The following is a 144179-nucleotide window of genomic DNA, read 5'->3' on the forward strand; positions in this document are numbered from 1 at the left end:
TGCCGAAGTTATCGAGCTACGAAATTTGAAATGTTACAAATGTTCTGTGTTTGAGCACATAAAGTACTATTTTTCTTGGAAATGCAACAAGATGAAATCATGATTTGTTGTGACGTCTCAAAGATCTCGTAGAGCTGATTAATTTGACACTTCGTTTAAGAAACTTGAAGTTTGTTTGCCGAAGTTATCGAGCTACGAAATTTGAAATGTTACAAATGTTCTGTGTTTGAGCACATAAAGTACTATTTTTCTTGGAAATGCAACAAGATGAAATCATGATTTGTTGTGACGTCTCAAAAATCTCGTGGAGCTGATTAATTTGACACTTCGTTTAAGAAACTTGAAGTTTGTTTGCCGAAGTTATCGAGCTACGAAATTTGAAATGTTACAAATGTTCTGTGTTTGAGCACATAAAGTACTATTTTTCTTGGAAATGCAACAAGATGAAATCATGATTTGTTGTGACGTCTCAAAAATCTCGTGGAGCTGATTAATTTGATACTTCGTTTAAGAAATTTGGTGATCATTTGCCGAAGTTAACGAGCTTCAAAATTTGAAATGTTACAAAAGTTGTGTGTGTGAGCACATAAAGTACTATTTTTCTTAGAAATGCAACAAGATGCAATCATGATTTGTTGTGACGTCTCAAAGATCTCGTGGAGCTGATTAATTTGACACTTCGTTTAAGAAATTTGGTGATCATTTGCCGAAGTTATCGAGCTTCGAAGTTTGAAATGTTACAATAGTTGTGTGTTTGAGCACACAAAGTACTATTTTTCTCGGAAATGCAACAAGATGCAATCATGATTTGTTGTGACGTCTCAAAGATCTCGTGGAGCTGATTAATTTGACACTTCGTTTAAGAAATTTGGTAATCATTTGCCAAAGTTATCGAGCTTCGAAGTTTGAAATGTTACAATAGTTGTGTGTTTGAGCACACAAAGTACTATTTTTCTCGGAAATGCAACAAGATGCAATCATGATTTGTTGTGACGTCTCAAAGATCTCGTGGAGCTGATTAATTTGACACTTCGTTTAAGAAATTTGGTGATCATTTGCCAAAGTTATCGAGCTTCGAAGTTTGAAATGTTACAATAGTTGTGTGTTTGAGCACACAAAGTACTATTTTTCTCGGAAATGCAACAAGATGCAATCATGATTTGTTGTGACGTCTCAAAGATCTCGTGGAGCTGAGTAATTTGACACTTCGTTTAAGAAACTTGGTGTTTGTTTGCCGAAGTTATCGAGCTTCGAAGTATGAAATGTTACAAATGTTCTGTGTTTGAGCACATAAAGTACTATTTTGCTTGGAAATGCAACAAGATGCAATCATGATTTGTTGTGACGTCTCAAAGATCTCGTGGAGCTGATTAATTTGACACTTCGTTTAAGAAATTTGGTGATCATTTGCCAAAGTTATCGACCTTCGAAGTTTGAAATGTTACAATAGTTGTGTGTTTGAGCACACAAAGTACTATTTTGCTTGGAAATGCAACAAGATGCAATCATGATTTGTTGTGACGTCTCAAAGATCTCGTGGAGCTGAGTAATTTGACACTTCGTTTAAGAAACTTGGTGTTTGTTTGCCGAAGTTATCGAGCTTCGAAGTATGAAATGTTACAAATGTTCTGTGTTTGAGCACATAAAGTACTATTTTGCTTGGAAATGCAACAAGATGCAATCATGATTTGTTGTGAAGTCTCAAAGATCTCGTGGAGCTGATTAATTTGACACTTCGTTTAAGAAATTTGGTGATCATTTGCCAAAGTTATCGAGCTTCGAAATTTGAAATGTTACAATAGTTGTGTGTTTGAGCACACAAAGTATTATTTTTCTCGGAAATGCAACAAGATGCAATCATGATTTGTTGTGACGTCTCAAAGATCTCGTGGAGCTGATTAATTTGACACTTCGTTTATGAAATTTGGTAATCATTTGCCAAAGTTATCGAGCTTCGAAGTTTGAAATGTTACGAAAGTTGTGTGTTTGAGCACACAAAGTACTTTTTTTCTCGGAAATGCAACAAGATGAAATCATGATTTGTTGTGACGTCTCAAAGATCTCGTAGAGCTGATTAATTTGACACTTCGTTTAAGAAACTTGAAGTTTGTTTGCCGAAGTTATCGAGCTTCGAAATTTGAAATGTTACAAATGTTCTGTGTTTGAGCACATAAAGTACTATTTTTCTTGGAAATGCAACAAGATGCAATTATGATTTGTTGTGACGTCTCAAAGATCTCGACGAGCTGATTAATTTGACACCTCGTTTAAGAAACTTGGAGTTTCTTTGCCGAAGTTATCGAGCTTCGAATTTTGAAATGTTACGAAAGTTGTGTGTTTGAGCACATAAAGTACTATTTTCCTCGGAAATGCAAGAAGATGCAATCATGATTTGTTGTGACGTCTCAAAGATCTCGACGAGCTGATTAATTTGACACATCCTTTAAGAAACTTAAAGTTTGTTTGCCGAAGTTATCGAGCTACGAAATTTGAAAAGTTACAAATGTTCTGTGTTTGAGCACATAAAGTACTATTTTTCTTGGAAATGCAACAAGATGAAATCATGATTTGTTGTGACGTCTCAAAGATCTCGTAGAGCTGATTAATTTGACACTTCGTTTAAGAAACTTGAAGTTTGTTTGCCGAAGTTATCGAGCTACGAAGTTTGAAATGTTACGAAAGTTGTGTGTTTGAGCACACAAAGTACTTTTTTTCTCGGAAATGCAACAAGATGAAATCATGATTTGTTGTGACGTCTCAAAGATCTCGTAGAGCTGATTAATTTGACACTTCGTTTAAGAAACTTGAAGTTTGTTTGCCGAAGTTATCGAGCTTCGAAATTTGAAATGTTACAAATGTTCTGTGTTTGAGCACATAAAGTACTATTTTTCTTGGAAATGCAACAAGATGCAATTATGATTTGTTGTGACGTCTCAAAGATCTCGACGAGCTGATTAATTTGACACCTCGTTTAAGAAACTTGAAGTTTGTTTGCCGAAGTTATCGAGCTTCGAAGTTTGAAATGTTACAAAAGTTGTGTGTTTGAGCACATAAAGTACTATTTTTCTTGGAAATGCAACAAGATGCAATTATGATTTGTTGTGACGTCTCAAAAATCTCGTGGAGCTGATTAATTTGACACTTCGTTTAAGAAATTTGGTGATCATTTGCCGAAGTTAACGAGCTTCAAAGTTTGAAATGTTACGAAAGTTGTGTGTTTGAGCACATAAAGTACTATTTTCCTTGGAAATGCAAGAAGATGCAATCATGATTTGTTGTGACGTCTCAAAGATCTCGACGAGCTGATTAATTTGACACATCCTTTAAGAAACTTAAAGTTTGTTTGCCGAAGTTATCGAGCTACGAAATTTGAAATGTTACAAATGTTCTGTGTTTGAGCACATAAAGTACTATTTTTCTTGGAAATGCAACAAGATGAAATCATGATTTGTTGTGACGTCTCAAAAATCTCGTGGAGCTGATTAATTTGATACTTCGTTTAAGAAATTTGGTGATCATTTGCCGAAGTTAACGAGCTTCAAAATTTGAAATGTTACAAAAGTTGTGTGTGTGAGCACATAAAGTACTATTTTTCTTAGAAATGCAACAAGATGCAATCATGATTTGTTGTGACGTCTCAAAGATCTCGTGGAGCTGATTAATTTGACACTTCGTTTAAGAAATTTGGTGATCATTTGCCGAAGTTATCGAGCTTCGAAGTTTGAAATGTTACAATAGTTGTGTGTTTGAGCACACAAAGTACTATTTTTCTCGGAAATGCAACAAGATGCAATCATGATTTGTTGTGACGTCTCAAAGATCTCGTGGAGCTGATTAATTTGACACTTCGTTTAAGAAATTTGGTAATCATTTGCCAAAGTTATCGAGCTTCGAAGTTTGAAATGTTACAATAGTTGTGTGTTTGAGCACACAAAGTACTATTTTTCTCGGAAATGCAACAAGATGCAATCATGATTTGTTGTGACGTCTCAAAGATCTCGTGGAGCTGATTAATTTGACACTTCGTTTAAGAAATTTGGTGATCATTTGCCAAAGTTATCGAGCTTCGAAGATTGAAATGTTACAATAGTTGTGTGTTTGAGCACACAAAGTACTATTTTTCTCGGAAATGCAACAAGATGCAATCATGATTTGTTGTGACGTCTCAAAGATCTCGTGGAGCTGAGTAATTTGACACTTCGTTTAAGAAACTTGGTGTTTGTTTGCCGAAGTTATCGAGCTTCGAAGTATGAAATGTTACAAATGTTCTGTGTTTGAGCACATAAAGTACTATTTTGCTTGGAAATGCAACAAGATGCAATCATGATTTGTTGTGACGTCTCAAAGATCTCGTGGAGCTGATTAATTTGACACTTCGTTTAAGAAATTTGGTGATCATTTGCCAAAGTTATCGACCTTCGAAGTTTGAAATGTTACAATAGTTGTGTGTTTGAGCACACAAAGTACTATTTTGCTTGGAAATGCAACAAGATGCAATCATGATTTGTTGTGACGTCTCAAAGATCTCGTGGAGCTGAGTAATTTGACACTTCGTTTAAGAAACTTGGTGTTTGTTTGCCGAAGTTATCGAGCTTCGAAGTATGAAATGTTACAAATGTTCTGTGTTTGAGCACATAAAGTACTATTTTGCTTGGAAATGCAACAAGATGCAATCATGATTTGTTGTGACGTCTCAAAGATCTCGTGGAGCTGATTAATTTGACACTTCGTTTAAGAAATTTGGTGATCATTTGCCAAAGTTATCGAGCTTCGAAATTTGAAATGTTACAATAGTTGTGTGTTTGAGCACACAAAGTATTATTTTTCTCGGAAATGCAACAAGATGCAATCATGATTTGTTGTGACGTCTCAAAGATCTCGTGGAGCTGATTAATTTGACACTTCGTTTATGAAATTTGGTAATCATTTGCCAAAGTTATCGAGCTTCGAAGTTTGAAATGTTACGAAAGTTGTGTGTTTGAGCACACAAAGTACTTTTTTTCTCGGAAATGCAACAAGATGAAATCATGATTTGTTGTGACGTCTCAAAGATCTCGTAGAGCTGATTAATTTGACACTTCGTTTAAGAAACTTGAAGTTTGTTTGCCGAAGTTATCGAGCTTCGAAATTTGAAATGTTACAAATGTTCTGTGTTTGAGCACATAAAGTACTATTTTTCTTGGAAATGCAACAAGGTGCAATTATGATTTGTTGTGACGTCTCAAAGATCTCGACGAGCTGATTAATTTGACACCTCGTTTAAGAAACTTGGAGTTTCTTTGCCGAAGTTATCGAGCTTCGAAGTTTGAAATGTTACGAAAGTTGTGTGTTTGAGCACATAAAGTACTATTTTCCTCGGAAATGCAAGAAGATGCAATCATGATTTGTTGTGACGTCTCAAAGATCTCGACGAGCTGATTAATTTGACACATCCTTTAAGAAACTTAAAGTTTGTTTGCCGAAGTTATCGAGCTACGAAATTTGAAATGTTACAAATGTTCTGTGTTTGAGCACATAAAGTACTATTTTTCTTGGAAATGCAACAATATGAAATCATGATTTGTTGTGACGTCTCAAAGATCTCGTAGAGCTGATTAATTTGACACTTCGTTTAAGAAACTTGAAGTTTGTTTGCCGAAGTTATCGAGCTACGAAGTTTGAAATGTTACGAAAGTTGTGTGTTTGAGCACACAAAGTACTTTTTTTCTCGGAAATGCAACAAGATGAAATCATGATTTGTTGTGACGTCTCAAAGATCTCGTAGAGCTGATTAATTTGACACTTCGTTTAAGAAACTTGAAGTTTGTTTGCCGAAGTTATCGAGCTTCGAAATTTGAAATGTTACAAATGTTCTGTGTTTGAGCACATAAAGTACTATTTTTCTTGGAAATGCAACAAGATGCAATTATGATTTGTTGTGACGTCTCAAAGATCTCGACGAGCTGATTAATTTGACACCTCGTTTAAGAAACTTGAAGTTTGTTTGCCGAAGTTATCGAGCTTCGAAGTTTGAAATGTTACAAAAGTTGTGTGTTTGAGCACATAAAGTACTATTTTTCTTGGAAATGCAACAAGATGCAATTATGATTTGTTGTGACGTCTCAAAAATCTCGTGGAGCTGATTAATTTGACACTTCGTTTAAGAAATTTGGTGATCATTTGCCGAAGTTAACGAGCTTCAAAGTTTGAAATGTTACGAAAGTTGTGTGTTTGAGCACATAAAGTACTATTTTCCTTGGAAATGCAAGAAGATGCAATCATGATTTGTTGTGACGTCTCAAAGATCTCGACGAGCTGATTAATTTGACACATCCTTTAAGAAACTTAAAGTTTGTTTGCCGAAGTTATCGAGCTACGAAATTTGAAATGTTACAAATGTTCTGTGTTTGAGCACATAAAGTACTATTTTTCTTGGAAATGCAACAAGATGAAATCATGATTTGTTGTGACGTCTCAAAGATCTCGTAGAGCTGATTAATTTGACACTTCGTTTAAGAAACTTGAAGTTTGTTTGCCGAAGTTATCGAGCTACGAAGTTTGAAATGTTACGAAAGTTGTGTGTTTGAGCACACAAAGTACTTTTTTTCTCGGAAATGCAACAAGATGAAATCATGATTTGTTGTGACGTCTCAAAGATCTCGTAGAGCTGATTAATTTGACACTTCGTTTAAGAAACTTGAAGTTTGTTTGCCGAAGTTATCGAGCTTCGAAATTTGAAATGTTACAAATGTTCTGTGTTTGAGCACATAAAGTACTATTTTTCTTGGAAATGCAACAAGATGCAATTATGATTTGTTGTGACGTCTCAAAGATCTCGACGAGCTGATTAATTTGACACCTCGTTTAAGAAACTTGAAGTTTGTTTGCCGAAGTTATCGAGCTTCGAAGTTTGAAATGTTACAAAAGTTGTGTGTTTGAGCACATAAAGTACTATTTTTCTTGGAAATGCAACAAGATGCAATTATGATTTGTTGTGACGTCTCAAAAATCTCGTGGAGCTGATTAATTTGACACTTCGTTTATGAAATTTGGTAATCATTTGCCAAAGTTATCGAGCTTCGAAGTTTGAAATGTTACGAAAGTTGTGTGTTTGAGCACACAAAGTACTTTTTTTCTCGGAAATGCAACAAGATGAAATCATGATTTGTTGTGACGTCTCAAAGATCTCGTTGAGCTGATTAATTTGTCACTTCGTTTAAGAAATTTGGTAATCATTTGCCAAAGTTATCGAGCTTCGAAATTTGAAATGTTACAATAGTTGTGTGTTTGAGCACACAAAGTATTATTTTTCTCGGAAATGCAACAAGATGCAATCATGATTTGTTGTGACGTCTCAAAGATCTCGTGGAGCTGATTAATTTGACACTTCGTTTATGAAATTTGGTAATCATTTGCCAAAGTTATCGAGCTTCGAAGTTTGAAATGTTACGAAAGTTGTGTGTTTGAGCACACAAAGTACTTTTTTTCTCGGAAATGCAACAAGATGAAATCATGATTTGTTGTGACGTCTCAAAGATCTCGTAGAGCTGATTAATTTGACACTTCGTTTAAGAAACTTGAAGTTTGTTTCCCGAAGTTATCAAGCTTCGAAATTTGAAATGTTACAAATGTTCTGTGTTTGAGCACATAAAGTACTATTTTTCTTGGAAATGCAACAAGATGCAATTATGATTTGTTGTGACGTCTCAAAGATCTCGACGAGCTGATTAATTTGACACCTCGTTTAAGAAACTTGAAGTTTGTTTGCCGAAGTTATCGAGCTTCGAAGTTTGAAATGTTACAAATGTTCTGTGTTTGAGCACATAAAGTACTATTTTGCTTGGAAATGCAACAAGATGCAATCATGATTTGTTGTGACGTCTCAAAGATCTCGTGGAGCTGATTAATTTGACACTTCGTTTAAGAAATTTGGTGATCATTTGCCAAAGTTATCGAGCTTCGAAGTTTGAAATGTTACAATAGTTGTGTGTTTGAGCACACAAAGTACTATTTTGCTTGGAAATGCAACAAGATGCAATCATGATTTGTTGTGACGTCTCAAAGATCTCGTGGAGCTGATTAATTTGTCACTTCGTTTAAGAAATTTGGTGATCATTTGCCAAAGTTATCGAGCTTCGAAATTTGAAATGTTACAATAGTTGTGTGTTTGAGCACACAAAGTATTATTTTTCTCGGAAATGCAACAAGATGCAATCATGATTTGTTGTGACGTCTCAAAGATCTCGTGGAGCTGATTAATTTGACACTTCGTTTAAGAAATTTGGTGATCATTTGCCAAAGTTATCGAGCTTCGAAATTTGAAATGTTACAATAGTTGTGTGTTTGAGCACACAAAGTATTATTTTTCTCGGAAATGCAACAAGATGCAATCATGATTTGTTGTGACGTCTCAAAGATCTCGTGGAGCTGATTAATTTGACACTTCGTTTATGAAATTTGGTAATCATTTGCCAAAGTTATCGAGCTTCGGAGTTTGAAATGTTGCAATAGTTGTGTGTTTGAGCACACAAAGTATTATTTTTCTCGGAAATGCAACAAGATGCAATCATGATTTGTTGTGACGTCTCAAAGATCTCGTAGAGCTGATTAATTTGACACTTCGTTTAAGAAACTTGAAGTTTGTTTGCCGAAGTTATCGAGCTTCGAAATTTGAAATGTTACAAATGTTCTGTGTTTGAGCACATAAAGTACTATTTTTCTTGGAAATGCAACAAGATGCAATTATGATTTGTTGTGACGTCTCAAAGATCTCGACGAGCTGATTAATTTGACACCTCGTTTAAGAAACTTGAAGTTTGTTTGCCGAAGTTATCGAGCTTCGAAGTTTGAAATGTTACAAAAGTTGTGTGTTTGAGCACATAAAGTACTATTTTTCTTGGAAATGCAACAAGATGCAATTATGATTTGTTGTGACGTCTCAAAAATCTCGTGGAGCTGATTAATTTGACACTTCGTTTAAGAAATTTGGTGATCATTTGCCGCAGTTAACGAGCTTCAAAGTTTGAAATGTTACGAAAGTTGTGTGTTTGAACACATAAAGTACTATTTTCCTTGGAAATGCAAGAAGATGCAATCATGATTTGTTGTGACGTCTCAAAGATCTCGACGAGCTGATTAATTTGACACATCCTTTAAGAAACTTAAAGTTTGTTTGCCGAAGTTATCGAGCTACGAAATTTGAAATGTTACAAATGTTCTGTGTTTGAGCACATAAAGTACTATTTTTCTTGGAAATGCAACAAGATGAAATCATGATTTGTTGTGACGTCTCAAAGATCTCGTAGAGCTGATTAATTTGACACTTCGTTTAAGAAACTTGAAGTTTGTTTGCCGAAGTTATCGAGCTACGAAGTTTGAAATGTTACGAAAGTTGTGTGTTTGAGCACACAAAGTACTTTTTTTCTCGGAAATGCAACAAGATGAAATCATGATTTGTTGTGACGTCTCAAAGATCTCGTAGAGCTGATTAATTTGACACTTCGTTTAAGAAACTTGAAGTTTGTTTGCCGAAGTTATCGAGCTTCGAAATTTGAAATGTTACAAATGTTCTGTGTTTGAGCACATAAAGTACTATTTTTCTTGGAAATGCAACAAGATGCAATCATGATTTGTTGTGACGTCTCAAAGATCTCGTGGAGCTGATTAATTTGTCACTTCGTTTAAGAAATTTGGTGATCATTTGCCAAAGTTATCGAGCTTCGAAATTTGAAATGTTACAATAGTTGTGTGTTTGAGCACACAAAGTATTATTTTTCTCGGAAATGCAACAAGATGCAATCATGATTTGTTGTGACGTCTCAAAGATCTCGTGGAGCTGATTAATTTGACACTTCGTTTAAGAAATTTGGTGATCATTTGCCAAAGTTATCGAGCTTCGAAATTTGAAATGTTACAATAGTTGTGTGTTTGAGCACACAAAGTATTATTTTTCTCGGAAATGCAACAAGATGCAATCATGATTTGTTGTGACGTCTCAAAGATCTCGTGGAGCTGATTAATTTGACACTTCGTTTATGAAATTTGGTAATCATTTGCCAAAGTTATCGAGCTTCGGAGTTTGAAATGTTGCAATAGTTGTGTGTTTGAGCACACAAAGTATTATTTTTCTCGGAAATGCAACAAGATGCAATCATGATTTGTTGTGACGTCTCAAAGATCTCGTAGAGCTGATTAATTTGACACTTCGTTTAAGAAACTTGAAGTTTGTTTGCCGAAGTTATCGAGCTTCGAAATTTGAAATGTTACAAATGTTCTGTGTTTGAGCACATAAAGTACTATTTTTCTTGGAAATGCAACAAGATGCAATTATGATTTGTTGTGACGTCTCAAAGATCTCGACGAGCTGATTAATTTGACACCTCGTTTAAGAAACTTGAAGTTTGTTTGCCGAAGTTATCGAGCTTCGAAGTTTGAAATGTTACAAAAGTTGTGTGTTTGAGCACATAAAGTACTATTTTTCTTGGAAATGCAACAAGATGCAATTATGATTTGTTGTGACGTCTCAAAAATCTCGTGTAGCTGATTAATTTGACACTTCGTTTAAGAAATTTGGTGATCATTTGCCGCAGTTATCGAGCTTCGAAATTTGAAATGTTACAAATGTTCTGTGTTTGAGCACATAAAGTACTATTTTTCTTGGAAATGCAACAAGATGCAATTATGATTTGTTGTGACGTCTCAAAGATCTCGACGAGCTGATTAATTTGACACCTCGTTTAAGAAACTTGAAGTTTGTTTGCCGAAGTTATCGAGCTTCGAAGTTTGAAATGTTACAAATGTTCTGTGTTTGAGCACATAAAGTACTATTTTTCTTGGAAATGCAACAAGATGAAATCATGATTTGTTGTGACGTCTCAAAAATCTCGTGGAGCTGATTAATTTGATACTTCGTTTAAGAAATTTGGTGATCATTTGCCGAAGTTAACGAGCTTCAAAATTTGAAATGTTACAAAAGTTGTGTGTGTGAGCACATAAAGTACTATTTTTCTTAGAAATGCAACAAGATGCAATCATGATTTGTTGTGACGTCTCAAAGATCTCGTGGAGCTGATTAATTTGACACTTCGTTTAAGAAATTTGGTAATCATTTGCCAAAGTTATCGAGCTTCGAAGTTTGAAATGTTACAATAGTTGTGTGTTTGAGCACACAAAGTACTATTTTTCTCGGAAATGCAACAAGATGCAATCATGATTTGTTGTGACGTCTCAAAGATCTCGTGGAGCTGATTAATTTGACACTTCGTTTAAGAAATTTGGTAATCATTTGCCAAAGTTATCGAGCTTCGAAGTTTGAAATGTTACAATAGTTGTGTGTTTGAGCACACAAAGTACTATTTTTCTCGGAAATGCAACAAGATGCAATCATGATTTGTTGTGACGTCTCAAAGATCTCGTGGAGCTGATTAATTTGACACTTCGTTTAAGAAATTTGGTGATCATTTGCCAAAGTTATCGAGCTTCGAAGTTTGAAATGTTACAATAGTTGTGTGTTTGAGCACACAAAGTACTATTTTTCTCGGAAATGCAACAAGATGCAATCATGATTTGTTGTGACGTCTCAAAGATCTCGTGGAGCTGAGTAATTTGACACTTCGTTTAAGAAACTTGGTGTTTGTTTGCCGAAGTTATCGAGCTTCGAAGTATGAAATGTTACAAATGTTCTGTGTTTGAGCACATAAAGTACTATTTTGCTTGGAAATGCAACAAGATGCAATCATGATTTGTTGTGACGTCTCAAAGATCTCGTGGAGCTGATTAATTTGACACTTCGTTTAAGAAATTTGGTGATCATTTGCCAAAGTTATCGAGCTTCGAAATTTGAAATGTTACAATAGTTGTGTGTTTGAGCACACAAAGTATTATTTTTCTCGGAAATGCAACAAGATGCAATCATGATTTGTTGTGACGTCTCAAAGATCTCGTGGAGCTGATTAATTTGACACTTCGTTTATGAAATTTGGTAATCATTTGCCAAAGTTATCGAGCTTCGAAGTTTGAAATGTTACGAAAGTTGTGTGTTTGAGCACACAAAGTACTTTTTTTCTCGGAAATGCAACAAGATGAAATCATGATTTGTTGTGACGTCTCAAAGATCTCGTAGAGCTGATTAATTTGACACTTCGTTTAAGAAACTTGAAGTTTGTTTGCCGAAGTTATCGAGCTTCGAAATTTGAAATGTTACAAATGTTCTGTGTTTGAGCACATAAAGTACTATTTTTCTTGGAAATGCAACAAGATGCAATTATGATTTGTTGTGACGTCTCAAAGATCTCGACGAGCTGATTAATTTGACACCTCGTTTAAGAAACTTGGAGTTTCTTTGCCGAAGTTATCGAGCTTCGAAGTTTGAAATGTTACGAAAGTTGTGTGTTTGAGCACATAAAGTACTATTTTCCTTGGAAATGCAAGAAGATGCAATCATGATTTGTTGTGACGTCTCAAAGATCTCGACGAGCTGATTAATTTGACACATCCTTTAAGAAACTTAAAGTTTGTTTGCCGAAGTTATCGAGCTACGAAATTTGAAATGTTACAAATGTTCTGTGTTTGAGCACATAAAGTACTATTTTTCTTGGAAATGCAACAAGATGAAATCATGATTTGTTGTGACGTCTCAAAGATCTCGTAGAGCTGATTAATTTGACACTTCGTTTAAGAAACTTGAAGTTTGTTTGCCGAAGTTATCGAGCTACGAAGTTTGAAATGTTACGAAAGTTGTGTGTTTGAGCACACAAAGTACTTTTTTTCTCGGAAATGCAACAAGATGAAATCATGATTTGTTGTGACGTCTCAAAGATCTCGTAGAGCTGATTAATTTGACACTTCGTTTAAGAAACTTGAAGTTTGTTTGCCGAAGTTATCGAGCTTCGAAATTTGAAATGTTACAAATGTTCTGTGTTTGAGCACATAAAGTACTATTTTTCTTGGAAATGCAACAAGATGCAATTATGATTTGTTGTGACGTCTCAAAGATCTCGACGAGCTGATTAATTTGACACCTCGTTTAAGAAACTTGAAGTTTGTTTGCCGAAGTTATCGAGCTTCGAAGTTTGAAATGTTACAAAAGTTGTGTGTTTGAGCACATAAAGTACTATTTTTCTTGGAAATGCAACAAGATGCAATTATGATTTGTTGTGACGTCTCAAAAATCTCGTGGAGCTGATTAATTTGACACTTCGTTTAAGAAATTTGGTGATCATTTGCCGAAGTTAACGAGCTTCAAAGTTTGAAATGTTACGAAAGTTGTGTGTTTGAGCACATAAAGTACTATTTTTCTTGGAAATGCAACAAGATGCAATTATGATTTGTTGTGACGTCTCAAAGATCTCGACGAGCGGATTAATTTGACACATCGTTTAAGAAACTTAAAGTTTGTTTGCCGAAGTTATCGAGCTACGAAATTTGAAATGTTACAAATGTTCTGTGTTTGAGCACATAAAGTACTATTTTTCTTGGAAATGCAACAAGATGAAATCATGATTTGTTGTGACGTCTCAAAGATCTCGACGAGCTGATTAATTTGACACATCCTTTAAGAAACTTAAAGTTTGTTTGCCGAAGTTATCGAGCTACGAAATTTGAAATGTTACAAATGTTCTGTGTTTGAGCACATAAAGTACTATTTTCCTTGGAAATGCAAGAAGATGCAATCATGATTTGTTGTGACGTCTCAAAGATCTCGACGAGCTGATTAATGTGACACATCCTTTAAGAAACTTAAAGTTTGTTTGCCGAAGTTATCGAGCTACGAAATTTGAAATGTTACAAATGTTCTGTGTTTGAGCACATAAAGTACTATTTTCCTTGGAAATGCAAGAAGATGCAATCATGATTTGTTGTGACGTCTCAAAGATCTCGACGAGCTGATTAATTTGACACATCCTTTAAGAAACTTAAAGTTTGTTTGCCGAAGTTATCGAGCTACGAAATTTGAAATGTTACAAATGTTCTGTGTTTGAGCACATAAAGTACTATTTTTCTTGGAAATGCAACAAGATGAAATCATGATTTGTTGTGACGTCTCAAAGATCTCGTAGAGCTGATTAATTTGACACTTCGTTTAAGAAACTTGAAGTTTGTTTGCCGAAGTTATCGAGCTTCGAAGTTTGAAATGTTACAATAGTTGTGTGTTTGAGCACATAAGGAACTATTTTTCTTGGAAATGCAACAAGATGCAATCATGATTTGTTGTGACGTCTCAAAGATCTCGTGGAGCTGATTAATTTGACACTTCGTTTAAGAAATTTGGTGATCATTTGCCAAAGTTATCGAGCTTCGAAGTTTGAAATGTTACAATAGTTGTGTGTTTGAGCACACAAAGTACTATTTTGCTTGGAAATGCAACAAGATGCAATCATGATTTGTTGTGACGTCTCAAAGATCTCGACGAGCTGATTAATGTGACACATCCTTTAAGAAACTTAAAGTTTGTTTGCCGAAGTTATCGAGCTACGAAATTTGAAATGTTACAAATGTTCTGTGTTTGAGCACATAAAGTACTATTTTCCTTGGAAATGCAAGAAGATGCAATCATGATTTGTTGTGACGTCTCAAAGATCTCGACGAGCTGATTAATTTGACACATCCTTTAAGAAACTTAAAGTTTGTTTGCCGAAGTTATCGAGCTACGAAATTTGAAATGTTACAAATGTTCTGTGTTTGAGCACATAAAGTACTATTTTTCTTGGAAATGCAACAAGATGAAATCATGATTTGTTGTGACGTCTCAAAGATCTAGTAGAGCTGATTAATTTGACACTTCGTTTAAGAAACTTGAAGTTTGTTTGCCGAAGTTATCGAGCTTCGAAGTTTGAAATGTTACAATAGTTGTGTGTTTGAGCACATAAGGAACTATTTTTCTTGGAAATGCAACAAGATGCAATCATGATTTGTTGTGACGTCTCAAAGATCTCGTGGAGCTGATTAATTTGACACTTCGTTTAAGAAATTTGGTGATCATTTGCCAAAGTTATCGAGCTTCGAAGTTTGAAATGTTACAATAGTTGTGTGTTTGAGCACACAAAGTACTATTTTGCTTGGAAATGCAACAAGATGCAATCATGATTTGTTGTGACGTCTCAAAGATCTCGTTGAGCTGATTAATTTGTCACTTCGTTTAAGAAATTTGGTAATCATTTGCCAAAGTTATCGAGCTTCGAAATTTGAAATGTTACAATAGTTGTGTGTTTGAGCACACAAAGTATTATTTTTCTCGGAAATGCAACAAGATGCAATCATGATTTGTTGTGACGTCTCAAAGATCTCGTGGAGCTGATTAATTTGACACTTCGTTTATGAAATTTGGTAATCATTTGCCAAAGTTATCGAGCTTCGAAGTTTGAAATGTTACGAAAGTTGTGTGTTTGAGCACACAAAGTACTTTTTTTCTCGGAAATGCAACAAGATGAAATCATGATTTGTTGTGACGTCTCAAAGATCTCGTAGAGCTGATTAATTTGACACTTCGTTTAAGAAACTTGAAGTTTGTTTCCCGAAGTTATCAAGCTTCGAAATTTGAAATGTTACAAATGTTCTGTGTTTGAGCACATAAAGTACTATTTTTCTTGGAAATGCAACAAGATGCAATTATGATTTGTTGTGACGTCTCAAAGATCTCGACGAGCTGATTAATTTGACACCTCGTTTAAGAAACTTGAAGTTTGTTTGCCGAAGTTATCGAGCTTCGAAGTTTGAAATGTTACAAAAGTTGTGTGTTTGAGCACATAAAGTACTATTTTTCTTGGAAATGCAACAAGATGCAATTATGATTTGTTGTGACGTCTCAAAAATCTCGTGGAGCTGATTAATTTGACACTTCGTTTAAGAAATTTGGTGATCATTTGCCGAAGTTAACGAGCTTCAAAGTTTGAAATGTTACGAAAGTTGTGTGTTTGAGCACATAAAGTACTATTTTTCTTGGAAATGCAAGAAGATGCAATCATGATTTGTTGTGACGTCTCAAAGATCTCGACGAGCGGATTAATTTGACACATCGTTTAAGAAACTTAAAGTTTGTTTGCCGAAGTTATCGAGCTACGAAATTTGAAATGTTACAAATGTTCTGTGTTTGAGCACATAAAGTACTATTTTTCTTGGAAATGCAACAAGATGAAATCATGATTTGTTGTGACGTCTCAAAGATCTCGTAGAGCTGATTAATTTGACACTTCGTTTAAGAAACTTGAAGTTTGTTTGCCGAAGTTATCGAGCTACGAAATTCGAAATGTTACAAATGTTCTGTGTTTGAGCACATAAAGTACTATTTTTCTTGGAAATGCAACAAGATGAAATCATGATTTGTTGTGACGTCTCAAAAATCTCGTGGAGCTGATTAATTTGACACTTCGTTTAAGAAACTTGAAGTTTGTTTGCCGAAGTTATCGAGCTACGAAATTTGAAATGTTACAAATGTTCTGTGTTTGAGCACATAAAGTACTATTTTTCTTGGAAATGCAACAAGATGCAATTATGATTTGTTGTGACGTCTCAAAGATCTCGACGAGCTGATTAATTTGACACCTCGTTTAAGAAACTTGGAGTTTATTTGCCGAAGTTATCGAGCTTCGAAATTCGAAATGTTACGAAAGATGTGTGTTTGAGCACATAAAGAACTATTTTTCTTGGAAATGCAACAAGATGCAATTATGATTTGTTGTGACGTCTCAAAGATCTCGACGAGCTGATTAATTTGACACCTCGTTTAAGAAACTTGGAGTTTATTTGCCGAAGTTATCGAGCTTCGAAGTTTGAAATGTTACAAAAGTTGTGTGTTTGAGCACATAAAGTACTATTTTTCTTGGAAATGCAACAAAATGCAATTATGATTTGTTGTGACGTCTCAAAGATCTCGACGAGCTGATTAATTTGACACCTCGTTTAAGAAACTTGGAGTTTATTTGCCGAAGTTATCGAGCTTCGAAATTCGAAATGTTACGAAAGATGTGTGTTTGAGCACATAAAGAACTATTTTTCTTGGAAATGCAACAAGATGCAATTATGATTTGTTGTGACGTCTCAAAGATCTCGACGAGCTGATTAATTTGACACCTCGTTTAAGAAACTTGGAGTTTATTTGCCGAAGTTATCGAGCTTCGAAGTTTGAAATGTTACGAAAGTTGTGTGTTTGAGCACATAAAGTACTATTTTTCTTGGAAATGCAACAAGATGCAATTATCATTTGTTGTAACGTCTCAAAGATCTCGACGAGCTGATTAATGTGACACCTCGTTTAAGAAACTTGGAGTTTGTTTGCCGAAGTTATCGAGCTTCGAAGTTTGAAATGTTACAAAAGTTGTGTGTTTGAGCACATAAAGTACTATTTTTCTTGGAAATGCAACAAGATGCAATTATCATTTGTTGTGACATCTCAAAGATCTCGACGAGCTGATTAATTTGACACTTCGTTTAAGAAACTTAAAGTTTGTTTGCCGAAGTTATCGAGCTTCGAAATTCGAAATGTTACAAATGTTCTGTGTTTGAGCACATAAAGTACTATTTTTCTTGGAAATGCAACAAGATGAAATCATGATTTGTTGTGACGTCTCAAAGATCTCGTAGAGCTGATTAATTTGACACTTCGTTTAAGAAACTTGAAGTTTGTTTGCCGAAGTTATCGAGCTACGAAATTTGAAATGTTACAAATGTTCTGTGTTTGAGCACATAAAGTACTATTTTTCTTGGAAATGCAACAAGATGCAATTATGATTTGTTGTGACGTCTCAAAGATCTCGACGAGCTGATTAATTTGACACCTCGTTTAAGAAACTTGGAGTTTATTTGCCGAAGTTATCGAGCTTTGAAGTTTGAAATGTTACAAAAGTTGTGTGTTTGAGCACATAAAGTACTATTTTTCTTGGAAATTCAACAAGATGCAATCATGATATGTTGTGACATCTTCAAAATGTCATCGAGCTGATTAATTTGACACTTTGTTTAACAAATTTGGTTCTCATTTGCCGAAGTTATCGAGCTTCAAACTTTGAAAAGTCACAAAAGTTGTGTGTTTGAGCACATAAAGTACTATTTTTCTTGGAAATTCAACAAGATCCAATCATGATATGTTGTGACATCTTCAAAATGTCATCGAGCTGATTAATTTGACACTTAGTTTAACAAATTTGGACCTCATTTGCCGAAGTTATCGAGATTCAAAGTTTGAAAAGTCACAAAAGTTGTGTGTTTGAGCACATAAAGTACTATTTTTCATGGAAATTCAACAAGATGCAATCATGATGTGTTGTGACATCTTCAAAATCTCGTCGAGCTGATTAATTTGACACTTTGTTTAACAAATTTGGTTCTCATTTGCCGAAGTTATCGAGCTTCAAACTTTGTAAAGTCACAAAAGTTGTGTGTTTGAGCACATAAAGTACAATTTTTCATGGCAATTCAACAAGATGCAATCATAATGTGTTGTGACATCTTCAAAATCTCGTCGAGCTGATTAATTTGACACTTTGTTTAAGAAATTTGGTCCATATTTGCCGAATTTATCGAGCTTCAAAGTTTGAAAAGTCACAAAAGTTGTGTGTTTGAGCACATAAATTACTATTTTTCATGGAAATTCAACAAGATGCAATCATAATGTGTTGTGACATCTTCAAAATCTCGTCGAGCTGATTAATTTGACACTTTGCTTAACAAATTTGGACCTCATTTGCCGAATTTATCGAGCTTCAAAGTTTGAAAAGTCACAAAAGTTGTGTGTTTGAGCACATAAAGTACTATTTTTCATGGAAATTCAACAAGATGCAATCATGATGTGTTGTGACATCTTCAAAATCTCGTCGAGCTGATTAATTTGACACTTTGTTTAACAAATTTGGTCCACATTTGCCGAATTTATCGAGCTTCAAAGTTTGAAAAGTCACAAAAGTTGTGTGTTTGAGCACATAAATTACTATTTTTCATGGAAATTCAACAAGATGCAATCATAATGTGTTGTGACATCTTCAAAATCTCGTCGAGCTGATTAATTTGACACTTTGCTTAACAAATTTGGACCTCATTTGCCGAATTTATCGAGCTTCAAACTTTGTAAAGTCACAAAAGTTGTGTGTTTGAGCACATAAAGTACTATTTTTCATGGAAATTCAACAAGATGCAATCATGATGTGTTGTGACATCTTCAAAATCTCGTCGAGCTGATTAATTTGACACTTTGTTTAAGAAATTTGGTCCACATTTGCCGAATTTATCGAGCTTCAAAGTTTGAAAAGTCACAAAAGTTGTGTGTTTGAGCACATAAATTACTATTTTTCATGGAAATTCAACAAGATGCAATCATGATATGTTGTGACATCTTCAAAATGTCGTCGAGCTGATTAATGTGACACTTTGTTTAACAATGTTGGTACTCATTTGCCGAAGTTATCGAGCTTCAAAATTTGAAAAGTCACAAAAGTTGTGTGTTTGAGCACATAAATTACTATTTTTCATGGAAATTCAACAAGATGCAATCATAATGTGTTGTGACATCTTCAAAATCTCGTCGAGCTGATTAATTTGACACTTTGCTTAACAAATTTGGACCTCATTTGCCGAATTTATCGAGCTTCAAAGTTTGAAAAGTCACAAAAGTTGTGTGTTTAAGCACATAAAGTACTATTTTTCTTGGAAATTCAACAAGATGCAATCATGATGTGTTGTGACATCTTCAAAATCTCGTCGAGCTGGTTAATGTGACACTTTGTTTAACAATGTTGGTACTCATTTGCCGAAGTTATCGAGATTCAAAGTTTGAAAAGTCACAAAAGTTGTGTGTTTGAGCACATAAAGTACTATTTTTCATGGAAATTCAACAAGATGCAATCATGATGTGTTGTGACATCTTCAAAATCTCGTCGAGCTGATTAATTTGACACTTTGTTTAACAAATTTGGTTCTCATTTGCCGAAGTTATCGAGCTTCAAACTTTGTAAAGTCACAAAAGTTGTGTGTTTGAGCACATAAAGTACAATTTTTCATGGCAATTCAACAAGATGCAATCATAATGTGTTGTGACATCTTCAAAATCTCGTCGAGCTGATTAATTTGACACTTTGTTTAAGAAATTTGGTCCATATTTGCCGAATTTATCGAGCTTCAAAGTTTGAAAAGTCACAAAAGTTGTGTGTTTGAGCACATAAAGTACTATTTTTCATGGAAATTCAACAAGATGCAATCATGATGTGTTGTGACATCTTCAAAATCTCGTCGAGCTGATTAATTTGACACTTTGTTTAACAAATTTGGTCCACATTTGCCGAATTTATCGAGCTTCAAAATTTGAAAAGTCACAAAAGTTGTGTGTTTGAGCACATAAATTACTATTTTTCATGGAAATTCAACAAGATGCAATCATGATGTGTTGTGACATCTTCAAAATCTCGTCGAGCTGATTAATTTGACACTTTGCTTAACAAATTTGGACCTCATTTGCCGAATTTATCGAGCTTCAAACTTTGTAAAGTCACAAAAGTTGTGTGTTTGAGCACATAAAGTACTATTTTTCATGGAAATTCAACAAGATGCAATCATGATGTGTTGTGACATCTTCAAAATCTCGTCGAGCTGATTAATTTGACACTTTGTTTAAGAAATTTGGTCCACATTTGCCGAATTTATCGAGCTTCAAAGTTTGAAAAGTCACAAAAGTTGTGTGTTTGAGCACATAAATTACTATTTTTCATGGAAATTCAACAAGATGCAATCATGATATGTTGTGACATCTTCAAAATGTCGTCGAGCTGATTAATGTGACACTTTGTTTAACAATGTTGGTACTCATTTGCCGAAGTTATCGAGCTTCAAAATTTGAAAAGTCACAAAAGTTGTGTGTTTGAGCACATAAATTACTATTTTTCATGGAAATTCAACAAGATGCAATCATAATGTGTTGTGACATCTTCAAAATCTCGTCGAGCTGATTAATTTGACACTTTGCTTAACAAATTTGGACCTCATTTGCCGAATTTATCGAGCTTCAAAGTTTGAAAAGTCACAAAAGTTGTGTGTTTAAGCACATAAAGTACTATTTTTCTTGGAAATTCAACAAGATGCAATCATGATGTGTTGTGACATCTTCAAAATCTCGTCGAGCTGGTTAATGTGACACTTTGTTTAACAATGTTGGTACTCATTTGCCGAAGTTATCGAGCTTCAAAGTTTGAAAAGTCACAAAAGTTGTGTGTTTGAGCACATAAAGTACAATTTTTCATGGAAATTCAACAAGATGCAATCATGATGTGTTGTGACATCTTCAAAATCTCGTCGAGCTGATTAATTTGACACTTTGCTTAACAAATTTGGACCTCATTTGCCGAATTTATCGAGCTTCAAAGTTTGAAAAGTCACAAAAGTTGTGTGTTTGAGCACATAAAGTACTATTTTTCATGGAAATTCAACAAGATGCAATCATGATGTGTTGTGACATCTTCAAAATCTCGTCGAGCTGATTAATTTGACACTTTGTTTAACAAATTTGGTCCACATTTGCCGAATTTATCGAGCTTCAAAGTTTGAAAAGTCACAAAAGTTGTGTGTTTGAGCACATAAATTACTATTTTTCATGGAAATTCAACAAGATGCAATCATAATGTGTTGTGACATCTTCAAAATCTCGTCGAGCTGATTAATTTGACACTTTGCTTAACAAATTTGGACCTCATTTGCCGAATTTATCGAGCTTCAAACTTTGTAAAGTCACAAAAGTTGTGTGTTTGAGCACATAAAGTACTATTTTTCATGGAAATTCAACAAGATGCAATCATGATGTGTTGTGACATCTTCAAAATCTCGTCGAGCTGATTAATGTGACACTTTGTTTAACAAATTTGGTTCTCATTTGCCGAAGTTATCGAGCTTCAAACTTTGTAAAGTCACAAAAGTTGTGTGTTTGAGCACATAAAGTACTATTTTTCATGGAAATTCAACAAGATGCAATCATGATGTGTTGTGACATCTTCAAAATCTCGTCGAGCTGATTAATGTGACACTTTGTTTAAGAAATTTGGTCCACATTTGCCGAATTTATCGAGCTTCAAAGTTTGAAAAGTCACAAAAGTTGTGTGTTTGAGCACATAAATTACTATTTTTCATGGAAATTCAACAAGATGCAATCATGATATGTTGTGACATCTTCAAAATGTCGTCGAGCTGATTAATGTGACACTTTGTTTAACAATGTTGGTACTCATTTGCCGAAGTTATCGAGCTTCAAAATTTGAAAAGTCACAAAAGTTGTGTGTTTGAGCACATAAATTACTATTTTTCATGGAAATTCAACAAGATGCAATCATAATGTGTTGTGACATCTTCAAAATCTCGTCGAGCTGATTAATTTGACACTTTGCTTAACAAATTTGGACCTCATTTGCCGAATTTATCGAGCTTCAAAGTTTGAAAAGTCACAAAAGTTGTGTGTTTAAGCACATAAAGTACTATTTTTCTTGGAAATTCAACAAGATGCAATCATGATGTGTTGTGACATCTTCAAAATCTCGTCGAGCTGGTTAATGTGACACTTTGTTTAACAATGTTGGTACTCATTTGCCGAAGTTATCGAGATTCAAAGTTTGAAAAGTCACAAAAGTTGTGTGTTTGAGCACATAAAGTACTATTTTTCATGGAAATTCAACAAGATGCAATCATGATGTGTTGTGACATCTTCAAAATCTCGTCGAGCTGATTAATTTGACACTTTGTTTAACAAATTTGGTTCTCATTTGCCGAAGTTATCGAGCTTCAAACTTTGTAAAGTCACAAAAGTTGTGTGTTTGAGCACATAAAGTACAATTTTTCATGGCAATTCAACAAGATGCAATCATAATGTGTTGTGACATCTTCAAAATCTCGTCGAGCTGATTAATTTGACACTTTGTTTAAGAAATTTGGTCCATATTTGCCGAATTTATCGAGCTTCAAAGTTTGAAAAGTCACAAAAGTTGTGTGTTTGAGCACATAAAGTACTATTTTTCATGGAAATTCAACAAGATGCAATCATGATGTGTTGTGACATCTTCAAAATCTCGTCGAGCTGATTAATTTGACACTTTGTTTAACAAATTTGGTCCACATTTGCCGAATTTATCGAGCTTCAAAATTTGAAAAGTCACAAAAGTTGTGTGTTTGAGCACATAAATTACTATTTTTCATGGAAATTCAACAAGATGCAATCATGATGTGTTGTGACATCTTCAAAATCTCGTCGAGCTGATTAATTTGACACTTTGCTTAACAAATTTGGACCTCATTTGCCGAATTTATCGAGCTTCAAACTTTGTAAAGTCACAAAAGTTGTGTGTTTGAGCACATAAAGTACTATTTTTCATGGAAATTCAACAAGATGCAATCATGATGTGTTGTGACATCTTCAAAATCTCGTCGAGCTGATTAATTTGACACTTTGTTTAAGAAATTTGGTCCACATTTGCCGAATTTATCGAGCTTCAAAGTTTGAAAAGTCACAAAAGTTGTGTGTTTGAGCACATAAATTACTATTTTTCATGGAAATTCAACAAGATGCAATCATGATATGTTGTGACATCTTCAAAATGTCGTCGAGCTGATTAATGTGACACTTTGTTTAACAATGTTGGTACTCATTTGCCGAAGTTATCGAGCTTCAAAATTTGAAAAGTCACAAAAGTTGTGTGTTTGAGCACATAAATTACTATTTTTCATGGAAATTCAACAAGATGCAATCATAATGTGTTGTGACATCTTCAAAATCTCGTCGAGCTGATTAATTTGACACTTTGCTTAACAAATTTGGACCTCATTTGCCGAATTTATCGAGCTTCAAAGTTTGAAAAGTCACAAAAGTTGTGTGTTTAAGCACATAAAGTACTATTTTTCTTGGAAATTCAACAAGATGCAATCATGATGTGTTGTGACATCTTCAAAATCTCGTCGAGCTGGTTAATGTGACACTTTGTTTAACAATGTTGGTACTCATTTGCCGAAGTTATCGAGCTTCAAAGTTTGAAAAGTCACAAAAGTTGTGTGTTTGAGCACATAAAGTACAATTTTTCATGGAAATTCAACAAGATGCAATCATGATGTGTTGTGACATCTTCAAAATCTCGTCGAGCTGATTAATTTGACACTTTGCTTAACAAATTTGGACCTCATTTGCCGAATTTATCGAGCTTCAAAGTTTGAAAAGTCACAAAAGTTGTGTGTTTGAGCACATAAAGTACTATTTTTCATGGAAATTCAACAAGATGCAATCATGATGTGTTGTGACATCTTCAAAATCTCGTCGAGCTGATTAATTTGACACTTTGTTTAACAAATTTGGTCCACATTTGCCGAATTTATCGAGCTTCAAAGTTTGAAAAGTCACAAAAGTTGTGTGTTTGAGCACATAAATTACTATTTTTCATGGAAATTCAACAAGATGCAATCATAATGTGTTGTGACATCTTCAAAATCTCGTCGAGCTGATTAATTTGACACTTTGCTTAACAAATTTGGACCTCATTTGCCGAATTTATCGAGCTTCAAACTTTGTAAAGTCACAAAAGTTGTGTGTTTGAGCACATAAAGTACTATTTTTCATGGAAATTCAACAAGATGCAATCATGATGTGTTGTGACATCTTCAAAATCTCGTCGAGCTGATTAATGTGACACTTTGTTTAACAAATTTGGTTCTCATTTGCCGAAGTTATCGAGCTTCAAACTTTGTAAAGTCACAAAAGTTGTGTGTTTGAGCACATAAAGTACTATTTTTCATGGAAATTCAACAAGATGCAATCATGATGTGTTGTGACATCTTCAAAATCTCGTCGAGCTGATTAATGTGACACTTTGTTTAACAAATTTGGTTCTCATTTGCCGAAGTTATCGAGCTTCAAACTTTGTAAAGTCACAAAAGTTGTGTGTTTGAGCACATAAAGTACTATTTTTCTTGGAAATTCAACAAGATGCAATCATGATATGTTGTGACATCTTCAAAATGTCATCGAGCTGATTAATTTGACACTTTGTTTAAGAAATTTGGTCCACATTTGCCGAATTTATCGAGCTTCAAAGTTTGAAAAGTCACAAAAGTTGTGTGTTTGAGCACATAAATTACTATTTTTCATGGAAATTCAACAAGATGCAATCATAATGTGTTGTGACATCTTCAAAATCTCGTCGAGCTGATTAATTTGACACTTTGCTTAACAAATTTGGACCTCATTTGCCGAATTTATCGAGCTTCAAAGTTTGAAAAGTCACAAAAGTTGTGTGTTTGAGCACATAAAGTACTATTTTTCATGGAAATTCAACAAGATGCAATCATGATGTGTTGTGACATCTTCAAAATCTCGTCGAGCTGATTAATTTGACACTTTGTTTAACAAATTTGGTTCTCATTTGCCGAAGTTATCGAGCTTCAAACTTTGTAAAGTCACAAAAGTTGTGTGTTTGAGCACATAAAGTACAATTTTTCATGGAAATTCAACAAGATGCAATCATGAAGTGTTGTGACATCTTCAAAATCTCGTCGAGCTGATTAATGTGACACTTTGTTTAACAAAGTTGGTACTCATTTGCCGAAGTTATCGAGCTTCAAAGTTTGAAAAGTCACAAAAGTTGTGTGTTTGAGCACATAAAGTACAATTTTTCATGGAAATTCAACAAGATGCAATCATGATGTGTTGTGACATCTTCAAAATCTCGTCGAGCTGATTAATTTGACACTTTGCTTAACAAATTTGGACCTCATTTGCCGAATTTATCGAGCTTCAAAGTTTGAAAAGTCACAAAAGTTGTGTGTTTGAGCACATAAAGTACTATTTTTCATGGAAATTCAACAAGATGCAATCATGATGTGTTGTGACATCTTCAAAATCTCGTCGAGCTGATTAATTTGACACTTTGTTTAACAAATTTGGTCCACATTTGCCGAATTTATCGAGCTTCAAAGTTTGAAAAGTCACAAAAGTTGTGTGTTTGAGCACATAAATTACTATTTTTCATGGAAATTCAACAAGATGCAATCATAATGTGTTGTGACATCTTCAAAATCTCGTCGAGCTGATTAATTTGACACTTTGCTTAACAAATTTGGACCTCATTTGCCGAATTTATCGAGCTTCAAAGTTTGAAAAGTCACAAAAGTTGTGTGTTTGAGCACATAAAGTACAATTTTTCATGGAAATTCAACAAGATGCAATCATGATGTGTTGTGACATCTTCAAAATCTCGTCGAGCTGATTAATTTGACACTTTGCTTAACAAATTTGGACCTCATTTGCCGAATTTATCGAGCTTCAAAGTTTGAAAAGTCACAAAAGTTGTGTGTTTGAGCACATAAAGTACTATTTTTCATGGAAATTCAACAAGATGCAATCATGATGTGTTGTGACATCTTCAAAATCTCGTCGAGCTGATTAATTTGACACTTTGTTTAACAAATTTGGTCCACATTTGCCGAATTTATCGAGCTTCAAAGTTTGAAAAGTCACAAAAGTTGTGTGTTTGAGCACATAAATTACTATTTTTCATGGAAATTCAACAAGATGCAATCATAATGTGTTGTGACATCTTCAAAATCTCGACGAGCTGATTAATTTGACACTTTGCTTAACAAATTTGGACCTCATTTGCCGAATTTATCGAGCTTCAAAGTTTGAAAAGTCACAAAAGTTGTGTGTTTGAGCACATAAATTACTATTTTTCATGGAAATTCAACAAGATGCAATCATAATGTGTTGTGACATCTTCAAAATCTCGTCGAGCTGATTAATTTGACACTTTGCTTAACAAATTTGGACCTCATTTGCCGAATTTATCGAGCTTCAAAGTTTGAAAAGTCACAAAAGTTGTGTGTTTGAGCACATAAATTACTATTTTTCATGGAAATTCAACAAGATGCAATCATGATGTGTTGTGACATCTTCAAAATCTCGTCGAGCTGATTAATTTGACACTTTGTTTAACAAATTTGGTTCTCATTTGCCGAAGTTATCGAGCTTCAAACTTTGTAAAGTCACAAAAGTTGTGTGTTTGAGCACATAAAGTACAATTTTTCATGGAAATTCAACAAGATGCAATCATGAAGTGTTGTGACATCTTCAAAATCTCGTCGAGCTGATTAATGTGACACTTTGTTTAACAAAGTTGGTACTCATTTGCCGAAGTTATCGAGCTTCAAAGTTTGAAAAGTCACAAAAGTTGTGTGTTTGAGCACATAAAGTACAATTTTTCATGGAAATTCAACAAGATGCAATCATGATGTGTTGTGACATCTTCAAAATCTCGTCGAGCTGATTAATTTGACACTTTGTTTAACAATGTTGGTACTCATTTGCCGAATTTATCGAGCTTCAAAGTTTGAAAAGTCACAAAAGTTGTGTGTTTGAGCACATAAAGTACTATTTTTCTTGGAAATTCAACAAGATGCAATCATGATATGTTGTGACATCTTCAAAATGTCGTCGAGCTGATTAATGTGACACTTTGTTTAACAATGTTGGTACTCATTTGCCGAAGTTATCGAGCTTCAAAATTTGAAAAGTCACAAAAGTTGTGTGTTTGAGCACATAAATTACTATTTTTCATGGAAATTCAACAAGATGCAATCATAATGTGTTGTGACATCTTCAAAATCTCGTCGAGCTGATTAATGTGACACTTTGTTTAACAAATTTGGTTCTCATTTGCCGAAGTTATCGAGCTTCAAACTTTGTAAAGTCACAAAAGTTGTGTGTTTGAGCACATAAAGTACTATTTTTCATGGAAATTCAACAAGATGCAATCATGATGTGTTGTGACATCTTCAAAATCTCGTCGAGCTGATTAATGTGACACTTTGTTTAACAAATTTGGTTCTCATTTGCCGAAGTTATCGAGCTTCAAACTTTGTAAAGTCACAAAAGTTGTGTGTTTGAGCACATAAAGTACTATTTTTCTTGGAAATTCAACAAGATGCAATCATGATATGTTGTGACATCTTCAAAATGTCATCGAGCTGATTAATTTGACACTTTGTTTAAGAAATTTGGTCCACATTTGCCGAATTTATCGAGCTTCAAAGTTTGAAAAGTCACAAAAGTTGTGTGTTTGAGCACATAAATTACTATTTTTCATGGAAATTCAACAAGATGCAATCATAATGTGTTGTGACATCTTCAAAATCTCGTCGAGCTGATTAATTTGACATTTTGCTTAACAAATTTGGACCTCATTTGCCGAATTTATCGAGCTTCAAAGTTTGAAAAGTCACAAAAGTTGTGTGTTTGAGCACATAAAGTACTATTTTTCATGGAAATTCAACAAGATGCAATCATGATGTGTTGTGACATCTTCAAAATCTCGTCGAGCTGATTAATTTGACACTTTGTTTAACAAATTTGGTTCTCATTTGCCGAAGTTATCGAGCTTCAAACTTTGTAAAGTCACAAAAGTTGTGTGTTTGAGCACATAAAGTACAATTTTTCATGGAAATTCAACAAGATGCAATCATGAAGTGTTGTGACATCTTCAAAATCTCGTCGAGCTGATTAATGTGACACTTTGTTTAACAAAGTTGGTACTCATTTGCCGAAGTTATCGAGCTTCAAAGTTTGAAAAGTCACAAAAGATGTGTGTTTGAGCACATAAAGTACTATTTTTCATGGAAATTCAACAAGATGCAATCATGATGTGTTGTGACATCTTCAAAATCTCGTCGAGCTGATTAATTTGACACTTTGTTTAACAAATTTGGTCCACATTTGCCGAATTTATCGAGCTTCAAAGTTTGAAAAGTCACAAAAGTTGTGTGTTTGAGCACATAAATTACTATTTTTCATGGAAATTCAACAAGATGCAATCATAATGTGTTGTGACATCTTCAAAATCTCGTCGAGCTGATTAATTTGACACTTTGCTTAACAAATTTGGACCTCATTTGCCGAATTTATCGAGCTTCAAAGTTTGAAAAGTCACAAAAGTTGTGTGTTTGAGCACATAAAGTACTATTTTTCATGGAAATTCAACAAGATGCAATCATGATGTGTTGTGACATCTTCAAAATCTCGTCGAGCTGATTAATTTGACACTTTGTTTAACAAATTTGGTTCTCATTTGCCGAAGTTATCGAGCTTCAAACTTTGTAAAGTCACAAAAGTTGTGTGTTTGAGCACATAAAGTACAATTTTTCATGGAAATTCAACAAGATGCAATCATGAAGTGTTGTGACATCTTCAAAATGTCGTCGAGCTGATTAATGTGACACTTTGTTTAACAATGTTGGTACTCATTTGTCGAAGTTATCGAGCTTCAAAATTTGAAAAGTCACAAAAGTTGTGTGTTTGAGCACATAAAGTACAATTTTTCATGGAAATTCAACAAGATGCAATCATGATGTGTTGTGACATCTTCAAAATCTCGTCGAGCTGATTAATTTGACACTTTGTTTAACAAATTTGGTCCACATTTGCCGAATTTATCGAGCTTCAAAGTTTGAAAAGTCACAAAAGTTGTGTGTTTGAGCACATAAATTACTATTTTTCATGGAAATTCAACAAGATGCAATCATAATGTGTTGTGACATCTTCAAAATCTCGTCGAGCTGATTAATTTGACACTTTGCTTAACAAATTTGGACCTCATTTGCCGAATTTATCGAGCTTCAAAGTTTGAAAAGTCACAAAAGTTGTGTGTTTGAGCACATAAAGTACTATTTTTCATGGAAATTCAACAAGATGCAATCATGATGTGTTGTGACATCTTCAAAATCTCGTCGAGCTGATTAATTTGACACTTTGCTTAACAAATTTGGACCTCATTTGCCGAATTTATCGAGCTTCAAAGTTTGAAAAGTCACAAAAGTTGTGTGTTTGAGCACATAAAGTACTATTTTTCATGGAAATTCAACAAGATGCAATCATGATGTGTTGTGACATCTTCAAAATCTCGTCGAGCTGATTAATTTGACACTTTGTTTAACAAATTTGGTCCACATTTGCCGAATTTATCGAGCTTCAAAGTTTGAAAAGTCACAAAAGTTGTGTGTTTGAGCACATAAATTACTATTTTTCATGGAAATTCAACAAGATGCAATCATAATGTGTTGTGACATCTTCAAAATCTCGTCGAGCTGATTAATTTGACACTTTGCTTAACAAATTTGGACCTCATTTGCCGAATTTATCGAGCTTCAAAGTTTGAAAAGTCACAAAAGTTGTGTGTTTGAGCACATAAATTACTATTTTTCATGGAAATTCAACAAGATGCAATCATAATGTGTTGTGACATCTTCAAAATCTCGTCGAGCTGATTAATTTGACACTTTGCTTAACAAATTTGGACCTCATTTGCCGAATTTATCGAGCTTCAAAGTTTGAAAAGTCACAAAAGTTGTGTGTTTGAGCACATAAATTACTATTTTTCATGGAAATTCAACAAGATGCAATCATGATGTGTTGTGACATCTTCAAAATCTCGTCGAGCTGATTAATTTGACACTTTGTTTAACAAATTTGGTTCTCATTTGCCGAAGTTATCGAGCTTCAAACTTTGTAAAGTCACAAAAGTTGTGTGTTTGAGCACATAAAGTACAATTTTTCATGGAAATTCAACAAGATGCAATCATGAAGTGTTGTGACATCTTCAAAATCTCGTCGAGCTGATTAATGTGACACTTTGTTTAACAAAGTTGGTACTCATTTGCCGAAGTTATCGAGCTTCAAAGTTTGAAAAGTCACAAAAGTTGTGTGTTTGAGCACATAAAGTACAATTTTTCATGGAAATTCAACAAGATGCAATCATGATGTGTTGTGACATCTTCAAAATCTCGTCGAGCTGATTAATTTGACACTTTGTTTAACAATGTTGGTACTCATTTGCCGAATTTATCGAGCTTCAAAGTTTGAAAAGTCACAAAAGTTGTGTGTTTGAGCACATAAAGTACTATTTTTCTTGGAAATTCAACAAGATGCAATCATGATATGTTGTGACATCTTCAAAATGTCGTCGAGCTGATTAATGTGACACTTTGTTTAACAATGTTGGTACTCATTTGCCGAAGTTATCGAGCTTCAAAATTTGAAAAGTCACAAAAGTTGTGTGTTTGAGCACATAAATTACTATTTTTCATGGAAATTCAACAAGATGCAATCATAATGTGTTGTGACATCTTCAAAATCTCGTCGAGCTGATTAATGTGACACTTTGTTTAACAAATTTGGTTCTCATTTGCCGAAGTTATCGAGCTTCAAACTTTGTAAAGTCACAAAAGTTGTGTGTTTGAGCACATAAAGTACTATTTTTCATGGAAATTCAACAAGATGCAATCATGATGTGTTGTGACATCTTCAAAATCTCGTCGAGCTGATTAATGTGACACTTTGTTTAACAAATTTGGTTCTCATTTGCCGAAGTTATCGAGCTTCAAACTTTGTAAAGTCACAAAAGTTGTGTGTTTGAGCACATAAAGTACTATTTTTCTTGGAAATTCAACAAGATGCAATCATGATATGTTGTGACATCTTCAAAATGTCATCGAGCTGATTAATTTGACACTTTGTTTAAGAAATTTGGTCCACATTTGCCGAATTTATCGAGCTTCAAAGTTTGAAAAGTCACAAAAGTTGTGTGTTTGAGCACATAAATTACTATTTTTCATGGAAATTCAACAAGATGCAATCATAATGTGTTGTGACATCTTCAAAATCTCGTCGAGCTGATTAATTTGACATTTTGCTTAACAAATTTGGACCTCATTTGCCGAATTTATCGAGCTTCAAAGTTTGAAAAGTCACAAAAGTTGTGTGTTTGAGCACATAAAGTACTATTTTTCATGGAAATTCAACAAGATGCAATCATGATGTGTTGTGACATCTTCAAAATCTCGTCGAGCTGATTAATTTGACACTTTGTTTAACAAATTTGGTTCTCATTTGCCGAAGTTATCGAGCTTCAAACTTTGTAAAGTCACAAAAGTTGTGTGTTTGAGCACATAAAGTACAATTTTTCATGGAAATTCAACAAGATGCAATCATGAAGTGTTGTGACATCTTCAAAATCTCGTCGAGCTGATTAATGTGACACTTTGTTTAACAAAGTTGGTACTCATTTGCCGAAGTTATCGAGCTTCAAAGTTTGAAAAGTCACAAAAGTTGTGTGTTTGAGCACATAAAGTACTATTTTTCATGGAAATTCAACAAGATGCAATCATGATGTGTTGTGACATCTTCAAAATCTCGTCGAGCTGATTAATTTGACACTTTGTTTAACAAATTTGGTCCACATTTGCCGAATTTATCGAGCTTCAAAGTTTGAAAAGTCACAAAAGTTGTGTGTTTGAGCACATAAATTACTATTTTTCATGGAAATTCAACAAGATGCAATCATAATGTGTTGTGACATCTTCAAAATCTCGTCGAGCTGATTAATTTGACACTTTGCTTAACAAATTTGGACCTCATTTGCCGAATTTATCGAGCTTCAAAGTTTGAAAAGTCACAAAAGTTGTGTGTTTGAGCACATAAAGTACTATTTTTCATGGAAATTCAACAAGATGCAATCATGATGTGTTGTGACATCTTCAAAATCTCGTCGAGCTGATTAATTTGACACTTTGTTTAACAAATTTGGTTCTCATTTGCCGAAGTTATCGAGCTTCAAACTTTGTAAAGTCACAAAAGTTGTGTGTTTGAGCACATAAAGTACAATTTTTCATGGAAATTCAACAAGATGCAATCATGAAGTGTTGTGACATCTTCAAAATGTCGTCGAGCTGATTAATGTGACACTTTGTTTAACAATGTTGGTACTCATTTGCCGAAGTTATCGAGCTTCAAAATTTGAAAAGTCACAAAAGTTGTGTGTTTGAGCACATAAATTACTATTTTTCATGGAAATTCAACAAGATGCAATCATAATGTGTTGTGACATCTTCAAAATCTCGTCGAGCTGATTAATGTGACACTTTGTTTAACAAATTTGGTTCTCATTTGCCGAAGTTATCGAGCTTCAAACTTTGTAAAGTCACAAAAGTTGTGTGTTTGAGCACATAAAGTACTATTTTTCATGGAAATTCAACAAGATGCAATCATGATGTGTTGTGACATCTTCAAAATCTCGTCGAGCTGATTAATGTGACACTTTGTTTAACAAATTTGGTTCTCATTTGCCGAAGTTATCGAGCTTCAAACTTTGTAAAGTCACAAAAGTTGTGTGTTTGAGCACATAAAGTACTATTTTTCTTGGAAATTCAACAAGATGCAATCATGATATGTTGTGACATCTTCAAAATGTCATCGAGCTGATTAATTTGACACTTTGTTTAAGAAATTTGGTCCACATTTGCCGAATTTATCGAGCTTCAAACTTTGTAAAGTCACAAAAGTTGTGTGTTTGAGCACATAAAGTACTATTTTTCATGGAAATTCAACAAGATGCAATCATGATGTGTTGTGACATCTTCAAAATCTCGTCGAGCTGATTAATGTGACACTTTGTTTAACAAATTTGGTTCTCATTTGCCGAAGTTATCGAGCTTCAAACTTTGTAAAGTCACAAAAGTTGTGTGTTTGAGCACATAAAGTACTATTTTTCATGGAAATTCAACAAGATGCAATCATGATGTGTTGTGACATCTTCAAAATCTCGTCGAGCTGATTAATGTGACACTTTGTTTAACAAATTTGGTTCTCATTTGCCGAAGTTATCGAGCTTCAAACTTTGTAAAGTCACAAAAGTTGTGTGTTTGAGCACATAAAGTACTATTTTTCTTGGAAATTCAACAAGATGCAATCATGATATGTTGTGACATCTTCAAAATGTCATCGAGCTGATTAATTTGACACTTTGTTTAAGAAATTTGGTCCACATTTGCCGAATTTATCGAGCTTCAAAGTTTGAAAAGTCACAAAAGTTGTGTGTTTGAGCACATAAATTACTATTTTTCATGGAAATTCAACAAGATGCAATCATAATGTGTTGTGACATCTTCAAAATCTCGTCGAGCTGATTAATTTGACACTTTGCTTAACAAATTTGGACCTCATTTGCCGAATTTATCGAGCTTCAAAGTTTGAAAAGTCACAAAAGTTGTGTGTTTGAGCACATAAAGTACTATTTTTCATGGAAATTCAACAAGATGCAATCATGATGTGTTGTGACATCTTCAAAATCTCGTCGAGCTGATTAATTTGACACTTTGTTTAACAAATTTGGTTCTCATTTGCCGAAGTTATCGAGCTTCAAACTTTGTAAAGTCACAAAAGTTGTGTGTTTGAGCACATAAAGTACAATTTTTCATGGAAATTCAACAAGATGCAATCATGAAGTGTTGTGACATCTTCAAAATCTCGTCGAGCTGATTAATGTGACACTTTGTTTAACAAAGTTGGTACTCATTTGCCGAAGTTATCGAGCTTCAAAGTTTGAAAAGTCACAAAAGTTGTGTGTTTGAGCACATAAAGTACTATTTTTCATGGAAATTCAACAAGATGCAATCATGATGTGTTGTGACATCTTCAAAATCTCGTCGAGCTGATTAATTTGACACTTTGTTTAACAAATTTGGTTCTCATTTGCCGAAGTTATCGAGCTTCAAAATTTGAAAAGTCAAAAAAGTTGTGTGTTTGAGCACATAAATTACTATTTTTCATGGAAATTCAACAAGATGCAATCATAATGTGTTGTGACATCTTCAAAATCTCGTCGAGCTGATTAATTTGACACTTTGCTTAACAAATTTGGACCTCATTTGCCGAATTTATCGAGCTTCAAAGTTTGAAAAGTCACAAAAGTTGTGTGTTTGAGCACATAAAGTACTATTTTTCATGGAAATTCAACAAGATGCAATCATGATGTGTTGTGACATCTTCAAAATCTCGTCGAGCTGATTAATTTGACACTTTGTTTAACAAATTTGGTTCTCATTTGCCGAAGTTATCGAGCTTCAAACTTTGTAAAGTCACAAAAGTTGTGTGTTTGAGCACATAAAGTACAATTTTTCATGGAAATTCAACAAGATGCAATCATGAAGTGTTGTGACATCTTCAAAATCTCGTCGAGCTGATTAATGTGACACTTTGTTTAACAAAGTTGGTACTCATTTGCCGAAGTTATCGAGCTTCAAAGTTTGAAAAGTCACAAAAGTTGTGTGTTTGAGCACATAAAGTACTATTTTTCATGGAAATTCAACAAGATGCAATCATGATGTGTTGTGACATCTTCAAAATCTCGTCGAGCTGATTAATTTGACACTTTGTTTAACAAATTTGGTTCTCATTTGCCGAAGTTATCGAGCTTCAAACTTTGTAAAGTCACAAAAGTTGTGTGTTTGAGCACATAAAGTACTATTTTTCATGGAAATTCAACAAGATGCAATCATGATGTGTTGTGACATCTTCAAAATCTCGTCGAGCTGATTAATGTGACACTTTGTTTAACAAATTTGGTTCTCATTTGCCGAAGTTATCGAGCTTCAAACTTTGTAAAGTCACAAAAGTTGTGTGTTTGAGCACATAAAGTACTATTTTTCTTGGAAATTCAACAAGATGCAATCATGATATGTTGTGACATCTTCAAAATGTCATCGAGCTGATTAATTTGACACTTTGTTTAAGAAATTTGGTCCACATTTGCCGAATTTATCGAGCTTCAAAGTTTGAAAAGTCACAAAAGTTGTGTGTTTGAGCACATAAATTACTATTTTTCATGGAAATTCAACAAGATGCAATCATAATGTGTTGTGACATCTTCAAAATCTCGTCGAGCTGATTAATTTGACACTTTGCTTAACAAATTTGGACCTCATTTGCCGAATTTATCGAGCTTCAAAGTTTGAAAAGTCACAAAAGTTGTGTGTTTGAGCACATAAAGTACTATTTTTCATGGAAATTCAACAAGATGCAATCATGATGTGTTGTGACATCTTCAAAATCTCGTCGAGCTGATTAATTTGACACTTTGTTTAACAAATTTGGTTCTCATTTGCCGAAGTTATCGAGCTTCAAACTTTGTAAAGTCACAAAAGTTGTGTGTTTGAGCACATAAAGTACAATTTTTCATGGAAATTCAACAAGATGCAATCATGAAGTGTTGTGACATCTTCAAAATCTCGTCGAGCTGATTAATGTGACACTTTGTTTAACAAAGTTGGTACTCATTTGCCGAAGTTATCGAGCTTCAAAGTTTGAAAAGTCACAAAAGTTGTGTGTTTGAGCACATAAAGTACTATTTTTCATGGAAATTCAACAAGATGCAATCATGATGTGTTGTGACATCTTCAAAATCTCGTCGAGCTGATTAATTTGACACTTTGTTTAACAAATTTGGTCCACATTTGCCGAATTTATCGAGCTTCAAAGTTTGAAAAGTCACAAAAGTTGTGTGTTTGAGCACATAAATTACTATTTTTCATGGAAATTCAACAAGATGCAATCATAATGTGTTGTGACATCTTCAAAATCTCGTCGAGCTGATTAATTTGACACTTTGCTTAACAAATTTGGACCTCATTTGCCGAATTTATCGAGCTTCAAAGTTTGAAAAGTCACAAAAGTTGTGTGTTTGAGCACATAAAGTACTATTTTTCATGGAAATTCAACAAGATGCAATCATGATGTGTTGTGACATCTTCAAAATCTCGTCGAGCTGATTAATTTGACACTTTGTTTAACAAATTTGGTTCTCATTTGCCGAAGTTATCGAGCTTCAAACTTTGTAAAGTCACAAAAGTTGTGTGTTTGAGCACATAAAGTACAATTTTTCATGGAAATTCAACAAGATGCAATCATGAAGTGTTGTGACATCTTCAAAATGTCGTCGAGCTGATTAATGTGACACTTTGTTTAACAATGTTGGTACTCATTTGCCGAAGTTATCGAGCTTCAAAATTTGAAAAGTCACAAAAGTTGTGTGTTTGAGCACATAAATTACTATTTTTCATGGAAATTCAACAAGATGCAATCATAATGTGTTGTGACATCTTCAAAATCTCGTCGAGCTGATTAATGTGACACTTTGTTTAACAAATTTGGTTCTCATTTGCCGAAGTTATCGAGCTTCAAACTTTGTAAAGTCACAAAAGTTGTGTGTTTGAGCACATAAAGTACTATTTTTCATGGAAATTCAACAAGATGCAATCATGATGTGTTGTGACATCTTCAAAATCTCGTCGAGCTGATTAATGTGACACTTTGTTTAACAAATTTGGTTCTCATTTGCCGAAGTTATCGAGCTTCAAACTTTGTAAAGTCACAAAAGTTGTGTGTTTGAGCACATAAAGTACTATTTTTCTTGGAAATTCAACAAGATGCAATCATGATATGTTGTGACATCTTCAAAATGTCATCGAGCTGATTAATTTGACACTTTGTTTAAGAAATTTGGTCCACATTTGCCGAATTTATCGAGCTTCAAAGTTTGAAAAGTCACAAAAGTTGTGTGTTTGAGCACATAAATTACTATTTTTCATGGAAATTCAACAAGATGCAATCATAATGTGTTGTGACATCTTCAAAATCTCGTCGAGCTGATTAATTTGACACTTTGCTTAACAAATTTGGACCTCATTTGCCGAATTTATCGAGCTTCAAAGTTTGAAAAGTCACAAAAGTTGTGTGTTTGAGCACATAAAGTACTATTTTTCATGGAAATTCAACAAGATGCAATCATGATGTGTTGTGACATCTTCAAAATCTCGTCGAGCTGATTAATTTGACACTTTGTTTAACAAATTTGGTTCTCATTTGCCGAAGTTATCGAGCTTCAAACTTTGTAAAGTCACAAAAGTTGTGTGTTTGAGCACATAAAGTACTATTTTTCATGGAAATTCAACAAGATGCAATCATGATGTGTTGTGACATCTTCAAAATCTCGTCGAGCTGATTAATGTGACACTTTGTTTAACAAATTTGGTTCTCATTTGCCGAAGTTATCGAGCTTCAAACTTTGTAAAGTCACAAAAGTTGTGTGTTTGAGCACATAAAGTACTATTTTTCTTGGAAATTCAACAAGATGCAATCATGATATGTTGTGACATCTTCAAAATGTCATCGAGCTGATTAATTTGACACTTTGTTTAAGAAATTTGGTCCACATTTGCCGAATTTATCGAGCTTCAAAGTTTGAAAAGTCACAAAAGTTGTGTGTTTGAGCACATAAATTACTATTTTTCATGGAAATTCAACAAGATGCAATCATAATGTGTTGTGACATCTTCAAAATCTCGTCGAGCTGATTAATGTGACACTTTGTTTAACAAATTTGGTTCTCATTTGCCGAAGTTATCGAGCTTCAAACTTTGTAAAGTCACAAAAGTTGTGTGTTTGAGCACATAAAGTACTATTTTTCTTGGAAATTCAACAAGATGCAATCATGATATGTTGTGACATCTTCAAAATGTCATCGAGCTGATTAATTTGACACTTTGTTTAAGAAATTTGGTCCACATTTGCCGAATTTATCGAGCTTCAAAGTTTGAAAAGTCACAAAAGTTGTGTGTTTGAGCACATAAATTACTATTTTTCATGGAAATTCAACAAGATGCAATCATAATGTGTTGTGACATCTTCAAAATCTCGTCGAGCTGATTAATTTGACACTTTGCTTAACAAATTTGGACCTCATTTGCCGAATTTATCGAGCTTCAAAGTTTGAAAAGTCACAAAAGTTGTGTGTTTGAGCACATAAAGTACTATTTTTCATGGAAATTCAACAAGATGCAATCATGATGTGTTGTGACATCTTCAAAATCTCGTCGAGCTGATTAATTTGACACTTTGTTTAACAAATTTGGTTCTCATTTGCCGAAGTTATCGAGCTTCAAACTTTGTAAAGTCACAAAAGTTGTGTGTTTGAGCACATAAAGTACTATTTTTCATGGAAATTCAACAAGATGCAATCATGATGTGTTGTGACATCTTCAAAATCTCGTCGAGCTGATTAATGTGACACTTTGTTTAACAAAGTTGGTACTCATTTGCCGAAGTTATCGAGCTTCAAAGTTTGAAAAGTCACAAAAGTTGTGTGTTTGAGCACATAAAGTACAATTTTTCATGGAAATTCAACAAGATGCAATCATGATGTGTTGTGACATCTTCAAAATCTCGTCGAGCTGATTAATTTGACACTTTGCTTAACAAATTTGGACCTCATTTGCCGAATTTATCGAGCTTCAAAGTTTGAAAAGTCACAAAAGTTGTGTGTTTGAGCACATAAAGTACTATTTTTCATGGAAATTCAACAAGATGCAATCATGATGTGTTGTGACATCTTCAAAATCTCGTCGAGCTGATTAATTTGACACTTTGTTTAACAAATTTGGTCCACATTTGCCGAATTTATCGAGCTTCAAAGTTTGAAAAGTCACAAAAGTTGTGTGTTTGAGCACATAAATTACTATTTTTCATGGAAATTCAACAAGATGCAATCATAATGTGTTGTGACATCTTCAAAATCTCGTCGAGCTGATTAATTTGACACTTTGCTTAACAAATTTGGACCTCATTTGCCGAATTTATCGAGCTTCAAAGTTTGAAAAGTCACAAAAGTTGTGTGTTTGAGCACATAAAGTACTATTTTTCATGGAAATTCAACAAGATGCAATCATGATGTGTTGTGACATCTTCAAAATCTCGTCGAGCTGATTAATTTGACACTTTGTTTAACAAATTTGGTTCTCATTTGCCGAAGTTATCGAGCTTCAAACTTTGTAAAGTCACAAAAGTTGTGTGTTTGAGCACATAAAGTACTATTTTTCATGGAAATTCAACAAGATGCAATCATGATGTGTTGTGACATCTTCAAAATCTCGTCGAGCTGATTAATGTGACACTTTGTTTAACAAATTTGGTTCTCATTTGCCGAAGTTATCGAGCTTCAAACTTTGTAAAGTCACAAAAGTTGTGTGTTTGAGCACATAAATTACTATTTTTCATGGAAATTCAACAAGATGCAATCATAATGTGTTGTGACATCTTCAAAATCTCGTCGAGCTGATTAATTTGACACTTTGCTTAACAAATTTGGACCTCATTTGCCGAATTTATCGAGCTTCAAAGTTTGAAAAGTCACAAAAGTTGTGTGTTTGAGCACATAAAGTACTATTTTTCATGGAAATTCAACAAGATGCAATCATGATGTGTTGTGACATCTTCAAAATCTCGTCGAGCTGATTAATTTGACACTTTGTTTAACAAATTTGGTTCTCATTTGCCGAAGTTATCGAGCTTCAAACTTTGTAAAGTCACAAAAGTTGTGTGTTTGAGCACATAAAGTACTATTTTTCATGGAAATTCAACAAGATGCAATCATGATGTGTTGTGACATCTTCAAAATCTCGTCGAGCTGATTAATGTGACACTTTGTTTAAGAAATTTGGTCCACATTTGCCGAATTTATCGAGCTTCAAAGTTTGAAAAGTCACAAAAGTTGTGTGTTTGAGCACATAAATTACTATTTTTCATGGAAATTCAACAAGATGCAATCATAATGTGTTGTGACATCTTCAAAATCTCGTCGAGCTGATTAATGTGACACTTTGTTTAACAAATTTGGTTCTCATTTGCCGAAGTTATCGAGCTTCAAACTTTGTAAAGTCACAAAAGTTGTGTGTTTGAGCACATAAAGTACTATTTTTCTTGGAAATTCAACAAGATGCAATCATGATATGTTGTGACATCTTCAAAATGTCATCGAGCTGATTAATTTGACACTTTGTTTAAGAAATTTGGTCCACATTTGCCGAATTTATCGAGCTTCAAAGTTTGAAAAGTCACAAAAGTTGTGTGTTTGAGCACATAAATTACTATTTTTCATGGAAATTCAACAAGATGCAATCATAATGTGTTGTGACATCTTCAAAATCTCGTCGAGCTGATTAATTTGACACTTTGCTTAACAAATTTGGACCTCATTTGCCGAATTTATCGAGCTTCAAAGTTTGAAAAGTCACAAAAGTTGTGTGTTTGAGCACATAAAGTACTATTTTTCATGGAAATTCAACAAGATGCAATCATGATGTGTTGTGACATCTTCAAAATCTCGTCGAGCTGATTAATTTGACACTTTGTTTAACAAATTTGGTTCTCATTTGCCGAAGTTATCGAGCTTCAAACTTTGTAAAGTCACAAAAGTTGTGTGTTTGAGCACATAAAGTACTATTTTTCATGGAAATTCAACAAGATGCAATCATGATGTGTTGTGACATCTTCAAAATCTCGTCGAGCTGATTAATGTGACACTTTGTTTAACAAAGTTGGTACTCATTTGCCGAAGTTATCGAGCTTCAAAGTTTGAAAAGTCACAAAAGTTGTGTGTTTGAGCACATAAAGTACAATTTTTCATGGAAATTCAACAAGATGCAATCATGATGTGTTGTGACATCTTCAAAATCTCGTCGAGCTGATTAATTTGACACTTTGCTTAACAAATTTGGACCTCATTTGCCGAATTTATCGAGCTTCAAAGTTTGAAAAGTCACAAAAGTTGTGTGTTTGAGCACATAAAGTACTATTTTTCATGGAAATTCAACAAGATGCAATCATGATGTGTTGTGACATCTTCAAAATCTCGTCGAGCTGATTAATTTGACACTTTGTTTAACAAATTTGGTCCACATTTGCCGAATTTATCGAGCTTCAAAGTTTGAAAAGTCACAAAAGTTGTGTGTTTGAGCACATAAATTACTATTTTTCATGGAAATTCAACAAGATGCAATCATAATGTGTTGTGACATCTTCAAAATCTCGTCGAGCTGATTAATTTGACACTTTGCTTAACAAATTTGGACCTCATTTGCCGAATTTATCGAGCTTCAAAGTTTGAAAAGTCACAAAAGTTGTGTGTTTGAGCACATAAAGTACTATTTTTCATGGAAATTCAACAAGATGCAATCATGATGTGTTGTGACATCTTCAAAATCTCGTCGAGCTGATTAATTTGACACTTTGTTTAACAAATTTGGTTCTCATTTGCCGAAGTTATCGAGCTTCAAACTTTGTAAAGTCACAAAAGTTGTGTGTTTGAGCACATAAAGTACAATTTTTCATGGAAATTCAACAAGATGCAATCATGAAGTGTTGTGACATCTTCAAAATGTCGTCGAGCTGATTAATGTGACACTTTGTTTAACAATGTTGGTACTCATTTGCCGAAGTTATCGAGCTTCAAAATTTGAAAAGTCACAAAAGTTGTGTGTTTGAGCACATAAATTACTATTTTTCATGGAAATTCAACAAGATGCAATCATAATGTGTTGTGACATCTTCAAAATCTCGTCGAGCTGATTAATGTGACACTTTGTTTAACAAATTTGGTTCTCATTTGCCGAAGTTATCGAGCTTCAAAGTTTGAAAAGTCACAAAAGTTGTGTGTTTGAGCACATAAAGTACAATTTTTCATGGAAATTCAACAAGATGCAATCATGATGTGTTGTGACATCTTCAAAATCTCGTCGAGCTGATTAATTTGACACTTTGTTTAACAATGTTGGTACTCATTTGCCGAATTTATCGAGCTTCAAAGTTTGAAAAGTCACAAAAGTTGTGTGTTTGAGCACATAAAGTACTATTTTTCTTGGAAATTCAACAAGATGCAATCATGATATGTTGTGACATCTTCAAAATGTCGTCGAGCTGATTAATGTGACACTTTGTTTAACAATGTTGGTACTCATTTGCCGAAGTTATCGAGCTTCAAAATTTGAAAAGTCACAAAAGTTGTGTGTTTGAGCACATAAATTACTATTTTTCATGGAAATTCAACAAGATGCAATCATGATGTGTTGTGACATCTTCAAAATCTCGTCGAGCTGATTAATTTGACACTTTGTTTAACAAAGTTGGTACTCATTTGCCGAAGTTATCGAGCTTCAAAGTTTGAAAAGTCACAAAAGTTGTGTGTTTGAGCACATAAAGTACAATTTTTCATGGAAATTCAACAAGATGCAATCATGATGTGTTGTGACATCTTCAAAATCTCGTCGAGCTGATTAATTTGACACTTTGTTTAACAAAGTTGGTACTCATTTGCCGAAGTTATCGAGCTTCAAAGTTTGAAAAGTCACAAAAGTTGTGTGTTTGGGCACATAAAGTACAATTTTTCATGGAAATTCAACAAGATGCAATCATGATGTGTTGTGACATCTTCAAAATCTCGTCGAGCTGATTAATTTGACACTTTGTTTAACAATGTTGGTACTCATTTGCCGAATTTATCGAGCTTCAAAGTTTGAAAAGTCACAAAAGTTGTGTGTTTGAGCACATAAAGTACTATTTTTCTTGGAAATTCAACAAGATGCAATCATGATATGTTGTGACATCTTCAAAATGTCGTCGAGCTGATTAATGTGACACTTTGTTTAACAATGTTGGTACTCATTTGCCGAAGTTATCGAGCTTCAAAATTTGAAAAGTCACAAAAGTTGTGTGTTTGAGCACATAAAGTACTATTTTTCATGGAAATTCAACAAGATGCAATCATGATGTGTTGTGACATCTTCAAAATCTCGTCGAGCTGATTAATTTGACACTTTGTTTAACAAAGTTGGTACTCATTTGCCGAAGTTATCGAGCTTCAAAGTTTGAAAAGTCACAAAAGTTGTGTGTTTGAGCACATAAAGTACAATTTTTCATGGAAATTCAACAAGATGCAATCATGATGTGTTGTGACATCTTCAAAATCTCGTCGAGCTGATTAATTTGACACTTTGTTTAACAATGTTGGTACTCATTTGCCGAATTTATCGAGCTTCAAAGTTTGAAAAGTCACAAAAGTTGTGTGTTTGAGCACATAAAGTACTATTTTTCTTGGAAATTCAACAAGATGCAATCATGATATGTTGTGACATCTTCAAAATGTCGTCGAGCTGATTAATGTGACACTTTGTTTAACAATGTTGGTACTCATTTGCCGAAGTTATCGAGCTTCAAAATTTGAAAAGTCACAAAAGTTGTGTGTTTGAGCACATAAATTACTATTTTTCATGGAAATTCAACAAGATGCAATCATAATGTGTTGTGACATCTTCAAAATCTCGTCGAGCTGATTAATTTGAGACTTTGTTTAACAAATTTGGTCCTCATTTGCCGAAGTTATCGAGCTTCAAAATTTGAAAAGTCACAAAAGTTGTGTGTTTGAGCACATAAATTACTATTTTTCATGGAAATTCAACAAGATGCAATCATAATGTGTTGTGACATCTTCAAAATGTCATCGAGCTGATTAATTTGACACTTTGTTTAAGAAATTTGGTCCACATTTGCCGAATTTATCGAGCTTCAAAGTTTGAAAAGTCACAAAAGTTGTGTGTTTGAGCACATAAATTACTATTTTTCATGGAAATTCAACAAGATGCAATCATAATGTGTTGTGACATCTTCAAAATCTCGTCGAGCTGATTAATTTGACACTTTGCTTAACAAATTTGGACCTCATTTGCCGAATTTATCGAGCTTCAAAGTTTGAAAAGTCACAAAAGTTGTGTGTTTGAGCACATAAAGTACTATTTTTCATGGAAATTCAACAAGATGCAATCATGATGTGTTGTGACATCTTCAAAATCTCGTCGAGCTGATTAATTTGACACTTTGTTTAACAAATTTGGTTCTCATTTGCCGAAGTTATCGAGCTTCAAACTTTGTAAAGTCACAAAAGTTGTGTGTTTGAGCACATAAAGTACAATTTTTCATGGAAATTCAACAAGATGCAATCATGAAGTGTTGTGACATCTTCAAAATCTCGTCGAGCTGATTAATGTGACACTTTGTTTAACAAAGTTGGTACTCATTTGCCGAAGTTATCGAGCTTCAAAGTTTGAAAAGTCACAAAAGTTGTGTGTTTGAGCACATAAAGTACAATTTTTCATGGAAATTCAACAAAATGCAATCATGATGTGTTGTGACATCTTCAAAATCTCGTCGAGCTGATTAATTTGACACTTTGCTTAACAAATTTGGACCTCATTTGCCGAATTTATCGAGCTTCAAAGTTTGAAAAGTCACAAAAGTTGTGTGTTTGAGCACATAAATTACTATTTTTCATGGAAATTCAACAAGATGCAATCATGATGTGTTGTGACATCTTCAAAATCTCGTCGAGCTGATTAATTTGACACTTTGTTTAACAAATTTGGTCCACATTTGCCGAATTTATCGAGCTTCAAAGTTTGAAAAGTCACAAAAGTTGTGTGTTTGAGCACATAAATTACTATTTTTCATGGAAATTCAACAAGATGCAATCATAATGTGTTGTGACATCTTCAAAATCTCGTCGAGCTGATTAATTTGACACTTTGCTTAACAAATTTGGACCTCATTTGCCGAATTTATCGAGCTTCAAAGTTTGAAAAGTCACAAAAGTTGTGTGTTTGAGCACATAAAGTACTATTTTTCATGGAAATTCAACAAGATGCAATCATGATGTGTTGTGACATCTTCAAAATCTCGTCGAGCTGATTAATTTGACACTTTGTTTAACAAATTTGGTTCTCATTTGCCGAAGTTATCGAGCTTCAAACTTTGTAAAGTCACAAAAGTTGTGTGTTTGAGCACATAAAGTACTATTTTTCTTGGAAATTCAACAAGATGCAATCATGATATGTTGTGACATCTTCAAAATGTCGTCGAGCTGATTAATGTGACACTTTGTTTAACAATGTTGGTACTCATTTGCCGAAGTTATCGAGCTTCAAAATTTGAAAAGTCACAAAAGTTGTGTGTTTGAGCACATAAATTACTATTTTTCATGGAAATTCAACAAGATGCAATCATGATGTGTTGTGACATCTTCAAAATCTCGTCGAGCTGATTAATTTGACACTTTGTTTAACAAAGTTGGTACTCATTTGCCGAAGTTATCGAGCTTCAAAGTTTGAAAAGTCACAAAAGTTGTGTGTTTGAGCACATAAAGTACAATTTTTCATGGAAATTCAACAAGATGCAATCATGATGTGTTGTGACATCTTCAAAATCTCGTCGAGCTGATTAATTTGACACTTTGTTTAACAAAGTTGGTACTCATTTGCCGAAGTTATCGAGCTTCAAAGTTTGAAAAGTCACAAAAGTTGTGTGTTTGGGCACATAAAGTACAATTTTTCATGGAAATTCAACAAGATGCAATCATGATGTGTTGTGACATCTTCAAAATCTCGTCGAGCTGATTAATTTGACACTTTGTTTAACAATGTTGGTACTCATTTGCCGAATTTATCGAGCTTCAAAGTTTGAAAAGTCACAAAAGTTGTGTGTTTGAGCACATAAAGTACTATTTTTCTTGGAAATTCAACAAGATGCAATCATGATATGTTGTGACATCTTCAAAATGTCGTCGAGCTGATTAATGTGACACTTTGTTTAACAATGTTGGTACTCATTTGCCGAAGTTATCGAGCTTCAAAATTTGAAAAGTCACAAAAGTTGTGTGTTTGAGCACATAAATTACTATTTTTCATGGAAATTCAACAAGATGCAATCATAATGTGTTGTGACATCTTCAAAATCTCGTCGAGCTGATTAATTTGAGACTTTGTTTAACAAATTTGGTCCTCATTTGCCGAAGTTATCGAGCTTCAAAATTTGAAAAGTCACAAAAGTTGTGTGTTTGAGCACATAAATTACTATTTTTCATGGAAATTCAACAAGATGCAATCATAATGTGTTGTGACATCTTCAAAATGTCATCGAGCTGATTAATTTGACACTTTGTTTAAGAAATTTGGTCCACATTTGCCGAATTTATCGAGCTTCAAAGTTTGAAAAGTCACAAAAGTTGTGTGTTTGAGCACATAAATTACTATTTTTCATGGAAATTCAACAAGATGCAATCATAATGTGTTGTGACATCTTCAAAATCTCGTCGAGCTGATTAATTTGACACTTTGCTTAACAAATTTGGACCTCATTTGCCGAATTTATCGAGCTTCAAAGTTTGAAAAGTCACAAAAGTTGTGTGTTTGAGCACATAAAGTACTATTTTTCATGGAAATTCAACAAGATGCAATCATGATGTGTTGTGACATCTTCAAAATCTCGTCGAGCTGATTAATTTGACACTTTGTTTAACAAATTTGGTTCTCATTTGCCGAAGTTATCGAGCTTCAAACTTTGTAAAGTCACAAAAGTTGTGTGTTTGAGCACATAAAGTACAATTTTTCATGGAAATTCAACAAGATGCAATCATGAAGTGTTGTGACATCTTCAAAATCTCGTCGAGCTGATTAATGTGACACTTTGTTTAACAAAGTTGGTACTCATTTGCCGAAGTTATCGAGCTTCAAAGTTTGAAAAGTCACAAAAGTTGTGTGTTTGAGCACATAAAGTACAATTTTTCATGGAAATTCAACAAGATGCAATCATGATGTGTTGTGACATCTTCAAAATCTCGTCGAGCTGATTAATTTGACACTTTGCTTAACAAATTTGGACCTCATTTGCCGAATTTATCGAGCTTCAAAGTTTGAAAAGTCACAAAAGTTGTGTGTTTGAGCACATAAATTACTATTTTTCATGGAAATTCAACAAGATGCAATCATGATGTGTTGTGACATCTTCAAAATCTCGTCGAGCTGATTAATTTGACACTTTGTTTAACAAATTTGGTCCACATTTGCCGAATTTATCGAGCTTCAAAGTTTGAAAAGTCACAAAAGTTGTGTGTTTGAGCACATAAATTACTATTTTTCATGGAAATTCAACAAGATGCAATCATAATGTGTTGTGACATCTTCAAAATCTCGTCGAGCTGATTAATTTGACACTTTGCTTAACAAATTTGGACCTCATTTGCCGAATTTATCGAGCTTCAAAGTTTGAAAAGTCACAAAAGTTGTGTGTTTGAGCACATAAAGTACTATTTTTCATGGAAATTCAACAAGATGCAATCATGATGTGTTGTGACATCTTCAAAATCTCGTCGAGCTGATTAATTTGACACTTTGTTTAACAAATTTGGTCCTCATTTGCCGAAGTTATCGAGCTTCAAAGTTTGAAAAGTCACAAAAGTTGTGTGTTTGAGCACATAAAGTACAATTTTTCATGGAAATTCAACAAGATGCAATCATGAAGTGTTGTGACATCTTCAAAATCTCGTCGAGCTGATTAATGTGACACTTTGTTTAACAAAGTTGGTACTCATTTGCCGAAGTTATCGAGCTTCAAAGTTTGAAAAGTCACAAAAGTTGTGTGTTTGAGCACATAAAGTACAATTTTTCATGGAAATTCAACAAGATGCAATCATGATGTGTTGTGACATCTTCAAAATCTCGTCGAGCTGATTAATTTGACACTTTGCTTAACAAATTTGGACCTCATTTGCCGAATTTATCGAGCTTCAAAGTTTGAAAAGTCACAAAAGTTGTGTGTTTGAGCACATAAAGTACTATTTTTCATGGAAATTCAACAAGATGCAATCATGATGTGTTGTGACATCTTCAAAATCTCGTCGAGCTGATTAATTTGACACTTTGTTTAAGAAATTTGGTCCACATTTGCCGAATTTATCGAGCTTCAAAGTTTGAAAAGTCACAAAAGTTGTGTGTTTGAGCACATAAATTACTATTTTTCATGGAAATTCAACAAGATGCAATCATAATGTGTTGTGACATCTTCAAAATCTCGTCGAGCTGATTAATGTGACACTTTGTTTAACAAATTTGGTTCTCATTTGCCGAAGTTATCGAGCTTCAAACTTTGTAAAGTCACAAAAGTTGTGTGTTTGAGCACATAAAGTACTATTTTTCTTGGAAATTCAACAAGATGCAATCATGATATGTTGTGACATCTTCAAAATGTCATCGAGCTGATTAATTTGACACTTTGTTTAAGAAATTTGGTCCACATTTGCCGAATTTATCGAGCTTCAAAGTTTGAAAAGTCACAAAAGTTGTGTGTTTGAGCACATAAATTACTATTTTTCATGGAAATTCAACAAGATGCAATCATAATGTGTTGTGACATCTTCAAAATCTCGTCGAGCTGATTAATTTGACACTTTGCTTAACAAATTTGGACCTCATTTGCCGAATTTATCGAGCTTCAAAGTTTGAAAAGTCACAAAAGTTGTGTGTTTGAGCACATAAAGTACTATTTTTCATGGAAATTCAACAAGATGCAATCATGATGTGTTGTGACATCTTCAAAATCTCGTCGAGCTGATTAATTTGACACTTTGTTTAACAAATTTGGTTCTCATTTGCCGAAGTTATCGAGCTTCAAACTTTGTAAAGTCACAAAAGTTGTGTGTTTGAGCACATAAAGTACTATTTTTCATGGAAATTCAACAAGATGCAATCATGATGTGTTGTGACATCTTCAAAATCTCGTCGAGCTGATTAATGTGACACTTTGTTTAACAAAGTTGGTACTCATTTGCCGAAGTTATCGAGCTTCAAAGTTTGAAAAGTCACAAAAGTTGTGTGTTTGAGCACATAAAGTACAATTTTTCATGGAAATTCAACAAGATGCAATCATGATGTGTTGTGACATCTTCAAAATCTCGTCGAGCTGATTAATTTGACACTTTGCTTAACAAATTTGGACCTCATTTGCCGAATTTATCGAGCTTCAAAGTTTGAAAAGTCACAAAAGTTGTGTGTTTGAGCACATAAAGTACTATTTTTCATGGAAATTCAACAAGATGCAATCATGATGTGTTGTGACATCTTCAAAATCTCGTCGAGCTGATTAATTTGACACTTTGTTTAACAAATTTGGTCCACATTTGCCGAATTTATCGAGCTTCAAAGTTTGAAAAGTCACAAAAGTTGTGTGTTTGAGCACATAAATTACTATTTTTCATGGAAATTCAACAAGATGCAATCATAATGTGTTGTGACATCTTCAAAATCTCGTCGAGCTGATTAATGTGACACTTTGTTTAACAAATTTGGTTCTCATTTGCCGAAGTTATCGAGCTTCAAACTTTGTAAAGTCACAAAAGTTGTGTGTTTGAGCACATAAAGTACTATTTTTCTTGGAAATTCAACAAGATGCAATCATGATATGTTGTGACATCTTCAAAATGTCATCGAGCTGATTAATTTGACACTTTGTTTAAGAAATTTGGTCCACATTTGCCGAATTTATCGAGCTTCAAAGTTTGAAAAGTCACAAAAGTTGTGTGTTTGAGCACATAAATTACTATTTTTCATGGAAATTCAACAAGATGCAATCATAATGTGTTGTGACATCTTCAAAATCTCGTCGAGCTGATTAATTTGACACTTTGCTTAACAAATTTGGACCTCATTTGCCGAATTTATCGAGCTTCAAAGTTTGAAAAGTCACAAAAGTTGTGTGTTTGAGCACATAAAGTACTATTTTTCATGGAAATTCAACAAGATGCAATCATGATGTGTTGTGACATCTTCAAAATCTCGTCGAGCTGATTAATTTGACACTTTGTTTAACAAATTTGGTTCTCATTTGCCGAAGTTATCGAGCTTCAAACTTTGTAAAGTCACAAAAGTTGTGTGTTTGAGCACATAAAGTACTATTTTTCATGGAAATTCAACAAGATGCAATCATGATGTGTTGTGACATCTTCAAAATCTCGTCGAGCTGATTAATGTGACACTTTGTTTAACAAAGTTGGTACTCATTTGCCGAAGTTATCGAGCTTCAAAGTTTGAAAAGTCACAAAAGTTGTGTGTTTGAGCACATAAAGTACAATTTTTCATGGAAATTCAACAAGATGCAATCATGATGTGTTGTGACATCTTCAAAATCTCGTCGAGCTGATTAATTTGACACTTTGCTTAACAAATTTGGACCTCATTTGCCGAATTTATCGAGCTTCAAAGTTTGAAAAGTCACAAAAGTTGTGTGTTTGAGCACATAAAGTACTATTTTTCATGGAAATTCAACAAGATGCAATCATGATGTGTTGTGACATCTTCAAAATCTCGTCGAGCTGATTAATTTGACACTTTGTTTAACAAATTTGGTCCACATTTGCCGAATTTATCGAGCTTCAAAGTTTGAAAAGTCACAAAAGTTGTGTGTTTGAGCACATAAATTACTATTTTTCATGGAAATTCAACAAGATGCAATCATAATGTGTTGTGACATCTTCAAAATCTCGTCGAGCTGATTAATTTGACACTTTGCTTAACAAATTTGGACCTCATTTGCCGAATTTATCGAGCTTCAAAGTTTGAAAAGTCACAAAAGATGTGTGTTTGAGCACATAAAGTACTATTTTTCATGGAAATTCAACAAGATGCAATCATGATGTGTTGTGACATCTTCAAAATCTCGTCGAGCTGATTAATTTGACACTTTGTTTAACAAATTTGGTTCTCATTTGCCGAAGTTATCGAGCTTCAAACTTTGTAAAGTCACAAAAGTTGTGTGTTTGAGCACATAAAGTACAATTTTTCATGGAAATTCAACAAGATGCAATCATGAAGTGTTGTGACATCTTCAAAATGTCGTCGAGCTGATTAATGTGACACTTTGTTTAACAATGTTGGTACTCATTTGCCGAAGTTATCGAGCTTCAAAATTTGAAAAGTCACAAAAGTTGTGTGTTTGAGCACATAAATTACTATTTTTCATGGAAATTCAACAAGATGCAATCATAATGTGTTGTGACATCTTCAAAATCTCGTCGAGCTGATTAATTTGAGACTTTGTTTAACAAATTTGGTCCTCATTTGCCGAAGTTATCGAGCTTCAAAATTTGAAAAGTCACAAAAGTTGTGTGTTTGAGCACATAAATTACTATTTTTCATGGAAATTCAACAAGATGCAATCATAATGTGTTGTGACATCTTCAAAATGTCATCGAGCTGATTAATTTGACACTTTGTTTAAGAAATTTGGTCCACATTTGCCGAATTTATCGAGCTTCAAAGTTTGAAAAGTCACAAAAGTTGTGTGTTTGAGCACATAAATTACTATTTTTCATGGAAATTCAACAAGATGCAATCATAATGTGTTGTGACATCTTCAAAATCTCGTCGAGCTGATTAATTTGAGACTTTGTTTAACAAATTTGGTCCTCATTTGCCGAAGTTATCGAGCTTCAAAATTTGAAAAGTCACAAAAGTTGTGTGTTTGAGCACATAAATTACTATTTTTCATGGAAATTCAACAAGATGCAATCATAATGTGTTGTGACATCTTCAAAATGTCATCGAGCTGATTAATGTGACACTTTGTTTAACAAATTTGGTTCTCATTTGCCGAAGTTATCGAGCTTCAAAGTTTGAAAAGTCACAAAAGTTGTGTGTTTGAGCACATAAAGTACAATTTTTCATGGAAATTCAACAAGATGCAATCATGATGTGTTGTGACATCTTCAAAATCTCGTCGAGCTGATTAATTTGACACTTTGCTTAACAAATTTGGACCTCATTTGCCGAATTTATCGAGCTTCAAAGTTTGAAAAGTCACAAAAGTTGTGTGTTTGAGCACATAAATTACTATTTTTCATGGAAATTCAACAAGATGCAATCATAATGTGTTGTGACATCTTCAAAATCTCGTCGAGCTGATTAATTTGAGACTTTGTTTAACAAATTTGGTCCTCATTTGCCGAAGTTATCGAGCTTCAAAATTTGAAAAGTCACAAAAGTTGTGTGTTTGAGCACATAAATTACTATTTTTCATGGAAATTCAACAAGATGCAATCATGATGTGTTGTGACATCTTCAAAATCTCGTCGAGCTGATTAATTTGACACTTTGTTTAACAAAGTTGGTACTCATTTGCCGAAGTTATCGAGCTTCAAAGTTTGAAAAGTCACAAAAGTTGTGTGTTTGAGCACATAAAGTACAATTTTTCATGGAAATTCAACAAGATGCAATCATGATGTGTTGTGACATCTTCAAAATCTCGTCGAGCTGATTAATTTGACACTTTGTTTAACAAAGTTGGTACTCATTTGCCGAAGTTATCGAGCTTCAAAGTTTGAAAAGTCACAAAAGTTGTGTGTTTGGGCACATAAAGTACAATTTTTCATGGAAATTCAACAAGATGCAATCATGATGTGTTGTGACATCTTCAAAATCTCGTCGAGCTGATTAATTTGACACTTTGTTTAACAATGTTGGTACTCATTTGCCGAATTTATCGAGCTTCAAAGTTTGAAAAGTCACAAAAGTTGTGTGTTTGAGCACATAAAGTACTATTTTTCTTGGAAATTCAACAAGATGCAATCATGATATGTTGTGACATCTTCAAAATGTCGTCGAGCTGATTAATGTGACACTTTGTTTAACAATGTTGGTACTCATTTGCCGAAGTTATCGAGCTTCAAAATTTGAAAAGTCACAAAAGTTGTGTGTTTGAGCACATAAAGTACTATTTTTCATGGAAATTCAACAAGATGCAATCATGATGTGTTGTGACATCTTCAAAATCTCGTCGAGCTGATTAATTTGACACTTTGTTTAACAAAGTTGGTACTCATTTGCCGAAGTTATCGAGCTTCAAAGTTTGAAAAGTCACAAAAGTTGTGTGTTTGAGCACATAAAGTACAATTTTTCATGGAAATTCAACAAGATGCAATCATGATGTGTTGTGACATCTTCAAAATCTCGTCGAGCTGATTAATTTGACACTTTGTTTAACAATGTTGGTACTCATTTGCCGAATTTATCGAGCTTCAAAGTTTGAAAAGTCACAAAAGTTGTGTGTTTGAGCACATAAAGTACTATTTTTCTTGGAAATTCAACAAGATGCAATCATGATATGTTGTGACATCTTCAAAATGTCGTCGAGCTGATTAATGTGACACTTTGTTTAACAATGTTGGTACTCATTTGCCGAAGTTATCGAGCTTCAAAATTTGAAAAGTCACAAAAGTTGTGTGTTTGAGCACATAAATTACTATTTTTCATGGAAATTCAACAAGATGCAATCATAATGTGTTGTGACATCTTCAAAATCTCGTCGAGCTGATTAATTTGAGACTTTGTTTAACAAATTTGGTCCTCATTTGCCGAAGTTATCGAGCTTCAAAATTTGAAAAGTCACAAAAGTTGTGTGTTTGAGCACATAAATTACTATTTTTCATGGAAATTCAACAAGATGCAATCATAATGTGTTGTGACATCTTCAAAATGTCATCGAGCTGATTAATTTGACACTTTGTTTAAGAAATTTGGTCCACATTTGCCGAATTTATCGAGCTTCAAAGTTTGAAAAGTCACAAAAGTTGTGTGTTTGAGCACATAAATTACTATTTTTCATGGAAATTCAACAAGATGCAATCATAATGTGTTGTGACATCTTCAAAATCTCGTCGAGCTGATTAATTTGACACTTTGCTTAACAAATTTGGACCTCATTTGCCGAATTTATCGAGCTTCAAAGTTTGAAAAGTCACAAAAGTTGTGTGTTTGAGCACATAAAGTACTATTTTTCATGGAAATTCAACAAGATGCAATCATGATGTGTTGTGACATCTTCAAAATCTCGTCGAGCTGATTAATTTGACACTTTGTTTAACAAATTTGGTTCTCATTTGCCGAAGTTATCGAGCTTCAAACTTTGTAAAGTCACAAAAGTTGTGTGTTTGAGCACATAAAGTACAATTTTTCATGGAAATTCAACAAGATGCAATCATGAAGTGTTGTGACATCTTCAAAATCTCGTCGAGCTGATTAATGTGACACTTTGTTTAACAAAGTTGGTACTCATTTGCCGAAGTTATCGAGCTTCAAAGTTTGAAAAGTCACAAAAGTTGTGTGTTTGAGCACATAAAGTACAATTTTTCATGGAAATTCAACAAGATGCAATCATGATGTGTTGTGACATCTTCAAAATCTCGTCGAGCTGATTAATTTGACACTTTGCTTAACAAATTTGGACCTCATTTGCCGAATTTATCGAGCTTCAAAGTTTGAAAAGTCACAAAAGTTGTGTGTTTGAGCACATAAATTACTATTTTTCATGGAAATTCAACAAGATGCAATCATGATGTGTTGTGACATCTTCAAAATCTCGTCGAGCTGATTAATTTGACACTTTGTTTAACAAATTTGGTCCACATTTGCCGAATTTATCGAGCTTCAAAGTTTGAAAAGTCACAAAAGTTGTGTGTTTGAGCACATAAATTACTATTTTTCATGGAAATTCAACAAGATGCAATCATAATGTGTTGTGACATCTTCAAAATCTCGTCGAGCTGATTAATTTGACACTTTGCTTAACAAATTTGGACCTCATTTGCCGAATTTATCGAGCTTCAAAGTTTGAAAAGTCACAAAAGTTGTGTGTTTGAGCACATAAAGTACTATTTTTCATGGAAATTCAACAAGATGCAATCATGATGTGTTGTGACATCTTCAAAATCTCGTCGAGCTGATTAATTTGACACTTTGTTTAACAAATTTGGTTCTCATTTGCCGAAGTTATCGAGCTTCAAACTTTGTAAAGTCACAAAAGTTGTGTGTTTGAGCACATAAAGTACTATTTTTCTTGGAAATTCAACAAGATGCAATCATGATATGTTGTGACATCTTCAAAATGTCGTCGAGCTGATTAATGTGACACTTTGTTTAACAATGTTGGTACTCATTTGCCGAAGTTATCGAGCTTCAAAATTTGAAAAGTCACAAAAGTTGTGTGTTTGAGCACATAAATTACTATTTTTCATGGAAATTCAACAAGATGCAATCATGATGTGTTGTGACATCTTCAAAATCTCGTCGAGCTGATTAATTTGACACTTTGTTTAACAAAGTTGGTACTCATTTGCCGAAGTTATCGAGCTTCAAAGTTTGAAAAGTCACAAAAGTTGTGTGTTTGAGCACATAAAGTACAATTTTTCATGGAAATTCAACAAGATGCAATCATGATGTGTTGTGACATCTTCAAAATCTCGTCGAGCTGATTAATTTGACACTTTGTTTAACAAAGTTGGTACTCATTTGCCGAAGTTATCGAGCTTCAAAGTTTGAAAAGTCACAAAAGTTGTGTGTTTGGGCACATAAAGTACAATTTTTCATGGAAATTCAACAAGATGCAATCATGATGTGTTGTGACATCTTCAAAATCTCGTCGAGCTGATTAATTTGACACTTTGTTTAACAATGTTGGTACTCATTTGCCGAATTTATCGAGCTTCAAAGTTTGAAAAGTCACAAAAGTTGTGTGTTTGAGCACATAAAGTACTATTTTTCTTGGAAATTCAACAAGATGCAATCATGATATGTTGTGACATCTTCAAAATGTCGTCGAGCTGATTAATGTGACACTTTGTTTAACAATGTTGGTACTCATTTGCCGAAGTTATCGAGCTTCAAAATTTGAAAAGTCACAAAAGTTGTGTGTTTGAGCACATAAATTACTATTTTTCATGGAAATTCAACAAGATGCAATCATAATGTGTTGTGACATCTTCAAAATCTCGTCGAGCTGATTAATTTGAGACTTTGTTTAACAAATTTGTTCCTCATTTGCCGAAGTTATCGAGCTTCAAAATTTGAAAAGTCACAAAAGTTGTGTGTTTGAGCACATAAATTACTATTTTTCATGGAAATTCAACAAGATGCAATCATAATGTGTTGTGACATCTTCAAAATGTCATCGAGCTGATTAATTTGACACTTTGTTTAAGAAATTTGGTCCACATTTGCCGAATTTATCGAGCTTCAAAGTTTGAAAAGTCACAAAAGTTGTGTGTTTGAGCACATAAATTACTATTTTTCATGGAAATTCAACAAGATGCAATCATAATGTGTTGTGACATCTTCAAAATCTCGTCGAGCTGATTAATTTGACACTTTGCTTAACAAATTTGGACCTCATTTGCCGAATTTATCGAGCTTCAAAGTTTGAAAAGTCACAAAAGTTGTGTGTTTGAGCACATAAAGTACTATTTTTCATGGAAATTCAACAAGATGCAATCATGATGTGTTGTGACATCTTCAAAATCTCGTCGAGCTGATTAATTTGACACTTTGTTTAACAAATTTGGTTCTCATTTGCCGAAGTTATCGAGCTTCAAACTTTGTAAAGTCACAAAAGTTGTGTGTTTGAGCACATAAAGTACAATTTTTCATGGAAATTCAACAAGATGCAATCATGAAGTGTTGTGACATCTTCAAAATCTCGTCGAGCTGATTAATGTGACACTTTGTTTAACAAAGTTGGTACTCATTTGCCGAAGTTATCGAGCTTCAAAGTTTGAAAAGTCACAAAAGTTGTGTGTTTGAGCACATAAAGTACAATTTTTCATGGAAATTCAACAAGATGCAATCATGATGTGTTGTGACATCTTCAAAATCTCGTCGAGCTGATTAATTTGACACTTTGCTTAACAAATTTGGACCTCATTTGCCGAATTTATCGAGCTTCAAAGTTTGAAAAGTCACAAAAGTTGTGTGTTTGAGCACATAAATTACTATTTTTCATGGAAATTCAACAAGATGCAATCATGATGTGTTGTGACATCTTCAAAATCTCGTCGAGCTGATTAATTTGACACTTTGTTTAACAAATTTGGTCCACATTTGCCGAATTTATCGAGCTTCAAAGTTTGAAAAGTCACAAAAGTTGTGTGTTTGAGCACATAAATTACTATTTTTCATGGAAATTCAACAAGATGCAATCATAATGTGTTGTGACATCTTCAAAATCTCGTCGAGCTGATTAATTTGACACTTTGCTTAACAAATTTGGACCTCATTTGCCGAATTTATCGAGCTTCAAAGTTTGAAAAGTCACAAAAGTTGTGTGTTTGAGCACATAAAGTACTATTTTTCATGGAAATTCAACAAGATGCAATCATGATGTGTTGTGACATCTTCAAAATCTCGTCGAGCTGATTAATTTGACACTTTGTTTAACAAATTTGGTCCTCATTTGCCGAAGTTATCGAGCTTCAAAGTTTGAAAAGTCACAAAAGTTGTGTGTTTGAGCACATAAAGTACAATTTTTCATGGAAATTCAACAAGATGCAATCATGAAGTGTTGTGACATCTTCAAAATCTCGTCGAGCTGATTAATGTGACACTTTGTTTAACAAAGTTGGTACTCATTTGCCGAAGTTATCGAGCTTCAAAGTTTGAAAAGTCACAAAAGTTGTGTGTTTGAGCACATAAAGTACAATTTTTCATGGAAATTCAACAAGATGCAATCATGATGTGTTGTGACATCTTCAAAATCTCGTCGAGCTGATTAATTTGACACTTTGCTTAACAAATTTGGACCTCATTTGCCGAATTTATCGAGCTTCAAAGTTTGAAAAGTCACAAAAGTTGTGTGTTTGAGCACATAAAGTACTATTTTTCATGGAAATTCAACAAGATGCAATCATGATGTGTTGTGACATCTTCAAAATCTCGTCGAGCTGATTAATTTGACACTTTGTTTAACAAATTTGGTCCACATTTGCCGAATTTATCGAGCTTCAAAGTTTGAAAAGTCACAAAAGTTGTGTGTTTGAGCACATAAAGTACAATTTTTCATGGAAATTCAACAAGATGCAATCATGATGTGTTGTGACATCTTCAAAATCTCGTCGAGCTGATTAATTTGACACTTTGTTTAACAATGTTGGTACTCATTTGCCGAATTTATCGAGCTTCAAAGTTTGAAAAGTCACAAAAGTTGTGTGTTTGAGCACATAAAGTACTATTTTTCATGGAAATTCAACAAGATGCAATCATGAAGTGTTGTGACATCTTCAAAATCTCGTCGAGCTGATTAATGTGACACTTTGTTTAACAATGTTGGTACTCATTTGCCGAAGTTATCGAGCTTCAAAATTTGAAAAGTCACAAAAGTTGTGTGTTTGAGCACATAAATTACTATTTTTCATGGAAATTCAACAAGATGCAATCATAATGTGTTGTGACATCTTCAAAATCTCGTCGAGCTGATTAATTTGAGACTTTGTTTAACAAATTTGGTCCTCATTTGCCGAAGTTATCGAGCTTCAAAGTTTGAAAAGTCACAAAAGTTGTGTGTTTGAGCACATAAAGTACAATTTTTCATGGAAATTCAACAAGATGCAATCATGAAGTGTTGTGACATCTTCAAAATCTCGTCGAGCTGATTAATGTGACACTTTGTTTAACAAAGTTGGTACTCATTTGCCGAAGTTATCGAGCTTCAAAGTTTGAAAAGTCACAAAAGTTGTGTGTTTGAGCACATAAAGTACTATTTTTCATGGAAATTCAACAAGATGCAATCATGATGTGTTGTGACATCTTCAAAATCTCGTCGAGCTGATTAATTTGACACTTTGTTTAACAAATTTGGTTCTCATTTGCCGAAGTTATCGAGCTTCAAACTTTGTAAAGTCACAAAAGTTGTGTGTTTGAGCACATAAAGTACAATTTTTCATGGAAATTCAACAAGATGCAATCATGAAGTGTTGTGACATCTTCAAAATCTCGTCGAGCTGATTAATTTGACACTTTGTTTAACAAATTTGGTTCTCATTTGCCGAAGTTATCGAGCTTCAAACTTTGTAAAGTCACAAAAGTTGTGTGTTTGAGCACATAAAGTACTATTTTTCTTGGAAATTCAACAAGATGCAATCATGATATGTTGTGACATCTTCAAAATGTCGTCGAGCTGATTAATGTGACACTTTGTTTAACAATGTTGGTACTCATTTGCCGAAGTTATCGAGCTTCAAAGTTTGAAAAGTCACAAAAGTTGTGTGTTTGAGCACATAAATTACTATTTTTCATGGAAATTCAACAAGATGCAATCATAATGTGTTGTGACATCTTCAAAATCTCGTCGAGCTGATTAATTTGACACTTTGCTTAACAAATTTGGACCTCATTTGCCGAATTTATCGAGCTTCAAAGTTTGAAAAGTCACAAAAGTTGTGTGTTTGAGCACATAAAGTACTATTTTTCATGGAAATTCAACAAGATGCAATCATGATGTGTTGTGACATCTTCAAAATCTCGTCGAGCTGATTAATTTGACACTTTGTTTAACAAATTTGGTTCTCATTTGCCGAAGTTATCGAGCTTCAAACTTTGTAAAGTCACAAAAGTTGTGTGTTTGAGCACATAAAGTACAATTTTTCATGGAAATTCAACAAGATGCAATCATGAAGTGTTGTGACATCTTCAAAATCTCGTCGAGCTGATTAATGTGACACTTTGTTTAACAAAGTTGGTACTCATTTGCCGAAGTTATCGAGCTTCAAAGTTTGAAAAGTCACAAAAGTTGTGTGTTTGAGCACATAAAGTACAATTTTTCATGGAAATTCAACAAGATGCAATCATGATGTGTTGTGACATCTTCAAAATCTCGTCGAGCTGATTAATTTGACACTTTGCTTAACAAATTTGGACCTCATTTGCCGAATTTATCGAGCTTCAAAGTTTGAAAAGTCACAAAAGTTGTGTGTTTGAGCACATAAAGTACTATTTTTCATGGAAATTCAACAAGATGCAATCATGATGTGTTGTGACATCTTCAAAATCTCGTCGAGCTGATTAATTTGACACTTTGTTTAACAAATTTGGTCCACATTTGCCGAATTTATCGAGCTTCAAAGTTTGAAAAGTCACAAAAGTTGTGTGTTTGAGCACATAAATTACTATTTTTCATGGAAATTCAACAAGATGCAATCATAATGTGTTGTGACATCTTCAAAATCTCGTCGAGCTGATTAATTTGACACTTTGCTTAACAAATTTGGACCTCATTTGCCGAATTTATCGAGCTTCAAAGTTTGAAAAGTCACAAAAGTTGTGTGTTTGAGCACATAAAGTACTATTTTTCATGGAAATTCAACAAGATGCAATCATGATGTGTTGTGACATCTTCAAAATCTCGTCGAGCTGATTAATTTGACACTTTGTTTAACAAATTTGGTTCTCATTTGCCGAAGTTATCGAGCTTCAAACTTTGTAAAGTCACAAAAGTTGTGTGTTTGAGCACATAAAGTACAATTTTTCATGGAAATTCAACAAGATGCAATCATGAAGTGTTGTGACATCTTCAAAATCTCGTCGAGCTGATTAATTTGACACTTTGTTTAACAAATTTGGTTCTCATTTGCCGAAGTTATCGAGCTTCAAACTTTGTAAAGTCACAAAAGTTGTGTGTTTGAGCACATAAAGTACTATTTTTCTTGGAAATTCAACAAGATGCAATCATGATATGTTGTGACATCTTCAAAATGTCGTCGAGCTGATTAATGTGACACTTTGTTTAACAATGTTGGTACTCATTTGCCGAAGTTATCGAGCTTCAAAATTTGAAAAGTCACAAAAGTTGAGTGTTTGAGCACATAAATTACTATTTTTCATGGAAATTCAACAAGATGCAATCATGATGTGTTGTGACATCTTCAAAATCTCGTCGAGCTGATTAATTTGAGACTTTGTTTAACAAATTTGGTCCTCATTTGCCGAAGTTATCGAGCTTCAAAGTTTGAAAAGTCACAAAAGTTGTGTGTTTGAGCACATAAAGTACTATTTTTCATGGAAATTCAACAAGATGCAATCATGATGTGTTGTGACATCTTCAAAATCTCGTCGAGCTGATTAATTTGACACTTTGTTTAACAAATTTGGTTCTCATTTGCCGAAGTTATCGAGCTTCAAACTTTGTAAAGTCACAAAAGTTGTGTGTTTGAGCACATAAAGTACAATTTTTCATGGAAATTCAACAAGATGCAATCATGAAGTGTTGTGACATCTTCAAAATCTCGTCGAGCTGATTAATGTGACACTTTGTTTAACAAAGTTGGTACTCATTTGCCGAAGTTATCGAGCTTCAAAGTTTGAAAAGTCACAAAAGTTGTGTGTTTGAGCACATAAAGTACAATTTTTCATGGAAATTCAACAAGATGCAATCATGATGTGTTGTGACATCTTCAAAATCTCGTCGAGCTGATTAATTTGACACTTTGTTTAACAATGTTGGTACTCATTTGCCGAATTTATCGAGCTTCAAAGTTTGAAAAGTCACAAAAGTTGTGTGTTTGAGCACATAAAGTACTATTTTTCTTGGAAATTCAACAAGATGCAATCATGATATGTTGTGACATCTTCAAAATGTCGTCGAGCTGATTAATGTGACACTTTGTTTAACAATGTTGGTACTCATTTGCCGAAGTTATCGAGCTTCAAAATTTGAAAAGTCACAAAAGTTGTGTGTTTGAGCACATAAATTACTATTTTTCATGGAAATTCAACAAGATGCAATCATGATGTGTTGTGACATCTTCAAAATCTCGTCGAGCTGATTAATTTGACACTTTGTTTAACAAAGTTGGTACTCATTTGCCGAAGTTATCGAGCTTCAAAGTTTGAAAAGTCACAAAAGTTGTGTGTTTGAGCACATAAAGTACAATTTTTCATGGAAATTCAACAAGATGCAATCATGATGTGTTGTGACATCTTCAAAATCTCGTCGAGCTGATTAATTTGACACTTTGTTTAACAAAGTTGGTACTCATTTGCCGAAGTTATCGAGCTTCAAAGTTTGAAAAGTCACAAAAGTTGTGTGTTTGAGCACATAAAGTACAATTTTTCATGGAAATTCAACAAGATGCAATCATGATGTGTTGTGACATCTTCAAAATCTCGTCGAGCTGATTAATTTGACACTTTGTTTAACAATGTTGGTACTCATTTGCCGAATTTATCGAGCTTCAAAGTTTGAAAAGTCACAAAAGTTGTGTGTTTGAGCACATAAAGTACTATTTTTCTTGGAAATTCAACAAGATGCAATCATGATATGTTGTGACATCTTCAAAATGTCGTCGAGCTGATTAATGTGACACTTTGTTTAACAATGTTGGTACTCATTTGCCGAAGTTATCGAGCTTCAAAATTTGAAAAGTCACAAAAGTTGTGTGTTTGAGCACATAAAGTACTATTTTTCATGGAAATTCAACAAGATGCAATCATGATGTGTTGTGACATCTTCAAAATCTCGTCGAGCTGATTAATTTGACACTTTGTTTAACAAAGTTGGTACTCATTTGCCGAAGTTATCGAGCTTCAAAGTTTGAAAAGTCACAAAAGTTGTGTGTTTGAGCACATAAAGTACAATTTTTCATGGAAATTCAACAAGATGCAATCATGATGTGTTGTGACATCTTCAAAATCTCGTCGAGCTGATTAATTTGACACTTTGTTTAACAATGTTGGTACTCATTTGCCGAATTTATCGAGCTTCAAAGTTTGAAAAGTCACAAAAGTTGTGTGTTTGAGCACATAAAGTACTATTTTTCTTGGAAATTCAACAAGATGCAATCATGATATGTTGTGACATCTTCAAAATGTCGTCGAGCTGATTAATGTGACACTTTGTTTAACAATGTTGGTACTCATTTGCCGAAGTTATCGAGCTTCAAAATTTGAAAAGTCACAAAAGTTGTGTGTTTGAGCACATAAATTACTATTTTTCATGGAAATTCAACAAGATGCAATCATAATGTGTTGTGACATCTTCAAAATCTCGTCGAGCTGATTAATTTGAGACTTTGTTTAACAAATTTGGTCCTCATTTGCCGAAGTTATCGAGCTTCAAAATTTGAAAAGTCACAAAAGTTGTGTGTTTGAGCACATAAATTACTATTTTTCATGGAAATTCAACAAGATGCAATCATAATGTGTTGTGACATCTTCAAAATGTCATCGAGCTGATTAATTTGACACTTTGTTTAAGAAATTTGGTCCACATTTGCCGAATTTATCGAGCTTCAAAGTTTGAAAAGTCACAAAAGTTGTGTGTTTGAGCACATAAATTACTATTTTTCATGGAAATTCAACAAGATGCAATCATAATGTGTTGTGACATCTTCAAAATCTCGTCGAGCTGATTAATTTGACACTTTGCTTAACAAATTTGGACCTCATTTGCCGAATTTATCGAGCTTCAAAGTTTGAAAAGTCACAAAAGTTGTGTGTTTGAGCACATAAAGTACTATTTTTCATGGAAATTCAACAAGATGCAATCATGATGTGTTGTGACATCTTCAAAATCTCGTCGAGCTGATTAATTTGACACTTTGTTTAACAAATTTGGTTCTCATTTGCCGAAGTTATCGAGCTTCAAACTTTGTAAAGTCACAAAAGTTGTGTGTTTGAGCACATAAAGTACAATTTTTCATGGAAATTCAACAAGATGCAATCATGAAGTGTTGTGACATCTTCAAAATCTCGTCGAGCTGATTAATGTGACACTTTGTTTAACAAAGTTGGTACTCATTTGCCGAAGTTATCGAGCTTCAAAGTTTGAAAAGTCACAAAAGTTGTGTGTTTGAGCACATAAAGTACAATTTTTCATGGAAATTCAACAAGATGCAATCATGATGTGTTGTGACATCTTCAAAATCTCGTCGAGCTGATTAATTTGACACTTTGTTTAACAATGTTGGTACTCATTTGCCGAATTTATCGAGCTTCAAAGTTTGAAAAGTCACAAAAGTTGTGTGTTTGAGCACATAAAGTACTATTTTTCTTGGAAATTCAACAAGATGCAATCATGATATGTTGTGACATCTTCAAAATGTCGTCGAGCTGATTAATGTGACACTTTGTTTAACAATGTTGGTACTCATTTGCCGAAGTTATCGAGCTTCAAAATTTGAAAAGTCACAAAAGTTGTGTGTTTGAGCACATAAATTACTATTTTTCATGGAAATTCAACAAGATGCAATCATAATGTGTTGTGACATCTTCAAAATCTCGTCGAGCTGATTAATTTGAGACTTTGTTTAACAAATTTGGTCCTCATTTGCCGAAGTTATCGAGCTTCAAAGTTTGAAAAGTCACAAAAGTTGTGTGTTTGAGCACATAAAGTACAATTTTTCATGGAAATTCAACAAGATGCAATCATGAAGTGTTGTGACATCTTCAAAATCTCGTCGAGCTGATTAATGTGACACTTTGTTTAACAAAGTTGGTACTCATTTGCCGAAGTTATCGAGCTTCAAAGTTTGAAAAGTCACAAAAGTTGTGTGTTTGAGCACATAAAGTACAATTTTTCATGGAAATTCAACAAGATGCAATCATGATGTGTTGTGACATCTTCAAAATCTCGTCGAGCTGATTAATTTGACACTTTGCTTAACAAATTTGGACCTCATTTGCCGAATTTATCGAGCTTCAAAGTTTGAAAAGTCACAAAAGTTGTGTGTTTGAGCACATAAAGTACTATTTTTCATGGAAATTCAACAAGATGCAATCATGATGTGTTGTGACATCTTCAAAATCTCGTCGAGCTGATTAATTTGACACTTTGTTTAACAAATTTGGTCCACATTTGCCGAATTTATCGAGCTTCAAAGTTTGAAAAGTCACAAAAGTTGTGTGTTTGAGCACATAAATTACTATTTTTCATGGAAATTCAACAAGATGCAATCATAATGTGTTGTGACATCTTCAAAATCTCGTCGAGCTGATTAATTTGACACTTTGTTTAACAAATTTGGTTCTCATTTGCCGAAGTTATCGAGCTTCAAACTTTGTAAAGTCACAAAAGTTGTGTGTTTGAGCACATAAAGTACTATTTTTCATGGAAATTCAACAAGATGCAATCATGATGTGTTGTGACATCTTCAAAATCTCGTCGAGCTGATTAATTTGACACTTTGTTTAACAAATTTGGTCCACATTTGCCGAATTTATCGAACTTCAAAGTTTGAAAAGTCACAAAAGTTGTGTGTTTGAGCACATAAAGTACTATTTTTCATGGAAATTCAACAAGATGCAATCATGATGTGTTGTGACATCTTCAAAATCTCGTCGAGCTGATTAATTTGACACTTTGCTTAACAAATTTGGACCTCATTTGCCGAATTTATCGAGCTTCAAACTTTGTAAAGTCACAAAAGTTGTGTGTTTGAGCACATAAAGTACTATTTTTCATGGAAATTCAACAAGATGCAATCATGATGTGTTGTGACATCTTCAAAATCTCGTCGAGCTGATTAATTTGACACTTTGTTTAAGAAATTTGGTCCACATTTGCCGAATTTATCGAGCTTCAAAGTTTGAAAAGTCACAAAAGTTGTGTGTTTGAGCACATAAATTACTATTTTTCATGGAAATTCAACAAGATGCAATCATAATGTGTTGTGACATCTTCAAAATCTCGTCGAGCTGATTAATTTGACACTTTGCTTAACAAATTTGGACCTCATTTGCCGAATTTATCGAGCTTCAAACTTTGTAAAGTCACAAAAGTTGTGTGTTTGAGCACATAAAGTACTATTTTTCATGGAAATTCAACAAGATGCAATCATGATGTGTTGTGACATCTTCAAAATCTCGTCGAGCTGATTAATTTGACACTTTGTTTAACAATGTTGGTACTCATTTGCCGAATTTATCGAGCTTCAAAGTTTGAAAAGTCACAAAAGTTGTGTGTTTGAGCACATAAAGTACTATTTTTCTTGGAAATTCAACAAGATGCAATCATGATATGTTGTGACATCTTCAAAATGTCGTCGAGCTGATTAATGTGACACTTTGTTTAACAATGTTGGTACTCATTTGCCGAAGTTATCGAGCTTCAAAATTTGAAAAGTCACAAAAGTTGTGTGTTTGAGCACATAAAGTACTATTTTTCATGGAAATTCAACAAGATGCAATCATGATGTGTTGTGACATCTTCAAAATCTCGTCGAGCTGATTAATTTGACACTTTGTTTAACAAAGTTGGTACTCATTTGCCGAAGTTATCGAGCTTCAAAGTTTGAAAAGTCACAAAAGTTGTGTGTTTGAGCACATAAAGTACAATTTTTCATGGAAATTCAACAAGATGCAATCATGATGTGTTGTGACATCTTCAAAATCTCGTCGAGCTGATTAATTTGACACTTTGTTTAACAATGTTGGTACTCATTTGCCGAATTTATCGAGCTTCAAAGTTTGAAAAGTCACAAAAGTTGTGTGTTTGAGCACATAAAGTACTATTTTTCTTGGAAATTCAACAAGATGCAATCATGATATGTTGTGACATCTTCAAAATCTCGTCGAGCTGATTAATTTGACACTTTGTTTAACAATGTTGGTAGTCATTTGCCGAAGTTATCGAGCTTCAAAATTTGAAAAGTCACAAAAGTTGTGTGTTTGAGCACATAAATTACTATTTTTCATGGAAATTCAACAAGATGCAATCATAATGTGTTGTGACATCTTCAAAATCTCGTCGAGCTGATTAATTTGACACTTTGTTTAACAATGTTGGTACTCATTTGCCGAAGTTATCGAGCTTCAAAATTTGAAAAGTCACAAAAGTTGTGTGTTTGAGCACATAAATTACTATTTTTCATGGAAATTCAACAAGATGCAATCATAATGTGTTGTGACATCTTCAAAATCTCGTCGAGCTGATTAATTTGAGACTTTGTTTAACAAATTTGGTCCTCATTTGCCGAAGTTATCGAGCTTCAAAATTTGAAAAGTCACAAAAGTTGTGTGTTTGAGCACATAAATTACTATTTTTCATGGAAATTCAACAAGATGCAATCATAATGTGTTGTGACATCTTCAAAATGTCATCGAGCTGATTAATTTGACACTTTGTTTAAGAAATTTGGTCCACATTTGCCGAATTTATCGAGCTTCAAAGTTTGAAAAGTCACAAAAGTTGTGTGTTTGAGCACATAAATTACTATTTTTCATGGAAATTCAACAAGATGCAATCATAATGTGTTGTGACATCTTCAAAATCTCGTCGAGCTGATTAATTTGACACTTTGCTTAACAAATTTGGACCTCATTTGCCGAATTTATCGAGCTTCAAAGTTTGAAAAGTCACAAAAGTTGTGTGTTTGAGCACATAAAGTACTATTTTTCATGGAAATTCAACAAGATGCAATCATGATGTGTTGTGACATCTTCAAAATCTCGTCGAGCTGATTAATTTGACACTTTGTTTAACAAATTTGGTTCTCATTTGCCGAAGTTATCGAGCTTCAAACTTTGTAAAGTCACAAAAGTTGTGTGTTTGAGCACATAAAGTACAATTTTTCATGGAAATTCAACAAGATGCAATCATGAAGTGTTGTGACATCTTCAAAATCTCGTCGAGCTGATTAATGTGACACTTTGTTTAACAAAGTTGGTACTCATTTGCCGAAGTTATCGAGCTTCAAAGTTTGAAAAGTCACAAAAGTTGTGTGTTTGAGCACATAAAGTACAATTTTTCATGGAAATTCAACAAGATGCAATCATGATGTGTTGTGACATCTTCAAAATCTCGTCGAGCTGATTAATTTGACACTTTGTTTAACAATGTTGGTACTCATTTGCCGAATTTATCGAGCTTCAAAGTTTGAAAAGTCACAAAAGTTGTGTGTTTGAGCACATAAAGTACTATTTTTCTTGGAAATTCAACAAGATGCAATCATGATATGTTGTGACATCTTCAAAATGTCGTCGAGCTGATTAATGTGACACTTTGTTTAACAATGTTGGTACTCATTTGCCGAAGTTATCGAGCTTCAAAATTTGAAAAGTCACAAAAGTTGTGTGTTTGAGCACATAAATTACTATTTTTCATGGAAATTCAACAAGATGCAATCATAATGTGTTGTGACATCTTCAAAATCTCGTCGAGCTGATTAATTTGAGACTTTGTTTAACAAATTTGGTCCTCATTTGCCGAAGTTATCGAGCTTCAAAGTTTGAAAAGTCACAAAAGTTGTGTCTTTGAGCACATAAAGTACAATTTTTCATGGAAATTCAACAAGATGCAATCATGAAGTGTTGTGACATCTTCAAAATCTCGTCGAGCTGATTAATGTGACACTTTGTTTAACAAAGTTGGTACTCATTTGCCGAAGTTATCGAGCTTCAAAGTTTGAAAAGTCACAAAAGTTGTGTGTTTGAGCACATAAAGTACAATTTTTCATGGAAATTCAACAAGATGCAATCATGATGTGTTGTGACATCTTCAAAATCTCGTCGAGCTGATTAATTTGACACTTTGCTTAACAAATTTGGACCTCATTTGCCGAATTTATCGAGCTTCAAAGTTTGAAAAGTCACAAAAGTTGTGTGTTTGAGCACATAAAGTACTATTTTTCATGGAAATTCAACAAGATGCAATCATGATGTGTTGTGACATCTTCAAAATCTCGTCGAGCTGATTAATTTGACACTTTGTTTAACAAATTTGGTCCACATTTGCCGAATTTATCGAGCTTCAAAGTTTGAAAAGTCACAAAAGTTGTGTGTTTGAGCACATAAATTACTATTTTTCATGGAAATTCAACAAGATGCAATCATAATGTGTTGTGACATCTTCAAAATCTCGTCGAGCTGATTAATTTGACACTTTGTTTAACAAATTTGGTTCTCATTTGCCGAAGTTATCGAGCTTCAAACTTTGTAAAGTCACAAAAGTTGTGTGTTTGAGCACATAAAGTACTATTTTTCATGGAAATTCAACAAGATGCAATCATGATGTGTTGTGACATCTTCAAAATCTCGTCGAGCTGATTAATTTGACACTTTGTTTAACAAATTTGGTCCACATTTGCCGAATTTATCGAGCTTCAAAGTTTGAAAAGTCACAAAAGTTGTGTGTTTGAGCACATAAATTACTATTTTTCATGGAAATTCAACAAGATGCAATCATAATGTGTTGTGACATCTTCAAAATCTCGTCGAGCTGATTAATTTGACACTTTGCTTAACAAATTTGGACCTCATTTGCCGAATTTATCGAGCTTCAAACTTTGTAAAGTCACAAAAGTTGTGTGTTTGAGCACATAAAGTACTATTTTTCATGGAAATTCAACAAGATGCAATCATGATGTGTTGTGACATCTTCAAAATCTCGTCGAGCTGATTAATTTGACACTTTGTTTAAGAAATTTGGTCCACATTTGCCGAATTTATCGAGCTTCAAAGTTTGAAAAGTCACAAAAGTTGTGTGTTTGAGCACATAAATTACTATTTTTCATGGAAATTCAACAAGATGCAATCATAATGTGTTGTGACATCTTCAAAATCTCGTCGAGCTGATTAATTTGACACTTTGCTTAACAAATTTGGACCTCATTTGCCGAATTTATCGAGCTTCAAAGTTTGAAAAGTCACAAAAGTTGTGTGTTTGAGCACATAAAGTACTAATTTTCTTGGAAATTCAACAAGATGCAATCATGATATGTTGTGACATCTTCAAAATCTCGTCGAGCTGATTAATTTGACACTTTGTTTAACAAATTTGGTTCTCATTTGCCGAAGTTATCGAGCTTCAAACTTTGTAAAGTCACAAAAGTTGTGTGTTTGAGCACATAAAGTACAATTTTTCATGGAAATTCAACAAGATGCAATCATGAAGTGTTGTGACATCTTCAAAATCTCGTCGAGCTGATTAATTTGACACTTTGTTTAACAATGTTGGTACTCATTTGCCGAATTTATCGAGCTTCAAAGTTTGAAAAGTCACAAAAGTTGTGTGTTTGAGCACATAAAGTACAATTTTTCATGGAAATTCAACAAGATGCAATCATGATGTGTTGTGACATCTTCAAAATCTCGTCGAGCTGATTAATTTGACACTTTGTTTAACAATGTTGGTACTCATTTGCCGAATTTATCGAGCTTCAAAGTTTGAAAAGTCACAAAAGTTGTGTGTTTGAGCACATAAATTACTATTTTTCATGGAAATTCAACAAGATGCAATCATAATGTGTTGTGACATCTTCAAAATCTCGTCGAGCTGATTAATTTGACACTTTGCTTAACAAATTTGGACCTCATTTGCCGAATTTATCGAGCTTCAAAGTTTGAAAAGTCACAAAAGTTGTGTGTTTGAGCACATAAAGTACTAATTTTCTTGGAAATTCAACAAGATGCAATCATGATATGTTGTGACATCTTCAAAATCTCGTCGAGCTGATTAATTTGACACTTTGTTTAACAAATTTGGTTCTCATTTGCCGAAGTTATCGAGCTTCAAACTTTGTAAAGTCACAAAAGTTGTGTGTTTGAGCACATAAAGTACAATTTTTCATGGAAATTCAACAAGATGCAATCATGAAGTGTTGTGACATCTTCAAAATCTCGTCGAGCTGATTAATTTGACACTTTGTTTAACAATGTTGGTACTCATTTGCCGAATTTATCGAGCTTCAAAGTTTGAAAAGTCACAAAAGTTGTGTGTTTGAGCACATAAAGTACAATTTTTCATGGAAATTCAACAAGATGCAATCATGATGTGTTGTGACATCTTCAAAATCTCGTCGAGCTGATTAATTTGACACTTTGTTTAACAATGTTGGTACTCATTTGCCGAAGTTATCGAGCTTCAAAGTTTGAAAAGTCACAAAAGTTGTGTGTTTGAGCACATAAAGTACAATTTTTCATGGAAATTCAACAAGATGCAATCATGATGTGTTGTGACATCTTCAAAATCTCGTCGAGCTGATTAATTTGACACTTTGTTTAACAATGTTGGTACTCATTTGCCGAATTTATCGAGCTTCAAAGTTTGAAAAGTCACAAAAGTTGTGTGTTTGAGCACATAAAGTACTATTTTTCTTGGAAATTCAACAAGATGCAATCATGATATGTTGTGACATCTTCAAAATGTCGTCGAGCTGATTAATGTGACACTTTGTTTAACAATGTTGGTACTCATTTGCCGAAGTTATCGAGCTTCAAAATTTGAAAAGTCAAAAAAGTTGTGTGTTTGAGCACATAAATTACTATTTTTCATGGAAATTCAACAAGATGCAATCATAATGTGTTGTGACATCTTCAAAATCTCGTCGAGCTGATTAATTTGACACTTTGCTTAACAAATTTGGACCTCATTTGCCGAATTTATCGAGCTTCAAAGTTTGAAAAGTCACAACAGTTGTGTGTTTGAGCACATAAAGTACTATTTTTCTTGGAAATTCAACAAGATGCAATCATGATATGTTGTGACATCTTCAAAATGTCATCGAGCTGATTAATTTGACACTTTGTTTAACAAATTTGGTTCTCATTTGCCGAAGTTATCGAGCTTCAAACTTTGAAAAGTCACAAAAGTTGTGTGTTTGAGCACATAAAGTACTATTTTTCTTGGAAATTCAACAAGATCCAATCATGATATGTTGTGACATCTTCAAAATGTCATCGAGCTGATTAATTTGACACTTAGTTTAACAAATTTGGACCTCATTTGCCGAAGTTATCGAGATTCAAAGTTTGAAAAGTCACAAAAGTTGTGTGTTTGAGCACATAAAGTACTATTTTTCATGGAAATTCAACAAGATGCAATCATGATGTGTTGTGACATCTTCAAAATCTCGTCGAGCTAATTAATTTGACACTTTGTTTAACAAATTTGGTTCTCATTTGCCGAAGTTATCGAGCTTCAAACTTTGTAAAGTCACAAAAGTTGTGTGTTTGAGCACATAAAGTACAATTTTTCATGGCAATTCAACAAGATGCAATCATAATGTGTTGTGACATCTTCAAAATCTCGTCGAGCTGATTAATTTGACACTTTGTTTAAGAAATTTGGTCCATATTTGCCGAATTTATCGAGCTTCAAAGTTTGAAAAGTCACAAAAGTTGTGTGTTTGAGCACATAAATTACTATTTTTCATGGAAATTCAACAAGATGCAATCATAATGTGTTGTGACATCTTCAAAATCTCGTCGAGCTGATTAATTTGACACTTTGCTTAACAAATTTGGACCTCATTTGCCGAATTTATCGAGCTTCAAAGTTTGAAAAGTCACAAAAGTTGTGTGTTTGAGCACATAAAGTACTATTTTTCATGGAAATTCAACAAGATGCAATCATGATGTGTTGTGACATCTTCAAAATCTCGTCGAGCTGATTAATTTGACACTTTGTTTAACAAATTTGGTCCACATTTGCCGAATTTATCGAGCTTCAAAGTTTGAAAAGTCACAAAAGTTGTGTGTTTGAGCACATAAATTACTATTTTTCATGGAAATTCAACAAGATGCAATCATAATGTGTTGTGACATCTTCAAAATCTCGTCGAGCTGATTAATTTGACACTTTGCTTAACAAATTTGGACCTCATTTGCCGAATTTATCGAGCTTCAAACTTTGTAAAGTCACAAAAGTTGTGTGTTTGAGCACATAAAGTACTATTTTTCATGGAAATTCAACAAGATGCAATCATGATGTGTTGTGACATCTTCAAAATCTCGTCGAGCTGATTAATTTGACACTTTGCTTAACAAATTTGGACCTCATTTGCCGAATTTATCGAGCTTCAAAGTTTGAAAAGTCACAAAAGTTGTGTGTTTAAGCACATAAAGTACTATTTTTCTTGGAAATTCAACAAGATGCAATCATGATGTGTTGTGACATCTTCAAAATCTCGTCGAGCTGATTAATTTGACACTTTGCTTAACAAATTTGGACCTCATTTGCCGAATTTATCGAGCTTCAAAGTTTGAAAAGTCACAAAAGTTGTGTGTTTAAGCACATAAAGTACTATTTTTCTTGGAAATTCAACAAGATGCAATCATGATGTGTTGTGACATCTTCAAAATCTCGTCGAGCTGATTAATTTGACACTTTGCTTAACAAATTTGGACCTCATTTGCCGAATTTATCGAGCTTCAAAGTTTGAAAAGTCACAAAAGTTGTGTGTTTAAGCACATAAAGTACTATTTTTCATGGAAATTCAACAAGATGCAATCATGATGTGTTGTGACATCTTCAAAATCTCGTCGAGCTGATTAATTTGACACTTTGCTTAACAAATTTGGACCTCATTTGCCGAATTTATCGAGCTTCAAAGTTTGAAAAGTCACAAAAGTTGTGTGTTTAAGCACATAAAGTACTATTTTTCTTGGAAATTCAACAAGATGCAATCATGATGTGTTGTGACATCTTCAAAATCTCGTCGAGCTGGTTAATGTGACACTTTGTTTAACAATGTTGGTACTCATTTGCCGAAGTTATCGAGCTTCAAACTTTGAAAAGTCACAAAAGTTGTGTGTTTGAGCACATAAAGTACTATTTTTCTTGGAAATTCAACAAGATGCAATCATGATATGTTGTGACATCTTCAAAATGTCATCGAGCTGATTAATTTGACACTTTGTTTAAGAAATTTGGTCCACATTTGCCGAATTTATCGAGCTTCAAAGTTTGAAAAGTCACAAAAGTTGTGTGTTTGAGCACATAAATTACTATTTTTCTTGGAAATTCAACAAGATGCAATCATGATGTGTTGTGACATCTTCAAAATCTCGTCGAGCTGGTTAATGTGACACTTTGTTTAACAATGTTGGTACTCATTTGCCGAAGTTATCGAGCTTCAAACTTTGAAAAGTCACAAAAGTTGTGTGTTTGAGCACATAAAGTACTATTTTTCATGGAAATTCAACAAGATGCAATCATGATGTGTTGTGACATCTTCAAAATCTCGTCGAGCTGATTAATTTGACACTTTGCTTAACAAATTTGGACCTCATTTGCCGAATTTATCGAGCTTCAAAGTTTGAAAAGTCACAAAAGTTGTGTGTTTGAGCACATAAATTACTATTTTTCATGGAAATTCAACAAGATGCAATCATAATGTGTTGTGACATCTTCAAAATCTCGTCGAGCTGATTAATTTGACACTTTGCTTAACAAATTTGGACCTCATTTGCCGAATTTATCGAGCTTCAAAGTTTGAAAAGTCACAAAAGTTGTGTGTTTGAGCACATAAAGTACTATTTTTCATGGAAATTCAACAAGATGCAATCATGATGTGTTGTGACATCTTCAAAATCTCGTCGAGCTGATTAATTTGACACTTTGTTTAACAAATTTGGTCCACATTTGCCGAATTTATCGAGCTTCAAAGTTTGAAAAGTCACAAAAGTTGTGTGTTTGAGCACATAAATTACTATTTTTCATGGAAATTCAACAAGATGCAATCATAATGTGTTGTGACATCTTCAAAATCTCGTCGAGCTGATTAATTTGACACTTTGCTTAACAAATTTGGACCTCATTTGCCGAATTTATCGAGCTTCAAACTTTGTAAAGTCACAAAAGTTGTGTGTTTGAGCACATAAAGTACTATTTTTCATGGAAATTCAACAAGATGCAATCATGATGTGTTGTGACATCTTCAAAATCTCGTCGAGCTGATTAATTTGACACTTTGTTTAAGAAATTTGGTCCACATTTGCCGAATTTATCGAGCTTCCAAGTTTGAAAAGTCACAAAAGTTGTGTGTTTGAGCACATAAATTACTATTTTTCATGGAAATTCAACAAGATGCAATCATAATGTGTTGTGACATCTTCAAAATCTCGTCGAGCTGATTAATTTGACACTTTGCTTAACAAATTTGGACCTCATTTGCCGAATTTATCGAGCTTCAAAGTTTGAAAAGTCACAAAAGTTGTGTGTTTGAGCACATAAAGTACTAATTTTCTTGGAAATTCAACAAGATGCAATCATGATATGTTGTGACATCTTCAAAATCTCGTCGAGCTGATTAATTTGACACTTTGCTTAACAAATTTGGACCTCATTTGCCGAATTTATCGAGCTTCAAAGTTTGAAAAGTCACAAAAGTTGTGTGTTTGAGCACATAAAGTACTAATTTTCTTGGAAATTCAACAAGATGCAATCATGATATGTTGTGACATCTTCAAAATCTCGTCGAGCTGATTAATTTGACACTTTGTTTAACAAATTTGGTTCTCATTTGCCGAAGTTATCGAGCTTCAAACTTTGTAAAGTCACAAAAGTTGTGTGTTTGAGCACATAAAGTACAATTTTTCATGGAAATTCAACAAGATGCAATCATGAAGTGTTGTGACATCTTCAAAATCTCGTCGAGCTGATTAATGTGACACTTTGTTTAACAAAGTTGGTACTCATTTGCCGAAGTTATCGAGCTTCAAAGTTTGAAAAGTCACAAAAGTTGTGTGTTTGAGCACATAAAGTACAATTTTTCATGGAAATTCAACAAGATGCAATCATGATGTGTTGTGACATCTTCAAAATCTCGTCGAGCTGATTAATTTGACACTTTGCTTAACAAATTTGGACCTCATTTGCCGAATTTATCGAGCTTCAAAGTTTGAAAAGTCACAAAAGTTGTGTGTTTAAGCACATAAAGTACTATTTTTCTTGGAAATTCAACAAGATGCAATCATGATGTGTTGTGACATCTTCAAAATCTCGTCGAGCTGATTAATTTGACACTTTGCTTAACAAATTTGGACCTCATTTGCCGAATTTATGGAGCTTCAAAGTTTGAAAAGTCACAAAAGTTGTGTGTTTAAGCACATAAAGTACTATTTTTCTTGGAAATTCAACAAGATGCAATCATGATGTGTTGTGACATCTTCAAAATCTCGTCGAGCTGATTAATTTGACACTTTGCTTAACAAATTTGGACCTCATTTGCCGAATTTATCGAGCTTCAAAGTTTGAAAAGTCACAAAAGTTGTGTGTTTAAGCACATAAAGTACTATTTTTCTTGGAAATTCAACAAGATGCAATCATGATGTGTTGTGACATCTTCAAAATCTCGTCGAGCTGGTTAATGTGACACTTTGTTTAACAATGTTGGTACTCATTTGCCGAAGTTATCGAGCTTCAAACTTTGTAAAGTCACAAAAGTTGTGTGTTTAAGCACATAAAGTACTATTTTTCTTGGAAATTCAACAAGATGCAATCATGATGTGTTGTGACATCTTCAAAATCTCGTCGAGCTGATTAATTTGACACTTTGCTTAACAAATTTGGACCTCATTTGCCGAATTTATCGAGCTTCAAAGTTTGAAAAGTCACAAAAGTTGTGTGTTTAAGCACATAAAGTACTATTTTTCTTGGAAATTCAACAAGATGCAATCATGATGTGTTGTGACATCTTCAAAATCTCGTCGAGCTGGTTAATGTGACACTTTGTTTAAGAAATTTGGTCCACATTTGCCGAATTTATCGAGCTTCAAAGTTTGAAAAGTCACAAAAGTTGTGTGTTTGAGCACATAAATTACTATTTTTCATGGAAATTCAACAAGATGCAATCATAATGTGTTGTGACATCTTCAAAATCTCGTCGAGCTGATTAATTTGACACTTTGCTTAACAAATTTGGACCTCATTTGCCGAATTTATCGAGCTTCAAAGTTTGAAAAGTCACAAAAGTTGTGTGTTTGAGCACATAAAGTACTAATTTTCTTGGAAATTCAACAAGATGCAATCATGATATGTTGTGACATCTTCAAAATGTCGTCGAGCTGATTAATGTGACACTTTGTTTAACAATGTTGGTACTCATTTGCCGAAGTTATCGAGCTTCAAAATTTGAAAAGTCACAAAAGTTGTGTGTTTGAGCACATAAATTACTATTTTTCATGGAAATTCAACAAGATGCAATCATAATGTGTTGTGACATCTTCAAAATCTCGTCGAGCTGATTAATTTGACACTTTGCTTAACAAATTTGGACCTCATTTGCCGAATTTATCGAGCTTCAAAGTTTGAAAAGTCACAAAAGTTGTGTGTTTAAGCACATAAAGTACTATTTTTCTTGGAAATTCAACAAGATGCAATCATGATGTGTTGTGACATCTTCAAAATCTCGTCGAGCTGGTTAATGTGACACTTTGTTTAACAATGTTGGTACTCATTTGCCGAAGTTATCGAGCTTCAAACTTTGAAAAGTCACAAAAGTTGTGTGTTTGAGCACATAAAGTACTATTTTTCATGGAAATTCAACAAGATGCAATCATGATGTGTTGTGACATCTTCAAAATCTCGTCGAGCTGATTAATGTGACACTTTGTTTAACAAATTTGGTTCTCATTTGCCGAAGTTATCGAGCTTCAAACTTTGTAAAGTCACAAAAGTTGTGTGTTTGAGCACATAAAGTACTATTTTTCTTGGAAATTCAACAAGATGCAATCATGATGTGTTGTGACATCTTCAAAATCTCGTCGAGCTGATTAATTTGACACTTTGCTTAACAAATTTGGACCTCATTTGCCGAATTTATCGAGCTTCAAAGTTTGAAAAGTCACAAAAGTTGTGTGTTTGAGCACATAAAGTACAATTTTTCATGGAAATTCAACAAGATGCAATCATGATGTGTTGTGACATCTTCAAAATCTCGTCGAGCTGATTAATTTGACACTTTGCTTAACAAATTTGGACCTCATTTGCCGAATTTATCGAGCTTCAAAGTTTGAAAAGTCACAAAAGTTGTGTGTTTAAGCACATAAAGTACTATTTTTCTTGGAAATTCAACAAGATGCAATCATGATGTGTTGTGACATCTTCAAAATCTCGTCGAGCTGATTAATTTGACACTTTGCTTAACAAATTTGGACCTCATTTGCCGAATTTATCGAGCTTCAAAGTTTGAAAAGTCACAAAAGTTGTGTGTTTAAGCACATAAAGTACTATTTTTCTTGGAAATTCAACAAGATGCAATCATGATGTGTTGTGACATCTTCAAAATCTCGTCGAGCTGATTAATTTGACACTTTGCTTAACAAATTTGGACCTCATTTGCCGAATTTATCGAGCTTCAAAGTTTGAAAAGTCACAAAAGTTGTGTGTTTAAGCACATAAAGTACTATTTTTCATGGAAATTCAACAAGATGCAATCATGATGTGTTGTGACATCTTCAAAATCTCGTCGAGCTGATTAATTTGACACTTTGCTTAACAAATTTGGACCTCATTTGCCGAATTTATCGAGCTTCAAAGTTTGAAAAGTCACAAAAGTTGTGTGTTTAAGCACATAAAGTACTATTTTTCTTGGAAATTCAACAAGATGCAATCATGATATGTTGTGACATCTTCAAAATGTCGTCGAGCTGATTAATGTGACACTTTGTTTAACAATGTTGGTACTCATTTGCCGAAGTTATCGAGCTTCAAAATTTGAAAAGTCACAAAAGTTGTGTGTTTGAGCACATAAATTACTATTTTTCATGGAAATTCAACAAGATGCAATCATAATGTGTTGTGACATCTTCAAAATCTCGTCGAGCTGATTAATTTGACACTTTGCTTAACAAATTTGGACCTCATTTGCCGAATTTATCGAGCTTCAAAGTTTGAAAAGTCACAAAAGTTGTGTGTTTAAGCACATAAAGTACTATTTTTCTTGGAAATTCAACAAGATGCAATCATGATATGTTGTGACATCTTCAAAATCTCGTCGAGCTGGTTAATGTGACACTTTGTTTAACAATGTTGGTACTCATTTGCCGAAGTTATCGAGCTTCAAACTTTGAAAAGTCACAAAAGTTGTGTGTTTGAGCACATAAAGTACTATTTTTCATGGAAATTCAACAAGATGCAATCATGATGTGTTGTGACATCTTCAAAATCTCGTCGAGCTGATTAATGTGACACTTTGTTTAACAAATTTGGTTCTCATTTGCCGAAGTTATCGAGCTTCAAACTTTGTAAAGTCACAAAAGTTGTGTGTTTGAGCACATAAAGTACTATTTTTCTTGGAAATTCAACAAGATGCAATCATGATATGTTGTGACATCTTCAAAATGTCATCGAGCTGATTAATTTGACACTTTGTTTAAGAAATTTGATCCACATTTGCCGAATTTATCGAGCTTCAAAGTTTGAAAAGTCACAAAAGTTGTGTGTTTGAGCACATAAATTACTATTTTTCATGGAAATTCAACAAGATGCAATCATAATGTGTTGTGACATCTTCAAAATCTCGTCGAGCTGATTAATTTGACACTTTGTTTAACAAATTTGGTCCACATTTGCCGAATTTATCGAGCTTCAAACTTTGAAAAGTCACAAAAGTTGTGTGTTTGAGCACATAAAGTACAATTTTTCATGGAAATTCAACAAGATGCAATCATGATGTGTTGTGACATCTTCAAAATCTCGTCGAGCTGATTAATTTGACACTTTGTTTAACAAATTTGGTCCACATTTGCCGAATTTATCGAGCTTCAAAGTTTGAAAAGTCACAAAAGTTGTGTGTTTGAGCACATAAATTACTATTTTTCATGGAAATTCAACAAGATGCAATCATAATGTGTTGTGACATCTTCAAAATCTCGTCGAGCTGATTAATGTGACACTTTGTTTAACAAAGTTGGTACTCATTTGCCGAAGTTATCGAGCTTCAAAGTTTGAAAAGTCACAAAAGTTGTGTGTTTGAGCACATAAAGTACAATTTTTCATGGAAATTCAACAAGATGCAATCATGATGTGTTGTGACATCTTCAAAATCTCGTCGAGCTGATTAATTTGACACTTTGCTTAACAAATTTGGACCTCATTTGCCGAATTTATCGAGCTTCAAAGTTTGAAAAGTCACAAAAGTTGTGTGTTTGAGCACATAAAGTACTATTTTTCATGGAAATTCAACAAGATGCAATCATGATGTGTTGTGACATCTTCAAAATCTCGTCGAGCTGATTAATTTGACACTTTGCTTAACAAATTTGGACCTCATTTGCCGAATTTATCGAGCTTCAAAGTTTGAAAAGTCACAAAAGTTGTGTGTTTAAGCACATAAAGTACTATTTTTCTTGGAAATTCAACAAGATGCAATCATGATATGTTGTGACATCTTCAAAATGTCGTCGAGCTGATTAATGTGACACTTTGTTTAACAATGTTGGTACTCATTTGCCGAAGTTATCGAGCTTCAAAATTTGAAAAGTCACAAAAGTTGTGTGTTTGAGCACATAAATTACTATTTTTCATGGAAATTCAACAAGATGCAATCATAATGTGTTGTGACATCTTCAAAATCTCGTCGAGCTGATTAATTTGACACTTTGCTTAACAAATTTGGACCTCATTTGCCGAATTTATCGAGCTTCAAAGTTTGAAAAGTCACAAAAGTTGTGTGTTTAAGCACATAAAGTACTATTTTTCTTGGAAATTCAACAAGATGCAATCATGATATGTTGTGACATCTTCAAAATCTCGTCGAGCTGGTTAATGTGACACTTTGTTTAACAATGTTGGTACTCATTTGCCGAAGTTATCGAGCTTCAAACTTTGAAAAGTCACAAAAGTTGTGTGTTTGAGCACATAAAGTACTATTTTTCATGGAAATTCAACAAGATGCAATCATGATGTGTTGTGACATCTTCAAAATCTCGTCGAGCTGATTAATGTGACACTTTGTTTAACAAATTTGGTTCTCATTTGCCGAAGTTATCGAGCTTCAAACTTTGTAAAGTCACAAAAGTTGTGTGTTTGAGCACATAAAGTACTATTTTTCTTGGAAATTCAACAAGATGCAATCATGATATGTTGTGACATCTTCAAAATGTCATCGAGCTGATTAATTTGACACTTTGTTTAAGAAATTTGATCCACATTTGCCGAATTTATCGAGCTTCAAAGTTTGAAAAGTCACAAAAGTTGTGTGTTTGAGCACATAAATTACTATTTTTCATGGAAATTCAACAAGATGCAATCATAATGTGTTGTGACATCTTCAAAATCTCGTCGAGCTGATTAATTTGACACTTTGTTTAACAAATTTGGTCCACATTTGCCGAATTTATCGAGCTTCAAACTTTGAAAAGTCACAAAAGTTGTGTGTTTGAGCACATAAAGTACAATTTTTCATGGAAATTCAACAAGATGCAATCATGATGTGTTGTGACATCTTCAAAATCTCGTCGAGCTGATTAATTTGACACTTTGTTTAACAAATTTGGTCCACATTTGCCGAATTTATCGAGCTTCAAAGTTTGAAAAGTCACAAAAGTTGTGTGTTTGAGCACATAAATTACTATTTTTCATGGAAATTCAACAAGATGCAATCATAATGTGTTGTGACATCTTCAAAATCTCGTCGAGCTGATTAATGTGACACTTTGTTTAACAAAGTTGGTACTCATTTGCCGAAGTTATCGAGCTTCAAAGTTTGAAAAGTCACAAAAGTTGTGTGTTTGAGCACATAAAGTACAATTTTTCATGGAAATTCAACAAGATGCAATCATGATGTGTTGTGACATCTTCAAAATCTCGTCGAGCTGATTAATTTGACACTTTGCTTAACAAATTTGGACCTCATTTGCCGAATTTATCGAGCTTCAAAGTTTGAAAAGTCACAAAAGTTGTGTGTTTGAGCACATAAAGTACTATTTTTCATGGAAATTCAACAAGATGCAATCATGATGTGTTGTGACATCTTCAAAATCTCGTCGAGCTGATTAATTTGACACTTTGTTTAACAAATTTGGTCCACATTTGCCGAATTTATCGAGCTTCAAAGTTTGAAAAGTCACAAAAGTTGTGTGTTTGAGCACATAAATTACTATTTTTCATGGAAATTCAACAAGATGCAATCATAATGTGTTGTGACATCTTCAAAATCTCGTCGAGCTGATTAATTTGACACTTTGCGTAACAAATTTGGACCTCATTTGCCGAATTTATCGAGCTTCAAACTTTGTAAAGTCACAAAAGTTGTGTGTTTGAGCACATAAAGTACTATTTTTCATGGAAATTCAACAAGATGCAATCATGATGTGTTGTGACATCTTCAAAATCTCGTCGAGCTGATTAATGTGACACTTTGTTTAAGAAATTTGGTCCACATTTGCCGAATTTATCGAGCTTCAAAGTTTGAAAAGTCACAAAAGTTGTGTGTTTGAGCACATAAATTACTATTTTTCATGGAAATTCAACAAGATGCAATCATGATATGTTGTGACATCTTCAAAATGTCGTCGAGCTGATTAATGTGACACTTTGTTTAACAATGTTGGTACTCATTTGCCGAAGTTATCGAGCTTCAAAATTTGAAAAGTCACAAAAGTTGTGTGTTTGAGCACATAAATTACTATTTTTCATGGAAATTCAACAAGATGCAATCATAATGTGTTGTGACATCTTCAAAATCTCGTCGAGCTGATTAATTTGACACTTTGCTTAACAAATTTGGACCTCATTTGCCGAATTTATCGAGCTTCAAAGTTTGAAAAGTCACAAAAGTTGTGTGTTTGAGCACATAAAGTACTATTTTTCATGGAAATTCAACAAGATGCAATCATGATGTGTTGTGACATCTTCAAAATCTCGTCGAGCTGATTAATTTGACACTTTGTTTAACAAATTTGGTTCTCATTTGCCGAAGTTATCGAGCTTCAAACTTTGTAAAGTCACAAAAGTTGTGTGTTTGAGCACATAAAGTACAATTTTTCATGGAAATTCAACAAGATGCAATCATGAAGTGTTGTGACATCTTCAAAATCTCGTCGAGCTGATTAATTTGACACTTTGCTTAACAAATTTGGACCTCATTTGCCGAATTTATCGAGCTTCAAAGTTTGAAAAGTCACAAAAGTTGTGTGTTTGAGCACATAAAGTACAATTTTTCATGGAAATTCAACAAGATGCAATCATGATGTGTTGTGACATCTTCAAAATCTCGTCGAGCTGATTAATTTGACACTTTGTTTAACAATGTTGGTACTCATTTGCCGAAGTTATCGAGCTTCAAACTTTGAAAAGTCACAAAAGTTGTGTGTTTGAGCACATAAAGTACTATTTTTCATGGAAATTCAACAAGATGCAATCATGATGTGTTGTGACATCTTCAAAATCTCGTCGAGCTGATTAATGTGACACTTTGTTTAACAAATTTGGTTCTCATTTGCCGAAGTTATCGAGCTTCAAACTTCGTAAAGTCACAAAAGTTGTGTGTTTGAGCACATAAAGTACTAATTTTCTTGGAAATTCAACAAGATGCAATCATGATATGTTGTGACATCTTCAAAATCTCGTCGAGCTGATTAATTTGACACTTTGCTTAACAAATTTGGACCTCATTTGCCGAATTTATCGAGCTTCAAAGTTTGAAAAGTCACAAAAGTTGTGTGTTTGAGCACATAAAGTACTAATTTTCTTGGAAATTCAACAAGATGCAATCATGATATGTTGTGACATCTTCAAAATCTCGTCGAGCTGATTAATGTGACACTTTGTTTAACAAAGTTGGTACTCATTTGCCGAAGTTATCGAGCTTCAAACTTTGTAAAGTCACAAAAGTTGTGTGTTTGAGCACATAAAGTACAATTTTTCATGGAAATTCAACAAGATGCAATCATGATATGTTGTGACATCTTCAAAATGTCGTCGAGCTGATTAATGTGACACTTTGTTTAACAAAGTTGGTACTCATTTGCCGAAGTTATCGAGCTTCAAAGTTTGAAAAGTCACAAAAGTTGTGTGTTTGAGCACATAAAGTACAATTTTTCATGGAAATTCAACAAGATGCAATCATGATGTGTTGTGACATCTTCAAAATCTCGTCGAGCTGATTAATTTGACACTTTGTTTAACAATGTTGGTACTCATTTGCCGAATTTATCGAGCTTCAAAGTTTGAAAAGTCACAAAAGTTGTGTGTTTGAGCACATAAATTACTATTTTTCATGGAAATTCAACAAGATGCAATCATAATGTGTTGTGACATCTTCAAAATCTCGTCGAGCTGATTAATTTGACACTTTGCTTAACAAATTTGGACCTCATTTGCCGAATTTATCGAGCTTCAAAGTTTGAAAAGTCACAAAAGTTGTGTGTTTAAGCACATAAAGTACTATTTTTCTTGGAAATTCAACAAGATGCAATCATGATGTGTTGTGACATCTTCAAAATCTCGTCGAGCTGGTTAATGTGACACTTTGTTTAACAATGTTGGTACTCATTTGCCGAAGTTATCGAGCTTCAAACTTTGAAAAGTCACAATAGTTGTGTGTTTGAGCACATAAAGTACTATTTTTCATGGAAATTCAACAAGATGCAATCATGATGTGTTGTGACATCTTCAAAATCTCGTCGAGCTGATTAATGTGACACTTTGTTTAACAAATTTGGTTCTCATTTGCCGAAGTTATCGAGCTTCAAACTTTGTAAAGTCACAAAAGTTGTGTGTTTGAGCACATAAAGTACTATTTTTCTTGGAAATTCAACAAGATGCAATCATGATGTGTTGTGACATCTTCAAAATCTCGTCGAGCTGATTAATTTGACACTTTGCTTAACAAATTTGGACCTCATTTGCCGAATTTATCGAGCTTCAAAGTTTGAAAAGTCACAAAAGTTGTGTGTTTGAGCACATAAAGTACAATTTTTCATGGAAATTCAACAAGATGCAATCATGATGTGTTGTGACATCTTCAAAATCTCGTCGAGCTGATTAATTTGACACTTTGCTTAACAAATTTGGACCTCATTTGCCGAATTTATCGAGCTTCAAAGTTTGAAAAGTCACAAAAGTTGTGTGTTTAAGCACATAAAGTACTATTTTTCTTGGAAATTCAACAAGATGCAATCATGATGTGTTGTGACATCTTCAAAATCTCGTCGAGCTGATTAATTTGACACTTTGCTTAACAAATTTGGACCTCATTTGCCGAATTTATCGAGCTTCAAAGTTTGAAAAGTCACAAAAGTTGTGTGTTTAAGCACATAAAGTACTATTTTTCTTGGAAATTCAACAAGATGCAATCATGATGTGTTGTGACATCTTCAAAATCTCGTCGAGCTGATTAATTTGACACTTTGCTTAACAAATTTGGACCTCATTTGCCGAATTTATCGAGCTTCAAAGTTTGAAAAGTCACAAAAGTTGTGTGTTTAAGCACATAAAGTACTATTTTTCATGGAAATTCAACAAGATGCAATCATGATGTGTTGTGACATCTTCAAAATCTCGTCGAGCTGATTAATTTGACACTTTGCTTAACAAATTTGGACCTCATTTGCCGAATTTATCGAGCTTCAAAGTTTGAAAAGTCACAAAAGTTGTGTGTTTAAGCACATAAAGTACTATTTTTCTTGGAAATTCAACAAGATGCAATCATGATATGTTGTGACATCTTCAAAATGTCGTCGAGCTGATTAATGTGACACTTTGTTTAACAATGTTGGTACTCATTTGCCGAAGTTATCGAGCTTCAAAATTTGAAAAGTCACAAAAGTTGTGTGTTTGAGCACATAAATTACTATTTTTCATGGAAATTCAACAAGATGCAATCATAATGTGTTGTGACATCTTCAAAATCTCGTCGAGCTGATTAATTTGACACTTTGCTTAACAAATTTGGACCTCATTTGCCGAATTTATCGAGCTTCAAAGTTTGAAAAGTCACAAAAGTTGTGTGTTTAAGCACATAAAGTACTATTTTTCTTGGAAATTCAACAAGATGCAATCATGATGTGTTGTGACATCTTCAAAATCTCGTCGAGCTGGTTAATGTGACACTTTGTTTAACAATGTTGGTACTCATTTGCCGAAGTTATCGAGCTTCAAACTTTGAAAAGTCACAAAAGTTGTGTGTTTGAGCACATAAAGTACTATTTTTCATGGAAATTCAACAAGATGCAATCATGATGTGTTGTGACATCTTCAAAATCTCGTCGAGCTGATTAATGTGACACTTTGTTTAACAAATTTGGTTCTCATTTGCCGAAGTTATCGAGCTTCAAACTTTGTAAAGTCACAAAAGTTGTGTGTTTGAGCACATAAAGTACTATTTTTCTTGGAAATTCAACAAGATGCAATCATGATATGTTGTGACATCTTCAAAATGTCATCGAGCTGATTAATTTGACACTTTGTTTAAGAAATTTGATCCACATTTGCCGAATTTATCGAGCTTCAAAGTTTGAAAAGTCACAAAAGTTGTGTGTTTGAGCACATAAATTACTATTTTTCATGGAAATTCAACAAGATGCAATCATAATGTGTTGTGACATCTTCAAAATCTCGTCGAGCTGATTAATTTGACACTTTGTTTAACAAATTTGGTCCACATTTGCCGAATTTATCGAGCTTCAAACTTTGTAAAGTCACAAAAGTTGTGTGTTTGAGCACATAAAGTACAATTTTTCATGGAAATTCAACAAGATGCAATCATGATATGTTGTGACATCTTCAAAATGTCATCGAGCTGATTAATTTGACACTTTGTTTAAGAAATTTGATCCACATTTGCCGAATTTATCGAGCTTCAAACTTTGAAAAGTCACAAAAGTTGTGTGTTTGAGCACATAAAGTACAATTTTTCATGGAAATTCAACAAGATGCAATCATGATGTGTTGTGACATCTTCAAAATCTCGTCGAGCTGATTAATGTGACACTTTGTTTAACAAAGTTGGTACTCATTTGCCGAAGTTATCGAGCTTCAAAGTTAGAAAAGTCACAAAAGTTGTGTGTTTGAGCACATAAAGTACAATTTTTCATGGAAATTCAACAAGATGCAATCATGATGTGTTGTGACATCTTCAAAATCTCGTCGAGCTGATTAATTTGACACTTTGCTTAACAAATTTGGACCTCATTTGCCGAATTTATCGAGCTTCAAAGTTTGAAAAGTCACAAAAGTTGTGTGTTTGAGCACATAAAGTACTATTTTTCATGGAAATTCAACAAGATGCAATCATGATGTGTTGTGACATCTTCAAAATCTCGTCGAGCTGATTAATTTGACACTTTGTTTAACAAATTTGGTCCACATTTGCCGAATTTATCGAGCTTCAAAGTTTGAAAAGTCACAAAAGTTGTGTGTTTGAGCACATAAATTACTATTTTTCATGGAAATTCAACAAGATGCAATCATAATGTGTTGTGACATCTTCAAAATCTCGTCGAGCTGATTAATTTGACACTTTGCGTAACAAATTTGGACCTCATTTGCCGAATTTATCGAGCTTCAAACTTTGTAAAGTCACAAAAGTTGTGTGTTTGAGCACATAAAGTACTATTTTTCATGGAAATTCAACAAGATGCAATCATGATGTGTTGTGACATCTTCAAAATCTCGTCGAGCTGATTAATTTGACACTTTGTTTAAGAAATTTGGTCCACATTTGCCGAATTTATCGAGCTTCAAAGTTTGAAAAGTCACAAAAGTTGTGTGTTTGAGCACATAAATTACTATTTTTCATGGAAATTCAACAAGATGCAATCATGATATGTTGTGACATCTTCAAAATGTCGTCGAGCTGATTAATGTGACACTTTGTTTAACAATGTTGGTACTCATTTGCCGAAGTTATCGAGCTTCAAAATTTGAAAAGTCACAAAAGTTGTGTGTTTGAGCACATAAATTACTATTTTTCATGGAAATTCAACAAGATGCAATCATAATGTGTTGTGACATCTTCAAAATCTCGTCGAGCTGATTAATTTGACACTTTGCTTAACAAATTTGGACCTCATTTGCCGAATTTATCGAGCTTCAAAGTTTGAAAAGTCACAAAAGTTGTGTGTTTGAGCACATAAAGTACTATTTTTCATGGAAATTCAACAAGATGCAATCATGATGTGTTGTGACATCTTCAAAATCTCGTCGAGCTGATTAATTTGACACTTTGTTTAACAAATTTGGTTCTCATTTGCCGAAGTTATCGAGCTTCAAACTTTGTAAAGTCACAAAAGTTGTGTGTTTGAGCACATAAAGTACAATTTTTCATGGAAATTCAACAAGATGCAATCATGAAGTGTTGTGACATCTTCAAAATCTCGTCGAGCTGATTAATTTGACACTTTGCTTAACAAATTTGGACCTCATTTGCCGAATTTATCGAGCTTCAAAGTTTGAAAAGTCACAAAAGTTGTGTGTTTGAGCACATAAAGTACAATTTTTCATGGAAATTCAACAAGATGCAATCATGATGTGTTGTGACATCTTCAAAATCTCGTCGAGCTGATTAATTTGACACTTTGTTTAACAATGTTGGTACTCATTTGCCGAAGTTATCGAGCTTCAAACTTTGAAAAGTCACAAAAGTTGTGTGTTTGAGCACATAAAGTACTATTTTTCATGGAAATTCAACAAGATGCAATCATGATGTGTTGTGACATCTTCAAAATCTCGTCGAGCTGATTAATGTGACACTTTGTTTAACAAATTTGGTTCTCATTTGCCGAAGTTATCGAGCTTCAAACTTTGTAAAGTCACAAAAGTTGTGTGTTTGAGCACATAAAGTACTAATTTTCTTGGAAATTCAACAAGATGCAATCATGATATGTTGTGACATCTTCAAAATCTCGTCGAGCTGATTAATTTGACACTTTGCTTAACAAATTTGGACCTCATTTGCCGAATTTATCGAGCTTCAAAGTTTGAAAAGTCACAAAAGTTGTGTGTTTGAGCACATAAAGTACTAATTTTCTTGGAAATTCAACAAGATGCAATCATGATATGTTGTGACATCTTCAAAATCTCGTCGAGCTGATTAATTTGACACTTTGTTTAACAAATTTGGTTCTCATTTGCCGAAGTTATCGAGCTTCAAACTTTGTAAAGTCACAAAAGTTGTGTGTTTGAGCACATAAAGTACAATTTTTCATGGAAATTCAACAAGATGCAATCATGATATGTTGTGACATCTTCAAAATGTCGTCGAGCTGATTAATGTGACACTTTGTTTAACAAAGTTGGTACTCATTTGCCGAAGTTATCGAGCTTCAAAGTTTGAAAAGTCACAAAAGTTGTGTGTTTGAGCACATAAAGTACAATTTTTCATGGAAATTCAACAAGATGCAATCATGATGTGTTGTGACATCTTCAAAATCTCGTCGAGCTGATTAATTTGACACTTTGTTTAACAATGTTGGTACTCATTTGCCGAATTTATCGAGCTTCAAAGTTTGAAAAGTCACAAAAGTTGTGTGTTTGAGCACATAAATTACTATTTTTCATGGAAATTCAACAAGATGCAATCATAATGTGTTGTGACATCTTCAAAATCTCGTCGAGCTGATTAATTTGACACTTTGCTTAACAAATTTGGACCTCATTTGCCGAATTTATCGAGCTTCAAAGTTTGAAAAGTCACAAAAGTTGTGTGTTTAAGCACATAAAGTACTATTTTTCTTGGAAATTCAACAAGATGCAATCATGATGTGTTGTGACATCTTCAAAATCTCGTCGAGCTGGTTAATGTGACACTTTGTTTAACAATGTTGGTACTCATTTGCCGAAGTTATCGAGCTTCAAACTTTGAAAAGTCACAAAAGTTGTGTGTTTGAGCACATAAAGTACTATTTTTCATGGAAATTCAACAAGATGCAATCATGATGTGTTGTGACATCTTCAAAATCTCGTCGAGCTGATTAATGTGACACTTTGTTTAACAAATTTGGTTCTCATTTGCCGAAGTTATCGAGCTTCAAACTTTGTAAAGTCACAAAAGTTGTGTGTTTGAGCACATAAAGTACTATTTTTCTTGGAAATTCAACAAGATGCAATCATGATATGTTGTGACATCTTCAAAATGTCATCGAGCTGATTAATTTGACACTTTGTTTAAGAAATTTGATCCACATTTGCCGAATTTATCGAGCTTCAAAGTTTGAAAAGTCACAAAAGTTGTGTGTTTGAGCACATAAATTACTATTTTTCATGGAAATTCAACAAGATGCAATCATAATGTGTTGTGACATCTTCAAAATCTCGTCGAGCTGATTAATTTGACACTTTGCTTAACAAATTTGGACCTCATTTGCCGAATTTATCGAGCTTCAAAGTTTGAAAAGTCACAAAAGTTGTGTGTTTGAGCACATAAAGTACTATTTTTCATGGAAATTCAACAAGATGCAATCATGATGTGTTGTGACATCTTCAAAATCTCGTCGAGCTGATTAATTTGACACTTTGTTTAACAAATTTGGTTCTCATTTGCCGAAGTTATCGAGCTTCAAACTTTGTAAAGTCACAAAAGTTGTGTGTTTGAGCACATAAAGTACAATTTTTCATGGAAATTCAACAAGATGCAATCATGAAGTGTTGTGACATCTTCAAAATCTCGTCGAGCTGATTAATTTGACACTTTGCTTAACAAATTTGGACCTCATTTGCCGAATTTATCGAGCTTCAAAGTTTGAAAAGTCACAAAAGTTGTGTGTTTGAGCACATAAAGTACAATTTTTCATGGAAATTCAACAAGATGCAATCATGATGTGTTGTGACATCTTCAAAATCTCGTCGAGCTGATTAATTTGACACTTTGCTTAACAAATTTGGACCTCATTTGCCGAATTTATCGAGCTTCAAAGTTTGAAAAGTCACAAAAGTTGTGTGTTTGAGCACATAAAGTACTATTTTTCATGGAAATTCAACAAGATGCAATCATGATGTGTTGTGACATCTTCAAAATCTCGTCGAGCTGATTAATTTGACACTTTGTTTAACAAATTTGGTCCACATTTGCCGAATTTATCGAGCTTCAAAGTTTGAAAAGTCACAAAAGTTGTGTGTTTGAGCACATAAATTACTATTTTTCATGGAAATTCAACAAGATGCAATCATAATGTGTTGTGACATCTTCAAAATCTCGTCGAGCTGATTAATTTGACACTTTGCTTAACAAATTTGGACCTCATTTGCCGAATTTATCGAGCTTCAAAGTTTGAAAAGTCACAAAAGTTGTGTGTTTAAGCACATAAAGTACAATTTTTCATGGAAATTCAACAAGATGCAATCATGAAGTGTTGTGACATCTTCAAAATCTCGTCGAGCTGATTAATTTGACACTTTGCTTAACAAATTTGGACCTCATTTGCCGAATTTATCGAGCTTCAAAGTTTGAAAAGTCACAAAAGTTGTGTGTTTGAGCACATAAAGTACAATTTTTCATGGAAATTCAACAAGATGCAATCATGATGTGTTGTGACATCTTCAAAATCTCGTCGAGCTGATTAATTTGACACTTTGTTTAACAATGTTGGTACTCATTTGCCGAAGTTATCGAGCTTCAAACTTTGAAAAGTCACAAAAGTTGTGTGTTTGAGCACATAAAGTACTATTTTTCATGGAAATTCAACAAGATGCAATCATGATGTGTTGTGACATCTTCAAAATCTCGTCGAGCTGATTAATGTGACACTTTGTTTAACAAATTTGGTTCTCATTTGCCGAAGTTATCGAGCTTCAAACTTTGTAAAGTCACAAAAGTTGTGTGTTTGAGCACATAAAGTACTAATTTTCTTGGAAATTCAACAAGATGCAATCATGATATGTTGTGACATCTTCAAAATCTCGTCGAGCTGATTAATTTGACACTTTGCTTAACAAATTTGGACCTCATTTGCCGAATTTATCGAGCTTCAAAGTTTGAAAAGTCACAAAAGTTGTGTGTTTGAGCACATAAAGTACTAATTTTCTTGGAAATTCAACAAGATGCAATCATGATATGTTGTGACATCTTCAAAATCTCGTCGAGCTGATTAATTTGACACTTTGTTTAACAAATTTGGTTCTCATTTGCCGAAGTTATCGAGCTTCAAACTTTGTAAAGTCACAAAAGTTGTGTGTTTGAGCACATAAAGTACAATTTTTCATGGAAATTCAACAAGATGCAATCATGATATGTTGTGACATCTTCAAAATGTCGTCGAGCTGATTAATGTGACACTTTGTTTAACAAAGTTGGTACTCATTTGCCGAAGTTATCGAGCTTCAAAGTTTGAAAAGTCACAAAAGTTGTGTGTTTGAGCACATAAAGTACAATTTTTCATGGAAATTCAACAAGATGCAATCATGATGTGTTGTGACATCTTCAAAATCTCGTCGAGCTGATTAATTTGACACTTTGTTTAACAATGTTGGTACTCATTTGCCGAATTTATCGAGCTTCAAAGTTTGAAAAGTCACAAAAGTTGTGTGTTTGAGCACATAAATTACTATTTTTCATGGAAATTCAACAAGATGCAATCATAATGTGTTGTGACATCTTCAAAATCTCGTCGAGCTGATTAATTTGACACTTTGCTTAACAAATTTGGACCTCATTTGCCGAATTTATCGAGCTTCAAAGTTTGAAAAGTCACAAAAGTTGTGTGTTTAAGCACATAAAGTACTATTTTTCTTGGAAATTCAACAAGATGCAATCATGATGTGTTGTGACATCTTCAAAATCTCGTCGAGCTGGTTAATGTGACACTTTGTTTAACAATGTTGGTACTCATTTGCCGAAGTTATCGAGCTTCAAACTTTGAAAAGTCACAAAAGTTGTGTGTTTGAGCACATAAAGTACTATTTTTCATGGAAATTCAACAAGATGCAATCATGATGTGTTGTGACATCTTCAAAATCTCGTCGAGCTGATTAATGTGACACTTTGTTTAACAAATTTGGTTCTCATTTGCCGAAGTTATCGAGCTTCAAACTTTGTAAAGTCACAAAAGTTGTGTGTTTGAGCACATAAAGTACTATTTTTCTTGGAAATTCAACAAGATGCAATCATGATATGTTGTGACATCTTCAAAATGTCATCGAGCTGATTAATTTGACACTTTGTTTAAGAAATTTGATCCACATTTGCCGAATTTATCGAGCTTCAAAGTTTGAAAAGTCACAAAAGTTGTGTGTTTGAGCACATAAATTACTATTTTTCATGGAAATTCAACAAGATGCAATCATAATGTGTTGTGACATCTTCAAAATCTCGTCGAGCTGATTAATTTGACACTTTGCTTAACAAATTTGGACCTCATTTGCCGAATTTATCGAGCTTCAAAGTTTGAAAAGTCACAAAAGTTGTGTGTTTGAGCACATAAAGTACTATTTTTCATGGAAATTCAACAAGATGCAATCATGATGTGTTGTGACATCTTCAAAATCTCGTCGAGCTGATTAATTTGACACTTTGTTTAACAAATTTGGTTCTCATTTGCCGAAGTTATCGAGCTTCAAACTTTGTAAAGTCACAAAAGTTGTGTGTTTGAGCACATAAAGTACAATTTTTCATGGAAATTCAACAAGATGCAATCATGAAGTGTTGTGACATCTTCAAAATCTCGTCGAGCTGATTAATTTGACACTTTGCTTAACAAATTTGGACCTCATTTGCCGAATTTATCGAGCTTCAAAGTTTGAAAAGTCACAAAAGTTGTGTGTTTGAGCACATAAAGTACAATTTTTCATGGAAATTCAACAAGATGCAATCATGATGTGTTGTGACATCTTCAAAATCTCGTCGAGCTGATTAATTTGACACTTTGCTTAACAAATTTGGACCTCATTTGCCGAATTTATCGAGCTTCAAAGTTTGAAAAGTCACAAAAGTTGTGTGTTTGAGCACATAAAGTACTATTTTTCATGGAAATTCAACAAGATGCAATCATGATGTGTTGTGACATCTTCAAAATCTCGTCGAGCTGATTAATTTGACACTTTGTTTAACAAATTTGGTCCACATTTGCCGAATTTATCGAGCTTCAAAGTTTGAAAAGTCACAAAAGTTGTGTGTTTGAGCACATAAATTACTATTTTTCATGGAAATTCAACAAGATGCAATCATAATGTGTTGTGACATCTTCAAAATCTCGTCGAGCTGATTAATTTGACACTTTGCTTAACAAATTTGGACCTCATTTGCCGAATTTATCGAGCTTCAAAGTTTGAAAAGTCACAAAAGTTGTGTGTTTAAGCACATAAAGTACTATTTTTCTTGGAAATTCAACAAGATGCAATCATGATGTGTTGTGACATCTTCAAAATCTCGTCGAGCTGGTTAATGTGACACTTTGTTTAACAATGTTGGTACTCATTTGCCGAAGTTATCGAGCTTCAAACTTTGAAAAGTCACAAAAGTTGTGTGTTTGAGCACATAAAGTACTATTTTTCATGGAAATTCAACAAGATGCAATCATGATGTGTTGTGACATCTTCAAAATCTCGTCGAGCTGATTAATGTGACACTTTGTTTAACAAATTTGGTTCTCATTTGCCGAAGTTATCGAGCTTCAAACTTTGTAAAGTCACAAAAGTTGTGTGTTTGAGCACATAAAGTACTATTTTTCTTGGAAATTCAACAAGATGCAATCATGATATGTTGTGACATCTTCAAAATGTCATCGAGCTGATTAATTTGACACTTTGTTTAAGAAATTTGATCCACATTTGCCGAATTTATCGAGCTTCAAAGTTTGAAAAGTCACAAAAGTTGTGTGTTTGAGCACATAAATTACTATTTTTCATGGAAATTCAACAAGATGCAATCATAATGTGTTGTGACATCTTCAAAATCTCGTCGAGCTGATTAATTTGACACTTTGCTTAACAAATTTGGTTCTCATTTGCCGAAGTTATCGAGCTTCAAACTTTGTAAAGTCACAAAAGTTGTGTGTTTGAGCACATAAAGTACAATTTTTCATGGAAATTCAACAAGATGCAATCATGAAGTGTTGTGACATCTTCAAAATCTCGTCGAGCTGATTAATTTGACACTTTGCTTAACAAATTTGGACCTCATTTGCCGAATTTATCGAGCTTCAAAGTTTGAAAAGTCACAAAAGTTGTGTGTTTGAGCACATAAAGTACAATTTTTCATGGAAATTCAACAAGATGCAATCATGATGTGTTGTGACATCTTCAAAATCTCGTCGAGCTGATTAATTTGACACTTTGCTTAACAAATTTGGACCTCATTTGCCGAATTTATCGAGCTTCAAAGTTTGAAAAGTCACAAAAGTTGTGTGTTTGAGCACATAAAGTACTATTTTTCATGGAAATTCAACAAGATGCAATCATGATGTGTTGTGACATCTTCAAAATCTCGTCGAGCTGATTAATTTGACACTTTGTTTAACAAATTTGGTCCACATTTGCCGAATTTATCGAGCTTCAAAGTTTGAAAAGTCACAAAAGTTGTGTGTTTGAGCACATAAATTACTATTTTTCATGGAAATTCAACAAGATGCAATCATAATGTGTTGTGACATCTTCAAAATCTCGTCGAGCTGATTAATGTGACACTTTGTTTAACAAAGTTGGTACTCATTTGCCGAAGTTATCGAGCTTCAAAGTTTGAAAAGTCACAAAAGTTGTGTGTTTGAGCACATAAAGTACAATTTTTCATGGAAATTCAACAAGATGCAATCATGATGTGTTGTGACATCTTCAAAATCTCGCTCGAGCTGATTAATTTGACACTTTGCTTAACAAATTTGGACCTCATTTGCCGAATTTATCGAGCTTCAAAGTTTGAAAAGTCACAAAAGTTGTGTGTTTGAGCACATAAAGTACAATTTTTCATGGAAATTCAACAAGATGCAATCATGAAGTGTTGTGACATCTTCAAAATCTCGTCGAGCTGATTAATGTGACACTTTGTTTAACAAAGTTGGTACTCATTTGCCGAAGTTATCGAGCTTCAAAGTTTGAAAAGTCACAAAAGTTGTGTGTTTGAGCACATAAAGTACAATTTTTCATGGAAATTCAACAAGATGCAATCATGATGTGTTGTGACATCTTCAAAATCTCGTCGAGCTGATTAATTTGACACTTTGCTTAACAAATTTGGACCTCATTTGCCGAATTTATCGAGCTTCAAAGTTTGAAAAGTCACAAAAGTTGTGTGTTTAAGCACATAAAGTACTATTTTTCTTGGAAATTCAACAAGATGCAATCATGATGTGTTGTGACATCTTCAAAATCTCGTCGAGCTGATTAATTTGACACTTTGCTTAACAAATTTGGACCTCATTTGCCGAATTTATCGAGCTTCAAAGTTTGAAAAGTCACAAAAGTTGTGTGTTTAAGCACATAAAGTACTATTTTTCTTGGAAATTCAACAAGATGCAATCATGATGTGTTGTGACATCTTCAAAATCTCGTCGAGCTGATTAATTTGACACTTTGCTTAACAAATTTGGACCTCATTTGCCGAATTTATCGAGCTTCAAAGTTTGAAAAGTCACAAAAGTTGTGTGTTTAAGCACATAAAGTACTATTTTTCATGGAAATTCAACAAGATGCAATCATGATGTGTTGTGACATCTTCAAAATCTCGTCGAGCTGATTAATTTGACACTTTGCTTAACAAATTTGGACCTCATTTGCCGAATTTATCGAGCTTCAAAGTTTGAAAAGTCACAAAAGTTGTGTGTTTAAGCACATAAAGTACTATTTTTCTTGGAAATTCAACAAGATGCAATCATGATATGTTGTGACATCTTCAAAATGTCGTCGAGCTGATTAATGTGACACTTTGTTTAACAATGTTGGTACTCATTTGCCGAAGTTATCGAGCTTCAAAATTTGAAAAGTCACAAAAGTTGTGTGTTTGAGCACATAAATTACTATTTTTCATGGAAATTCAACAAGATGCAATCATAATGTGTTGTGACATCTTCAAAATCTCGTCGAGCTGATTAATTTGACACTTTGCTTAACAAATTTGGACCTCATTTGCCGAATTTATCGAGCTTCAAAGTTTGAAAAGTCACAAAAGTTGTGTGTTTAAGCACATAAAGTACTATTTTTCTTGGAAATTCAACAAGATGCAATCATGATGTGTTGTGACATCTTCAAAATCTCGTCGAGCTGGTTAATGTGACACTTTGTTTAACAATGTTGGTACTCATTTGCCGAAGTTATCGAGCTTCAAACTTTGAAAAGTCACAAAAGTTGTGTGTTTGAGCACATAAAGTACTATTTTTCATGGAAATTCAACAAGATGCAATCATGATGTGTTGTGACATCTTCAAAATCTCGTCGAGCTGATTAATGTGACACTTTGTTTAACAAATTTGGTTCTCATTTGCCGAAGTTATCGAGCTTCAAACTTTGTAAAGTCACAAAAGTTGTGTGTTTGAGCACATAAAGTACTATTTTTCTTGGAAATTCAACAAGATGCAATCATGATATGTTGTGACATCTTCAAAATGTCATCGAGCTGATTAATTTGACACTTTGTTTAAGAAATTTGATCCACATTTGCCGAATTTATCGAGCTTCAAAGTTTGAAAAGTCACAAAAGTTGTGTGTTTGAGCACATAAATTACTATTTTTCATGGAAATTCAACAAGATGCAATCATAATGTGTTGTGACATCTTCAAAATCTCGTCGAGCTGATTAATTTGACACTTTGTTTAACAAATTTGGTCCACATTTGCCGAATTTATCGAGCTTCAAACTTTGTAAAGTCACAAAAGTTGTGTGTTTGAGCACATAAAGTACAATTTTTCATGGAAATTCAACAAGATGCAATCATGATATGTTGTGACATCTTCAAAATGTCATCGAGCTGATTAATTTGACACTTTGTTTAAGAAATTTGATCCACATTTGCCGAATTTATCGAGCTTCAAACTTTGAAAAGTCACAAAAGTTGTGTGTTTGAGCACATAAAGTACAATTTTTCATGGAAATTCAACAAGATGCAATCATGATGTGTTGTGACATCTTCAAAATCTCGTCGAGCTGATTAATGTGACACTTTGTTTAACAAAGTTGGTACTCATTTGCCGAAGTTATCGAGCTTCAAAGTTTGAAAAGTCACAAAAGTTGTGTGTTTGAGCACATAAAGTACAATTTTTCATGGAAATTCAACAAGATGCAATCATGATGTGTTGTGACATCTTCAAAATCTCGTCGAGCTGATTAATTTGACACTTTGCTTAACAAATTTGGACCTCATTTGCCGAATTTATCGAGCTTCAAAGTTTGAAAAGTCACAAAAGTTGTGTGTTTGAGCACATAAAGTACTATTTTTCATGGAAATTCAACAAGATGCAATCATGATGTGTTGTGACATCTTCAAAATCTCGTCGAGCTGATTAATTTGACACTTTGTTTAACAAATTTGGTCCACATTTGCCGAATTTATCGAGCTTCAAAGTTTGAAAAGTCACAAAAGTTGTGTGTTTGAGCACATAAATTACTATTTTTCATGGAAATTCAACAAGATGCAATCATGATATGTTGTGACATCTTCAAAATGTCGTCGAGCTGATTAATGTGACACTTTGCGTAACAAATTTGGACCTCATTTGCCGAATTTATCGAGCTTCAAAGTTTGAAAAGTCACAAAAGTTGTGTGTTTGAGCACATAAAGTACAATTTTTCATGGAAATTCAACAAGATGCAATCATGATGTGTTGTGACATCTTCAAAATCTCGTCGAGCTGATTAATTTGACACTTTGCTTAACAAATTTGGACCTCATTTGCCGAATTTATCGAGCTTCAAAGTTTGAAAAGTCACAAAAGTTGTGTGTTTGAGCACATAAAGTACTATTTTTCATGGAAATTCAACAAGATGCAATCATGATGTGTTGTGACATCTTCAAAATCTCGTCGAGCTGATTAATTTGACACTTTGTTTAACAAATTTGGTCCACATTTGCCGAATTTATCGAGCTTCAAAGTTTGAAAAGTCACAAAAGTTGTGTGTTTGAGCACATAAATTACTATTTTTCATGGAAATTCAACAAGATGCAATCATGATGTGTTGTGACATCTTCAAAATCTCGTCGAGCTGATTAATTTGACACTTTGTTTAACAAATTTGGTCCACATTTGCCGAATTTATCGAGCTTCAAAGTTTGAAAAGTCACAAAAGTTGTGTGTTTGAGCACATAAATTACTATTTTTCATGGAAATTCAACAAGATGCAATCATGATATGTTGTGACATCTTCAAAATCTCGTCGAGCTGATTAATTTGACACTTTGCGTAACAAATTTGGACCTCATTTGCCGAATTTATCGAGCTTCAAACTTTGTAAAGTCACAAAAGTTGTGTGTTTGAGCACATAAAGTACTATTTTTCATGGAAATTCAACAAGATGCAATCATGATGTGTTGTGACATCTTCAAAATCTCGTCGAGCTGATTAATTTGACACTTTGTTTAAGAAATTTGGTCCACATTTGCCGAATTTATCGAGCTTCAAAGTTTGAAAAGTCACAAAAGTTGTGTGTTTGAGCACATAAATTACTATTTTTCATGGAAATTCAACAAGATGCAATCATGATATGTTGTGACATCTTCAAAATGTCGTCGAGCTGATTAATGTGACACTTTGTTTAACAATGTTGGTACTCATTTGCCGAAGTTATCGAGCTTCAAAATTTGAAAAGTCACAAAAGTTGTGTGTTTGAGCACATAAATTACTATTTTTCATGGAAATTCAACAAGATGCAATCATAATGTGTTGTGACATCTTCAAAATCTCGTCGAGCTGATTAATTTGACACTTTGCTTAACAAATTTGGACCTCATTTGCCGAATTTATCGAGCTTCAAAGTTTGAAAAGTCACAAAAGTTGTGTGTTTGAGCACATAAAGTACTATTTTTCATGGAAATTCAACAAGATGCAATCATGATGTGTTGTGACATCTTCAAAATCTCGTCGAGCTGATTAATTTGACACTTTGTTTAACAAATTTGGTTCTCATTTGCCGAAGTTATCGAGCTTCAAACTTTGTAAAGTCACAAAAGTTGTGTGTTTGAGCACATAAAGTACAATTTTTCATGGAAATTCAACAAGATGCAATCATGAAGTGTTGTGACATCTTCAAAATCTCGTCGAGCTGATTAATTTGACACTTTGCTTAACAAATTTGGACCTCATTTGCCGAATTTATCGAGCTTCAAAGTTTGAAAAGTCACAAAAGTTGTGTGTTTGAGCACATAAAGTACAATTTTTCATGGAAATTCAACAAGATGCAATCATGATGTGTTGTGACATCTTCAAAATCTCGTCGAGCTGATTAATTTGACACTTTGTTTAACAATGTTGGTACTCATTTGCCGAAGTTATCGAGCTTCAAACTTTGAAAAGTCACAAAAGTTGTGTGTTTGAGCACATAAAGTACTATTTTTCATGGAAATTCAACAAGATGCAATCATGATGTGTTGTGACATCTTCAAAATCTCGTCGAGCTGATTAATGTGACACTTTGTTTAACAAATTTGGTTCTCATTTGCCGAAGTTATCGAGCTTCAAACTTTGTAAAGTCACAAAAGTTGTGTGTTTGAGCACATAAAGTACTAATTTTCTTGGAAATTCAACAAGATGCAATCATGATATGTTGTGACATCTTCAAAATCTCGTCGAGCTGATTAATTTGACACTTTGCTTAACAAATTTGGACCTCATTTGCCGAATTTATCGAGCTTCAAAGTTTGAAAAGTCACAAAAGTTGTGTGTTTGAGCACATAAAGTACTAATTTTCTTGGAAATTCAACAAGATGCAATCATGATATGTTGTGACATCTTCAAAATCTCGTCGAGCTGATTAATTTGACACTTTGTTTAACAAATTTGGTTCTCATTTGCCGAAGTTATCGAGCTTCAAACTTTGTAAAGTCACAAAAGTTGTGTGTTTGAGCACATAAAGTACAATTTTTCATGGAAATTCAACAAGATGCAATCATGATATGTTGTGACATCTTCAAAATGTCGTCGAGCTGATTAATGTGACACTTTGTTTAACAAAGTTGGTACTCATTTGCCGAAGTTATCGAGCTTCAAAGTTTGAAAAGTCACAAAAGTTGTGTGTTTGAGCACATAAAGTACAATTTTTCATGGAAATTCAACAAGATGCAATCATGATGTGTTGTGACATCTTCAAAATCTCGTCGAGCTGATTAATTTGACACTTTGTTTAACAATGTTGGTACTCATTTGCCGAATTTATCGAGCTTCAAAGTTTGAAAAGTCACAAAAGTTGTGTGTTTGAGCACATAAATTACTATTTTTCATGGAAATTCAACAAGATGCAATCATAATGTGTTGTGACATCTTCAAAATCTCGTCGAGCTGATTAATTTGACACTTTGCTTAACAAATTTGGACCTCATTTGCCGAATTTATCGAGCTTCAAAGTTTGAAAAGTCACAAAAGTTGTGTGTTTAAGCACATAAAGTACTATTTTTCTTGGAAATTCAACAAGATGCAATCATGATGTGTTGTGACATCTTCAAAATCTCGTCGAGCTGGTTAATGTGACACTTTGTTTAACAATGTTGGTACTCATTTGCCGAAGTTATCGAGCTTCAAACTTTGAAAAGTCACAAAAGTTGTGTGTTTGAGCACATAAAGTACTATTTTTCATGGAAATTCAACAAGATGCAATCATGATGTGTTGTGACATCTTCAAAATCTCGTCGAGCTGATTAATGTGACACTTTGTTTAACAAATTTGGTTCTCATTTGCCGAAGTTATCGAGCTTCAAACTTTGTAAAGTCACAAAAGTTGTGTGTTTGAGCACATAAAGTACTATTTTTCTTGGAAATTCAACAAGATGCAATCATGATATGTTGTGACATCTTCAAAATGTCATCGAGCTGATTAATTTGACACTTTGTTTAAGAAATTTGATCCACATTTGCCGAATTTATCGAGCTTCAAAGTTTGAAAAGTCACAAAAGTTGTGTGTTTGAGCACATAAATTACTATTTTTCATGGAAATTCAACAAGATGCAATCATAATGTGTTGTGACATCTTCAAAATCTCGTCGAGCTGATTAATTTGACACTTTGCTTAACAAATTTGGACCTCATTTGCCGAATTTATCGAGCTTCAAAGTTTGAAAAGTCACAAAAGTTGTGTGTTTGAGCACATAAAGTACTATTTTTCATGGAAATTCAACAAGATGCAATCATGATGTGTTGTGACATCTTCAAAATCTCGTCGAGCTGATTAATTTGACACTTTGTTTAACAAATTTGGTTCTCATTTGCCGAAGTTATCGAGCTTCAAACTTTGTAAAGTCACAAAAGTTGTGTGTTTGAGCACATAAAGTACAATTTTTCATGGAAATTCAACAAGATGCAATCATGAAGTGTTGTGACATCTTCAAAATCTCGTCGAGCTGATTAATTTGACACTTTGCTTAACAAATTTGGACCTCATTTGCCGAATTTATCGAGCTTCAAAGTTTGAAAAGTCACAAAAGTTGTGTGTTTGAGCACATAAAGTACAATTTTTCATGGAAATTCAACAAGATGCAATCATGATGTGTTGTGACATCTTCAAAATCTCGTCGAGCTGATTAATTTGACACTTTGCTTAACAAATTTGGACCTCATTTGCCGAATTTATCGAGCTTCAAAGTTTGAAAAGTCACAAAAGTTGTGTGTTTGAGCACATAAAGTACTATTTTTCATGGAAATTCAACAAGATGCAATCATGATGTGTTGTGACATCTTCAAAATCTCGTCGAGCTGATTAATTTGACACTTTGTTTAACAAATTTGGTCCACATTTGCCGAATTTATCGAGCTTCAAAGTTTGAAAAGTCACAAAAGTTGTGTGTTTGAGCACATAAATTACTATTTTTCATGGAAATTCAACAAGATGCAATCATAATGTGTTGTGACATCTTCAAAATCTCGTCGAGCTGATTAATTTGACACTTTGCTTAACAAATTTGGACCTCATTTGCCGAATTTATCGAGCTTCAAAGTTTGAAAAGTCACAAAAGTTGTGTGTTTAAGCACATAAAGTACAATTTTTCATGGAAATTCAACAAGATGCAATCATGAAGTGTTGTGACATCTTCAAAATCTCGTCGAGCTGATTAATTTGACACTTTGCTTAACAAATTTGGACCTCATTTGCCGAATTTATCGAGCTTCAAAGTTTGAAAAGTCACAAAAGTTGTGTGTTTGAGCACATAAAGTACAATTTTTCATGGAAATTCAACAAGATGCAATCATGATGTGTTGTGACATCTTCAAAATCTCGTCGAGCTGATTAATTTGACACTTTGTTTAACAATGTTGGTACTCATTTGCCGAAGTTATCGAGCTTCAAACTTTGAAAAGTCACAAAAGTTGTGTGTTTGAGCACATAAAGTACTATTTTTCATGGAAATTCAACAAGATGCAATCATGATGTGTTGTGACATCTTCAAAATCTCGTCGAGCTGATTAATGTGACACTTTGTTTAACAAATTTGGTTCTCATTTGCCGAAGTTATCGAGCTTCAAACTTTGTAAAGTCACAAAAGTTGTGTGTTTGAGCACATAAAGTACTAATTTTCTTGGAAATTCAACAAGATGCAATCATGATATGTTGTGACATCTTCAAAATCTCGTCGAGCTGATTAATTTGACACTTTGCTTAACAAATTTGGACCTCATTTGCCGAATTTATCGAGCTTCAAAGTTTGAAAAGTCACAAAAGTTGTGTGTTTGAGCACATAAAGTACTAATTTTCTTGGAAATTCAACAAGATGCAATCATGATATGTTGTGACATCTTCAAAATCTCGTCGAGCTGATTAATTTGACACTTTGTTTAACAAATTTGGTTCTCATTTGCCGAAGTTATCGAGCTTCAAACTTTGTAAAGTCACAAAAGTTGTGTGTTTGAGCACATAAAGTACAATTTTTCATGGAAATTCAACAAGATGCAATCATGATATGTTGTGACATCTTCAAAATGTCGTCGAGCTGATTAATGTGACACTTTGTTTAACAAAGTTGGTACTCATTTGCCGAAGTTATCGAGCTTCAAAGTTTGAAAAGTCACAAAAGTTGTGTGTTTGAGCACATAAAGTACAATTTTTCATGGAAATTCAACAAGATGCAATCATGAAGTGTTGTGACATCTTCAAAATCTCGTCGAGCTGATTAATTTGACACTTTGCTTAACAAATTTGGACCTCATTTGCCGAATTTATCGAGCTTCAAAGTTTGAAAAGTCACAAAAGTTGTGTGTTTGAGCACATAAAGTACAATTTTTCATGGAAATTCAACAAGATGCAATCATGATGTGTTGTGACATCTTCAAAATGTCGTCGAGCTGATTAATGTGACACTTTGTTTAACAAAGTTGGTACTCATTTGCCGAAGTTATCGAGCTTCAAAGTTTGAAAAGTCACAAAAGTTGTGTGTTTGAGCACATAAAGTACAATTTTTCATGGAAATTCAACAAGATGCAATCATGATGTGTTGTGACATCTTCAAAATCTCGTCGAGCTGATTAATTTGACACTTTGTTTAACAATGTTGGTACTCATTTGCCGAATTTATCGAGCTTCAAAGTTTGAAAAGTCACAAAAGTTGTGTGTTTGAGCACATAAATTACTATTTTTCATGGAAATTCAACAAGATGCAATCATAATGTGTTGTGACATCTTCAAAATCTCGTCGAGCTGATTAATTTGACACTTTGCTTAACAAATTTGGACCTCATTTGCCGAATTTATCGAGCTTCAAAGTTTGAAAAGTCACAAAAGTTGTGTGTTTAAGCACATAAAGTACTATTTTTCTTGGAAATTCAACAAGATGCAATCATGATGTGTTGTGACATCTTCAAAATCTCGTCGAGCTGGTTAATGTGACACTTTGTTTAACAATGTTGGTACTCATTTGCCGAAGTTATCGAGCTTCAAACTTTGAAAAGTCACAAAAGTTGTGTGTTTGAGCACATAAAGTACTATTTTTCATGGAAATTCAACAAGATGCAATCATGATGTGTTGTGACATCTTCAAAATCTCGTCGAGCTGATTAATGTGACACTTTGTTTAACAAATTTGGTTCTCATTTGCCGAAGTTATCGAGCTTCAAACTTTGTAAAGTCACAAAAGTTGTGTGTTTGAGCACATAAAGTACTATTTTTCTTGGAAATTCAACAAGATGCAATCATGATATGTTGTGACATCTTCAAAATGTCATCGAGCTGATTAATTTGACACTTTGTTTAAGAAATTTGATCCACATTTGCCGAATTTATCGAGCTTCAAAGTTTGAAAAGTCACAAAAGTTGTGTGTTTGAGCACATAAATTACTATTTTTCATGGAAATTCAACAAGATGCAATCATAATGTGTTGTGACATCTTCAAAATCTCGTCGAGCTGATTAATTTGACACTTTGCTTAACAAATTTGGACCTCATTTGCCGAATTTATCGAGCTTCAAAGTTTGAAAAGTCACAAAAGTTGTGTGTTTGAGCACATAAAGTACTATTTTTCATGGAAATTCAACAAGATGCAATCATGATGTGTTGTGACATCTTCAAAATCTCGTCGAGCTGATTAATTTGACACTTTGTTTAACAAATTTGGTTCTCATTTGCCGAAGTTATCGAGCTTCAAACTTTGTAAAGTCACAAAAGTTGTGTGTTTGAGCACATAAAGTACAATTTTTCATGGAAATTCAACAAGATGCAATCATGAAGTGTTGTGACATCTTCAAAATCTCGTCGAGCTGATTAATTTGACACTTTGCTTAACAAATTTGGACCTCATTTGCCGAATTTATCGAGCTTCAAAGTTTGAAAAGTCACAAAAGTTGTGTGTTTGAGCACATAAAGTACAATTTTTCATGGAAATTCAACAAGATGCAATCATGATGTGTTGTGACATCTTCAAAATCTCGTCGAGCTGATTAATTTGACACTTTGCTTAACAAATTTGGACCTCATTTGCCGAATTTATCGAGCTTCAAAGTTTGAAAAGTCACAAAAGTTGTGTGTTTGAGCACATAAAGTACTATTTTTCATGGAAATTCAACAAGATGCAATCATGATGTGTTGTGACATCTTCAAAATCTCGTCGAGCTGATTAATTTGACACTTTGTTTAACAAATTTGGTCCACATTTGCCGAATTTATCGAGCTTCAAAGTTTGAAAAGTCACAAAAGTTGTGTGTTTGAGCACATAAATTACTATTTTTCATGGAAATTCAACAAGATGCAATCATAATGTGTTGTGACATCTTCAAAATCTCGTCGAGCTGATTAATTTGACACTTTGCTTAACAAATTTGGACCTCATTTGCCGAATTTATCGAGCTTCAAAGTTTGAAAAGTCACAAAAGTTGTGTGTTTAAGCACATAAAGTACTATTTTTCTTGGAAATTCAACAAGATGCAATCATGATGTGTTGTGACATCTTCAAAATCTCGTCGAGCTGGTTAATGTGACACTTTGTTTAACAATGTTGGTACTCATTTGCCGAAGTTATCGAGCTTCAAACTTTGAAAAGTCACAAAAGTTGTGTGTTTGAGCACATAAAGTACTATTTTTCATGGAAATTCAACAAGATGCAATCATGATGTGTTGTGACATCTTCAAAATCTCGTCGAGCTGATTAATGTGACACTTTGTTTAACAAATTTGGTTCTCATTTGCCGAAGTTATCGAGCTTCAAACTTTGTAAAGTCACAAAAGTTGTGTGTTTGAGCACATAAAGTACTATTTTTCTTGGAAATTCAACAAGATGCAATCATGATATGTTGTGACATCTTCAAAATGTCATCGAGCTGATTAATTTGACACTTTGTTTAAGAAATTTGATCCACATTTGCCGAATTTATCGAGCTTCAAAGTTTGAAAAGTCACAAAAGTTGTGTGTTTGAGCACATAAATTACTATTTTTCATGGAAATTCAACAAGATGCAATCATAATGTGTTGTGACATCTTCAAAATCTCGTCGAGCTGATTAATTTGACACTTTGCTTAACAAATTTGGTTCTCATTTGCCGAAGTTATCGAGCTTCAAACTTTGTAAAGTCACAAAAGTTGTGTGTTTGAGCACATAAAGTACAATTTTTCATGGAAATTCAACAAGATGCAATCATGAAGTGTTGTGACATCTTCAAAATCTCGTCGAGCTGATTAATTTGACACTTTGCTTAACAAATTTGGACCTCATTTGCCGAATTTATCGAGCTTCAAAGTTTGAAAAGTCACAAAAGTTGTGTGTTTGAGCACATAAAGTACAATTTTTCATGGAAATTCAACAAGATGCAATCATGATGTGTTGTGACATCTTCAAAATCTCGTCGAGCTGATTAATTTGACACTTTGCTTAACAAATTTGGACCTCATTTGCCGAATTTATCGAGCTTCAAAGTTTGAAAAGTCACAAAAGTTGTGTGTTTGAGCACATAAAGTACTATTTTTCATGGAAATTCAACAAGATGCAATCATGATGTGTTGTGACATCTTCAAAATCTCGTCGAGCTGATTAATTTGACACTTTGTTTAACAAATTTGGTCCACATTTGCCGAATTTATCGAGCTTCAAAGTTTGAAAAGTCACAAAAGTTGTGTGTTTGAGCACATAAATTACTATTTTTCATGGAAATTCAACAAGATGCAATCATAATGTGTTGTGACATCTTCAAAATCTCGTCGAGCTGATTAATGTGACACTTTGTTTAACAAAGTTGGTACTCATTTGCCGAAGTTATCGAGCTTCAAAGTTTGAAAAGTCACAAAAGTTGTGTGTTTGAGCACATAAAGTACAATTTTTCATGGAAATTCAACAAGATGCAATCATGATGTGTTGTGACATCTTCAAAATCTCGCTCGAGCTGATTAATTTGACACTTTGCTTAACAAATTTGGACCTCATTTGCCGAATTTATCGAGCTTCAAAGTTTGAAAAGTCACAAAAGTTGTGTGTTTGAGCACATAAAGTACAATTTTTCATGGAAATTCAACAAGATGCAATCATGAAGTGTTGTGACATCTTCAAAATCTCGTCGAGCTGATTAATGTGACACTTTGTTTAACAAAGTTGGTACTCATTTGCCGAAGTTATCGAGCTTCAAAGTTTGAAAAGTCACAAAAGTTGTGTGTTTGAGCACATAAAGTACAATTTTTCATGGAAATTCAACAAGATGCAATCATGATGTGTTGTGACATCTTCAAAATCTCGTCGAGCTGATTAATTTGACACTTTGTTTAACAATGTTGGTACTCATTTGCCGAATTTATCGAGCTTCAAAGTTTGAAAAGTCACAAAAGTTGTGTGTTTGAGCACATAAAGTACAATTTTTCATGGAAATTCAACAAGATGCAATCATGATATGTTGTGACATCTTCAAAATGTCGTCGAGCTGATTAATGTGACACTTTGTTTAACAATGTTGGTACTCATTTGCCGAAGTTATCGAGCTTCAAAATTTGAAAAGTCACAAAAGTTGTGTGTTTGAGCACATAAAGTACAATTTTTCATGGAAATTCAACAAGATGCAATCATGATATGTTGTGACATCTTCAAAATGTCGTCGAGCTGATTAATGTGACACTTTGTTTAACAATGTTGGTACTCATTTGCCGAAGTTATCGAGCTTCAAAATTTGAAAAGTCACAAAAGTTGTGTGTTTGAGCACATAAATTACTATTTTTCATGGAAATTCAACAAGATGCAATCATAATGTGTTGTGACATCTTCAAAATCTCGTCGAGCTGATTAATTTGACACTTTGCTTAACAAATTTGGACCTCATTTGCCGAATTTATCGAGCTTCAAAGTTTGAAAAGTCACAAAAGTTGTGTGTTTAAGCACATAAAGTACTATTTTTCTTGGAAATTCAACAAGATGCAATCATGATGTGTTGTGACATCTTCAAAATCTCGTCGAGCTGGTTAATGTGACACTTTGTTTAACAATGTTGGTACTCATTTGCCGAAGTTATCGAGCTTCAAACTTTGAAAAGTCACAAAAGTTGTGTGTTTGAGCACATAAAGTACTATTTTTCATGGAAATTCAACAAGATGCAATCATGATGTGTTGTGACATCTTCAAAATCTCGTCGAGCTGATTAATGTGACACTTTGTTTAACAAATTTGGTTCTCATTTGCCGAAGTTATCGAGCTTCAAACTTTGTAAAGTCACAAAAGTTGTGTGTTTGAGCACATAAAGTACTATTTTTCTTGGAAATTCAACAAGATGCAATCATGATGTGTTGTGACATCTTCAAAATCTCGTCGAGCTGGTTAATGTGACACTTTGTTTAACAATGTTGGTACTCATTTGCCGAAGTTATCGAGCTTCAAACTTTGAAAAGTCACAAAAGTTGTGTGTTTGAGCACATAAAGTACTATTTTTCATGGAAATTCAACAAGATGCAATCATGATGTGTTGTGACATCTTCAAAATGTCGTCTAGCTGATTAATGTGACACTTTGTTTAACAATGTTGGTACTCATTTGCCGAAGTTATCGAGCTTCAAAATTTGAAAAGTCACAAAAGTTGTGTGTTTGAGCACATAAATTACTATTTTTCATGGAAATTCAACAAGATGCAATCATAATGTGTTGTGACATCTTCAAAATCTCGTCGAGCTGATTAATTTGACACTTTGCTTAACAAATTTGGACCTCATTTGCCGAATTTATCGAGCTTCAAAGTTTGAAAAGTCACAAAAGTTGTGTGTTTGAGCACATAAAGTACTATTTTTCATGGAAATTCCACAAGATGCAATCATGATGTGTTGTGACATCTTCAAAATCTCGTCGAGCTGATTAATTTGACACTTTGTTTAACAAATTTGGTTCTCATTTGCCGAAGTTATCGAGCTTCAAACTTTGTAAAGTCACAAAAGTTGTGTGTTTGAGCACATAAAGTACAATTTTTCATGGAAATTCAACAAGATGCAATCATGAAGTGTTGTGACATCTTCAAAATCTCGTCGAGCTGATTAATTTGACACTTTGCTTAACAAATTTGGACCTCATTTGCCGAATTTATCGAGCTTCAAAGTTTGAAAAGTCACAAAAGTTGTGTGTTTGAGCACATAAAGTACAATTTTTCATGGAAATTCAACAAGATGCAATCATGAAGTGTTGTGACATCTTCAAAATCTCGTCGAGCTGATTAATTTGACACTTTGTTTAACAATGTTGGTACTCATTTGCCGAAGTTATCGAGCTTCAAACTTTGAAAAGTCACAAAAGTTGTGTGTTTGAGCACATAAAGTACTATTTTTCATGGAAATTCAACAAGATGCAATCATGATGTGTTGTGACATCTTCAAAATCTCGTCGAGCTGATTAATGTGACACTTTGTTTAACAAATTTGGTTCTCATTTGCCGAAGTTATCGAGCTTCAAACTTTGTAAAGTCACAAAAGTTGTGTGTTTGAGCACATAAAGTACTATTTTTCTTGGAAATTCAACAAGATGCAATCATGATATGTTGTGACATCTTCAAAATGTCATCGAGCTGATTAATTTGACACTTTGTTTAAGAAATTTGGTCCACATTTGCCGAATTTATCGAGCTTCAAAGTTTGAAAAGTCACAAAAGTTGTGTGTTTGAGCACATAAATTACTATTTTTCATGGAAATTCAACAAGATGCAATCATGATGTGTTGTGACATCTTCAAAATCTCGTCGAGCTGATTAATGTGACACTTTGTTTAACAAATTTGGTTCTCATTTGCCGAAGTTATCGAGCTTCAAACTTTGTAAAGTCACAAAAGTTGTGTGTTTGAGCACATAAAGTACTATTTTTCTTGGAAATTCAACAAGATGCAATCATGATGTGTTGTGACATCTTCAAAATCTCGTCGAGCTGATTAATTTGACACTTTGTTTAACAAATTTGGTTCTCATTTGCCGAAGTTATCGAGCTTCAAACTTTGTAAAGTCACAAAAGTTGTGTGTTTGAGCACATAAAGTACAATTTTTCATGGAAATTCAACAAGATGCAATCATGAAGTGTTGTGACATCTTCAAAATCTCGTCGAGCTGATTAATTTGACACTTTGCTTAACAAATTTGGACCTCATTTGCCGAATTTATCGAGCTTCAAAGTTTGAAAAGTCACAAAAGTTGTGTGTTTGAGCACATAAAGTACAATTTTTCATGGAAATTCAACAAGATGCAATCATGATGTGTTGTGACATCTTCAAAATCTCGTCGAGCTGATTAATTTGACACTTTGCTTAACAAATTTGGACCTCATTTGCCGAATTTATCGAGCTTCAAAGTTTGAAAAGTCACAAAAGTTGTGTGTTTGAGCACATAAAGTACTATTTTTCATGGAAATTCAACAAGATGCAATCATGATGTATTGTGACATCTTCAAAATCTCGTCGAGCTGATTAATTTGACACTTTGCTTAACAAATTTGGACCTCATTTGCCGAATTTATCGAGCTTCAAAGTTTGAAAAGTCACAAAAGTTGTGTGTTTGAGCACATAAAGTACAATTTTTCATGGAAATTCAACAAGATGCAATCATGATGTGTTGTGACATCTTCAAAATCTCGTCGAGCTGATTAATTTGACACTTTGTTTAACAATGTTGGTACTCATTTGCCGAAGTTATCGAGCTTCAAACTTTGAAAAGTCACAAAAGTTGTGTGTTTGAGCACATAAAGTACTATTTTTCATGGAAATTCAACAAGATGCAATCATGATGTGTTGTGACATCTTCAAAATCTCGTCGAGCTGATTAATGTGACACTTTGTTTAACAAATTTGGTTCTCATTTGCCGAAGTTATCGAGCTTCAAACTTTGTAAAGTCACAAAAGTTGTGTGTTTGAGCACATAAAGTACTATTTTTCTTGGAAATTCAACAAGATGCAATCATGATATGTTGTGACATCTTCAAAATGTCATCGAGCTGATTAATTTGACACTTTGTTTAAGAAATTTGGTCCACATTTGCCGAATTTATCGAGCTTCAAAGTTTGAAAAGTCACAAAAGTTGTGTGTTTGAGCACATAAATTACTATTTTTCATGGAAATTCAACAAGATGCAATCATAATGTGTTGTGACATCTTCAAAATCTCGTCGAGCTGATTAATTTGACACTTTGCTTAACAAATTTGGACCTCATTTGCCGAATTTATCGAGCTTCAAAGTTTGAAAAGTCACAAAAGTTGTGTGTTTGAGCACATAAAGTACTATTTTTCATGGAAATTCAACAAGATGCAATCATGATGTGTTGTGACATCTTCAAAATCTCGTCGAGCTGATTAATGTGACACTTTGTTTAACAAAGTTGGTACTCATTTGCCGAAGTTATCGAGCTTCAAAGTTTGAAAAGTCACAAAAGTTGTGTGTTTGAGCACATAAAGTACAATTTTTCATGGAAATTCAACAAGATGCAATCATAATGTGTTGTGACATCTTCAAAATCTCGTCGAGCTGATTAATTTGACACTTTGCTTAACAAATTTGGACCTCATTTGCCGAATTTATCGAGCTTCAAAGTTTGAAAAGTCACAAAAGTTGTGTGTTTAAGCACATAAAGTACTATTTTTCTTGGAAATTCAACAAGATGCAATCATGATGTGTTGTGACATCTTCAAAATCTCGTCGAGCTGGTTAATGTGACACTTTGTTTAACAATGTTGGTACTCATTTGCCGAAGTTATCGAGCTTCAAACTTTGAAAAGTCACAAAAGTTGTGTGTTTGAGCACATAAAGTACTATTTTTCATGGAAATTCAACAAGATGCAATCATGATGTGTTGTGACATCTTCAAAATCTCGTCGAGCTGATTAATGTGACACTTTGTTTAACAAATTTGGTTCTCATTTGCCGAAGTTATCGAGCTTCAAACTTTGTAAAGTCACAAAAGTTGTGTGTTTGAGCACATAAAGTACTATTTTTCTTGGAAATTCAACAAGATGCAATCATGATATGTTGTGACATCTTCAAAATGTCATCGAGCTGATTAATTTGACACTTTGTTTAAGAAATTTGGTCCACATTTGCCGAATTTATCGAGCTTCAAAGTTTGAAAAGTCACAAAAGTTGTGTGTTTGAGCACATAAATTACTATTTTTCATGGAAATTCAACAAGATGCAATCATAATGTGTTGTGACATCTTCAAAATCTCGTCGAGCTGATTAATTTGACACTTTGCTTAACAAATTTGGACCTCATTTGCCGAATTTATCGAGCTTCAAAGTTTGAAAAGTCACAAAAGTTGTGTGTTTGAGCACATAAAGTACTATTTTTCATGGAAATTCAACAAGATGCAATCATGATGTGTTGTGACATCTTCAAAATCTCGTCGAGCTGATTAATTTGACACTTTGTTTAACAAATTTGGTTCTCATTTGCCGAAGTCATCGAGCTTCAAACTTTGTAAAGTCACAAAAGTTGTGTGTTTGAGCACATAAAGTACAATTTTTCATGGAAATTCAACAAGATGCAATCATGATGTGTTGTGACATCTTCAAAATCTCGTCGAGCTGATTAATTTGACACTTTGTTTAAGAAATTTGGTTCTCATTTGCCGAAGTTATCGAGCTTCAAACTTTGTAAAGTCACAAAAGTTGTGTGTTTGAGCACATAAAGTACAATTTTTCATGGAAATTCAACAAGATGCAATCATGATATGTTGTGACATCTTCAAAATGTCGTCGAGCTGATTAATGTGACACTTTGTTTAACAATGTTGGTACTCATTTGCCGAAGTTATCGAGCTTCAAAATTTGAAAAGTCAAAAAAGTTGTGTGTTTGAGCACATAAATTACTATTTTTCATGGAAATTCAACAAGATGCAATCATAATGTGTTGTGACATCTTCAAAATCTCGTCGAGCTGATTAATTTGACACTTTGCTTAACAAATTTGGACCTCATTTGCCGAATTTATCGAGCTTCAAAGTTTGAAAAGTCACAACAGTTGTGTGTTTGAGCACATAAAGTACTATTTTTCTTGGAAATTCAACAAGATGCAATCATGATATGTTGTGACATCTTCAAAATGTCATCGAGCTGATTAATTTGACACTTTGTTTAACAAATTTGGTTCTCATTTGCCGAAGTTATCGAGCTTCAAACTTTGAAAAGTCACAAAAGTTGTGTGTTTGAGCACATAAAGTACTATTTTTCTTGGAAATTCAACAAGATCCAATCATGATATGTTGTGACATCTTCAAAATGTCATCGAGCTGATTAATTTGACACTTAGTTTAACAAATTTGGACCTCATTTGCCGAAGTTATCGAGATTCAAAGTTTGAAAAGTCACAAAAGTTGTGTGTTTGAGCACATAAAGTACTATTTTTCATGGAAATTCAACAAGATGCAATCATGATGTGTTGTGACATCTTCAAAATCTCGTCGAGCTGATTAATTTGACACTTTGTTTAACAAATTTGGTTCTCATTTGCCGAAGTTATCGAGCTTCAAAATTTGAAAAGTCAAAAAAGTTGTGTGTTTGAGCACATAAATTACTATTTTTCATGGAAACTCAACAAGATGCAATCATAATGTGTTGTGACATCTTCAAAATCTCGTCGAGCTGATTAATTTGACACTTTGCTTAACAAATTTGGACCTCATTTGCCGAATTTATCGAGCTTCAAAGTTTGAAAAGTCACAACAGTTGTGTGTTTGAGCACATAAAGTACTATTTTTCTTGGAAATTCAACAAGATGCAATCATGATATGTTGTGACATCTTCAAAATGTCATCGAGCTGATTAATTTGACACTTTGTTTAACAAATTTGGTTCTCATTTGCCGAAGTTATCGAGCTTCAAACTTTGAAAAGTCACAAAAGTTGTGTGTTTGAGCACATAAAGTACTATTTTTCTTGGAAATTCAACAAGATCCAATCATGATATGTTGTGACATCTTCAAAATGTCATCGAGCTGATTAATTTGACACTTAGTTTAACAAATTTGGACCTCATTTGCCGAAGTTATCGAGATTCAAAGTTTGAAAAGTCACAAAAGTTGTGTGTTTGAGCACATAAAGTACTATTTTTCATGGAAATTCAACAAGATGCAATCATAATGTGTTGTGACATCTTCAAAATCTCGTCGAGCTGATTAATTTGACACTTTGTTTAAGAAATTTGGTCCATATTTGCCGAATTTATCGAGCTTCAAAGTTTGAAAAGTCACAAAAGTTGTGTGTTTGAGCACATAAATTACTATTTTTCATGGAAATTCAACAAGATGCAATCATAATGTGTTGTGACATCTTCAAAATCTCGTCGAGCTGATTAATTTGACACTTTGCTTAACAAATTTGGACCTCATTTGCCGAATTTATCGAGCTTCAAAGTTTGAAAAGTCACAAAAGTTGTGTGTTTGAGCACATAAAGTACTAATTTTCTTGGAAATTCAACAAGATGCAATCATGATATGTTGTGACATCTTCAAAATCTCGTCGAGCTGATTAATTTGACACTTTGCTTAACAAATTTGGACCTCATTTGCCGAAGTTATCGAGCTTCAAACTTTGTAAAGTCACAAAAGTTGTGTGTTTGAGCACATAAATTACTATTTTTCATGGAAATTCAACAAGATGCAATCATAATGTGTTGTGACATCTTCAAAATCTCGTCGAGCTGATTAATTTGACACTTTGTTTAAGAAATTTGGTCCATATTTGCCGAATTTATCGAGCTTCAAAGTTTGAAAAGTCACAAAAGTTGTGTGTTTGAGCACATAAATTACTATTTTTCATGGAAATTCAACAAGATGCAATCATAATGTGTTGTGACATCTTCAAAATCTCGTCGAGCTGATTAATTTGACACTTTGCTTAACAAATTTGGTCCTCATTTGCCGAATTTATCGAGCTTCAAAGTTTGAAAAGTCACAAAAGTTGTGTGTTTGAGCACATAAAGTACTATTTTTCATGGAAATTCAACAAGATGCAATCATGATGTGTTGTGACATCTTCAAAATCTCGTCGAGCTGATTAATTTGACACTTTGTTTAACAAATTTGGTCCACATTTGCCGAATTTATCGAGCTTCAAAGTTTGAAAAGTCACAAAAGTTGTGTGTTTGAGCACATAAATTACTATTTTTCATGGAAATTCAACAAGATGCAATCATAATGTGTTGTGACATCTTCAAAATCTCGTCGAGCTGATTAATTTGACACTTTGCTTAACAAATTTGGACCTCATTTGCCGAATTTATCGAGCTTCAAACTTTGTAAAGTCACAAAAGTTGTGTGTTTGAGCACATAAAGTACTATTTTTCATGGAAATTCAACAAGATGCAATCATGATGTGTTGTGACATCTTCAAAATCTCGTCGAGCTGATTAATTTGACACTTTGTTTAAGAAATTTGGTCCACATTTGCCGAATTTATCGAGCTTCCAAGTTTGAAAAGTCACAAAAGTTGTGTGTTTGAGCACATAAATTACTATTTTTCATGGAAATTCAACAAGATGCAATCATAATGTGTTGTGACATCTTCAAAATCTCGTCGAGCTGATTAATTTGACACTTTGCTTAACAAATTTGGACCTCATTTGCCGAATTTATCGAGCTTCAAAGTTTGAAAAGTCACAAAAGTTGTGTGTTTGAGCACATAAAGTACTAATTTTCTTGGAAATTCAACAAGATGCAATCATGATATGTTGTGACATCTTCAAAATCTCGTCGAGCTGATTAATTTGACACTTTGCTTAACAAATTTGGACCTCATTTGCCGAAGTTATCGAGCTTCAAACTTTGTAAAGTCACAAAAGTTGTGTGTTTGAGCACATAAATTACTATTTTTCATGGAAATTCAACAAGATGCAATCATAATGTGTTGTGACATCTTCAAAATCTCGTCGAGCTGATTAATTTGACACTTTGCTTAACAAATTTGGACCTCATTTGCCGAATTTATCGAGCTTCAAACTTTGTAAAGTCACAAAAGTTGTGTGTTTGAGCACATAAAGTACTATTTTTCATGGAAATTCAACAAGATGCAATCATGATGTGTTGTGACATCTTCAAAATCTCGTCGAGCTGATTAATTTGACACTTTGTTTAAGAAATTTGGTCCACATTTGCCGAATTTATCGAGCTTCAAAGTTTGAAAAGTCACAAAAGTTGTGTGTTTGAGCACATAAATTACTATTTTTCATGGAAATTCAACAAGATGCAATCATGATATGTTGTGACATCTTCAAAATGTCGTCGAGCTGATTAATGTGACACTTTGTTTAACAATGTTGGTACTCATTTGCCGAAGTTATCGAGCTTCAAAATTTGAAAAGTCACAAAAGTTGTGTGTTTGAGCACATAAATTACTATTTTTCATGGAAATTCAACAAGATGCAATTATAATGTGTTGTGACATCTTCAAAATCTCGTCGAGCTGATTAATTTGACACTTTGCTAAACAAATTTGGACCTCATTTGCCGAATTTATCGAGCTTCAAAGTTTGAAAAGTCACAAAAGTTGTGTGTTTGAGCACATAAAGTACTATTTTTCATGGAAATTCAACAAGATGCAATCATGATGTGTTGTGACATCTTCAAAATCTCGTCGAGCTGATTAATGTGACACTTTGTTTAACAAATTTGGTTCTCATTTGCCGAAGTTATCGAGCTTCAAACTTTGTAAAGTCACAAAAGTTGTGTGTTTGAGCACATAAAGTACTATTTTTCTTGGAAATTCAACAAGATGCAATCATGATATGTTGTGACATCTTCAAAATGTCATCGAGCTGATTAATTTGACACTTTGTTTAAGAAATTTGGTCCACATTTGCCGAATTTATCGAGCTTCAAAGTTTGAAAAGTCACAAAAGTTGTGTGTTTGAGCACATAAATTACTATTTTTCATGGAAATTCAACAAGATGCAATCATAATGTGTTGTGACATCTTCAAAATCTCGTCGAGCTGATTAATTTGACACTTTGCTTAACAAATTTGGACCTCATTTGCCGAATTTATCGAGCTTCAAACTTTGTAAAGTCACAAAAGTTGTGTGTTTGAGCACATAAAGTACTATTTTTCATGGAAATTCAACAAGATGCAATCATGATGTGTTGTGACATCTTCAAAATCTCGTCGAGCTGATTAATTTGACACTTTGTTTAAGAAATTTGGTCCACATTTGCCGAATTTATCGAGCTTCAAAGTTTGAAAAGTCACAAAAGTTGTGTGTTTGAGCACATAAATTACTATTTTTCATGGAAATTCAACAAGATGCAATCATGATATGTTGTGACATCTTCAAAATGTCGTCGAGCTGATTAATGTGACACTTTGTTTAACAATGTTGGTACTCATTTGCCGAAGTTATCGAGCTTCAAAATTTGAAAAGTCACAAAAGTTGTGTGTTTGAGCACATAAATTACTATTTTTCATGGAAATTCAACAAGATGCAATTATAATGTGTTGTGACATCTTCAAAATCTCGTCGAGCTGATTAATTTGACACTTTGCTAAACAAATTTGGACCTCATTTGCCGAATTTATCGAGCTTCAAAGTTTGAAAAGTCACAAAAGTTGTGTGTTTGAGCACATAAAGTACTATTTTTCATGGAAATTCAACAAGATGCAATCATGATGTGTTGTGACATCTTCAAAATCTCTTCGAGCTGATTAATGTGACACTTTGTTTAACAAATTTGGTTCTCATTTGCCGAAGTTATCGAGCTTCAAACTTTGTAAAGTCACAAAAGTTGTGTGTTTGAGCACATAAAGTACTATTTTTCTTGGAAATTCAACAAGATGCAATCATGATATGTTGTGACATCTTCAAAATGTCATCGAGCTGATTAATTTGACACTTTGTTTAAGAAATTTGGTCCACATTTGCCGAATTTATCGAGCTTCAAAGTTTGAAAAGTCACAAAAGTTGTGTGTTTGAGCACATAAATTACTATTTTTCATGGAAATTCAACAAGATGCAATCATAATGTGTTGTGACATCTTCAAAATCTCGTCGAGCTGATTAATTTGACACTTTGCTTAACAAATTTGGACCTCATTTGCCGAATTTATCGAGCTTCAAAGTTTGAAAAGTCACAAAAGTTGTGTGTTTGAGCACATAAAGTACTATTTTTCATGGAAATTCAACAAGATGCAATCATGATGTGTTGTGACATCTTCAAAATCTCGTCGAGCTGATTAATTTGACACTTTGTTTAACAAATTTGGTTCTCATTTGCCGAAGTTATCGAGCTTCAAACTTTGTAAAGTCACAAAAGTTGTGTGTTTGAGCACATAAAGTACAATTTTTCATGGAAATTCAACAAGATGCAATCATAAAGTGTTGTGACATCTTCAAAATCTCGTCGAGCTGATTAATGTGACACTTTGTTTAAGAAATTTGGTCCACATTTGCCGAATTTATCGAGCTTCAAAGTTTGAAAAGTCACAAAAGTTGTGTGTTTGAGCACATAAAGTACTAATTTTCTTGGAAATTCAACAAGATGCAATCATGATATGTTGTGACATCTTCAAAATCTCGTCGAGCTGATTAATTTGACACTTTGCTTAACAAATTTGGACCTCATTTGCCGAAGTTATCGAGCTTCAAACTTTGTAAAGTCACAAAAGTTGTGTGTTTGAGCACATAAATTACTATTTTTCATGGAAATTCAACAAGATGCAATCATAATGTGTTGTGACATCTTCAAAATCTCGTCGAGCTGATTAATTTGACACTTTGCTTAACAAATTTGGACCTCATTTGCCGAATTTATCGAGCTTCAAACTTTGTAAAGTCACAAAAGTTGTGTGTTTGAGCACATAAAGTACTATTTTTCATGGAAATTCAACAAGATGCAATCATGATGTGTTGTGACATCTTCAAAATCTCGTCGAGCTGATTAATTTGACACTTTGTTTAAGAAATTTGGTCCACATTTGCCGAATTTATCGAGCTTCAAAGTTTGAAAAGTCACAAAAGTTGTGTGTTTGAGCACATAAATTACTATTTTTCATGGAAATTCAACAAGATGCAATCATGATATGTTGTGACATCTTCAAAATGTCGTCGAGCTGATTAATGTGACACTTTGTTTAACAATGTTGGTACTCATTTGCCGAAGTTATCGAGCTTCAAAATTTGAAAAGTCACAAAAGTTGTGTGTTTGAGCACATAAATTACTATTTTTCATGGAAATTCAACAAGATGCAATTATAATGTGTTGTGACATCTTCAAAATCTCGTCGAGCTGATTAATTTGACACTTTGCTAAACAAATTTGGACCTCATTTGCCGAATTTATCGAGCTTCAAAGTTTGAAAAGTCACAAAAGTTGTGTGTTTGAGCACATAAAGTACTATTTTTCATGGAAATTCAACAAGATGCAATCATGATGTGTTGTGACATCTTCAAAATCTCGTCGAGCTGATTAATGTGACACTTTGTTTAACAAATTTGGTTCTCATTTGCCGAAGTTATCGAGCTTCAAACTTTGTAAAGTCACAAAAGTTGTGTGTTTGAGCACATAAAGTACTATTTTTCTTGGAAATTCAACAAGATGCAATCATGATATGTTGTGACATCTTCAAAATGTCATCGAGCTGATTAATTTGACACTTTGTTTAAGAAATTTGGTCCACATTTGCCGAATTTATCGAGCTTCAAAGTTTGAAAAGTCACAAAAGTTGTGTGTTTGAGCACATAAATTACTATTTTTCATGGAAATTCAACAAGATGCAATCATAATGTGTTGTGACATCTTCAAAATCTCGTCGAGCTGATTAATTTGACACTTTGCTTAACAAATTTGGACCTCATTTGCCGAATTTATCGAGCTTCAAAGTTTGAAAAGTCACAAAAGTTGTGTGTTTGAGCACATAAAGTACTATTTTTCATGGAAATTCAACAAGATGCAATCATGATGTGTTGTGACATCTTCAAAATCTCGTCGAGCTGATTAATTTGACACTTTGTTTAACAAATTTGGTTCTCATTTGCCGAAGTTATCGAGCTTCAAACTTTGTAAAGTCACAAAAGTTGTGTGTTTGAGCACATAAAGTACAATTTTTCATGGAAATTCAACAAGATGCAATCATGAAGTGTTGTGACATCTTCAAAATCTCGTCGAGCTGATTAATGTGACACTTTGTTTAACAAAGTTGGTACTCATTTGCCGAAGTTATCGAGCTTCAAAGTTTGAAAAGTCACAAAAGTTGTGTGTTTGAGCACATAAAGTACAATTTTTCATGGAAATTCAACAAGATGCAATCATGATGTGTTGTGACATCTTCAAAATCTCGTCGAGCTGATTAATTTGACACTTTGTTTAACAATGTTGGTACTCATTTGCCGAATTTATCGAGCTTCAATGTTTGAAAAGTCACAAAAGTTGTGTGTTTGAGCACATAAAGTACTATTTTTCTTGGAAATTCAACAAGATGCAATCATGATATGTTGTGACATCTTCAAAATGTCGTCGAGCTGATTAATGTGACACTTTGTTTAACAATGTTGGTACTCATTTGCCGAAGTTATCGAGCTTCAAAATTTGAAAAGTCAAAAAAGTTGTGTGTTTGAGCACATAAATTACTATTTTTCATGGAAATTCAACAAGATGCAATCATAATGTGTTGTGACATCTTCAAAATCTCGTCGAGCTGATTAATTTGACACTTTGCTTAACAAATTTGGACCTCATTTGCCGAATTTATCGAGCTTCAAAGTTTGAAAAGTCACAAAAGTTGTGTGTTTGAGCACATAAAGTACTATTTTTCATGGAAATTCAACAAGATGCAATCATGATGTGTTGTGACATCTTCAAAATCTCGTCGAGCTGATTAATGTGACACTTTGTTTAACAAATTTGGTTCTCATTTGCCGAAGTTATCGAGCTTCAAACTTTGTAAAGTCACAAAAGTTGTGTGTTTGAGCACATAAAGTACTATTTTTCTTGGAAATTCAACAAGATGCAATCATGATATGTTGTGACATCTTCAAAATGTCATCGAGCTGATTAATTTGACACTTTGTTTAAGAAATTTGGTCCACATTTGCCGAATTTATCGAGCTTCAAAGTTTGAAAAGTCACAAAAGTTGTGTGTTTGAGCACATAAATTACTATTTTTCATGGAAATTCAACAAGATGCAATCATAATGTGTTGTGACATCTTCAAAATCTCGTCGAGCTGATTAATTTGACACTTTGCTTAACAAATTTGGACCTCATTTGCCGAATTTATCGAGCTTCAAAGTTTGAAAAGTCACAAAAGTTGTGTGTTTGAGCACATAAAGTACTATTTTTCATGGAAATTCAACAAGATGCAATCATGATGTGTTGTGACATCTTCAAAATCTCGTCGAGCTGATTAATTTGACACTTTGTTTAACAAATTTGGTTCTCATTTGCCGAAGTTATCGAGCTTCAAACTTTGTAAAGTCACAAAAGTTGTGTGTTTGAGCACATAAAGTACAATTTTTCATGGAAATTCAACAAGATGCAATCATGAAGTGTTGTGACATCTTCAAAATCTCGTCGAGCTGATTAATGTGACACTTTGTTTAACAAAGTTGGTACTCATTTGCCGAAGTTATCGAGCTTCAAAGTTTGAAAAGTCACAAAAGTTGTGTGTTTGAGCACATAAAGTACAATTTTTCATGGAAATTCAACAAGATGCAATCATGATGTGTTGTGACATCTTCAAAATCTCGTCGAGCTGATTAATTTGACACTTTGTTTAACAAATTTGGACCTCATTTGCCGAAGTTATCGAGCTTCAAAGTTTGAAAAGTCACAAAAGTTGTGTGTTTGAGCACATAAAGTACTATTTTTCTTGGAAATTCAACAAGATGCAATCATGATATGTTGTGACATCTTCAAAATGTCGTCGAGCTGATTAATGTGACACTTTGTTTAACAATGTTGGTACTCATTTGCCGAAGTTATCGAGCTTCAAAATTTGAAAAGTCAAAAAAGTTGTGTGTTTGAGCACATAAATTACTATTTTTCATGGAAATTCAACAAGATGCAATCATAATGTGTTGTGACATCTTCAAAATCTCGTCGAGCTGATTAATTTGACACTTTGCTTAACAAATTTGGACCTCATTTGCCGAATTTATCGAGCTTCAAAGTTTGAAAAGTCACAAAAGTTGTGTGTTTGAGCACATAAAGTACTATTTTTCATGGAAATTCAACAAGATGCAATCATGATGTGTTGTGACATCTTCAAAATCTCGTCGAGCTGATTAATTTGACACTTTGTTTAACAAATTTGGTCCACATTTGCCGAATTTATCGAGCTTCAAAGTTTGAAAAGTCACAAAAGTTGTGTGTTTGAGCACATAAATTACTATTTTTCATGGAAATTCAACAAGATGCAATCATAATGTGTTGTGACATCTTCAAAATCTCGTCGAGCTGATTAATTTGACACTTTGCTTAACAAATTTGGACCTCATTTGCCGAATTTATCGAGCTTCAAACTTTGTAAAGTCACAAAAGTTGTGTGTTTGAGCACATAAAGTACTATTTTTCATGGAAATTCAACAAGATGCAATCATGATATGTTGTGACATCTTCAAAATCTCGTCGAGCTGATTAATTTGACACTTTGTTTAAGAAATTTGGTCCACATTTGCCGAATTTATCGAGCTTCAAAGTTTGAAAAGTCACAAAAGTTGTGTGTTTGAGCACATAAATTACTATTTTTCATGGAAATTCAACAAGATGCAATCATAATGTGTTGTGACATCTTCAAAATCTCGTCGAGCTGGTTAATGTGACACTTTGTTTAACAATGTTGGTACTCATTTGCCGAAGTTATCGAGCTTCAAACTTTGAAAAGTCACAAAAGTTGTGTGTTTGAGCACATAAAGTACTATTTTTCATGGAAATTCAACAAGATGCAATCATGATGTGTTGTGACATCTTCAAAATCTCGTCGAGCTGATTAATGTGACACTTTGTTTAACAAATTTGGTTCTCATTTGCCGAAGTTATCGAGCTTCAAACTTTGTAAAGTCACAAAAGTTGTGTGTTTGAGCACATAAAGTACTATTTTTCTTGGAAATTCAACAAGATGCAATCATGATATGTTGTGACATCTTCAAAATGTCATCGAGCTGATTAATTTGACACTTTGTTTAAGAAATTTGGTCCACATTTGCCGAATTTATCGAGCTTCAAAGTTTGAAAAGTCACAAAAGTTGTGTGTTTGAGCACATAAATTACTATTTTTCATGGAAATTCAACAAGATGCAATCATAATGTGTTGTGACATCTTCAAAATCTCGTCGAGCTGATTAATTTGACACTTTGTTTAACAATGTTGGTACTCATTTGCCGAAGTTATCGAGCTTCAAACTTTGTAAAGTCACAAAAGTTGTGTGTTTGAGCACATAAAGTACTATTTGTCTTGGAAATTCAACAAGATGCAATCATGATGAGTTATGTCATTTTAAAGATCTCGTCGAGCTGATTAATGTGACACTTTGTTTAACAATGTTGGTACTCATTTGCCGAAGTTATCGAGCTTCAAAGTTTGAAAAGTCACAAAAGTTGTGTGTTTGAGCACATAAAGTACTATTTTTCATGGAAATTCAACAAGATGCAATCATGATGTGTTGTGACATCTTCAAAATCTCGTCGAGCTGATTAATTTGACACTTTGTTTAAGAAATTTGGTCCACATTTGCCGAATTTATCGAGCTTCAAAGTTTGAAAAGTCACAAAAGTTGTGTGTTTGAGCACATAAATTACTATTTTTCATGGAAATTCAACAAGATGCAATCATAATGTGTTGTGACATCTTCAAAATCTCGTCGAGCTGATTAATTTGAGACTTTGTTTAACAAATTTGGTCCTCATTTGCCGAAGTTATCGAGCTTCAAAGTTTGAAAAGTCACAAAAGTTGTGTGTTTGAGCACATAAAGTACTATTTTTCATGGAAATTCAACAAGATGCAATCATGATGTGTTGTGACATCTTCAAAATCTCGTCGAGCTGATTAATTTGACACTTTGTTTAACAAATTTGGTCCACATTTGCCGAATTTATCGAGCTTCAAAGTTTGAAAAGTCACAAAAGTTGTGTGTTTGAGCACATAAATTACTATTTTTCATGGAAATTCAACAAGATGCAATCATAATGTGTTGTGACATCTTCAAAATCTCGTCGAGCTGATTAATTTGACACTTTGCTTAACAAATTTGGACCTCATTTGCCGAATTTATCGAGCTTCAAAGTTTGAAAAGTCACAAAAGTTGTGTGTTTAAGCACATAAAGTACTATTTTTCTTGGAAATTCAACAAGATGCAATCATGATGTGTTGTGACATCTTCAAAATCTCGTCGAGCTGGTTAATGTGACACTTTGTTTAACAATGTTGGTACTCATTTACCGAAGTTATCGAGCTTCAAACTTTGAAAAGTCACAAAAGTTGTGTGTTTGAGCACATAAAGTACTATTTTTCATGGAAATTCAACAAGATGCAATCATGATGTGTTGTGACATCTTCAAAATCTCGTCGAGCTGATTAATGTGACACTTTGTTTAACAAATTTGGTTCTCATTTGCCGAAGTTATCGAGCTTCAAACTTTGTAAAGTCACAAAAGTTGTGTGTTTGAGCACATAAAGTACTATTTTTCTTGGAAATTCAACAAGATGCAATCATGATATGTTGTGACATCTTCAAAATGTCATCGAGCTGATTAATTTGACACTTTGTTTAAGAAATTTGGTCCACATTTGCCGAATTTATCGAGCTTCAAAGTTTGAAAAGTCACAAAAGTTGTGTGTTTGAGCACATAAATTACTATTTTTCATGGAAATTCAACAAGATGCAATCATAATGTGTTGTGACATCTTCAAAATCTCGTCGAGCTGATTAATTTGAGACTTTGTTTAACAAATTTGGTCCTCATTTGCCGAAGTTATCGAGCTTCAAAGTTTGAAAAGTCACAAAAGTTGTGTGTTTGAGCACATAAAGTACTATTTTTCATGGAAATTCAACAAGATGCAATCATGATGTGTTGTGACATCTTCAAAATCTCGTCGAGCTGGTTAATGTGACACTTTGTTTAACAATGTTGGTACTCATTTGCCGAAGTTATCGAGCTTCAAACTTTGAAAAGTCACAAAAGTTGTGTGTTTGAGCACATAAAGTACAATTTTTCATGGAAATTCAACAAGATGCAATCATGAAGTGTTGTGACATCTTCAAAATCTCGTCGAGCTGATTAATGTGACACTTTGTTTAACAAAGTTGGTACTCATTTGCCGAAGTTATCGAGCTTCAAACTTTGTAAAGTCACAAAAGTTGTGTGTTTGAGCACATAAAGTACTATTTTTCTTGGAAATTCAACAAGATGCAATCATGATATGTTGTGACATCTTCAAAATGTCATCGAGCTGATTAATTTGACACTTTGTTTAAGAAATTTGGTCCACATTTGCCGAATTTATCGAGCTTCAAAGTTTGAAAAGTCACAAAAGTTGTGTGTTTGAGCACATAAATTACTATTTTTCATGGAAATTCAACAAGATGCAATCATAATGTGTTGTGACATCTTCAAAATCTCGTCGAGCTGATTAATTTGACACTTTGTTTAACAAATTTGGTTCTCATTTGCCGAAGTTATCGAGCTTCAAACTTTGTAAAGTCACAAAAGTTGTGTGTTTGAGCACATAAAGTACAATTTTTCATGGAAATTCAACAAGATGCAATCATAATGTGTTGTGACATCTTCAAAATCTCGTCGAGCTGATTAATTTGAGACTTTGTTTAACAAATTTGGTCCTCATTTGCCGAAGTTATCGAGCTTCAAAGTTTGAAAAGTCACAAAAGTTGTGTGTTTGAGCACATAAAGTACTATTTTTCATGGAAATTCAACAAGATGCAATCATGATGTGTTGTGACATCTTCAAAATCTCGTCGAGCTGATTAATTTGACACTTTGTTTAACAATGTTGGTACTCATTTGCCGAAGTTATCGAGCTTCAAAATTTGAAAAGTCACAAAAGTTGTGTGTTTGAGCACATAAAGTACTATTTTTCTTGGAAATTCAACAAGATGCAATCATGATATGTTGTGACATCTTCAAAATGTCGTCGAGCTGATTAATTTGACACTTAGTTTAACAAATTTGGACCTCATTTGCCGAAGTTATCGAGATTCAAAGTTTGAAAAGTCACAAAAGTTGTGTGTTTGAGCACATAAAGTACTATTTTTCATGGAAATTCAACAAGATGCAATCATGATGTGTTGTGACATGTTCAAAATGTCGTCGAGCCGATTAATGTGACACTTTGTTTAACAATGTTGGTACTCATTTGCCGAAGTTATCGAGCGTCAAAATTTGAAAAGTCACAAAAGTTGTGTGTTTGAGCACATAAATTACTATTTTTCATGGAAATTCAACAAGATGCAATCATAATGTGTTGTGACATCTTCAAAATCTCGTCGAGCTGATTAATTTGACACTTTGTTTAAGAAATTTGGTCCACATTTGCCGAATTTATCGAGCTTCAAAGTTTGAAAAGTCACAAAAGTTGTGTGTTTGAGCACATAAATTACTATTTTTCATGGAAATTCAACAAGATGCAATCATAATGTGTTGTGACATCTTCAAAATCTCGTCGAGCTGATTAATTTGACACTTTGCTTAACAAATTTGGACCTCATTTGCCGAATTTATCGAGCTTCAAAGTTTGAAAAGTCACAAAAGTTGTGTGTTTGAGCACATAAAGTACTAATTTTCTTGGAAATTCAACAAGATGCAATCATGATATGTTGTGACATCTTCAAAATGTCGTCGAGCTGATTAATGTGACACTTTGTTTAACAAATTTGGTTCTCATTTGCCGAAGTTATCGAGCTTCAAACTTTGTAAAGTCACAAAAGTTGTGTGTTTGAGCACATAAAGTACTATTTTTCTTGGAAATTCAACAAGATGCAATCATGATATGTTGTGACATCTTCAAAATGTCATCGAGCTGATTAATTTGACACTTTGTTTAAGAAATTTGGTCCACATTTGCCGAATTTATCGAGCTTCAAAGTTTGAAAAGTCACAAAAGTTGTGTGTTTGAGCACATAAATTACTATTTTTCATGGAAATTCAACAAGATGCAATCATAATGTGTTGTGACATCTTCAAAATCTCGTCGAGCTGATTAATTTGACACTTTGCTTAACAAATTTGGACCTCATTTGCCGAATTTATCGAGCTTCAAAGTTTGAAAAGTCACAAAAGTTGTGTGTTTGAGCACATAAATTACTATTTTTCATGGAAATTCAACAAGATGCAATCATAATGTGTTGTGACATCTTCAAAATCTCGTCGACCTGATTAATTTGACACTTTGTTTAACAAATTTGGTTCTCATTTGCCGAAGTTATCGAGCTTCAAACTTTGTAAAGTCACAAAAGTTGTGTGTTTGAGCACATAAAGTACAATTTTTCATGGAAATTCAACAAGATGCAATCATGAAGTGTTGTGACATCTTCAAAATCTCGTCGAGCTGATTAATGTGACACTTTGTTTAACAAAGTTGGTACTCATTTGCCGAAGTTATCGAGCTTCAAAGTTTGAAAAGTCACAAAAGTTGTGTGTTTGAGCACATAAAGTACAATTTTTCATGGAAATTCAACAAGATGCAATCATGATGTGTTGTGACATCTTCAAAATCTCGTCGAGCTGATTAATTTGACACTTTGTTTAAGAAATTTGGTTCTCATTTGCCGAAGTTATCGAGCTTCAAACTTTGTAAAGTCACAAAAGTTGTGTGTTTGAGCACATAAAGTACAATTTTTCATGGAAATTCAACAAGATGCAATCATGAAGTGTTGTGACATCTTCAAAATCTCGTCGAGCTGATTAATGTGACACTTTGTTTAACAAAGTTGGTACTCATTTGCCGAAGTTATCGAGCTTCAAAGTTTGAAAAGTCACAAAAGTTGTGTGTTTGAGCACATAAAGTACTATTTTTCTTGGAAATTCAACAAGATGCAATCATGATATGTTGTGACATCTTCAAAATGTCGTCGAGCTGATTAATGTGACACTTTGTTTAACAATGTTGGTACTCATTTGCCGAAGTTATCGAGCTTCAAAATTTGAAAAGTCAAAAAAGTTGTGTGTTTGAGCACATAAATTACTATTTTTCATGGAAATTCAACAAGATGCAATCATAATGTGTTGTGACATCTTCAAAATCTCGTCGAGCTGATTAATTTGACACTTTGCTTAACAAATTTGGACCTCATTTGCCGAATTTATCGAGCTTCAAAGTTTGAAAAGTCACAACAGTTGTGTGTTTGAGCACATAAAGTACTATTTTTCTTGGAAATTCAACAAGATCCAATCATGATATGTTGTGACATCTTCAAAATGTCATCGAGCTGATTAATTTGACACTTAGTTTAACAAATTTGGACCTCATTTGCCGAAGTTATCGAGATTCAAAGTTTGAAAAGTCACAAAAGTTGTGTGTTTGAGCACATAAAGTACTATTTTTCATGGAAATTCAACAAGATGCAATCATGATATGTTGTGACATCTTCAAAATGTCATCGAGCTGATTAATTTGACACTTAGTTTAACAAATTTGGACCTCATTTGCCGAAGTTATCGAGATTCAAAGTTTGAAAAGTCACAAAAGTTGTGTGTTTGAGCACATAAAGTACTATTTTTCATGGAAATTCAACAAGATGCAATCATGATATGTTGTGACATCTTCAAAATGTCATCGAGCTGATTAATTTGACACTTTGTTTAACAAATTTGGTTCTCATTTGCCGAAGTTATCGAGCTTCAAACTTTGAAAAGTCACAAAAGTTGTGTGTTTGAGCACATAAAGTACTATTTTTCTTGGAAATTCAACAAGATCCAATCATGATATGTTGTGACATCTTCAAAATGTCATCGAGCTGATTAATTTGACACTTAGTTTAACAAATTTGGACCTCATTTGCCGAAGTTATCGAGATTCAAAGTTTGAAAAGTCACAAAAGTTGTGTGTTTGAGCACATAAAGTACTATTTTTCATGGAAATTCAACAAGATGCAATCATGATGTGTTGTGACATCTTCAAAATCTCGTCGAGCTGATTAATTTGACACTTTGTTTAACAAATTTGGTTCTCATTTGCCGAAGTTATCGAGCTTCAAACTTTGTAAAGTCACAAAAGTTGTGTGTTTGAGCACATAAAGTACAATTTTTCATGGCAATTCAACAAGATGCAATCATAATGTGTTGTGACATCTTCAAAATCTCGTCGAGCTGATTAATTTGACACTTTGTTTAAGAAATTTGGTCCACATTTGCCGAATTTATCGAGCTTCAAAGTTTGAAAAGTCACAAAAGTTGTGTGTTTGAGCACATAAATTACTATTTTTCATGGAAATTCAACAAGATGCAATCATAATGTGTTGTGACATCTTCAAAATCTCGTCGAGCTGATTAATTTGACACTTTGTTTAACAATGTTGGTACTCATTTGCCGAAGTTATCGAGCTTCAAACTTTGTAAAGTCACAAAAGTTGTGTGTTTGAGCACATAAAGTACTATTTGTCTTGGAAATTCAACAAGATGCAATCATGATGAGTTATGTCATTTTAAAGATCTCGTCGAGCTGATTAATGTGACACTTTGTTTAACAATGTTGGTACTCATTTGCCGAAGTTATCGAGCTTCAAAGTTTGAAAAGTCACAAAAGTTGTGTGTTTGAGCACATAAAGTACTATTTTTCATGGAAATTCAACAAGATGCAATCATGATGTGTTGTGACATCTTCAAAATCTCGTCGAGCTGATTAATTTGACACTTTGTTTAAGAAATTTGGTCCACATTTGCCGAATTTATCGAGCTTCAAAGTTTGAAAAGTCACAAAAGTTGTGTGTTTGAGCACATAAATTACTATTTTTCATGGAAATTCAACAAGATGCAATCATAATGTGTTGTGACATCTTCAAAATCTCGTCGAGCTGATTAATTTGAGACTTTGTTTAACAAATTTGGTCCTCATTTGCCGAAGTTATCGAGCTTCAAAGTTTGAAAAGTCACAAAAGTTGTGTGTTTGAGCACATAAAGTACTATTTTTCATGGAAATTCAACAAGATGCAATCATGATGTGTTGTGACATCTTCAAAATCTCGTCGAGCTGATTAATTTGACACTTTGTTTAACAATGTTGGTACTCATTTGCCGAAGTTATCGAGCTTCAAAGTTTGAAAAGTCACAAAAGTTGTCTGTTTGAGCACATAAAGTACTATTTTTCTTGGAAATTCAACAAGATGCAATCATGATATGTTGTGACATCTTCAAAATGTCGTCGAGCTGATTAATTTGACACTTTGTTTAACAATGTTGGTACTCATTTGCCGAAGTTATCGAGCTTCAAAGTTTGAAAAGTCACAAAAGTTGTGTGTTTGAGCACATAAAGTACTATTTTTCTTGGAAATTCAACAAGATGCAATCATGATATGTTGTGACATCTTCAAAATGTCGTCGAGCTGATTAATGTGACACTTTGTTTAACAATGTTGGTACTCATTTGCCGAAGTTATCGAGCTTCAAAGTTTGAAAAGTCACAAAAGTTGTGTGTTTGAGCACATAAAGTACTATTTTTCTTGGAAATTCAACAAGATGCAATCATGATATGTTGTGACATCTTCAAAATGTCGTCGAGCTGATTAATTTGACACTTTGTTTAACAATGTTGGTACTCATTTGCCGAAGTTATCGAGCTTCAAAGTTTGAAAAGTCACAAAAGTTGTGTGTTTGAGCACATAAAGTACTATTTTTCTTGGAAATTCAACAAGATGCAATCATGATATGTTGTGACATCTTCAAAATGTCGTCGAGCTGATTAATGTGACACTTTGTTTAACAATGTTGGTACTCATTTGCCGAAGTTATCGAGCTTCAAACTTTGTAAAGTCACAAAAGTTGTGTGTTTGAGCACATAAAGTACAATTTTTCATGGAAATTCAACAAGATGCAATCATGAAGTGTTGTGACATCTTCAAAATCTCGTCGAGCTGATTAATGTGACACTTTGTTTAACAAAGTTGGTACTCATTTGCCGAAGTTATCGAGCTTCAAAGTTTGAAAAGTCACAAAAGTTGTGTGTTTGAGCACATAAAGTACAATTTTTCATGGAAATTCAACAAGATGCAATCATGATGTGTTGTGACATCTTCAAAATCTCGTCGAGCTGATTAATTTGACACTTTGTTTAACAATGTTGGTACTCATTTGCCGAATTTATCGAGCTTCAAAGTTTGAAAAGTCACAAAAGTTGTGTGTTTGAGCACATAAAGTACTATTTTTCTTGGAAATTCAACAAGATGCAATCATGATATGTTGTGACATCTTCAAAATCTCGTCGAGCTGATTAATTTGACACTTTGCTTAACAAATTTGGACCTCATTTGCCGAATTTATCGAGCTTCAAAGTTTGAAAAGTCACAACAGTTGTGTGTTTGAGCACATAAAGTACTATTTTTCTTGGAAATTCAACAAGATGCAATCATGATATGTTGTGACATCTTCAAAATGTCATCGAGCTGATTAATTTGACACTTTGTTTAACAAATTTGGTTCTCATTTGCCGAAGTTATCGAGCTTCAAACTTTGAAAAGTCACAAAAGTTGTGTGTTTGAGCACATAAAGTACTATTTTTCTTGGAAATTCAACAAGATCCAATCATGATATGTTGTGACATCTTCAAAATGTCATCGAGCTGATTAATTTGACACTTAGTTTAACAAATTTGGACCTCATTTGCCGAAGTTATCGAGATTCAAAGTTTGAAAAGTCACAAAAGTTGTGTGTTTGAGCACATAAAGTACTATTTTTCATGGAAATTCAACAAGATGCAATCATGATGTGTTGTGACATCTTCAAAATCTCGTCGAGCTGATTAATTTGACACTTTGTTTAACAAATTTGGTTCTCATTTGCCGAAGTTATCGAGCTTCAAACTTTGTAAAGTCACAAAAGTTGTGTGTTTGAGCACATAAAGTACAATTTTTCATGGCAATTCAACAAGATGCAATCATAATGTGTTGTGACATCTTCAAAATCTCGTCGAGCTGATTAATTTGACACTTTGTTTAAGAAATTTGGTCCACATTTGCCGAATTTATCGAGCTTCAAAGTTTGAAAAGTCACAAAAGTTGTGTGTTTGAGCACATAAATTACTATTTTTCATGGAAATTCAACAAGATGCAATCATAATGTGTTGTGACATCTTCAAAATCTCGTCGAGCTGATTAATTTGACACTTTGTTTAACAATGTTGGTACTCATTTGCCGAAGTTATCGAGCTTCAAACTTTGTAAAGTCACAAAAGTTGTGTGTTTGAGCACATAAAGTACTATTTGTCTTGGAAATTCAACAAGATGCAATCATGATGAGTTATGTCATTTTAAAGATCTCGTCGAGCTGATTAATGTGACACTTTGTTTAACAATGTTGGTACTCATTTGCCGAAGTTATCGAGCTTCAAAGTTTGAAAAGTCACAAAAGTTGTGTGTTTGAGCACATAAAGTACTATTTTTCATGGAAATTCAACAAGATGCAATCATGATGTGTTGTGACATCTTCAAAATCTCGTCGAGCTGATTAATTTGACACTTTGTTTAAGAAATTTGGTCCACATTTGCCGAATTTATCGAGCTTCAAAGTTTGAAAAGTCACAAAAGTTGTGTGTTTGAGCACATAAATTACTATTTTTCATGGAAATTCAACAAGATGCAATCATAATGTGTTGTGACATCTTCAAAATCTCGTCGAGCTGATTAATTTGAGACTTTGTTTAACAAATTTGGTCCTCATTTGCCGAAGTTATCGAGCTTCAAAGTTTGAAAAGTCACAAAAGTTGTGTGTTTGAGCACATAAAGTACTATTTTTCATGGAAATTCAACAAGATGCAATCATGATGTGTTGTGACATCTTCAAAATGTCGTCGAGCTGATTAATTTGACACTTTGTTTAACAATGTTGGTACTCATTTGCCGAAGTTATCGAGCTTCAAAGTTTGAAAAGTCACAAAAGTTGTGTGTTTGAGCACATAAAGTACTATTTTTCTTGGAAATTCAACAAGATGCAATCATGATATGTTGTGACATCTTCAAAATGTCGTCGAGCTGATTAATGTGACACTTTGTTTAACAATGTTGGTACTCATTTGCCGAAGTTATCGAGCTTCAAAGTTTGAAAAGTCACAAAAGTTGTGTGTTTGAGCACATAAAGTACTATTTTTCTTGGAAATTCAACAAGATGCAATCATGATATGTTGTGACATCTTCAAAATGTCGTCGAGCTGATTAATTTGACACTTTGTTTAACAATGTTGGTACTCATTTGCCGAAGTTATCGAGCTTCAAAGTTTGAAAAGTCACAAAAGTTGTGTGTTTGAGCACATAAAGTACTATTTTTCTTGGAAATTCAACAAGATGCAATCATGATATGTTGTGACATCTTCAAAATGTCGTCGAGCTGATTAATGTGACACTTTGTTTAACAATGTTGGTACTCATTTGCCGAAGTTATCGAGCTTCAAACTTTGTAAAGTCACAAAAGTTGTGTGTTTGAGCACATAAAGTACAATTTTTCATGGAAATTCAACAAGATGCAATCATGAAGTGTTGTGACATCTTCAAAATCTCGTCGAGCTGATTAATGTGACACTTTGTTTAACAAAGTTGGTACTCATTTGCCGAAGTTATCGAGCTTCAAAGTTTGAAAAGTCACAAAAGTTGTGTGTTTGAGCACATAAAGTACAATTTTTCATGGAAATTCAACAAGATGCAATCATGATGTGTTGTGACATCTTCAAAATCTCGTCGAGCTGATTAATTTGACACTTTGTTTAACAATGTTGGTACTCATTTGCCGAATTTATCGAGCTTCAAAGTTTGAAAAGTCACAAAAGTTGTGTGTTTGAGCACATAAAGTACTATTTTTCTTGGAAATTCAACAAGATGCAATCATGATATGTTGTGACATCTTCAAAATCTCGTCGAGCTGATTAATTTGACACTTTGCTTAACAAATTTGGACCTCATTTGCCGAATTTATCGAGCTTCAAAGTTTGAAAAGTCACAACAGTTGTGTGTTTGAGCACATAAAGTACTATTTTTCTTGGAAATTCAACAAGATGCAATCATGATATGTTGTGACATCTTCAAAATGTCATCGAGCTGATTAATTTGACACTTTGTTTAACAAATTTGGTTCTCATTTGCCGAAGTTATCGAGCTTCAAACTTTGAAAAGTCACAAAAGTTGTGTGTTTGAGCACATAAAGTACTATTTTTCTTGGAAATTCAACAAGATCCAATCATGATATGTTGTGACATCTTCAAAATGTCATCGAGCTGATTAATTTGACACTTAGTTTAACAAATTTGGACCTCATTTGCCGAAGTTATCGAGATTCAAAGTTTGAAAAGTCACAAAAGTTGTGTGTTTGAGCACATAAAGTACTATTTTTCATGGAAATTCAACAAGATGCAATCATGATGTGTTGTGACATCTTCAAAATCTCGTCGAGCTGATTAATTTGACACTTTGTTTAACAAATTTGGTTCTCATTTGCCGAAGTTATCGAGCTTCAAACTTTGTAAAGTCACAAAAGTTGTGTGTTTGAGCACATAAAGTACAATTTTTCATGGCAATTCAACAAGATGCAATCATAATGTGTTGTGACATCTTCAAAATCTCGTCGAGCTGATTAATTTGACACTTTGTTTAAGAAATTTGGTCCACATTTGCCGAATTTATCGAGCTTCAAAGTTTGAAAAGTCACAAAAGTTGTGTGTTTGAGCACATAAATTACTATTTTTCATGGAAATTCAACAAGATGCAATCATAATGTGTTGTGACATCTTCAAAATCTCGTCGAGCTGATTAATTTGACACTTTGTTTAACAATGTTGGTACTCATTTGCCGAAGTTATCGAGCTTCAAACTTTGTAAAGTCACAAAAGTTGTGTGTTTGAGCACATAAAGTACTATTTGTCTTGGAAATTCAACAAGATGCAATCATGATGAGTTATGTCATTTTAAAGATCTCGTCGAGCTGATTAATGTGACACTTTGTTTAACAATGTTGGTACTCATTTGCCGAAGTTATCGAGCTTCAAAGTTTGAAAAGTCACAAAAGTTGTGTGTTTGAGCACATAAAGTACTATTTTTCATGGAAATTCAACAAGATGCAATCATGATGTGTTGTGACATCTTCAAAATCTCGTCGAGCTGATTAATTTGACACTTTGTTTAAGAAATTTGGTCCACATTTGCCGAATTTATCGAGCTTCAAAGTTTGAAAAGTCACAAAAGTTGTGTGTTTGAGCACATAAATTACTATTTTTCATGGAAATTCAACAAGATGCAATCATAATGTGTTGTGACATCTTCAAAATCTCGTCGAGCTGATTAATTTGAGACTTTGTTTAACAAATTTGGTCCTCATTTGCCGAAGTTATCGAGCTTCAAAGTTTGAAAAGTCACAAAAGTTGTGTGTTTGAGCACATAAAGTACTATTTTTCATGGAAATTCAACAAGATGCAATCATGATGTGTTGTGACATCTTCAAAATCTCGTCGAGCTGATTAATTTGACACTTTGTTTAACAATGTTGGTACTCATTTGCCGAAGTTATCGAGCTTCAAAGTTTGAAAAGTCACAAAAGTTGTCTGTTTGAGCACATAAAGTACTATTTTTCTTGGAAATTCAACAAGATGCAATCATGATATGTTGTGACATCTTCAAAATGTCGTCGAGCTGATTAATTTGACACTTTGTTTAACAATGTTGGTACTCATTTGCCGAAGTTATCGAGCTTCAAAGTTTGAAAAGTCACAAAAGTTGTGTGTTTGAGCACATAAAGTACTATTTTTCTTGGAAATTCAACAAGATGCAATCATGATATGTTGTGACATCTTCAAAATGTCGTCGAGCTGATTAATGTGACACTTTGTTTAACAATGTTGGTACTCATTTGCCGAAGTTATCGAGCTTCAAAGTTTGAAAAGTCACAAAAGTTGTGTGTTTGAGCACATAAAGTACTATTTTTCTTGGAAATTCAACAAGATGCAATCATGATATGTTGTGACATCTTCAAAATGTCGTCGAGCTGATTAATTTGACACTTTGTTTAACAATGTTGGTACTCATTTGCCGAAGTTATCGAGCTTCAAAGTTTGAAAAGTCACAAAAGTTGTGTGTTTGAGCACATAAAGTACTATTTTTCTTGGAAATTCAACAAGATGCAATCATGATATGTTGTGACATCTTCAAAATGTCGTCGAGCTGATTAATGTGACACTTTGTTTAACAATGTTGGTACTCATTTGCCGAAGTTATCGAGCTTCAAACTTTGTAAAGTCACAAAAGTTGTGTGTTTGAGCACATAAAGTACAATTTTTCATGGAAATTCAACAAGATGCAATCATGAAGTGTTGTGACATCTTCAAAATCTCGTCGAGCTGATTAATGTGACACTTTGTTTAACAAAGTTGGTACTCATTTGCCGAAGTTATCGAGCTTCAAAGTTTGAAAAGTCACAAAAGTTGTGTGTTTGAGCACATAAAGTACAATTTTTCATGGAAATTCAACAAGATGCAATCATGATGTGTTGTGACATCTTCAAAATCTCGTCGAGCTGATTAATTTGACACTTTGTTTAACAATGTTGGTACTCATTTGCCGAATTTATCGAGCTTCAAAGTTTGAAAAGTCACAAAAGTTGTGTGTTTGAGCACATAAAGTACTATTTTTCTTGGAAATTCAACAAGATGCAATCATGATATGTTGTGACATCTTCAAAATGTCGTCGAGCTGATTAATGTGACACTTTGTTTAACAATGTTGGTACTCATTTGCCGAAGTTATCGAGCTTCAAAATTTGAAAAGTCAAAAAAGTTGTGTGTTTGAGCACATAAATTACTATTTTTCATGGAAATTCAACAAGATGCAATCATAATGTGTTGTGACATCTTCAAAATCTCGTCGAGCTGATTAATTTGACACTTTGCTTAACAAATTTGGACCTCATTTGCCGAATTTATCGAGCTTCAAAGTTTGAAAAGTCACAACAGTTGTGTGTTTGAGCACATAAAGTACTATTTTTCTTGGAAATTCAACAAGATGCAATCATGATATGTTGTGACATCTTCAAAATGTCATCGAGCTGATTAATTTGACACTTTGTTTAACAAATTTGGTTCTCATTTGCCGAAGTTATCGAGCTTCAAACTTTGAAAAGTCACAAAAGTTGTGTGTTTGAGCACATAAAGTACTATTTTTCTTGGAAATTCAACAAGATCCAATCATGATATGTTGTGACATCTTCAAAATGTCATCGAGCTGATTAATTTGACACTTAGTTTAACAAATTTGGACCTCATTTGCCGAAGTTATCGAGATTCAAAGTTTGAAAAGTCACAAAAGTTGTGTGTTTGAGCACATAAAGTACTATTTTTCATGGAAATTCAACAAGATGCAATCATGATGTGTTGTGACATCTTCAAAATCTCGTCGAGCTGATTAATTTGACACTTTGTTTAACAAATTTGGTTCTCATTTGCCGAAGTTATCGAGCTTCAAACTTTGTAAAGTCACAAAAGTTGTGTGTTTGAGCACATAAAGTACTATTTTTCATGGAAATTCAACAAGATGCAATCATAATGTGTTGTGACATCTTCAAAATCTCGTCGAGCTGATTAATTTGACACTTAGTTTAACAAATTTGGACCTCATTTGCCGAAGTTATCGAGATTCAAAGTTTGAAAAGTCACAAAAGTTGTGTGTTTGAGCACATAAAGTACTATTTTTCATGGCAATTCAACAAGATGCAATCATAATGTGTTGTGACATCTTCAAAATCTCGTCGAGCTGATTAATTTGACACTTTGTTTAAGAAATTTGGTCCATATTTGCCGAATTTATCGAGCTTCAAAGTTTGAAAAGTCACAAAAGTTGTGTGTTTGAGCACATAAATTACTATTTTTCATGGAAATTCAACAAGATGCAATCATAATGTGTTGTGACATCTTCAAAATCTTGTCGAGCTGATTAATTTGACACTTTGCTTAACAAATTTGGACCTCATTTGCCGAATTTATCGAGCTTCAAAGTTTGAAAAGTCACAAAAGTTGTGTGTTTGAGCACATAAAGTACTATTTTTCATGGAAATTCAACAAGATGCAATCATGATGTGTTGTGACATCTTCAAAATCTCGTCGAGCTGATTAATTTGACACTTTGTTTAACAAATTTGGTCCACATTTGCCGAATTTATCGAGCTTCAAAGTTTGAAAAGTCACAAAAGTTGTGTGTTTGAGCACATAAATTACTATTTTTCATGGAAATTCAACAAGATGCAATCATAATGTGTTGTGACATCTTCAAAATCTCGTCGAGCTGATTAATTTGACACTTTGCTTAACAAATTTGGACCTCATTTGCCGAATTTATCGAGCTTCAAACTTTGTAAAGTCACAAAAGTTGTGTGTTTGAGCACATAAAGTACTATTTTTCATGGAAATTCAACAAGATGCAATCATGATGTGTTGTGACATCTTCAAAATCTCGTCGAGCTGATTAATTTGACACTTTGTTTAAGAAATTTGGTCCACATTTGCCGAATTTATCGAGCTTCAAAGTTTGAAAAGTCACAAAAGTTGTGTGTTTGAGCACATAAATTACTATTTTTCATGGAAATTCAACAAGATGCAATCATAATGTGTTGTGACATCTTCAAAATCTCGTCGAGCTGATTAATTTGACACTTTGCTTAACAAATTTGGACCTCATTTGCCGAATTTATCGAGCTTCAAACTTTGAAAAGTCACAAAAGTTGTGTGTTTGAGCACATAAAGTACTATTTTTCATGGAAATTCAACAAGATGCAATCATGATGTGTTGTGACATCTTCAAAATCTCGTCGAGCTGATTAATGTGACACTTTGTTTAACAAATTTGGTTCTCATTTGCCGAAGTTATCGAGCTTCAAACTTTGTAAAGTCACAAAAGTTGTGTGTTTGAGCACATAAATTACTATTTTTCATGGAAATTCAACAAGATGCAATCATAATGTGTTGTGACATCTTCAAAATCTCGTCGAGCTGATTAATTTGACACTTTGCTTAACAAATTTGGACCTCATTTGCCGAAGTTATCGAGCTTCAAAATTTGAAAAGTCAAAAAAGTTGTGTGTTTGAGCACATAAATTACTATTTTTCATGGAAATTCAACAAGATGCAATCATAATGTGTTGTGACATCTTCAAAATCTCGTCGAGCTGATTAATTTGACACTTTGCTTAACAAATTTGGACCTCATTTGCCGAATTTATCGAGCTTCAAAGTTTGAAAAGTCACAACAGTTGTGTGTTTGAGCACATAAAGTACTATTTTTCTTGGAAATTCAACAAGATGCAATCATGATATGTTGTGACATCTTCAAAATGTCATCGAGCTGATTAATTTGACACTTTGTTTAACAAATTTGGTTCTCATTTGCCGAAGTTATCGAGCTTCAAACTTTGAAAAGTCACAAAAGTTGTGTGTTTGAGCACATAAAGTACTATTTTTCTTGGAAATTCAACAAGATCCAATCATGATATGTTGTGACATCTTCAAAATGTCGTCGAGCTGATTAATTTGACACTTAGTTTAACAAATTTGGACCTCATTTGCCGAAGTTATCGAGATTCAAAGTTTGAAAAGTCACAAAAGTTGTGTGTTTGAGCACATAAAGTACTATTTTTCATGGAAATTCAACAAGATGCAATCATGATGTGTTGTGACATCTTCAAAATCTCGTCGAGCTGATTAATTTGACACTTTGCTTAACAAATTTGGACCTCATTTGCCGAAGTTATCGAGCTTCAAAATTTGAAAAGTCAAAAAAGTTGTGTGTTTGAGCACATAAATTACTATTTTTCATGGAAATTCAACAAGATGCAATCATAATGTGTTGTGACATCTTCAAAATCTCGTCGAGCTGATTAATTTGACACTTTGCTTAACAAATTTGGACCTCATTTGCCGAATTTATCGAGCTTCAAAGTTTGAAAAGTCACAACAGTTGTGTGTTTGAGCACATAAAGTACTATTTTTCTTGGAAATTCAACAAGATGCAATCATGATATGTTGTGACATCTTCAAAATGTCATCGAGCTGATTAATTTGACACTTTGTTTAACAAATTTGGTTCTCATTTGCCGAAGTTATCGAGCTTCAAACTTTGAAAAGTCACAAAAGTTGTGTGTTTGAGCACATAAAGTACTATTTTTCTTGGAAATTCAACAAGATCCAATCATGATATGTTGTGACATCTTCAAAATGTCGTCGAGCTGATTAATTTGACACTTAGTTTAACAAATTTGGACCTCATTTGCCGAAGTTATCGAGATTCAAAGTTTGAAAAGTCACAAAAGTTGTGTGTTTGAGCACATAAAGTACTATTTTTCATGGAAATTCAACAAGATGCAATCATGATGTGTTGTGACATCTTCAAAATCTCGTCGAGCTGATTAATTTGACACTTTGTTTAACAAATTTGGTCCACATTTGCCGAATTTATCGAGCTTCAAAGTTTGAAAAGTCACAAAAGTTGTGTGTTTGAGCACATAAATTACTATTTTTCATGGAAATTCAACAAGATGCAATCATAATGTGTTGTGACATCTTCAAAATCTCGTCGAGCTGATTAATTTGACACTTTGCTTAACAAATTTGGACCTCATTTGCCGAATTTATCGAGCTTCAAACTTTGTAAAGTCACAAAAGTTGTGTGTTTGAGCACATAAAGTACTAATTTTCATGGAAATTCAACAAGATGCAATCATGATGTGTTGTGACATCTTCAAAATCTCGTCGAGCTGATTAATTTGACACTTTGCTTAACAAATTTGGACCTCATTTGCCGAATTTATCGAGCTTCAAAGTTTGAAAAGTCACAAAAGTTGTGTGTTTGAGCACATAAAGTACTAATTTTCTTGGAAATTCAACAAGATGCAATCATGATATGTTGTGACATCTTCAAAATGTCGTCGAGCTGATTAATGTGACACTTTGTTTAACAATGTTGGTACTCATTTGCCGAAGTTATCGAGCTTCAAAATTTGAAAAGTCACAAAAGTTGTGTGTTTGAGCACATAAATTACTATTTTTCATGGAAATTCAACAAGATGCAATCATCATGTGTTGTGACATCTTCAAAATCTCGTCGAGCTGATTAATTTGACACTTTGCTTAACAAATTTGGACCTCATTTGCCGAATTTATCGAGCTTCAAAGTTTGAAAAGTCACAAAAGTTGTGTGTTTGAGCACATAAAGTACTATTTTTCTTGGAAATTCAACAAGATGCAATCATGATGTGTTGTGACATCTTCAAAATCTCGTCGAGCTGGTTAATGTGACACTTTGTTTAACAATGTTGGTACTCATTTGCCTAAGTTATCGAGCTTCAAACTTTGAAAAGTCACAAAAGTTGTGTGTTTGAGCACATAAAGTACTATTTTTCATGGAAATTCAACAAGATGCAATCATGATGTGTTGTGACATCTTCAAAATCTCGTCGAGCTGATTAATGTGACACTTTGTTTAACAAATTTGGTTCTCATTTGCCGAAGTTATCGAGCTTCAAACTTTGTAAAGTCACAAAAGTTGTGTGTTTGAGCACATAAAGTACTATTTTTCTTGGAAATTCAACAAGATGCAATCATGATATGTTGTGACATCTTCAAAATGTCATCGAGCTGATTAATTTGACACTTTGTTTAAGAAATTTGGTCCACATTTGCCGAATTTATCGAGCTTCAAAGTTTGAAAAGTCACAAAAGTTGTGTGTTTGAGCACATAAATTACTATTTTTCATGGAAATTCAACAAGATGCAATCATAATGTGTTGTGACATCTTCAAAATCTCGTCGAGCTGATTAATTTGACACTTTGCTTAACAAATTTGGACCTCATTTGCCGAATTTATCGAGCTTCAAAGTTTGAAAAGTCACAAAAGTTGTGTGTTTGAGCACATAAAGTACTATTTTTCATGGAAATTCAACAAGATGCAATCATGATGTGTTGTGACATCTTCAAAATCTCGTCGAGCTGATTAATTTGACACTTTGTTTAACAAATTTGGTTCTCATTTGCCGAAGTTATCGAGCTTCAAACTTTGTAAAGTCACAAAAGTTGTGTGTTTGAGCACATAAAGTACTATTTTTCATGGAAATTCAACAAGATGCAATCATGATGTGTTGTGACATCTTCAAAATCTCGTCGAGCTGATTAATTTGACACTTTGTTTAACAATGTTGGTACTCATTTGCCGAAGTTATCGAGCTTCAAAGTTTGAAAAGTCACAAAAGTTGTGTGTTTGAGCACATAAAGTACAATTTTTCATGGAAATTCAACAAGATGCAATCATGAAGTGTTGTGACATCTTCAAAATCTCGTCGAGCTGATTAATGTGACACTTTGTTTAACAAAGTTGGTACTCATTTGCCGAAGTTATCGAGCTTCAAACTTTGTGAAGTCACAAAAGTTGTGTGTTTGAGCACATAAAGTACAATTTTTCATGGAAATTCAACAAGATGCAATCATGAAGTGTTGTGACATCTTCAAAATCTCGTCGAGCTGATTAATGTGACACTTTGTTTAACAAATTTGGTTCTCATTTGCCGAAGTTATCGAGCTTCAAACTTTGTAAAGTCACAAAAGTTGTGTGTTTGAGCACATAAAGTACAATTTTTCATGGAAATTCAACAAGATGCAATCATGAAGTGTTGTGACATCTTCAAAATCTCGTCGAGCTGATTAATGTGACACTTTGTTTAACAAAGTTGGTACTCATTTGCCGAAGTTATCGAGCTTCAAAGTTTGAAAAGTCACAAAAGTTGTGTGTTTGAGCACATAAAGTACAATTTTTCATGGAAATTCAACAAGATGCAATCATGATGTGTTGTGACATCTTCAAAATCTCGTCGAGCTGATTAATTTGACACTTTGTTTAACAAATTTGGTTCTCATTTGCCGAAGTTATCGAGCTTCAAACTTTGTAAAGTCACAAAAGTTGTGTGTTTGAGCACATAAAGTACAATTTTTCATGGAAATTCAACAAGATGCAATCATAATGTGTTGTGACATCTTCAAAATCTCGTCGAGCTGATTAATTTGACACTTTGTTTAAGAAATTTGGTCCATATTTGCCGAATTTATCGAGCTTCAAAGTTTGAAAAG

Source organism: Euwallacea fornicatus, unplaced genomic scaffold, assembly GCF_040115645.1.
Source record: "Euwallacea fornicatus isolate EFF26 unplaced genomic scaffold, ASM4011564v1 scaffold_58, whole genome shotgun sequence".
NCBI classification, from domain to species: domain Eukaryota; kingdom Metazoa; phylum Arthropoda; class Insecta; order Coleoptera; family Curculionidae; genus Euwallacea; species Euwallacea fornicatus.